The 144,179-nt window shown below is 41.4% G+C and overlaps 1 protein-coding gene and 1 non-coding gene across 2 annotated transcripts; one reads left to right on the top strand and one right to left on the bottom strand.

Annotated features, from left to right (window-relative positions):
• The first annotated feature begins 39,496 nt into the window (after window positions 1-39,496).
• Window positions 39,497-89,456, top strand: Ndfip2 (Nedd4 family interacting protein 2). The gene is made up of 8 exons (XM_052190726.1): window positions 39,497-39,835; window positions 70,880-71,051; window positions 74,595-74,728; window positions 77,311-77,404; window positions 80,015-80,139; window positions 83,970-84,036; window positions 86,364-86,469; window positions 88,471-89,456. The coding sequence occupies exons 1-7, from the start codon at window positions 39,512-39,514 to the stop codon at window positions 86,465-86,467; spliced, it is 1,020 nt and encodes a 339-aa protein (XP_052046686.1). The 5' UTR covers window positions 39,497-39,511; the 3' UTR covers window positions 86,468-86,469; window positions 88,471-89,456.
• Window positions 60,115-60,216, bottom strand: LOC127691828 (U6 spliceosomal RNA). Its single transcript, XR_007979398.1, has one exon. It is a non-coding gene; the product is annotated as a U6 spliceosomal RNA (small nuclear RNA).
• Window positions 89,457-144,179: the final 54,723 nt, after the last annotated feature.

The following is a 144,179-nucleotide window of genomic DNA, read 5'->3' as shown; positions in this document are numbered from 1 at the left end:
GAACTCACCAGAAAAGGGAATCAGACCCCATTACAGATGGTTGTGAACCATCATGTGGTTGCTGAGAATTGAACTCAGGACCTTTAGAAGAGCAGTCAGTGCACCTAACTGCTGAGCCATCTCTCCAGCCCTAATCCCTTTCTTTATTTCCCCCCTGACCAAATGATCATTGAATAGAAAGTTGTTCAATTTCAATGAGTGTGCTGGCTTTTGGTTGTTTCTGTTTTGGAAGTCCAGCCTTAATTCATGGTGATCTGAAAATACACATATGATTATTTCAATCTATTTGTATTTGTTGAGGCTTGCTTTGTGCCTGGTTATATGGTCAGTTTTGGAGAAGGTTTCATGTGATGCTGAGAGAAAGTATATGTAAAAGGTAAAAGGGTCTGTAGATATCTGTTAGATTGATTTGGTTAATACAATGTTAGTTTCATTGCTTTTCTATTTAGTTTCTATTTTGATGACCTGCCCATTGGTAAGAGTGGTCTTTCCACTTTTACCCACTATTATTGTATTAGGTTCAATGTGTGATTTGAGCTTTAGAAATGTTTCTTTTATGAATGTAGGTGCCCTTGCATTTGAGGCATAGATGTTCAGAATTAAAACTTCTTGGTGGAGTCTTCATTTGATGAGTTTGAAGTGTCCTTCCTCATCTCTTTCGGTTACTTTTGGCTTAAAGTCTATTTTATTAGATATTAGAATGGCTACTCCAGCTTGTTTCTTGGGTCTGTTTACTTGGAAAACCTTTTTCTAGCTCTTTACTCTGAGGTAATATCTATTCTTGTTGCTGAGGTGTGTTTCTTATATGTAGCAAAAAAAAATGGATCCTATTTATTTATCCAGTCTGTTAGCCTATGTCATTTTATTGGGGGAATTGAGTACATTGACACTGAAAGATATTAATGATCAATGATTGTTAGTTCCTGCTATTTTGGTATTGATGGTGATAGTATGTGTATATGATTCTCTTCTTTGGGTTTGCTGTGGGATGATTAATTTCTTGTGTTTTCTTGGATGTAGTTATTTTCCTTGTGTTGGAGTCTTCCTTCTAGTATCCTCTGTAGGACTAGTAGAAAGTTATTGTTTAAAAAATTTGGCTTTGTCATGGAACATCTTGGTTTCTTCATCTATGGTGATTGAAAATTTTGTTGAGTATGGTTGTCTTGGCTGGCATCTGTGGTCCCTTAGGGTCTGCAAGACATCTGTCTAAGATCTTCTTGCTTTTAGAGTCTCTGTTGAGACATCCAGATTAATTCTGATAGGTCTGCCTTTATGTGTTTCTTAGACATTTTTTCTTGGGTTTTAATATTCTTTCTTTGTTCTGTACATTTAGTGTATTGATCATTATGTGGGAGGAGTATTTTCTTTTCTGATACAATCTATCTAGTGTTCTATAAGTTTCTTGTATGCTTATGGCCATGTCTTTCTTTAGGATAGGGAAGTTTTCTTCTAAGATTTTGTCGAAGATATTTTCTGGCCCTTTGAACTGGGAATCTTTACCCTCTTCCATTCCTCTTATTCTTAGGTTTGGTCTTTTCCTAGTGTCCTGAATTTCCTGGATGTTTTGAGTTAGAAACATTTGGTGATATTGAATTCATATCTGCTATGGTATCTTCTATGTCTGAGACTCTCTTTTCCATTTTGTATGCTCTGTTGTGGCTGCTTACACGTGTAGTTCTTGTTCTTCTTCCTAGGGTTTTCATCTCTACGGTTGCCTCTTTTTTTTTTAATTGTTTCTATTTCTATATCTTAGGTTTTAGACTGTTTTATTCATATCCTTTACCTGTTTAATTATATTTTCCTGTATTTATTTAAAGGATTTGTTTCCTCTTCAAGAGTTTCTACCTGATTGTGTTTTTTCTGTGTTTCTTTAAGGGATTTATTTATATCATCTTTAAAGGTCTCTGTCATCTTCATGAGATGAGATTTAAAGTCATAGTATGACTTCAGATGTGTTAAGATATCCATAGTTTTCTATAGTAGGAAAGCTAGATTCTGACAGTGCTTCACACTGGCCTCTGTTGACTATGTTCTTGCACTTGCCTTTTGCCAAAACGTTGTTTCTGGTATTGGCATGTAATTCCTGGGAGTAGTAAACCTCTGGGAGTGCTTGTCCTAGATAGTTCCAGGTCTCTCACTAGGCAGGCGGAGCTGTAGGCTGGGATATGGGATGCAGATCCTTGATTGCAGGTGGAGGTGTGGGCTGGAAAGAAGATGGAGCTCCGATAGGGCGGGCAGAGCTCATGGATGCTGGGCTTGCTGGGGTCCTGGCATGTGGGGCAGGAAGGGGTTGGGGCAGGATGTTTTACAAGTGTGTCCCAGATTAGAGTGGGTTTCCTCTTACACATATATTATCATCAATACAATTAAAGTTTGCATAAGAAATGGATAAACTCTCTCAAAGAATACTGTTTAGTTAGATTGGGAAGTCAGAAGAAATTAACCTATGCATTTCCCACAGTTCTAGAGGCTGGAACTTCAAGATCAGGTTGTCAAATGGCCAAGGGTTCACAGTAAGAATCCCCTATCATATACATTTCCAATGTGTCGTGTGTGTGTGTGTGTGTGTGTGTGTGTGTGTGCGCGCAGAGTTCAGAGGTCAACTTGTGGGAGTCAGTTCTCTCTCCCACTGTAGATTCTGGGGATCAGACTTAGGTCGTCAGTCATGCATGGCGTCTTAGTCCCTGTTGTACTGCTGTGAAGAGAAACAAGACCAAGGCAACTCTTAGGAAGAAAACATTTAATTGGAGGCTTACATACAGTTTCAGAGACTTAGCTCATTATCATCATAGTAGGGGGCATGGCAGTAAGCAGGGTGCTGAATCCATAGCTGAGAAAAAGGAGGTGGGGGAGGGGAGAGGGACAGCGGTCCAGGCTCAGGACTGGCCCAGCTTTTTGAACCTCAGAGCCCACCACCCCTACTGAGTCACTTCTTCCAGCAAATCCTGCCACTCCCTGGTAACTAAGCATTCAAATATAGGAGCCTATGAGGGGGCCGTTCTTACTGAGCCATTCTGCTGGCCCTCTAATACCCTCACTTCAGGAAGTAAGAATTGGGTGACAAGAGGCGTAAATATCCAAATCGCCCAAATCTGTTTGAGTTAAAATTTTATGAAGAGGTTATAGAGAATGACCATTTGGTGGCCCTGTGTTCCTCTTTGGCTGGCCAGCTACAGTGTTTGAGTGAGTCTATAAACAGGAGGGTGAGATTAGATACAGAGCGAGTCTGACTGAATGACAAAAATAAATAATGCTTTGAGGCATCTCCAACGCATTCAGTGTAATATGAAGATATCTGTGATTTCTATGGTGGCAAAGTCAGAGACTAAGATATTTGCCAATATTCATATAGAAAGGAATATCTGAATTTCAGTCATATTTTACTGAAAACAATTATATAATGTTTTTCACCCAATCAAGTTCCAAGATCCTCTGAATTTGTCTCAGTACTCCAGGGTCAGAGCTTCTTAAAGTCAACAGAATTTATGACCCTGGCATTCTGCATCTGGTGTGACTACAGAAGCCTTATGACAGAATAAATACATATGGAAAGTAATTGGGGAAATTCCTGGTTTGGTGTGTCAGCTCAAATGATGTGAGAATAGAATCACAGGTCTGTGTCCTTCAGGATTCGTCCGTGTAAATGTGGTGTTTATATTTATGCTGCTCTGACTGATGGCGATAAGATAGCTCTTCCAGCTCTCGAGTTTCTGGGCATCTTTCCAGCCTGGGGTTTTCCTGCCTCGTTATTTATAATAGGAAGAAATTGATCTCTCATTTCTCATTCGTTGTTTCTCATTTAAAACAGTTTTTCTTCTGTTTTGCATTCTCATCTACATTTTGGTATTGATTTCTTCTGAAGTTCACTGCAAGATGAATCCATCCAGTTACCTGTTTTTGAGTAGCTGATTCTTTTCTTTTCTTTTCTTTTTTCTTTTTGTTTTTTTTTTCCCGAGACAGGGTTTCTCTGTGTAGCCCTGGCTGTCCTGAAGCTCACTCTATAGACCAAGCTGGCCTCGAACTCAGAAATCTGCCTGCCTCTACCTCCCAAGTGCTGGGATTACAGGCGTGTGCCACCACTGCCCAGCTGATTCTTATATATAATTAAATATAATTTTTGGACCCAAAATATGTTATCAGGTTATTCTCTTTTAAAGTTGGGGAGGGTATGGAGACTGGAGAGAAGGTTTCTGCTGCTTGTACACTAACCAAAAGCTAAGCGAATAGGAATTAGAGCTTAATAAAGCTGTCCCATAGTTGGATGTCACAACTATGATTTAGTTCAAATTAAGGAAAACTAGGTTCTGCTACCACTGTATCCAAACCCTGTGTGGAAAGTGAATGGTGATTCCTTACAGATAACATCTGTAAGGTGCTTTATATTTCTCAAAGTTCACGACTGTCTAGCACAGGCACCCAGGGAAGCTGTGAGCATTGTTGGTATCCTGCCTCACTGGCATCTATGAGGTTTGGCCATCTCATAGCTGGTTGGGAACTTTGTTGTAGTAAAGATATTTGCCACTAAGTCTGATGGCCAGAATTCAATCCCTGTGACCCATGTGGTAGAAGAAATAGCGACCTCCATATATACTTTGAGGCAAGCCCGCACTACCTCTCCGTTGCTACACACACACACACACACACACACACACACACACTTTTTAGAAAGGTGTTCTTATTCCAGAGATGTTGCTCACTTGCTCAAAATACAACAGGAAACCAAAGCAGCCACACCTTTGAGAGGTGCAACTGCTATTCAATAACTGGTTTCCCCTTTCTCCTAAGGAAAGCGATTGATTGTTACTACTAAACACAGTAACCCCATGAGACTGTATTCTTTCTAAGCGTTTCCCCTTTCTTTGTCCTCTTCCATCTGAGAGCATACCCTCAGCTAATCATAACACAAAAATTCAACCTCAGTCTTTCACCCAAACTTTTAACATGTCAGTTGATAAGTACTATCTCTCTTCCTTTCTGAAGAACAAATTATCCATCCATCTATCTGTCTGTCTGTCTGTCTGTGTACAGGTGTTTTGCCAGCATGCCTGTAAGTGTACCATGGCCATGACTGGTACCTGTGGAAGTCAGAAGAGGGCATCAGATCCTCTGGAACTAGATTTGGAAATCTTAGCTACAGGGTGATTGAAGCCCTGCTTGCCTGCAGAAGCATTGTAAAAAACAATAGATGTTCAGAATTAAGACTTCCTCTTGGTAGATTCTTCTATAAAAATAACCCCAAAGTTCATGTCAGATGTAGTAGTGCACTTCTTTAATCCTAGCACTAGGGAGGCAGAGGCAGGCATCTCTATAAGTTCAAGGCCAGTCTGATCTACAAAATTAGGAAGGCTGAAGATTGTATTTATAATATTCAGAAGTAGATATAGAAATATATTTTCATATATTCTTTATTAAACAGAAAGCAAATTTGGGTTTTTACTTTATATGTCTAAAATAGATTGATAATGTCTGCTTTGAAGTATATTCAAGAGGTAAACATTTACTTTTGGAGAAGGTATTAATGGAAACTAATTTTTCTAGCTCAACTGCACTGGAACCATGAGAAATGCAGAAGTAAAAGTTTTGAATTCTACATTTAACTGAAATGCCCCAGTAATTCCCCAACAGGTGGTCTTTAACCACTGCAAATTTATAACCTGAAGTCAGAGAACTGTTGTCTCAAGGTCAGTGAAGAACAGAACAATAAACCAAAGGAGCTGACATCTGATCTGTGTGACACGTCAGACTGTCACCATTTCACGAGCCAAGATTCTTTTTAAACTTATAATTGTTCTGGGTAGTAATTTCTCTCCATTAAAAAGTTTTCTAAGTTGCACAGGGTTTTTTTTTCCACTTTAAAAATATTCAGACAATTATTTAACTGAAGAAATGTTAATAAGCCAGTGTTTTTCCTGATCTTTGTAGATCTGGTACAAGCTGTAAAATGTGTTCCACTTATCTGCATCTCTTTTCTGTTACTGAATAATTGAAAGTTAGCCTCACATTTGAGCACTTACTACACTGTCGTCTCATACATTCTTAATATGGTATCACTATGAAATTGATAATGTACCACCGTAAGTTAGGAATAAATAATTAACCTGAGGTGCTGAACGCTGGTAATATAAGCCGCCACTCTTTCCTCCTAAACACCGAGTTCCTGCCTCTGATCATTTCAGCCCGTGGTTGGAGTTAGCTTGTCCTCTGATGAACACTCAATAAACATTTTAATAAAGCTCCTTCTGGAAACCCATTGCTTTTTATCACAAAGGAACAAGGACAGATTGACAGACATATTTGTAGTACTTATCAAAAAAATAATTCCCGAGATATAGTTGTTATTGACAACTGGGTGGTGCCTTTTCAGGAAGCTTATCCAGCATAGGGTTCATATCACATTCGCTAATTACATGCGTCACTTATCCTGTCAGTGCACAAGACTTACTGAACACACACTGTAAGGCGGTACTTATTGGGCCACTAATCTGAGAGTGGCGCAGGGGTTAAGAGCCCCTGCTGCCCTTGCAGAGGGCCAGCGCTGGGTTCCCAGCGTCCACATCCTAGCTCACAACCATTCCCAAATCTCCACCTCCTGGTTCTCCCGCCTCTACCTCTCCTGTATCGTCACACTAGGCCTAATTTTGAGCATTCTAACAAATGAAACAAGTAAGTGTCTGCCTTCTCCATAGTGGCGAGCAGACTTTAAGTTGTTCTTTAATCCTTACTGAAGATAAAGCTAAAAACCCCCTGTATCCTATTGTGATGTTTGCCATAACAGAACAAAGGTTATTTTCTTATGACTACCCCTTGTCTTCTGTGTACCCACACGTCTGCTTTCAAATTTCCTTATTATGAGAATCCAAGCCATATTTAATTAGGATCCCCCATATAATGTTATTTTTTCTTAATTACTTTTAAAAGGCCTTATCACAGGAGTATGAAAGATGGCACAATATGAGATACACATGTAATATCAGCAGGTAGATTCTGAATAGGCTGGGCTATATATTTAAATTTTATCTAAAAGAAAACACTACCTCCACACTCAGTCTCTAAGATACTTAGTATCAGAACTTCAACACTGAAATTTTCAGAATGGTCAAAATAGAATCAATATCAATCCTTTATATTGTTCTTATAATTTTGACTCTTATTAAGTTTATATTCTAAAGGAAAGAGATAGTAAATACTTAAGTCATTTAAAAAAGAGAGATAAGAAATAAAAGCATTCTTTCTCTTGTATTTGTTTGGGAAAATTTGTGTGGTAATGGCAATTTAGTCATTGCTGTGTGCTGTGTAGGAGAGGCTGGGGAGATAAACTGAGCCTTCATTTCCCTAATGTCCCCATAAATAAATGTAGAATTCTTTGATTGAAATAAATGTTTTTCATTGACACCCCATTTAATAAAGAAAACACATGTCTAAAATACAAGTGTTATTTCATTAAAAAGTAACACAATTATGTTACCTTTGAGTATACTCAGAAGTTACAAAGTGGCTTTGGATGTGGCCTAGGAAAGGAAAACTCTAGAACAGGTTCCCATGGCATTACTTTTCTTTGTGTTAACTGCACTGTGAGCCACGCTGTTTAAATGAGCGTTTATTTTGTAACTAGAAAGGAGTTTTTTTGTTTTTGTTTTTGTTTTCGAGACAGGGTTCCTCTGTGTAGCCCTGGTTGTCCTGGAACTCACTTGTAGATCAGGCTAGCCTGGAACTCAGAAATCTGCCTGCCTCTGCCTCCCAGAGTGCTGGGATTACAGGCGTGCGCCACCACCGCCCGGCTTAGAAAGGAGTTTTAAAGTAGAACAAACTGTACTTTGAAACTTGACATTCTTTTTATGATTGTTAGAAGATACTATTACAGTATCTTGGGACGAAAGAAGAGAGTATTGTGTTTCTTTGCAAATGCCTGATCTACACAATCCATCCGGTACAAAAAGCTTTATTTTACTTTTATAAAGTATGAACATCTATTACTTTTATCAGCCTTATAAAATATGACTATCTTACCTGCGGTGCATACATACATATATACACATACACAATTGGTAGGCTTTTTGTAGAAGCCCTTCACAGGTTGTAGCAGTTCTTGTATGCACATGTATTGAGTTTTCACCATGAATACATGTTGAATGTTGTCAGATGTTTTTTCTACGTCGATTGATAATAAACGTATTTGTTTCTTCTTTAGCCTTACAAATGCAGTAAATTCCCATGACTGAATTTTAAAATGTGAACATGTCTCACTTTGGTTGGATCTTATTTGCTAATAGCTTGCTGAGGAAATTATAGGTTTGTAGGTGCAAGCTTAATAGGGACGGAAGGAGAGAAGGAGGGAGGGAGGGAGTGAGGGAAGGAGGGAGGGAGGGAAAGAGTACTGGGTGGGGAACAGTTCTGTTTGAGGTGAGGCAGGGGGAGGGGAATAAGCTCCTCCGTCCAGTTGGCAGTACTAGGCGTCTCAGTGTGTGGAGGAATTCTGTGTTTCCAATAGATTGCAGTTGTTTCTTTTAAATGTTGGGAATAATTCCGTTGTGAAATAGTCGATGCCTAGGTGTTTTTTCCCTAGAGCATTCTAAGCTGTCAATCCAATTTCTTTGGTTGGAGGAATATTCAGGCTGCCTACTTCAATTTAAATGGATCTTAGTAGCATGTGGTTTTCAAAGAATTCGTGTTTCCAAAAGGGTTCCTGGATGTGTGTACCTAGGGTTCTTTCTGTCATTCTCTAGGAGCTTCGCTTGTCTGTGGGATCTGTAGTGCTGGTCCCCTGCTTGCTTTGATTTTCCATTTCATTGCTTTTATCTTCTTTTGCTTTGGTTTGTTGTTTTTGCTTCTAAGACAAGGTCTCCAACAGCAAAGACCCGGCCCTGAACTCCTGATCCTCCTGCCTCTGCCTCTCAGGTGTTAGGATTAAGCACCCTACACTTCCGTTTCCCTCTTGTGTTTCTGATGTTGATACTTTGTGTCCTTCTCTATTCTTTTTCCGCTCTTGCTGGGGGTGGGTGATCAAGTTTACTTCTTTTTCTTTTTTCTTTTTGTTTTTTAACATTTTTATTGGCTATTTTATTTATTTATATTTCAAATGTTATTCCCCCTCCCAGTTAAACCCCATCCCCTCCCCTGTGCCCCCTGCTTTTTTAAGAGTGCTCTCCACCCGCAAACCCTCCCACCTCACAACTCTAGCACCCAAAGGAGCCTCCACAGGACCCAAGGCCTCTCCTCCCATTGATGCAAGACAAGGCCATCCTCTGCTACACCTGCGGCTGGAGCCTTGGGGCCCTCGATGTGTACTCTTTGGTTGGTGATTTAGTCCTTGGGGACTTTGGGAGATCTGGTTGGTCAAGTTTACTTCTTTTGCCCCTCCAAAGGATTGCCTTTTTGTTTCCCTAACTCTCACTATTATTTGGTTTCAAAACTTCATTTCTGCTCTAATCTTCACTATTTCTGTCCTTCCTTCTTGCTCTGGGTATATTTTCTTCTTCCCTTAGCTTGTTTCTAAAAAGGAAGTTAACATTATTGATTTGAGACATTTCTTCCTTGACAATATAAATATATGATGCTGTAGATACCCCAGTAAGTACTGCTTTAACTTTAAACTTTGTTGTGTATTGGGCTTTTGGACCATGGCTCACACACCGTTAGTGCACACACTTCTACTTTGGGAGCATACTTTTACTTTGCCGGTGGTGTGGGACTCCCTGATTGTGAAAAATAGCCTTTATAACATCAAACTCATTATTTTGTCACTGCACCTAGATTTTTTGTGGCACAATTATAACTCCATCACAATATCAGGGTTAAAGAAGAATTCACCAAAATTTTCTTCTAAGATCCACAGTCGACTTGAAAGTTATTTTTGTGAATGATATAAGAGGGAAATGTAAGTCTATCTTTTTCCAAATAGCTATGTAGTTGTCTCAGCCCATTTATTAAACATTATCTGTATTTTATTATACTTATGTATTTGTCTCTCTCTCTCTCTCTCTCTCTCTCTCTCTCTCTCTCTCTTTCTGTGTGTGTGTGTGTGTGTGTGTGTTATAGGATAACTTTTGGGATTCTGTTTTCTTTCCACTGTAAGTTCCAGATTCAAACTCAGGTCCTGGAGCTTGACAGCAAGTGCTTTAACAAACCACTGCCACACTACTGTTGGCCCTCAACACTCGTCTTTTATATATAAATGTATATACTGTATATATATACTGTATGTGTGAGTGCCTGCCCAAACTTAGAAAAACCACAGGTCTAGTGTCTGCAGAGGCCACAGAAGGGTGCTGGGTCCTATGAAACCAGTTATAGAAAGAAACTAAAACTGGGTCCTCTGCAAGAGTAGCAAGTGCTCTTAACTGCTAAGATATCTCTCTGGAGTTTAAAATTCGTCTTTAATTCACTACTTTGAGATGTTACATTCATCACATCATAAATTCAAGAACTTATTTGGATGTATTCTGGACATTATCTCCTGTTTCACTATTTCTCTATTCATTTTTTTTAAGGTTTGTTTTTTTTTTTTCTGAGACAAGGTTTCTCTGTATAGCCCTGCCTATCCTGGAACTCACTCTGTAGACCAAGCTGGCCTCGAACTCAGAAATCCGCTTGCCTCTGCCTCCCAGAGTGCTGGGATTATAGGTGTGCGCCACCACCGCCCAGCTAAGTTTTTTGTTTTTAAGATTTATTTATTATATGTAAGTACACTGTAGCTGTCTTCAGACACTCCAGAAGAGGGCGCCATATCTCATTATGGATGATTGTGAGCCATGGTTGCTGGGATTTGAACTCAGGACCTTTGGAAGAGCAGTCAGTGCTCTTAACTGCTGGGCCATCTCTCCAGCCCCCCTGTTTCTCTATTCTTATGTCTGTTCCATGCAGCTTTAATTACAGAGAATCTGTGTGTACTGGTTTGACATCTGGTAGGCTAAACTCCTCCTGTCACTTTTTTGCTTTTTCAGTGTCTTCCTTGCTATTCTTAGTTTTTTATTTTTCCTTCATGCGTCAATACCAGCCTGTCTAATTATAATAGCATATTGGTATATGTATCCATTCCATATTAAACTCTAACTTGCTAAGTTGAGTCCCAAACTTAAGTTTAATGGATATATTAACAGCTTGTTTATCATGAGGGCTGTTGATTTAGGTCAGTGAAAAATAGCTTGGCTACTGTGCATGGAGATTTGGGTTCAATTCCTAGTATTTCCTCCCCACAAAGCAAAAACAAAGCACAACAAAATAATTAGTCTTATAATTTATCAACATGTAATACATTAGAAGGCTGAAGAGACTTCTGCATTAGTAAACTGGGCATGTGTCTCTGGGCAACACTGACCTATGACCACGCTGGAAATGGATGTTTAACCAGTCTCTATTCCAAGGCAGCATTCAAATTGTGGTTCTCCACATGCTTCATAATCATGTCATGATCTACTTGTTTAATGTGGATAATGGAATCTAAGCCATTTCATTATGTACTCTGAATGCAAACATCAAAATCCTCTCTTTAAAAAAATATGAACTCAAGGGTATGGTACCTAACCTAGTTAACTAGTACATAGTGTGCATGGTGCCAGTTATTGTATGCATGTGTGCATGTGTGCATGTGTATATGTGTGCATGTATACATGTGTGTATGTGTGCATGTGTACATGTGTGTATGTGTGCTTGTGTGCATGTGCATATTAAAGATATAAGGGTGTGTCTTACAGAACATACCATGTGTTTAATGGACTTGGGGGTATCCTTTCCACCATTACATCTATTACATATATTAGTGGGAATCAAGGAACACATGAGTGTAATTTTTTTAATATTTTGCCTAATAATTCACTGACAGAGGTTCTGCCTCCTGTCCTATAAATTCTAGGCTTTGCTGATGTTAAGATCTGACTCTCAGAGGAAAAGCTTCCAGAGGATCAAACAATGCTTCTAATGAAATAAAATCTGAGTTTGCCACTCTTCTATGTCTTCAAATCAGTTTAGAAGGTAGAACAAAAATAATCACTCTGCAGGCTGGTATGCTATTGTGGTTAACCAACTGGCACGTGAGTTAGTGTGTGTGGGGGCGATATGGCATCTTCTACAAGAGGAAGAAGGACTCTGTCTGGAACTCCTCAGATTTGCTGCCCTGCCACTTAAGAATCCCATGTGTTACAGTTTATGAAGAACACAGCAACAACAACAGGCAGAGAAATGTTTTTTTTTTTAAACATAGAACAACAAGATGACTACAAGTTAGACTCTCCATTAATTGCCATTTTATTCTACCAGGAGAGAGACTGGGGTAGCTCATATCGCCCACCAAAAAACCGAAAACAATAGAAAGTCATTCATGGCCTCACAGCCAATCTCCAGAAACAAAGGCAGCAGTGATCCAGTGTTGCGACCCCCCCTTGTCCAGCAAGAGATAACGCGACACCAGGGAGTTTTCTTCCTCCAAGCAGTTTATTCGGAACCTTGAACAAAGCTACTTCTTCCTCCGGGGAGTGCCCACCAACCCTTTTTATGCTGTCCCAAGATCAAATCAGGTTAAGCCCCGGGGGACCTGCTCTTAGGCTGTCTCTATGCGGAAGGGGCAAGACGTAGCAGGCTTTCTAAATACTCAGGGGCCTTCTGCCAGCGAGGGGACAGAAGGCAGAAACTTTAAGGTGCAGCACTTAGCAGCTTCCTACAATCTAGCTTATTTTGTATACACACCTATTTGCATACGCTAATAATTTTCTCCCCACCCCACCCCCATTTATTATTATATATACAAGTTTTAAAATGTAAGGTCAGCTTAGATTGTAGATAAGTATTTGGTTGGGTTCTGATTAAATTATAATGCAGTTTGTATGATAATCCTTGGAATTGTGTGTCTTCCCATTTCGGGAACTGAACGAGACTTTAATTGGAATGATAGCCGCATCTCTTCCGAGGAAGCTCCAGTAGTGTCTCGCTGTCTAGAGGAAGTCTGTGTAGAGAAAGGTGTGGATGGGAGCTGAGAGGTCAAAGGGTGCGAATGCTGTAGTCGCTGTTTGTATCTGACTCCTGATCCTGCTTTCTTCGCCAGGCTTTCCGATACACCCCTGAATTCTCCAACAGTTTCTTGCCACTTTGGTTAACTGATGTGACCCTGTGTAGTACTACCCAATTAAAATACTTAATCTGACCCTGGCTGAGGAGTGTTGCTCGCTATCCACCCCAGTGTTCTGGGTTCTCGAATGAATTACACACAGCCTTTATAATTTGATGTGTCTGAAGCAGCTCCAATGGCTGGGACACTTCCTAATTTGCATGTGGCTAATCCACCCCCCTCTGATATGCCCAAGTTATTACTTACTAAAATTTATACTCCATCTTTGCCGCCCCGGACCCCAGTCTGGCAGCCCTCTTGGGGCCACTCCCCCATGCTCCTCCATGGCGGCTATGTTTTCTGTCCTACAGTTTCTCAGGGGTGGTGGCATCTTTCCTTTCCTTCTCCCAGCATGATGGAGCTCCTTTTTCTCCAGGCTTAGCCCAGGAATCCTCGAAGTCCCACCTCTGTCTGCCCTGTCCAGCCATTGGCTGCTGGCAACTTTATTTACCAATCAGAACCAACTGAGGGCGTGTCTAAAGTGCTGATAGGTGGATTCTCTCGAAAACAATTTTGGGAGCTCAAGTATACTGTAAGCAGCATCAGGCCAAACCCACTACAACCCTGAAAGGCAAAGGCAGCAGGAAGTTACTTTGAGTTCAGATTCCATTCCAGGTACCACGACCCAGTTATCAGCCAGCCATGCAGGGTGCTCCAGTGTGAACCGAGACTGTGGAGCACTACCAGAAGGGACTCGACACTCCTTAACACTCCAGGCCACCTTCTGCAAAGGTGGGACAGCTGCACAAACCGACGCCAACCTAGACTCTGGCCACCACATTCCCCACTGAAGAGGACTTATGGGACATATGGGGAGGGGGGGGGGACTGGGAAAGAGGAAAGCTTTTGGATTGTAAACAAAGAATATAGAAAATAAAAATATATATTAAAAAAAAAAGCCCTAAGTTGTCAGCTCGCTCGGTAAGCAAGGCAAGAGAGTTCGCACTGCCAGCACATTGTTCTGTGATTTCCGCCTGGGGAACCGTAGTTCAAGAATCAGTGTTTTAGAGGACCGCTCGCAGTATGCTCTCCCTCCGAGACTGTTTCCGTGCATTATTACTGCTCCTTTTGTGATATCAGCTACTTATTGTTGTGGCCCAATACCTCAGAATAAATGTATGGAAGGATTTACCTTGGTCTTTGGTTTGAGGGCAGACAGACCATCACAGTGGGAGAGGTATGGCGGAATTTACGGCATCAGGAGCCTGGGGCTGAGCCTCTTCACAGTTTGATGGACTTGGATGCAGAGTTAGAGTAGGGAGAGAGACCTGGCTATAAACCTCAAGGCTGCCGGGTGGTGGTGGTGGTGGCGGCTGCAGCAGCAGCAATGGCGACAGCGGCGGTAGCAGCAGCCACCACTCCTTTAATCCCAGCACTTGGGAGGCAGAGGCAGGCAGATTTCTGAGTTCGAGGCCACCCTGGTCAATGGAATGACTTCCAGGACAGCCAGGGTTACACAGAGACACCCTGTATCGAAAAACCAGGAAAAAACGAACAACAAAAAACCCTCAAGGCCTGGACCCCAGTCAGTTGAGGCCCCACCACTGAAGTTTCCATTTTCTGCTGTTAGTTTAGGTAATTCTTTTCCTACTGTTTTGGAAGCTCGGCACACTCTTTTGTTTTTGCTGTAACATACTTTAGTATCTGCTTCAGTTCTTGGAGTCACAACAGGCTTCGTTCTAGGCCGTCTCCTCTGTCACCATCATTTGAGGTACTCAGACACACCAACTACTGCCAGTAATGAGTGGTAAGACTGTAAGATTTGGGCCCTTGAGTTCAGGGGATTTCAGTTCTAAAAGCTGATATATGTCTCTCTCTCTCTCTCTCTCTCTCTCTCTCTCTCTCTCTCACACACACACACACACACCTTGGTGTTTTGCTTGCATGTATGACTGTGAAGGTGCCAGATTCCCTGGAATTGGAGTTCCAGACAGTTGTAAGAGCCCATGTGGGTGCTGAGAATTGAACCCAGGTTCTTTGGGAAAGCAGCAAGTGCTCTTAACTGCTGAGTCGACCCTCCAGCCCACTGTATTATATTTAGTTATAACGGTTTCGAACTATAACAATAAAATGAAAAGAGAAACAAGCATACTATAATTGAGATTATTATTTTTCAGTTACTTGTCAGTGCAGAGCCATGCAGATTGCAGTGACTCAGCTCGCATGCACTGGTGTCCTTCTCATCCAGAGAGAACTGCACGTCGAGCAATGAATAAACAGATCACTCAGGACCCTTAGGGTTGCAGTTCTCCACTCTAGACAACTGCTGATAACATTATTGGGGAAATATTATATTCACTGTCTCCTAGGTTATAAGATATTCTTGCTCTGTTTTTCTTTTTTTTCCCAAAATGGAAAACCGATTCTGGTTGGGAAATAGAACAAAGAGATGCATAACAAATTTATTGATTTTTAAAAACCCAATTATAGCGTGTGTTCAAGGAAAAGAAAAGTCTACAAGAGAAGTTACAAAATAAATAAAGTAGACATAATGACTGCCTGGTAAGAGGTCAATGAAGAGGAGAGAGCAAAAGTCAAACCCACCTCGGCAGAACTGAAAACTGAGGCGATTCTCCAGAACTCAGTGTGCAGTAGAGACAGGAGTGGAGAGCTGTCTCCAGTAACCAAACACATCCAGCCACAACTCGGTCTGGGTCTGCAAGTGACTCTTCCACCAGAGGGGCGGCTTGGCCGCTAAAGAGACAGACATGACCGAGAGCTAGGTGTATGATGTCAGCTCTACCTGGTCTCTGTCTTGCATGGGATGGTCTGTCTGACTGCCTGTCCCTTATCTTATACTCCAGTTGCCCCAGGAATGTCACTTCAGGACAATCCTACCTATATAAAAACATCTGAGCGTCTTTAGGGAAGGTGAAGATGCAATGTTTATCCAAACTGAAATTGCCCCGCAACTTCAAAAAGGGAGATCATATAGTTAGATCATCTGGGAAGTAGAAAAATACTGGAGCTAGCCTTACAGTTCAAAGACTTCTGATAATAGAGCTGATCATTCAGGACAGAATTCCTTTCAAAAACTACGAAACAGCAACCACTAAACACGGAGGAAACAGGGAATCCAGAACACCTGATCTCCCTGTCTTCTCAAAATGTAAAAGTAAGCAAAAGCCTATGATGTAAATGTAGCAATCTAATTTCTCAAACCAAGAAATACTGGAGCCAGAAAATTAGATGACAAATTAAATCTGCCTGAATGTTTGGTTTGGGGAGGAAAATCATCTTCTGTTAGAAATGATTCTCTAGTCTCCTTTGGGACCTCTCCTAACTGGGCTGCCTTGTCTATCCTCAACAGAAAAAGATGCACCTAGTCCTACTGCAATATGATATGTTAAGGCGGGTTGACATCCACAGGAGGCCTCCCATTCTCTGAGGAGAAAGGAAAGTGAGTTGGGGAAGGGATGGGGGGAAGGGGAAACTGCTCCCAAAGTAAATTAATATATAAAAAAAGAATTGCTAATTATAATACCTACTTCATAGAGTAGTAGAGAAGTATAAGGATTAAATAAGATAGTATTTAGGAAGTATTTCAGAGAGTAGCATAGAGTAAGCACTGAAAACTTTGCAGTTGTTACTAATCCAAGAAATAGTCATGATTTAATGTTTCCAACTAATGCTGTGTTGGCTAGTTGCTATTTAGTAGCTATTAATAATAAAAACAACAATTTTTAAATATTTTTTTCTTTCCAATAAAAGGATCTTGAGGGTGAGTGGCCTAGGTCTCAGAATCACCATAGTCTTCTTAGGCCCGCCTTCTGGGGTCTTAGGCCTGCCCTCTGGGGTTTTAGGCCCGCCCTCTGGGATCTTAAACCCTCCTTCTGGGGTCTTAGGCCCGCCCTCTGGGGTTTTAGGCTCGCCCTCTGGGGTCTTAGGCCCGCCTTCTGGGGTTCTAGGCCTGCCCTCTGGGGTCTTAGGCCCGCCCTCTGGGGTTTTAGGCCCGCCCTCTGGGGTCTTAGGCCCGCCCTCTGGGGTCTTAGGCCCACCCTCTGGGGGGTCTTAGGCCTGCCCTCTGGGGTCTTAGGCCCGCCCTCTGGGGGGGGTCTTAGGTCGGCCTTCTAGGGTCTTAGGCCCGTCTTCTAGGATCTTTACAAGCCATTATTGGCTGTTACTTTCAAGGTTTCTCATGGTCCATACTGAAGCTACATAATTGAGAGTTTTTTAAGTTCGGAGAATAAGATACGTTGCTAGCCATCTGTGTTTCTCGATAAGGACACAAACATACAGACACAGGCATATACTTTATCATTTTATATATTTTATTCATGGATCATAGGATATCTCCAGATCAGAATTTTTAGGAAGTCAACCTATATATAAGGGTCAACCCTTTCCTTAGCCCAGTGATTTTTAAAACCGTAGCCCTAATAATTAGCCTAAAATATAATTTTATATTTATGTATAAATATTAAATTTATTGTATATTATGTATAAATATTATATGTATGTATTATATTTATGTATTTCTGACCTTCTTTTCTTATTCTCCTAAGAATAATGTTTTAAGAGCTAAGGTGTGACATGACAAATGTACCTTGGTAATGTCTACCCGTTTATGTAAGACAGAAAATTTAAATGTTGGGGGCAGGGTTTTTTTTCAATGGAAATATTATCAAGTTCCTGGGAGAATTCACAGTGAACACAAGGATACTGCAGGCTTGAAGGACTCCATTCTGATCAAATCAAGAGTCACGCTGGAAATACTGACTCCACGGCCAGGGGCGTCCCTTGGGGGGGTGGGGGAGAGGGGCAGGAAGCTGTGACCTAATCAGTGTTGTTTGTGGCTGTTGTTATGAGGGTGTGTGTGTGTGTGTGTGTGGCTGTTTGGGCTACAGTGAGTCGTGCTTGCAAACAGAATAACTATTAATAAATGATGACGACTTGTACAGTAAGTTCCCGACCTCACTAAAAGTGTTACATCATAATCCTTCTCATTTGCTAGAGTTCTCACAGCATAGGGCTCGCCAGATCAAATATGTGGTCAGATAAATTTGCATTTCAAGTGATTAAGAAACTGAGCTTATATAGTTTCCCACATCAAATAAAACATTTATTTTTAAAACGTATCCATTACCGTTTCAAGTTTAGTTTGTTGTGGGCAGGCTTGCGTGAAGGAAAGAACACCATTGTGCCCAGCGGCGTCCATCTGATTGCAGCGACCTAACCCAGTGGAACCGAGGCTTGTCACTTAGCTCCCACCTTGTGACCTCACTGAGGACTCGGCTTCTCACTACCCAGATTCACTGAGAAAAGGGAAATAGCCCGGCAAGGAAACCTAGAATTCCTGACCCCTGACCCATGTCCCCACCCCTTCGACTTATTCATTCATTCATTCATTCATTCGTTCATTTTTAATCGCTCTGTTCCTGTTGAAGGCTTTTCCTTGAGCGAGCAGCGTTTTCCCAGTTCGTAGGAAGTTTCCTCACAAGCCATCTAGTTCTTGTCTCCACTTCGCACTGGCTACTGATATTTTTTTCCTTTTTCCTTTGATTACCTTGGAACAATTAAGACACTTTGATGTTTAACCAAAGACTTTTTGTTTTATTTTTGTTTTTTGGATTTGGTTTTTTCAAGACAAGATTTCTCTGTATAGCCCTGGCTGTCCTGGAACTCACTCTGTAGACAAGGCTGGCCTCGAACTCAGAGATCTGCCTGCCTCTGCCTCCCAGAGTGCTGGGATTAAAGGCTTGCGCCGCCACCGCCCGGCTTTCCTTGGCTTTTTAAGCGTCATCCCCTCTTCTGTTTTTGATGATCAAGCTCTTTGATACGGATCAACACTTTTTTTCTTTTTCTCCCCCTCTCCCGCTCCCCCAGATAGGGTCTCACTATTTATCTGTGTATCCCTGGCTGGTCGGAACTGCTGAGTTGCTGGGTCACCACACCTGGTTTGATATGAGAATTTTTAGGTAAACGTCTGCTTTGGAGGCCCTTCTCCAGACACACGGCGGCATCCTCAGGCTGGCCGCTGACACACTCGGTCACATCTTTCCTCACATCCCTGCTCTCTGTCCTGTCTCTGAGACAGAGATAAGAGATAAGGTCTCTCTAGCTGCTCTTGTGTCTCCACTCCCCTGCAGCACTGTACCAGCCTCAGACTGACTGTTGTAAATCATATTTTAGAGGTATTCAATGAATCTCCTTCCTTTCAGGACAAAATCCAAACGGTGAGCATGCCAAATGGAGCCCTTAATGATGAGCGCTCCGCTAACCAGGCGGACAAATCGTCCATCACTCCTCCCACGGTACTTCCTCCTTCCTCTTTTCCGGTTCTATTTGCGCAGCTCTGAAGCTCTGCTCCTGGGGACTCTATAGCCCGCTGCTTACCTCGCTCCTTACTTAAAAGGAAGGGATTGCAGGGGTACCCTTCCGGTTTAGCAACTGATACTGAGTTCCTTAAAGGGCGGGGATCGGATTCATTTTTGTGGCTGTCACAGAATACCAGAGGTCCATAACAGGTTATGACCGGTGCTCCCTTTCCCTTTTCATTGAATATATTTTTCATACAATATATTCTGATCGTGGTTCCCCTGCTGCAGCTCCTCCCAGACACTACCCATCTCCCCATCCACTCATCTCCTCATCGTCCTTCTCTTTCTCTTTAGAAAAAAAGCAAATGTACCAGACTAAAAAAGGCAAAAACATCCAAAAAGAAAGAAAAAACACAAGAAATGCAAACATACATTCACACACACACACACACACGCACGCACACGCACGCACGAACCATAAAAAAACACAAAATTGGAAACCATGATGTACAATTAAAAAAATGCACTCCAAAGTCTACAGAGATACCTTTGGAGTTCATTCTGTCTGTACAAACCGCCGAATGACTAAAGTAAGAATATTAAGTCAACATGGTTTATCCTGGAAGGAAGTGTTAGAACACAAATTAACATTTCAAAGGGTCACTTTTAGGTTTAATATTCTAACTTTCAACTGTCAAGTCCTCCCTCCTCCCCTACCCCGCCCCCTTGCTGAGACAGTGTAGCCCTGGAACTCGCTCTGTCTATCAGCCTAGTCTCGAACTCAGAGATCCTCCTCCTGTGTCCCAGCGTTGTGTTTAAAAGCCTGTGCCTGAGTCACCAAGCTTGGCCCAACTGAATTGTGAAGACTGAACAAAATTTCAAGCTCATAAAGTCCATTTTACAAATGTCTGGTGATTAAAAAAATTAAAACATAGACTGTGACTCAGACTTGTGTCTACACGCTACCAAAGTAACTGATCTGTATTCAGCTGCTGCTTGTGTAGTTTTCTTTTGCTTTTGTTTGGTTTTCTGCCTTGGCTTTCTGGACTTTCATTTCTCTTCCCTGCCAAGGCTACTGACTTCCTGATGCATGTCTTAAACCCAGCCAACAGTGTCAGCTCCAATGCTTGTATGTCCTGTCTGGTCAAGCTCCTTTATGAACCTCTGTGCAAAGGACTCAAAAGTTTCAGAATCCATTGTTCACCCTTACTTTTTACCAGGAAGAGAGTGTCTTAACGAGGGAATCAGTGGATTCCTTCCCACTTCTGCTGACATTTATCACTGACCTTTTATGTTTTTATAACCATTTTAGCTAGTAGTCAGCATCCCCACATGAACTAGAAATGATAAAGCCTTTCTGCAGCAATTAAGTGAAACCCTGTTATTCCAGGTGTGCGGGGATCAGTTGTATGTTCATGCTGGATTTGCAAACTAATGAACTAAATACTTTGTCTCACTCTGTAATTATGAGGAGCCCTGTCTCAGCAAGGGGGCACGGGCAAGGGCTGGGGGGGAGAGGGAGGAGGAGATGGTCTCTGAAAGTTAGAATATTAAACCTAAAAGTGACCCTTTGAAATGTTAATTTGTATTCTAACACTTCTTTCCAGGATAAACCATGTTGACTTAATATTCTTGTTTCAGTCATTTGGCGGTTTATACAGACAGAATGAACTCCAATGGTTTTGGAGAGCATTTTTTAATTGTAAGTTATGCTTTCCAATTTTCTGTTGCAAATAGGATATAGGTATTTTTTCTTTGTTTTTTTTTGTACTATTATAGCAAAATATACCATGTCAACCATTTTAAGTGCACAACCATCGTCTGTCCTTCTCCAGAGAGTTTCATCTTGCAAAGGGTAGCCTTCACCGTACTCTGTCTCTGTGATTTGATTATTCTGCCTCCTGCAAATGTGATGTATAGAATTTTTTTGTGATTATCTGATTTCCCTCAGGGTTTGCACACATTGTAATAGAATTTTGCTGTGACAGAATTTCTTACCTTTTAAGGCTGAATATTATTACACCATATACATACAATTCACACACATATATATACATGAATATATTTGAATTATGCTGCATGAATATAGGTATGAAAATATTCTTTTAATTTTTTTTAGTTATATTTGACGTATACCCAGAAATGAGGGTACTGGATCATTGGACAGTTCTAATTTAATTTCTGAGACAATGTTTCCTGTCTTCTGCAGTAGCTGTATATTGTCTAGTCTCAGCAACAGTGCACACAAAGTCCAATTTTCTTACATCCTTGTTAACATTTGTTAGTTTTGCTTTTCTTTCTTGTCTTAATTTTATGGTAGTTATACTAACCTCTATTTATCTTGTTTTTCATTATAGTTATTCAACTTATTACTTAAAGCAATATAAGTACTATTGTTTCTAGTGACGATTTCTGAGCTTGTTTGTAAAGAGGTTTTTTTTGGGGGTGGGTGTTAGCAAAGAATGCATAAAACATTGATCTTTTATTTCCTGATTATTGATTTATGGCAGTGGTTCTCAACCTGTGGGTAGGGACCACTTTCATTTTTATATTATGACTCATACACTACATTAGCAAAATTACAGTTATGAAGTAGAATAAGAACAATTTTCTGAGTATGGGTCACTAGAATATGAACAACTTCATTAAAGGGCCACAGCATTAGGAAGGTTGAGAACCCTGACTCTCACAGCAGTGGGTCAGGGACTTTAAATTGATTTTTAACATTTTTACATTTCCTGGTGTCAAAATCAGAAGAACTTAACTGGGTTTCCTTGTTTTGGAAAGGCAAACTTAATTACAATATACATGCGAGTAAGAACTTCTCTTGGGCTTTATTTTTAGGCTATGATAACAGATATGTTCTGTCATGCTAAAAAGACTTCTTACTGTGATATGTCTTTGTTCAGGGTCCTATAGGAAGTCCTATAGAATAGGTGGCACAAACAACAGAAGTATTTTTCTCACAGGCCGAAGGCTGCAGGCTCTGGCCTGGCTGGCATCCCATGTAGGGCATTCTTCGTGAACACTGTTTTACAGTAAGTATTTCCCTCAGGAAAACAAGCAAATAAAATTACAAGATTATCCCTTAAATGAAAAATTTAAGGATTATATTCTATTGTATTGCTTGATTTCAAATTATTGAACCTTAAGCTGAAAATGCATTATAGATACAGTATCTCTAAACGATTAAATCAGAGGCTAGGAAGACTACTCAGTAGTAAAGTGAGTTTGGGTGCCCAGAACCAATGTAAATACTGAGAGGAAGGTCAGGCCCACTTGTAATTTCAGCCTTGGAGGTGGAGGAAGGGGGTGGGTCTCTGAGCGAACTAGTGAGGGAGACGTCCTACCAAACTCTGAGGAGGCGACATGCCACAAAGAATCAGATGGAAGAGCAACCGAGGAAGACCCTCGGACTTCACATGCATATGCACACGTGTGTACCAACACACACACACACACACACACACACACACTCTTTCTCTCCCTCTTCTCTTTATCTCCCCCTTCTTTCTGTCTCTGTCTCTCTCTCTCCACACACACACACTCTCTCTCCCTCTTTCTGTCTCTCTCCACACACACACACACACACACACACACACACACACACACACACACACACTTTTTCTCTCACACACTCTCTTACACACACATACTCTCTCTCACACACACACTCATTCTCTCTCTCACACACACATTCTCTCTCACACACATATACACATACACACTCTTCCTCTCTGCTCTGTCTCTACACACAAACACACAAATTTGCACCCACAAATGTGCTCACGCACTCACACCATACTCGCACATACAATATATATTCATATTGAATATCTATATCTATCTATAGAATTCAATCTATATTCAAAATGACTATATATACCCCTATCTCAGAGATATAGATATACCCTGATCTCAATAGATGTAGATGTGTATTTATAGATATAGATATTCAATATGAATATATAGGTCTATCTCAATCCACTCTCTCCAAGGCTGGGAGTCCACGCAGAAGGGTGAGTGCTGACGCTTGCGGAAGCCTCTCTTCTGGCTGCGATGCTCTCTGTTCAGTATCCCAGTGGGACTTTTCTTCTGTGCAGCAAGGGAGAGTCTCTGTTTCTCTTCCTCTTATCAAAGAGTCTAAGTTTATGAGATTAGGACTACTTGTGATCTCATTGAACCCCAATGCTCTCTATTAAAGACACTATCTTCAAATAAGTCACATGACAGTTGGGGCTTCAGCATATGGCGGGCCACAGTTCAGGTCTAGACAATATAATGTTATAGATTTTAAATATAATTACTAGGTGTGTGTGTACGTGTGTGTGTGTGTGTGTGCGTGCATGTGTATGCGTGCGCATGTATGCGCGCGTGTGTGCACATGTGTGTGTGCACATGTGTGTGTGTGTGTGTATGTGTGTGTGTTATCTTAACATTTCAGCCCTTAGAATACCATACCTAGGTTTTAAGTTGCTAATAAAAGGGATACCACTGCAAATATTTTAAATATATTGCCTTATTAAACCCTGATACAAGCTTCATCAGGTAGTTAAGAATTTTGTATTTTCAGTTAAAAATCTGAATAGAAAAAGCAACTTCTCAGCGTTGGGAGGTCTGGGATTTGAACCAAAAATGTTGTGCGAGTTTACTGTTAATTATTTTGCTATCATTACCTCTCTTGAAATAACTTGCTTACAGGAGATTTAAAGGAAAATTATTAAATTCTAAAGCATGCCCACAGAATTTCTCATCACTTTTTAAAAAATGTGTATGGTATTGCTTTCCAATGCTAAGTGAAAAAAGAGAGGAAGACTGAGACCAGAGACAGGCATGGGTCTCTGACCTTTAATCCCAGCTCTCAGGAGTGAGGCCACGGCAATATGACAGCTAGAGGCAAACCTGGGCTACACCAAATGAAAGGAAACAAAAGGAAACGGAACTGAAACGAAACCAAAACCAAACCAAACCAAACCAGGCAAGGCGAGGCAAAGCAAAGCAAAACAAATGCAGAAAATTATTAGGCTTAGTCTTCCTCAAAAGCTATGTTTGAAAAAAAGAAAAAGGCCCAAATTCAATCTTTTGTCTTCCTTTTTGGAAATTTAATTTTCTTAATCAAGAAATGTTTATTATACAACTCTAGTGGTTAAAATCATAAAGCATACTTAAGGTTCCCTATGGTTTATATTAGTATATTACAAGAGGCAACTTTTTAAAACTTTTTAAAATCCACTCGAAGTATTTCCTAGGTGACTGGTGAAGATGGCCCTGTGCTCTCCACACAAGCATGGGAATTTGAGTTTGAAATAAAATCAACATAAGGTGTAGGTGTGGTGGAATGCACCTGTGACTCCAGTGCTACGGTGTGTGTGTTTGATGTCGGGTGGGGGGCAGGCAGAGACAGATAGGTCTCCTAGCTCCTAGGCCAGCTAACAGAGCTTGAACAGAGGACTCCAGGTGTTGGGAGGAATTTTCACAAAACAAGATGGAGAGCCAGGAAGATGGCTCAGCAAGATGTCCCCAGGCATGATGACTCAAGTTCCATCCCAAGAAGCTCCAAGGTTGAAGGGAGAACTGACTTCCACAGCGGTCCTCTGACCTCCACATCTAGACTGTGACACATAGGTGGAGCCTACGCCCCCTAATAAATGAATAAATCTAAAAAAAATCTGGGGAGCAATAAAGGAATGTTACCCAAAGCTGACCTTTGGCCACCACACCCACAGAAGTGTGGATACACACACATCTTTGAAAACTGTGTGCGTAAATTAAGAATTTTTCTGAAAAGTCTCCTCAGTGCTCACTCTGGGAGCTGATTCTGAAGCTGGTTCCTGTGTAAGCCACTGAGCCCATTTTCCTTAAAGGTACCATTTTATTTTTCTGAGAAACAAAATGGACGCTGCTTAAACCGGACTTTTGGATTGACATTTTTAACCTCTCTGAGGTTGGCAAATAGATTATGGGCAGAAGACAATGTTCACGCCTCACGAATTATCCTTGTCTCCCTTCATTGATTTTAGTAAATGGTAGAAGCTGAAAGTATCTTGGGGATGAGTCATTTACGTGACCTGAGATGGATTTTCATAAAACAAGATACATATTGAGTACATCAGTCTGGACGTTGTCTTCTCAGATGTGTGGTGCAAACTCTTCAGTTCTCTGCTATCAAACTGCCAGTCGAGAGATACCCAACTATTTGACAGGCTCTACATACCAGATAGTTTGTTTTCTTATTAGATTTTTACTCCATTACATAGTGAGGTGGGTATGCTCATGTTTTATTTTTAATGAGAAAATTAAGATATAAGAAGCATAGTCAACTTAGCTAAGGCCAGCTGATATCTAGTGTCATAGTCAGCTTTAAGCATCAGTTTGCCTTGGACTACAGTAACGGAGATTAAATTAATATATCTCGAGTAGAAACAGCCTAATGTCAGTAAAATAATTATATAAATAAATCATAGTTTATTATACAATAGAATATTATATAGCCAAGTAAACAGCCCTAACACATGATGTTAACATGGATGAAACTCTGACATTAATTAGAATATAGTTTGAGCTGGATGGTGGTGGTGTACGCCTGTAATCCCAGCACTTAAGAGGCAAAGGCAGGAGGATTTCTGAGTTCGAGGTCAGCCTGGTCTACAGAGTGAGTTCCAGGACAGCCAGGGCCACACAGAGAAACCCTGTCTCGAAAAAACCAAATCCAAAAAACAAAAACAAAAAAAAATAGAATATGGTTTGAGATATTGTTTCACACACACTCACAGAGTCAGTTTTCTCCCTCCATCATGTTGATTCTGGTGATGGAACTTAGGTCTCTGGGCTTGACCGCAGGTTCCATCCTCCAATGAGCCATCTCACCAGCCCAACATGGATGAATTTTGAAGACTTCATGATAATTGAAGTAAGTCAAAGAAAAAATATATAATTTCACAAAGATGAAGTCTGTTTATAGACAGAATAGCAGAGGCAGAAAGAAGAAAGGTGGCCAAGTCCTTGAGACAAGAAGGAGAAAGAATACAGTTCGTGCTCAATAGGCACAGTTACAGGATGCAATGGTGAAAATTCTGGACGTAGATGATGGTGGTGGAGACAAGAAAACACAACGGTGCTAATTAGTGCCAGTGAGCATTTAAAGACATTAATATGGTGAATTGCCTATTATTTCTTTTACCATAGTAATGTGACATTTGAACACCTCAGTTACATTTTAACTGATTTTAGAAGCAATACTTTGTTGAGGATCCTAAGAGATCTATAATAATAGATAAAAATAGAAAGGACTAGCAGTTCAGTGGTCAGACCCCGTTTACACTTAGGGGAATTCCAGAACCCCCTGAGTGAATTCTTAAACTTCACTTGTACAACATGGCACTTCTGTTATTTCTTGAAATAGTTCTTTGTTGAGAATGAAAATACATATGAAATGAAATAGCATTTTATCATCATCTCAATATTACAATTGAATAGGAACCAGCCATCAGTTAGAGTGGATCAAGCACTAAGGGTGGACTGTTCTGTGCAGGACCCATAGTATGTCCTGAGGAGAAGAAGAGACACCCAGTCCCCATGAAAGCAGAGCTGAAGAACGGAGAGCCAAGCCGAACCTGTGAAGAAGAAAGACAAGAAGGGAGACCGGCTCCAGCCTCTACAGAGAACTTCAGAAGCAACTGAGGCTGATGCTCACAGAAACAGAGGTCTACACATTCATTTCTGAAACAAAGGCTGGGTAATGAAGGAAAACAGACGTCTTCACACAGGCTATCTACTGATGGAAGGTTCTGTGTAGTTTACAGCGCCGCTCTCTGCTTTATAGGATGATTTTTCTTCCATCACTGAGTGGCATTGCCCTGGCTAATTTTTATGTCAAGATGACACAAGCTAAGGCCATCTGGGAAGCTAGAATCTCAACCTTTATACAGTTTGCCTGTGCTGCATTTTCCTGATGGTGATTGATGTGGGAGGGCCCAGCTCACCATGGGTACTGACATCCCTGTGCAGGTGGTGCCGGATGGTGTGAGAAAGCAGGCTGAGAAAGCCACGAGGAACAATCTAGTGAGCAGCACTCCTCCATGGCCTCTGCATCAGCTCCTGCCTCCACGCTCCTGCCCTGCTTAAAGTCCTGCACTGACTTCTCTCAATGATGGACTGTTATCTGTAAGAGTAGGAAACAAACTCTTTACTCCCCCAGATGCTTTTTGTCATGGTGTTTTCTCATAGTTATAGAAACTCTAATTAAAGTAGGTATTTTAAAGACACTAGAGAACAATGCAGAAAAGGAGAAAAATTAGCCATATGTGTCTACCTCTTGAAGCTTGCCTCCTAAGACCAAAAAGAATGAAAATGGAATCTATGTCCATTGCTAACTCCAAAGCTATATCTAGCAAAGGATCCATTTTCAAATGGTGGCAAATCTAATATGAAAAGAAAATCAAAGTTATAGACAGTAGACAAATGACAAGCTCACATAAGATGATCAAGGTACATCTACATGAATTCAAATGTATTAAATGAGTCTAAAATTAAATTTGAAAAACATACCTTATATGTATGGGTGTTTTGCCTGCATGTATGTGTGTGTGTATGTACATATATATATATATACATATATATATATGTGTGTGTGTGTGTGTGTGTGTGTACTTCTTACCATTAGAGGGTGTTGGAACCATTAGTCCCCCTGGAACTAGACTTACAGATGACTGGAAGCTGCCATGTGGTTGCTGGAAATTGAACTGAGGTCTTCTGGAAGAGCAGCCGGTACTCATAACTGCTGGGTCATCTCTTCAGCCTCTGAGTGGTTAAAACTTAAGGGGGAAAAACCGATGTTTGGAAAGCTGTACATCTATTTAAATTCACATATACGAATTAGGAGAAAGAATAAAATCTTATAATCATTTTGGAAAACAATTTTGCAGCATCAGCTAAAGCTGAAATACACATATAAACATAGAAACATACATTTCTTATACACGTACTTAGAATCCAGCACATGTACTTGCAGGGACATACATTTAAAAATATGAATACATCTATTCATCAAAATATGTATGAGAAAGTCTTTAGCAATGTCTGTCTTAGGGTTTGATTTATTTATTTATTTATTTATTTATTTATTTATTTTGCTTCTCTTACATTTCTGTGTTAAAAGTTCTGGCTTGTGAACGTGAACTTATCGGGAAATAATGTTGCTGTAGGTAGGATGAATTCAGGCAGCACTTTGGACACTAATCTTGAAACCATGTAGAATGGAGACTTCAGTACCCACAGGCACATGGAGAATACCACGAGGCGATGAAGACAGAATGAGTGATATGTATACACACCACTGAACATAGAGGATAGCAAGGAAACTCGGGGCAGGGCACAGCATGGAGCCAATTCTCACTTCCGGGTATCTGAAGGTCGCAGCCCTGCTGACACCTGACACTTCTAACCTGCAGCACTCCGAACAAATACATTTCTCTTTCTTCCTTTCTTTTGTTTTTAAAGATTTATTTACTTATGTACATCAGTACACTGTAGCTGTCTTCAGACACACCAGAAGAGGGCATCAGATCCTATTACAGATGGTTGTGAGCCACCGTGTGCTCACTTACTGGGACTTGAACTCAGGACCTCTGGAAGAGCAGTCAGTGCTCTTAACCTCTGAGCCATCTCTCCAGACCCATTTCTATTCCTTAAGCCACACAGTGCATGGCACTTTCCAGTCCAGGGAAGGAATATGAACCATGCTTACTCAGTAAAACACAGTAATAAATACACTCACCCATAGATATACCATGACGAAATAGATATACAACCACACTTAACCATATGAATAAATCTGAACAATATAAGGTTAAACAAATGAAACAGTAAATGTAAAGTAAATTTTTAAATAGTTAAAACCAATTTTTAGTGCTACAGGTAAAAATAATTGTTACTGGGGACTGAACCACCAATCAAAGAGCACACATGGCGCCACCCATGGCTCCGGTGCATATGTAGCCAAGGACGGCCTTGTTGTCATCAGTGGGAGGCGAGGCCTTGGGTCTGAGGGTGATCCATGCCCCAGTGTAGGGGAATTCCAGGGTAGGAAGACAGGAGTGGGTGGGTGGGGAACCCTCATAGAGGCAGGGAGAGGGGGGGGAGGGATAGCGGTTTCCAAAGGAGAGACCTGGAAAGGGGAAAACATTTGAAATATAAATAAAGAAAATATCCAATAAAAAAAGAATGAATTAATGAATGAAAGAAAGAATGAAAGAAAATTAATTTTGCTAACAGTAACTTTTAAAAGCTTTAGATTTCTAGATTATTGGTTTTGATATTTCTACTTGTGTTAAGGACAAGCACACATACATATAAAACATAGGCACAAATTCACTTTTAGGCATTTTTCAATGTCATTTTAATATATAAAGCTATTATACAATAGTAAAAAAATATCTATTTTCCCTCTTGAGAAGTGTAATTAATTTAGAGAAGTTGACTGATTTTAAAATGAGCCAAGAATATTTAAAATAGTTTTGTATCATCGGGGAGTGCAAGGAATTTTTCTGTGTTATTAATGCACTTATTTTATTTAAAACATAATTTTTTCCTATGGTAGATATGACTGAAAACATCCCTTTTAAGAAGAATGTATTCACACTAAATAAATTTTGTTTCCTCATATAGTAAAAGAGAAGTATTTCTTGCACAAGGGAAAAGATAGGAAACAAGTTTCTTTAGTATTTTGGGTGCTCTGGAAATAATTGTATAGAGATAGAATTATTAGTTAATTCAAATTCTAACTATACAGTATTTTGTAGTTGACAAAAATTACAATAAAGACTTATGAGTTGTATACTTTCTTACATGTGATTATATTGAAATAAAATATTGTTAAAGTAAAACTCTAATATATTCCACCCCTCTTCCCTGACTTGCCCCTATCTTTTGCTAAACTTCTTCAGGTTGTAAGTTTTCCTTTATGTGAAGAGCTAGCAACGATCGTGCTCACGCCATGTGTTTGTTTTGAGAATACAGTGAGACATCCAGCAACACTGCCAGCAGCAGCGAGCGTCTGGGAGCCATTGCCCCTTATTACTATAGTCATGATGAGTAATACGGCGCGTCACCATTTTACTACCGAACGAACCACCTCAGACATATTTTCTATGGTTACACACAGTGAAGTCTATTATTTTATGATGACTCGGTATGTACAGTGTAAGTCCAGTCATACTGGAAAAACGTGTGGCGTGTGGTGAAGCTGGAAGTCCTAACTCACTTCAGTGTTACGCAGAGATAATTTAAGTGTAAACATTTTATAGCTTTTTTTTTTTTTTAACTGTGACAGCCACTGGAACATTAATGATAGGGACAAGGTCTCCTGGAACAATGGCCTCTTGTATTTGTGGGTTGCATTCTTACCTTGAGCTTCACAACAATGTGAGAGACAGAGGAGGAATGATTATGATTTAAAGATGTGTGAACCAGCCCTGCAGGTTGATTTCCCCGGAGCTCCATTGCTAAGACCTGGCAAGGCTGAAAACAAGGTCACGGCAGACTTAGTTGGCTCATTCGGGAGGGGAAGGAAGGCGGGACAGTTTAAGGTACAGAGGAGAATGTTTATTGAGCAGCAATGTACAGTGGACTTTTCTGTGGTGTAATCACTGTATCTGTGATGATCAGTATGGTAGCCACTAAACCTACCTGTGGTGATTGAATATTTGAAATGTGTCTTGGGTGAGCAAAAAAAAAATGTAGTATTGAGTTTATATGTAAATGATCATATGTGACTAGGGCCTCTCATATTGGATGGTATAGTTGTATTGTCTTAGGAAACTTTAAAATGGCCATGGCCATAGAGTGGAGACTTAGTCAAGAGAGAGAGAATATATTTACTTTATCTCTGCTTTTAGGTTTTCTTACATCCCCAACTCTATGCAAATGAAAGGCCTGAATATGTGCAATTGATATGACCTAATGTATTTGCAAAGAGATGATTTGTGGGGGAAATATTTTTATTGCATTTGTCTTCGATTTCTCAAAGCATAAACCTGAAGAGAATTCATGCCAATTCAGACTTCCTTATTTATTTTTTGGCAAGACAGCATTTAGCTGTCTTATCTCTTGCAAAAGAATTTGTCACGCTGAGATCATGACTGCCAGAGTTGTACCTTGTTAATTCACAATGGCAGCTGTGTTTTAGAGGACTATTTCTAGTGGGAAAAGTGTTTTGGATTTTTCTTTTCAAGTTTCACCAGTTAAGCAATGCTGGGAGGGAAGTGATGGCTGACTGCAGGTGGAGCCTAGATGTCTGGACTCTCTGCTCTCAGCTTCAGTGTGTGTGTGTGTATGTGTGTGTGTGTGTGTGTGTGTGTGTGTGTGTGTGTGTAAGGGTGTGCATGTGTGTGTGTGTGAGGGTATGCATGTGTGTGTGAGGGTATGAGTGTGTGTACAAGTATGTGTGTGTGTCCATGTGTGTATGTGTATGTTTGTGTGGTGTGTGTGCATGTGTGTGAGTGTGTACATGTGTATGTGTGAGGAGGGTATGAGTGTGTGTGTACAAGTGTGTGTGTGAGTGCATGTGTGTGAGTGTGTATGGGTGTGAGTGTGTGCATGTGTGTGTGCATGTGTTAGTGTGTGTGTACAAGTGTGTGTGAGTGCATGTGTGTGAGTGTGTATGAGTGTGAGAGTGTGTGCATGTATGTGTGCATGTGTTAGTGTGTGTGTACAAGTGTGTGTGAGAGAGTATGTGAGTAGTGTGAGAGTGTGTGAGCAGTGTGTGAGTGTATAAGTGTGTGTGTGAGTAGTATGTGTGTATGAATGTATGCATGTGTGTCAAAGTGTGTGTGTGCGTGTGTGTACATGTGTGTATGTGCATGGGAGAGTGTATGTGAGAGTGTGAGTGTGTGCACATGCATGTTGGGCATGTGAACGTGTAGCATGAGGCAGAGAGCACCATGGGTGTTACTCTTTAGACACTGTCTACTTAGTTGTTTGCTTTAGGTAGGGTCCTCCCTGACCCGGAGCCCACCAAACAGACTTGGCTGGCGGCCATTGAGCTCCAGGAATCCACCTGTGTGCTGCAAGTATAAGCATGTGTCACCATGTCTGGCTTTCAAGCTTGGACTTTGGGGATCAAACTTTATAGACAGAATTGTCTCCCCAGCACCTAGAACCTCAGGCTTTTTTGCTTTGTTTTGTTTTTGTTTTTTGTTTTTTGTTTGTTTGTTTGTTTGTAACGAAGGAGTTGGCTTGGGTGCTCTTGTGTTTTGGGTGGTAACTACATAGAGTTTTTTTTTTTTTTTAAACTACATAGAGTTTTATGATTCAATCTTCTAGACCATTGGGTTCCAGTCAAGTGCCATTGTTACTCATATCATCTGCTCCATTTGAAGTATCAGAAACTTTGGCTTTCCTCTGTATGTGCTGAGTATGTATATGCACACATATGTCTGGATCATTTGTGTTTGCTTTCAAGGGTACCTGGAGGAAGACTGGTGGAATTGATATGTTTGATTTAGAGGAACTCATGGCCAAAATTCACTTGTTTGCTTATTTATTTTGAGAAAAGGGTCTCATGTAGCTCTGGCTAGCCGGGGATTTGCTATGTTGACCAAACAGGCCTTGAAGTCACCGATAACTACCTCCTTCCAGGAGCTGGGATTATAGGTGTGTGCCACCATACCTGGCTTGGCAGATCTTAGCTACCAAAGTTTATAGGTAAGGAAACGTTACATATTAGTGACGGTGAAGTGAGATATCAAAGGAACATCCTTTGTTTCCCATGCTTCTTTGGCTCTGTGAGCCCACCAGCCTTGTCCCTACTTGAACATTAAAGAGTAGAAAAAGGTTTGAGTTGCTTCTTGCTTTGGAAAAAGCAGCACTTGGGAAGACATTTGGCCTGATTATTATCTTTATTTATCCTTTTGGATGTTAGATGTCCTTTATTCTCAGGACTGAAAATAAGGCAGCCTCATATGGTGACATTATTGTTGATCTGTGACACTGTAGTGGTGAGACAGTGACTTGACATCTGTACTGGCTGGTTTTGTGTGTCAACTTGACAGAGGCTGGAGTTATCACAGAGAAAGGAGCTTCAGTTGGGGAAATGCCTCCATGATATCTAGCTGTAGGACATTTTCTCAATTAGTGATCAAGGGGGGAGGGCCCCTTGTGGGTGGTGCCATCCCTGGGCTGGTATTCTTGGGTTCTATAGGAAAGCAGGCTGAGCAAGCCAGGGGAAGCAAGCCAGTAAGAAACATCCCTCCATGGCCTCTGCATCAGCTCCTGCTTCTTGACCTGCTTGAGTTCCAGCTCTAACTTCCTTTGGTGATGAACAGCAATGTGGAAGTATGACCTAAATAAACCCTTTCCTCCCTAATTTGCTTCCTGGTCATGATGTTTGTGCAGGAATGGAACACCTGACAAAGACTATGTGAGACCACAAGTCATGAGGACACACAGATTCACTGTGGAGGATAGCCAGTGCTCACTTGACTGTTAGTGACGGTGCTCACTAAGGGCTGATACGCAGTAGACAGCCCTTGTCCTAGTATTTTCCACCACCATGTTCATTTTTGATGGGATGATGTGTTAATCAGTTAAAGGAAACCCGTCACAACAGGCAATAAAGCTCAGGGTCACACATGCTTTCTTACTACAATAGGGATTGCCTTGCAGAAGAAAAAAAAAAAAAGAAGACAGAATAATCACATAAAGCTCTGCTTTAGTATGCCCAAAGAACTGAATACTAAAAGTATTCAGGGTGCAGCAGAGATTATTTTAATAACTTACATGTTGCTCAAATTCAAGTTTGAGCTCCCTTATGTAAAGTGTCTATTGATTTGTCTGCCTTTGCTGTCCACGATCAAACAATAGGGAAAAATGAAAATGCTAATTATATTGTCAGGACTCACAGACAGCTAATCCTACTGCTGGTCTTCTTGAACTGTGGCCTAGTAAAGCCTCTATACATAACTACACCTAAGTTCTTTATATGAGATTAATCTAACAGGAAACAAATACAAGAAATTATTCTAATCTATAAGCTATTTCTTTTGTACCTTTATTTCTCTTCTTTCTATTCATGCTTTATCTTGATTCTGCAGAAACCACTTTAGCTTATGTTTAACCAGTTTAGCACATCAATACAGCTATTAATCATTCAAATGTAGAGTTGCTGGGATGGCATTTTAAAGTACGACTGACGTTCACAATCAGTTGACCTTAAGTTGAAGGTTATCCTCTAGAATAAAGTACGACTGACGTTCACAATCAGTTGACCTTAAGTTGAAGGTTATCCTCTAGAATCTGAATGGGCCTGCTTTGATCACTTAAGTGTATTTAAAAGCAGAACTTGGTTTCCCTAAGATTTTTCAGCCTAAGACAGAACCTTTAGCTCCTGTCAGAGTGGATCTTCAGTGACCTTACAGCTACATGCACCAATCTATGCAATACAAAACCACATATAATCAAAGCAAACAAAGGAAAAACAAACAACAAAAAAACCCAAAGCCAAAAATACATTCCTTTGGGTTGTAAGCTTAACCTTTAATTGTGAGCCATCACTCTAGGCCTCCCATACACAGTCTTAATATATATTTCCTTCTAGTTCTGTTTCTCTAGTGAAGTCTGATAGATGGAAGACCAGCTTCACTTTAGATTTTCCCTTTCCCCTGGAAGAGAATAAGGAGAGAGCAAAAATCGTGCGCCTCATCGTCAAATCGCTGGCTTTACATTTTCTCGCTAAAATTGTAGAGCTGAACAGATGACAGAAATTCCATAACTAGCTAAATATGGAACATGGCAAGATTCTAAATTGAGGCTCAAGCCTATAATGGCTTTAAGGACAAGCAGACACAGCGATACTGAAAAATTGTGGATTGATACATGTGTTTATTTTCATTTACTAAAGTGAAAAGCAGATTTTTTGTATGCTCAGAAATACATTTTAAAATGTTAAAGTTCAGAAAATGACAATGGATTTTAGTTAGCTGTAGACAGATGTCTCCAGGAGATGGTAATTTACTTCTTTTTAGTCACTAGGTAGATAAATGTACAAGACCACATACAATCAGTCCGTCAGTTAATTGTCAGGATTTGGGTCCCACTACCCACTAAAAACTAGAATCTACTTTGAGGATAACACATATCTACATGTGATACAGTGTCAAGAGAGCAACACAAACTAAAATTCTCCAGGAGGCCTTGGATCCCTTGCCAACCTGGGATTTAGATCTGTGGCTCTCTGAGGGCAACAGCAGCTATTTCTACTGCTCCTAAACATGTGAGAATCTTAATGAAGAATTTGGTATCTGTATGTGCAGCTCAACAGACCTGGTTAGGAGAGGATGGGGAAGGAAATTAGTTTATTCCTGGAGGGAGTGGCTCTGCCTCTGGGAAAGTGGGAGTAGTTCCCACTGAAAAGCAAGCCCGGGTAAGAAGAGTCAGCGATGACCTCATGTTTTCTTCTACAGAACAACATCGAAGTTATCCTTAATGTGAAGGTTGAAGACATGTCATGTCAGTATGAGAAAATGCTAGCGTAAAGTACTGGAAGTTACCGTGGACATGAGAAACTAACAATGCAAAGTGGTAGCTGTGGTCATTTTAACACCATTTGTATAGTCTCAATACTATCCTATCACTTTGTATGTTGGTCATGGCCTTGGCTGGGTTTTCCAGAAAGCAGATGCCGACATAAAATTAAGAGTGTGAGATATTCACTGAGGAGTAAAGGGAAAGGGGGGTTGGGCCAGGGAGAGCAGCCGGGACACAAAGCAGAGCTGACAAGGTACCTGCTCAAAGGTTTGCTGAGTTTGACTTTTGAGGTCTGGTGTTACAAAAGAACAGATTACTGAGCTGCCCTGCTCAGGGGATGGATGGACGCTGTTCAGAAGAGAGTCTCACTGCCCGCCCAATGCTTCAAAGCCTACAGCTGGAAGGGGCTGGGTGCCTGCATCCCTAAGAGATGAGCAACTGAACTTTCCTGAAAGAGGATCTGGGGGCAGGCGTTCTTATTTCCCAGGCTTCAGCTCTATTGTTATGTTCATAAAAAGAGAAAGAGGTTTAGAGAGAATGGTGTGGGGGAAGGGGGTGCCTAGGCCGGGCCGTGTCCAGGAACCCTTCCCCCGAGGGACCAGACACACACAGACATGGTATAGAGTAGAGTTTATTTAGGGCAGAGGATAGAGTTAATGGGGTAGTGGAGGCAGAGAAAGGCAGAGAGAGAGAGAGAGAGAGAGAGAGAGAGAGAGAGAGAGAGAGAGAGAGAGAGAGAGGTCATGACCACGTGGAGAGATGGGGGAGGGGGAGGAGAGCCCAAGAGGGGCAGAGAGGAGAGAGGGGCAGAGAGGAGAGAGTGCCAAGAGGCAAGAGCGATGAGGAGAGAGAGAGAGAGAGAGAGAGAGAGAGAGAGAGAGAGAGAGAGAGAGAGAGAGAGAGAGAGACTTTTATAGTGGGCCAGGCCTACCTGACTGTTGCCAGGCAACTGTGGGGAAGGGCATACCTGGCTGTTGCCAGGTAATTGTGGGGTGGAGCTTAGACAGAACCCTAACAGGTGTTCTACCCAGTGTGGCAATGTGGCACCTGTAAACGTTTGGGTGGCTGAGTTTGCAGATGGAATTTGATGGTGTTAGCAAGAAGTATTAACGGCAGTGAAATTCTACAGTTCAACTTGAGGTGGTTTAGGACAGTGTTTCACCATCAAAATTTTTTTTTTTTTTTTGTAAGTAGAGTTGTCACTAAAAGCTCAAGTGTTGAAAATATTACCAGTTACTGTTTAAGATCTCTAGAGAATATTGTCATTTCTTGACTCAGTTCTCTTAAGAGGATTTCTTTTTCATCCCCAAGGGACGGCTTCCAGGGGTCATGTGAGCATCTTGCTTTGTTAAGGTCATAGGTTAGTGAACAGGATGCCTCTTCTGCAATGGTGAGAGCATCATGATTTCATATGGGTGAGAAAGAGTGGGACTGAAGAGAGTCACACTGCCTACTTAGGATGAACCATTCCTCTCTCCCTTCTTCACAGCACCACAGTGCAGATGACCAGGAAGGGGAAAGGAGATAGGGACTTGCTCTCTTTTTAGGGTGCAATATTTATTACAGTGTCTAACACTGAGGGCCCTAGTATCGATCAGCATTCGCTGGTGACTTTAGCATTGGTAAAATTGCTGCTTTCTCTGTCCCTTAGTTTCTCTCTCTGTAAAGCATCGACTAGTCATGCCTACCTACATGACAGAGTTGTGTGGAGGCTAAAATAACACGTCCTAGTGACTATAGTCAGAATGCATTGTCTCATTGTTCTTTCAAACTTCCTCACTGAAAATATATTGTGTCATCGGATTCTGTCATCTGCTCTGTGAGAGTAGAAACAAAGAGCCTGGGTATGGGGAAAACGGAAGAGTTGATATATCAACAGGGTTCAGGTGTCTACTTTGAGTCAGGTCTCTGATTTTTAATGGCCTCTTTTTCTTAGAAGTAATAAAATGTAGAGACAAGTGAACCTACATAGCTATTGAAAATAAAAGGACACATGAATTCAATTCTAAATTACCTTTATAGATAACAAGTTATATAAGAATCTAATTTTCCTTTGCTAACACTGGGTGTGGTTTAGCTCATGAAAGGTAATTCTATTCAGGATGATACTGTAAGGAGTTAGTACTTGTGCTAATAATACCAATTACATTAGGATCTAAACTATACTACTACATTGGAACCCATGAAGAAAATTAGGTATGAAAATAACAATTGCTTTTTATTATTGCTGGGCTGGCAATGCTAATATTAGATATTTTAAGATGATCCTAATAGAGATCTGATAAATCATCTGAAAAATAAAAATACCAGAAAGACCTAACTCTTTTAGCTAACATACAAATATAATATACAAAGTTTATTGAACTTTGTTGTATCTAGCTAGTTGAGCCAGTCTCATGTGGCTTCCTTTCAAATTTCCTCTGTACATGTATGAAGTAAGTGAGCTGTTCTCAGGTTTCCCTACCCCAACCCCCAGGGGATCGCCACAGTAAGAACAGTTATGGAGAAAGGGCTTGCTTATCTTAAAAAAGATAGCTGGGCCAGATCAGGTAGGACCATAGATCTCAGGATACAATACACAGATGTTTGGGTTAAAAGATACCTTCTGCTGGTCCACCAGTCTTCTATTAGAGAAACATGCTCTGTGCAGGAGAGAGAGAGAGAGAGAGAGAGAGAGAGAGAGAGAGAGAGAGAGAGAGAGAAAGAGAGAGAGAGAGAGGAGAGAGAGAGAAGGTCATGTGTGGCTACTCACAGGGTATTATGATGCGCCACAAAAAGTGATTCTTTACTATTATCTTAGGAATATCTGATTATTGGCACCCAAAAAATTCTACCTCATTTCATCATTTTCTTCTGTCCTTCCCATTTCCTATTTCTAAAGGCCCCTTTCTCTGCAAGGCATCAGAATATGGCAGAAGAATTCATAAATCTCTTAGAAACAAGGGGGGGGGAAGAAAGAAGCTCTGTACAGGATTTTCAGAATAATCAAACTGTTTGGCACGATTTATAACAGTGCATAGTTAGGGCATATTTGTCAGAACTCCTACAACATACAATGTTCAAAATGAACTCCAATGCAATCTCTGGGCTCTAGGTGACTGATAATGGTATGTTGCTGTGGGTTTAACATTTGTTACAAATGAGCTGTTCTACTGAGGAAGGCTATGTGTACTTAGAAGCAAAACTAGTTTTTCCTTCCTCGAAATTTTACAGTGACTTTACAGCTGATTTTATATATGCATATGTGGTTTTATATATGTATATGTCTCTGATATTTGGTAATCCATTACCTCATCAATGATTTAGAATGAGCGTTTTTTGGACTGCCGTGAGATGGTTCTCTTTGAGATGCCCTAGGCTGGGGACTAAAGGGCGACCTGTCCTCAGGTGCTCTAGGATTGCGGCGCCTCCACGCTCAGAAACGTAGGTCTCCGCAGTGACGAAGCATTCGCTCGTCCCACAGTGAAACCTGCCCACACGGGAAAATCCAATCGAGTGGGGTGATTTTTTTTTTCTTTTCCGCTTCTGTTGCCACCGCCCACTCCGACTGGATGACAACCTAGAGGGCTCCCCGGGACTTGCCTGACGTTTCCATCCCCTCCCACCCAGGGACAGCTTCGCAGCCCGGCCGCGGATGGGACGCCGGCGGAGCCAGAGAGCATGCGCGTCCGCCCCGAGCATGCTCAGTAGCGCGCGCGGCTCCCCGGAGCTCCGGCGCCGATCGGCGAGCGACGCGGAGGTCTCCGCCGGAGCCGAGGGAGCGACAGGAAGTGAAGCGGCCACGCCAGGCGGCCGCGGCGGCAGAACCCGAGGCGGCGGAAGGGGCTCTGCGGCGACGACGTCGTCGACCGGGGAGGCCGAGGGAGCTGAGCGCCCGGGCCACACGCCCGCTCGGAAGCCGGACCCCGAGGCGGGCAGGATGGATCACCACCAGCTGGGGACTGGCCGCTACCAGGTGGTGAGTGTGCGGGCCCCGGGGAGGACGGTCGCCCGGCGGCGCCCCTGCGGCCCCTTCCCGCCCGCCCGCCCACCTCTCCTCCAGCCCCCGGCCGCAGCCGACGGACGGCCTGCGCCCCGCCAAGCCCCCTCCCCGGTGCCCCCAACTCGCCCCGGCTTTATTTCCCCTCTCGTCGTTTCCTTCTTCCCTGACTCAGACACCCGTGAGCCGTGAGTGGTGTCCCCCTGCCGCGGGGCTGGGTGTCGTACCTGTCAGGGAGGCGACCTGCGTCCTGAATGGTGTGAGGTTGTAGAGTGGGGTGCAGCAGGGCTAAAACCGGCGTGAGGGGCTGGGGGCCAGTAGAGAGGAGCTGTGATGGGGGAAGGTGTCTCTCTCTAGTTAACCTTGTCATCTTGCCCCTTTCCATTGTGTCTATCACTGTGATCGATTGTTTAAAAAAAAAAAGGTCTCTACTTTGCCTGTGTACGTGTGTGCCTGTGGGGGTTTTGGTGGGAGGTGCAGTGCTTTATTAGAGAAAAAAAAAATCGAACCTTGTTTGAAAAAAAAAAAGGTTTTCATTTAATACAGGTTTATCTCTCAAGTGTGTAAACCACTAGGTATGTTTAAATGAGTGAAATGTGCCTTGTATTTTCTTTGTCAGAATTTCTGTATTTTCCACCCTGTGTGTTCTAGTGATGTCATTGGAGATAAATATTGTAAATATCATTGTCAGCAATATTTACTTTGTTGCGTTTTCGCATATAAACTTTTAGATAATTTAGTGGGACGTTGTTTACTGGGGGTGAGAAGAAAATCATTTGTGCATATTGGTGCAATTGCATGTCGGGTTTATAAGATTGTACAGTTGAATATGTCACCTTTCCTGTCTATCTGCATGTGTGTTGTGCCTTTTGACAAATCTGAAGGATTGCGGAAGAGACCTAATTTTCATTTTTTTTCCTTTGGTAAGAGTTCTGCATCATTTGTGTTTATTTGCTGTAACATGACCAGGTGATATAGATTATGAATTTTGTGAAAATTATCAACATTTTCAGAATGGCTTAGGAAGGTGCCTTTCAAGTTGTCAGTTTGGGGTCATTTATATTTTTTAAAGATATCTTTCCCTAAGTGTTTGTAAAAAATAAAATGCAATAGTTATATCTTGGATAATTTTATCATTGACACTTGTTTTATTTCTCAAATCTTTCCCATTTCAATTTGTGTCTTTAAGTGAGATGTAATTGATTTGAATTCTTTCTTTGGGTTGCTTTTTCCTTATTGGGCTCAACCATGGATGATATTTAATATAGCTTTAATAATAAATAATAGTAAATAATTTATTATATTGCCTCTTTTGCTTTTGATAGCGGTAACTAGTTGAAACTTTTTTCTCTCAAAATCTCTTCATATAATGTTGAAGTTTACTTTTGTGTAAACTTTCAAAGTAGATATAAAATACTACATTTTTTTCCCCCTTCAAAATTGAAGCTGTGTCCTATGGAGACTTTGAGTGGGTGGAGCTACTCTGTAAGGGTAGAGGGCAAAAAAATCAGTCATTCTAAATAAATTATTTCTTTTAGATAGAATATTATTTTCTTTATAAGGAGAAGCATTGGTAAATTTTATTATAGTCTAAATCTGTATTTTCATTCTTTTACATATAATTCATATGTCTAGGATGATAACTCCTGTTTTGTTGAGGTTAGCTTTGTCTGGGAAGATGGCAGAGATACACCTGAATTTCAGTTTTGAGTAGACTCTAGCTGGCGTTCAGTCGGGAACCCTAGCTATGTAATGGGCATGCCTCTTTTATGGCTGCCTTTGGGTCAGGCCTTATTTTGAAACCCTAGAATGATTAATAAACTGGAGTGGTAAACAGCTTTGTTAGCGAGGATGATGTCAGCAGACTGAACGTAGGGGTGAGAAACGCTGCCTGTGCGGGGTGAGTTGACTCTAAAGAGCTGAAGCTCAGCTCTGCGACCTGCTGATGCTGGAGTTGAGAATGGCTCACTGTCCCTACCCTGCGCATACGTACTGTTGATCCAGGACCTTTTTCACTGTAGGCCATCCAAAGGGTTTATTGCTTAGCTAAAAGTATTGAATTTTATAAGTCCTTTTTGTACTTTCGAGTCCAAAATATACATATACATGTATATATACATATATAAATACATATACATATATATATTTAAATCTACATTTCCTCTTACGATAGAGAACATGTCTTTTTCTCTCTGAATCTGGCTTATTTCACTTAACATATTGCATCCCCCTAGTTCCATCTGTTTTCCTGTTTCCTGAGATTGTTGTAGCTTCATTCTTTTCAGCTGAATAAAACATCTACACACACACACACACACACACACACACACACACACACATTTTCTTTTTCCATTTAACTGTGGATGGGCCTCCAGGCTGGTTCCACATCTTCATTACTATTACATTTTTTTTTTTTTTTTGTCAGACTGGCCTGTGTACATTCTGGATTAGCATTCAACCACTGAGTAGCCAAGGAACTCATGATCCTCCTGCCTCAGCTTCCTACTAGGATAATTGCCACGCATCACCATTCCTGGCTATAATAATTGCTCCCCCATTTCCTGTGTGTTGTTAGAGATCCATAACAGTAGATAAAATGTACAGCTACAATGTCTTGGCAGTTTTCTAATTTCAGAACAAAAAAAGATGAGGCATGATGTTTCCTTTCACTGTGTTTCGGGAAATTGAGCTGTGCTTGATGAGAAAGGAGCGATGCGCCCAACCGCTGAGTTAACTTGTTCTGCAGCTGCTGGTTGGTGCAGCTTACGTTCTGGCTTTGATGTTCTCTAGTTTGATGTTCTCTAGTTTGAAGGCTCATGTGCCTATAACAAGGTGACTACTAAGATTGTTAGTATTCTTTGAAATACCTTTGACTAAAGGTATTCTTTGAACAATTAAATTGGCAGTGTTAACTGTAGCAGCAGATTCCTGAACTGTATACTAGATTGCCCACAGTAGGAATTCTTGGACTACATCTAACATCCTAACATAGTGAGAAATTCTTTAGTAAAGAGAGTAGCTTAGATTAGTTTACCGTAGTTATTTCTGATATTTGACTGCAAAGTGTTTTTTCTTCTTTTACATTTAAGGTAATATTAACAATTCTACAATATAAGTTTTCTATGAAACAAAATTTGAAGTCCCTGTGCTATAGAGTTTTGAGTGCTTTACTTCTGTATCTGGAGAATTAGAGTTGCACCTGAGCTAAGGAAGGAGGCGTGAACTGCCGGGATGCAGCCCAGGTGCTTGGCCTGCCATGCTCACACTCGAGGCTTTGGTTCCATCTCCAGCCCTACAAACAAAACAAAAGAGGCATTAATGCCATCTAGACTTATATTTAGGTTCTGTTTGCAATGAAAAAACCTAATATTTTTCTTTCCTTTTTTATATGTGTATGTCATGTATGTGCTGCCGCCCAAGGAAGCCAGAAAATCTCCTGGAGCTTTAGTGTCAGGTGGTTGTAAGCCAGCTGATGATGTGAATGCTGGGAACCAAACTCTGGCATATGAAGAGCATCAAATACTTTTAACCGCCGGGCGGTGGTGGCGCATTCTGGGAGACAGAGGCAGGCGGATTTCTGAGTTCGAGGTCAGCCTGGTCTACAAGTGAGTTCCAGGACAGCCAGGGCTACACAGAGGAACCCTGTCTCGGGGAAAAAAAAACAAAAAACTTTTAACCACTGAGCTATCCTGTTTGCCTTCTGTTTGCCTTCTGTTTGCAAGTTTTCAAACATTAGATGAGTTACATCATCATTTCCTCATATTAGTACAACCTCATAGTTATTATTTATTATGAGAATTAAAATGCCACAATACAGGGAAAACACAGATCAGTGGTCCTCAACCTGTGGGTTGAAATCCCTCTGGGGTCAAAGGGCCATTTCACTGAGGGTCACACAATCAGATATCTTGTATGTTTACATTATGAGTGATAACAGTAGCAAAATTACAGTTTTCAAGTAGCTACAAGAACAGTTTTACCTTTGGGGGTTTGGGGGTTACCAGAACATGAGGAACTGTGTTAAAAGTTTCCAGCTTTAGGAAGGTTGAGAACCACTGATGGAGAGACCATCACGTGGAAATAACTACTGTTTTCATAAGCTAATGAATTAGTCAGCTAATGTTTCCTGGTTGTTGGCAGAAAACAGAAGACTCCCAAGTCAGAACAAATGGCATTACTCACAGCACACCAAGCACCAGGAACACAGCATATTCGAGTAGTTTTCCTTGTTCCAAAGTCCTGTGAGGTTAATGAGTGTTTGGAGAGACACTGCAGTGAGTCTCTGCACACTCTTTGTACGAGGTCTTTGCCACACCTCTGAGGCACCAGAGTCGAGGACCTAGCTCTTGATATTTATCTCTCCACTGTGTAGGAAGCAGCTAACACTGGAGCAAACAACAATGCCGGGATGTCTGCCTTTAAGGGCAGCTTCTGTGCTCACCTTAGTTCTCTCTGTTGCCTGTGTGACTTATTACAAGGAGGGTCCCATCATCAGGAAGCTGACAGCCCTGCGTGGCACAGCACCCTAGGAAGAGCACTGAGATCCTTTCAGGCCCAGGCCCTCTAACTGACTGCCTCCCCACCTCCCCAGCAGGCCATTCTAGGTCTGCTGGAAGGTGGAGTCTAGGTGTAGGTGTTTGCTTTCTTTTTCCGATTTAAAGAAACACCATAGTCTTAGGTTTTTTTTTTTTTTTCTAGTTACCTTTTTTGTCTCTCCTGATTTCCATGACCTTCTCTTGTTTCTTTGAATTTATCAATATATATGATCTGTCTTGTAGTACTGCTTTTTACGTTCTCACACTTGCCTAGTTGCACACTCTGATACTTCTAGACTCCTGTCTACATTAGGTTTCTATCATAATGAGATAGCATTTTGTCCTCAAAACTCCTTTTTTATTCTTGATGTTCAGAAGCTTTCTTTTGACATCTCTGTCTATTATTCTTGCTGTGAATTCTTCCCAGCTCCTTGAATACCTGTGTTCTCTCTCCATGCTGTGGATGAATACTGCTCTCTTCTGTTGCTTGGCTGCCCTCATTCTCATATTCTCTCTCTGTCTCTCTCTCTGTCTCTCTCTCTGTCTCTGTCTCTCTGTCTCTGTCTCTCTCTCTCTCTCCCTTCCTTCTTCTCTCTTTCTTCTTACTTTTGGTTTTTCAAGACAGGGACTCACTCTAGACCAGGCTGGCCTGGAACTTGGAGATCCACCTGCCTCTGTCCCTCGTGTTCAGATTAAAAGTGTGGGTCTTTTTAATTTTTAAAATTTGAGACAAAGTCTCACTCTGCAGCACTGAGAAACACAAATACCAGTCTGTACCATTGTCATTTATAAACAAAACTCAGTGTCATCATACAGAATATTCCTTAGCTCCAGAGGCTTTCATAGAACATTTTGCTGGTCAGTTCCTATCCCCCAGATGACTTTTCACTTTCAGTAGCTAGCATATGTAACATACAGCTGCTCTCACTCAGGGAGAAGGTATGATAGAGACCTAAGTGGTATGTCAGTGGGTCATCTCCTTGCAGTTGAATAATTTTACCTAATACAAGTTGTGTGAATATACATTCCTTATCTATTGCTTTGTTGGTGGACAGTTGTTATGTTTTAGCTTTTGGGTATTATAAATGAAATTTATGAATATTCTTGTACCAGTCTTGTAGACGTGCACTTCCTTTGGTAAGAATTACTGGGTAATAGCATGGATATATTGTTATATAAGAAACCACCAAACCTAGACTTTTTGTCCTCCTGAAATAGTTGTCTGGTTGATTTTTTTTTTAAAACTTTCCTCATCAATAAATTTTTGATCTTTAAAGTTTGAGCCATTTTTGTCTTTAAGTTTTTTTCTACTTTGATTAATTTTTTTTTTAATGTTTGAAGTATGTAATCCTTAGCATACAAGTTCCTAACGTGGGCCTTTCACACCTGTCCAGACTCCTGTCTTAGCAACCTCCCCCTTTCATTTTATGTACTGATTGCTGATGTCTAGCAGGACTTATTTCTTGTTAATTCTTCAACCGTAGTCTATTCTCTTCCACTTCTCTTACAAGTTGTAATTTGGTTTATTTCCCTCATAAAACCTTATTTTTTAAAATTTATTTTTGTTTTATGTGCATTGGTGTTTTGCCTGTATGTTGCCTGTGTGAGGGTGTCAGATCCTGGAGTTACAGACATTTGTGGGCTGCTGTGTGGTTGCTGGGAAGGATCCTGCGTGGGCGCTCTGGAAGAGTAGTCAGTGCTCCTAACCATTGAGCCATCCATCTCTCCATCCGCTAAAATCTTATTTTTTTAAAATAATTTATTTATTTATTTATGTTATGTATAGGAGTACACTGTAGCTGTCCTCAGACACACCAAAAGAGGGAATCCGATTCCATTACAGATGGTTGTGAGCCACCATGTGGTTGCTCAGAACCTCTGGAAGAGCAGTCAGTGCTCTTACCACTGAGCCATCTCTCCAGCCCCTAAGATCTTATTCTTAAATATAGGAATCCCTTTAAATCCTTAATTAAAAGAGTTTTTGAAGCCTCCATTTATACCAGGGAAAAGTGGAGAATGTCAGTATTAGAGAAGTTGTTGTCTTGAGTTCCGTGCTTGGTAGTCTTTCTAACATGGAGTCTTGGACTGTCCTCAGTGACCCTTCAGTGGTTCCATGAAGGACTGATTTTTTTTTTTTTAATCTTTAAAATAGACATTTAGCATTTAGAAAATCTGTCCCTGAGAAAGTTTGCATTCAAGTCTTTGTATATACCAAGTTATTTGCTAAGGTGTCCAGCAGCTCTCTGATGTGTTGTATTCAGTCCTTGGTGCTGCAAAGGCAGATTGCTTTCCAGGGCACCTGAAAGCTCTCTTGCTGTTTTGTGCATGTCATAAGAATTGTACCTGTGTGTTTGACTTGATTGTGTTCGTTAAAACAGCTATCTGCATGGGTCAGTTACTGCAATGTTCATGACCAATTCTGACTCAAGTGCAGACCCTTTTTAGGTGTATTTGAGCTGTATGGATTCTAGTACTAGTGTAATATATATGCAGTAATAGTCATATGATTTACATTGTGAAAATACTGTGAGACAGACAGCCCAGAAACTGACAGTCCGTGGAGGCTGACGAGGTGGCTTGGGGTTAAGGGTATGTACAATTGCAGCGCACCTGAGTTCAGGTCCCAGCATCCATGTTGTGTGATGTTTACCTTCAAGGTCACCTGTTCACATGTGCACATACCCCACACAGACATATACATGCTTAAAAATAATAAAGATCATTTAAAGACAATGTCAAGTATCAAGCATGTTGACAGGAACACCACAATTTTTGTCAAAGCAATGGTAAGGCCAGCCCAGATTGGAAAGGAAAGGGAATAAACGTCCCTACCTCAGTGTCACATTTGTTTTGAGACAGGTCACACACTGTAGCTCAGGCTGGACTTTGAATTCTCAGCTACTACCCTGCCTCTGCCCCTGCGGTTCTGCATTTATCGGCAGGAACCACCACACTGGCTCCACTCCAGCGTTTAATGGCATAGAGGGTACACCTATGCTGAGGGAAGAAATTGATGTTTATTTTGAATTGGACATTTTGACCCCTCAGTAAGTAAACAGCAGGGTCTGTGGGACCCTCCACTATGATGGTGTAGTCGTCACGGTTCACTTCACAGAAATAGGAAGGTCAGATGGGTGAGGGCACAGTTATGGTAATATTAGGCCTACATGAATTTGTTGGTTTATGACTTAGAAAGCCATGAGGCTTCTAAGGTGAGGTGCGGTGGGCATGGGCCAAAACTTAGAATAACTTGTATCTGAATTTGATAATAAAATGGGACTCCATTGGTAACTCTAGTTTCTAAGTTTTATTTCATGGAAGCAGCCAGGTTTGGGAAAGTAACAAGACACAGAGTCAAATAAAAAAGTGAGACTGCCTGAAGTGAGAGTAGATCAGCTCACCTTCAGTCGTCTGTTGCTTCAGTTCATGGCAGACGGACCTCAGGGTTTGCCATCCCCATGCTAGGACAGGCCAGCATCGGAATCAGTGTAGTGTAGAGTTCTGCTGACATGCTGGCCGCTAAAAGCTCTAAGGTGAGGCCAGCCCACGATGCAGGCGCCTACCTGTGGGTCTGGATGAAGTGGGAGACAAGCAGAGTGAGAAGATGAAACTGATTCAGCTCTTGCAGGAAAGATAAACTGTGAGCTGAGGTTGCAAGGCCCTGGCAGTGCCCCATGGCAGTCTCCCGGACAGCACTGACGCAATTTAGATTCTAAGATTGTTAAGAATTTCAAGACAGTGACCACAAATTATACTAAACTATATATATTTAAATGATAATAAATTATGTGTATATGTCTGTGTGTGGATTTATAAACAACAGTGCAATGTTAGTGGAGGCTAGACTTAAAGGCATCGTGAGCTACAGGATATGAGTGTTGATAGCTGCCTTTACATCTTCTGCAAGAGAGTTAAATGCTTTTTTTTAAAAAGATTTATTTATTAAATGTAAGTACACTGTAGCTGTCCTCAGACACACCAGAAGAGGGCGTCAGATCTCATTACGGATGGTTGTGAGCCACCATGTGGGTGCTGGGATTTGAACTCAGGACCTTCAGAAGAGCAGTCGGTGCTTTTAACCGCTGAGCCACCTCACCAGCCCGAGTTAAATGCTCTTAAACACTGAGCCATCTCTCAGCTTGTCTTCATTTGTTTTATATTGATTATTTAGCAGTTATAGTTGCTTTATTCTTTTCTTGGTATCCAGTTCACATTCTAAAATAGTGCCTAGTTGTATATGTATTGGTAACATATTATCTTGGAATTCTGTTTCAATTCTATATAGGTAAGTCTTGATATGCATTTGAATAACTAAGGAATATAGTCTGCTGACATTTATTAATGTGAGTTTATGGATGTGATCATTATAGTTAAGGCTAGCCCTATCTGCCATGTGATTTTAAGTCATCATTATTGTCTTTGTTTTCTGGCCACACCATTATGGTTTCATTCCGAAGTTTGATGACTTAGCTGGAATTAAGGTGTGGGTCAAATCCTTGTTACCGTCGTGCCAAGTGCAAGTCGGGAGCAGCTGCAGTGGTGTGAGATTGACTAGCAGATCATTTCAGTGCTCTGACTTGCTTAATTTTAAGATGTGTTTGAACATGAACAACTTAATATTTTTAAGTTCAGGAATGTGCTGTGTTTCATTCATCTGTGATGTCTCTCCAGAGTAATCCCTAAAATTACGTAGAGAAATCATGCCCCTTGTACAGCAGATTTGAGAATAAGAAAATAAACTAGAATTTATTTTATAAATGTGACTTTTTAATGTGACACTGTGAACCTCTTTACTAGTAGACGTGTAGAACCTCTATTGGCATGAAGTCTTAATGGCAGCTTTTAAAGGTCATTTGTTTTTACCCCAGGAGAGCTTTTACTGGAGTCAGATGATGTTTGTGTCATTTCCTCCAAGAGACAAGGTGTTGAGATAAAACTTGAGACTTCAGTGGGTTTGCTTGTCGCCGTGGACAAGCTTAGCTCATCTCTGTGAGGTACCGCCTTAGTCCACTCTCAGCCACAGGTGCACTGCTGATGCGGTGCTTCTCTCCTTTGCAGTCATCAAGCTGCTCTTGGCCTTCTTTTTTTTTTTTTTTTTGGATTTGGTTTTTCAAGACAGGGTTTCTTGTGTAGCCCTGGCTGTCCTGGAACTCACTCTGTAGACTAGGCTGGCCTCAGAAATCCACCTGCCTCTGCTCTTGGTCTTCTAATGTTTAAATATACTATTTTTCTCTTTTCTGACTTCCTACCTTCCCAGGACTCATTTCTTTTTTTTTTTTGGATTTGGTTTTTTCGGGACAGGGTTTCTCTGTGTAGCCCTGGCTGTCCTGGAACTCACTCTGTAGACCAGGCTGGCCTCGAACTCAGAAATCCGCCTGCCTCTGCCTCCCAGAGTGCTAGGATTACAGGTGTGCGCCACCACCGCCCGCCAGGACTCATTTCTAATTGTGCTTTGTAAGTGCATTTCGATGTGATTGAGGTCATGGATGTTAGAGGAGAATCTACTGATGCCACTTAACTAAGCTGGTGTGATTCCTAACTGCATTCAAAATACTTATCTCGTCAAAAAAGCTTCTTGTTGCAGCAGAGGGAGATTGCATTACTTAGAGCCATGGATAGCCAAAACGCAGAGAGCATCTGACCTCGGAGTATCCCAGTTGGTACATGTGCAGTGCACCCTCTACACCTCAGCCTCAGGGAACATGTCGAAAGAGTGGGTAGAAAGATTATAGGAAGTCTGCAGCAAAGGTGTGTCTCCTAGAGAGGCCAAGGAAGCCATACTCTGAAATCTCAACAGCATGGCTGCCTGAGCAAGACCTCAACAATGACAACACAAATTGGCATACCAATGTGGTCAGGGAAATCTCAACAGGCCTCCAACCTAGGTGAGCACCCCAGCTGCCTCAGGAATGAGTCCTGCAGCTGGTTAGCCAGTGCCAAGCAGTCCCTCCTAATGCATACCAGCCACACGAAACAGACTTCAGGACGGACTCCCCACCTCACGTGTGTCTTCCTCTATATTCCAGAACATTTGCTTGAATAGTGAGAATTGTCTAGAGGTTTGTTGTTACTAATAGTTTTTCCTGAGGTAATCAACAGCATGTCTTAGCCCTGGGAGGCTTGGCCCTTAGGCCATGTTGAAACGAGCCAACAACAGGCTTTCGAGAGTTTTCCCTCCCTCTATAAACTTTCTTTGTTTTGTTATTCTTTAGTGTTGGAGGTCTTAGACCTGTTATTTGATGTTTACTCCTAAGTACCTATTTATACTCCTGTGAGCTGAGTTTATGTTTTGCTTGTAGTTCGATGGTTTAGGAGCTGTGTCATTTCTTGGTGAAGCAGCCTTTTAACTGGGGGCCTTCAAAGTTTGGTCTGTCATTTAGGAAACTATGGCTGTAGCTTAGTGAAGTTTAAAGTGGTTGGAGGGTGAGTTGGAAAGTTGGCCAGTTGATACACAACTACAGTTAGCTAAGAATAAGTTCTGGGGTTCTGTTGCTTAGTCATGTAACTGTTGTTACTAATGTGTATTTCAAAATAGCAAAAGTTATTTTGCATATTTCACTACAAAAAAGGAAATAAAAGGTATAGATTAGGAAATAACAAGTCTCTGTTGGCAGAGTCTGTAAAATATTGAAGAATAAACAAACTATTGGAACTTGTAAGGATTATAATAAGAATATGACATTAATATGAAAAGTCAGTTTATTTTTATTTATTTATTTATTATTTTCTATATTCTTTGTTTACATTCCAAATGATTTTCCCTCTCCTGGTTTCCCCCTCCCCATAAGTCCCATAAGCCCTCTTCCCTCTGCCTGTTCCCCAGTCAACCCTCTCCCACTTCTCTGTCCTGGTATTCCCCTACAATGATGCATCAAACCTTTCCAATACCAGGGCCCTATCCTTCCTTCTTTTTGGGAATCATTTGATATGTGAATTGTGTCTTCCGTATTCAGAGCTTCTGGGCTAATATCCACTTATCAGTGACTGCATTCCATGTGTGTTCTTTTGTGATTGGGTTACCTCATTTAGGAAGATATTTTAGGAAGCATTTGACAAAATTCAGCATCCTTTCATGCTTAAAGTCTTGGAGAGAACAGGAATTCAAGGCCCATACCTAAACATAGTAAAAGCAATATACAGCAAACCGGTAGCCAGCATCAAACTAAATGGAGAGAAACTTGAAGCAATCCCACTGAAATCAGGGACCAGACAAGGCTGCCCCCTTTCTCCTTATCTTTTCAATATTGTACTTGAGGTACTAGCTCGGGCAATTCGACAACATAAGGAGGTCAAAGGGATACAAATTGGAAAGGAAGAAGTCAAACTATCATTATTTGCAGACGACATGATCGTCTACCTAAGTGACCCAAAGAATTCCACTAGAGAGCTCCTACAGCTGATAAACAACTTCAGCAAAGTGGCAGGTTATAAAATCAACTCCAGCAAATCAGTGGCCTTCCTATACTCAAAGGATAAGCAGGCTGAGAAAGAAATTAGGGAAATGACCCCCTTCACAATAGCCACAAACAGTATAAAGTATCTTGGGGTGACTCTTACCAAACATGTGAAAGATCTGTATGACAAGAACTTCAAGACTCTGAAGAAGGAAATGGAAGAAGACCTCAAAAAATGGGAAAACCTCCCATGCTCATGGATCGGTAGAATCAATATAGTTAAAATGGCCATTTTGCCTAAAGCACTATACAGATTCAATGCAATACCCATCAAAATCCCAACTCAATTCTTCACAGAGTTAGAAAGAGCAATTATCAAATTCATCTGGAACAACAAAAAACCCAGGATAGCTAAAACTATTCTCAGCAACAAAAGAAAATCTGGGGGAATCAGTATCCCTGACCTCAAGCAATACTACAGAGCAATAGTGTTAAAAACTGCATGGTATTGGTAGAGTGACAGGCAGGAGGATCAATGGAACAGAATTGAAGATCCAGAAATGAACCCACACACCTATGGCCACTTGATCCTTGACAAAGAGGCTGAAAACATCCAATGGAAAAAAGATAACCTTTTCAACAAATGGTGCTGGTTCAACTGGAGGTCAGCATGCAGAAGAATGCGAATTGATCCATCCTTGTCTCCTTGTACTAAGCTCAAATCCAAATGGATCAAGGACCTCCACATAAAGCCAGACACTCTGAAGCTAATAGAAAAGAAACTGGGGAAGACCCTTGAGGACATCGGTACAGGGAGAAAGTTTCTGAACAGAACACCAATAGCGTATGCTCTAAGAGCAAGAATTGACAAATGGGACCTCATAAGGTTACAGAGTTTCTGTAAGGCAAAGGAGACCATCAAGAGGACAGATCGGCAACCAACAAATTGGGAAAAGATCTTCACCAATCCTACATCAGATAGAGGGCTAATATCCAATATATATAAAGAACTCAAGAAGTTAGACTCCAGAAAACCGAACAACCCTATTGAAAAATGGGGTACAGAGTTAAACAAAGAATTCTCACCTGAAGAACTTCGGATGGCAGAGAAGCATCTTAAAAAATGCTCAACTTCATTAGTCATTAGGGAAATGCAAATCAAAACAACCCTAAGATTTCATCTTACACCAGTCAGAATGGCTAAGATTAAAAATTCAGGAGACAGCAGGTGTTGGAGAGGATGTGGAGAAAGAGGAACACTCCTCCACTGCTGGTGGGGTTGCAAGTTGGTACAACCACTCTGGAAATCAGTCTGGCGGTTCCTCCGAAAACTGGGCACCTCACTTCCAGAAGATCCTGCTATACCACTCCTGGGCATATACCCAGAGGATTCCCCACCATGTAATAAGGATACATGCTCTACTATGTTCATAGCAGCCCTATTTATAATTGCCAGATGCTGGAAAGAACCCAGGTATCCCTCAACAGAAGAGTGGATGCAAAAAATGTGGTATATCTACACAATGGAGTACTATTCAGCCATTAGAAACAATGAATTCATGAAATTCTTAGGCAAATGGATGGAGCTAGAGAACATCATACTAAGTGAGGTAACCCAGACTCAAAAGGTGAATCATGGTATGCACTCACTAATAAGTGGTTATTAACCTAGAAAACTTGAATACCCAAAACATAATCCACACATCAAATGAGATACACGAAGAAAGGAGGAGTGGCCCCTGGTTCTGGAAAGACTCAGTGAAACAGTATTCGGCAAAACCAGAACGGGGAAGTGGGAAGGGGTGGGAGGGAGGACAGGGGAAGAGAAGGGGGCTTACGGGACTTTCGGGGAGTGGGGGGGGCTAGAAAAGGGGAAATCATTTGAAATGTAAATAAATTATATCGAATAAAAAAAAAGGAAGATATTTTCCAGGTCCAACCATTTGCCTAAGAATTTAATGAATTCATTGTTTTAAATTGCTGAGTAGTATTCCATTGTGTAAATATACCACATTTTCTGTATCCATTCCTCCATTGAGGGACATCTGGGTTCTTTTCAGCTTCTGGCTATTATAAATAAGCCTGCTGTGAACATAGTGGAACATGTGTCCTTATTGCATGCCGGGGAATCCTCTGGGTATATGCCCAGGAGTAGTATAGCAGGGTCCTCTGGAAGTGTCATGCCCAGTGTTCTGAGGAACCACCAGACTGATTTCCAGAGTGGTTGTAACCAGCTTGCAATCCCACCAGCAGTGGAGGAGTGTTCCTCTGTCTCCACATCCTCACCAACACCTGCTGTCTCCTGAGTTTTTAATCTTAGCCATTCTGACTGGTATGAGGTGAAATCTCAGGGTTGTTTTGATTTGCATTTCCCTAATGACTAATGATGTTGAACATTTCTTAAGGTGCTTCTTAGCCATTCAGAATTCTTCAGGTGAAAATTCTTTGTTTAGTTCTATACCCCAGTTTTTAATGGGTTATTTGGCTCTCTGGAGTCTAACTTCTTGAGTTCTTTGTATATATTGGATATTAGCACTCTCTTGGATGTAGGGTTGGCTCCAAGTGAATCAAGTACCTCCACATAAAACCAGACACACTGAAACTAATAGAAAAGAAACTGGGGAAGAGCATTGAGCACATGGGGACAGGGGAAAATTTCCTGAACAGAACAGCAATAGCTTATGCTCTAAGATCAAGAATTGACAAATGGGACTTCATAAAATTACAAAGTTTCTGTAAGGCAAAGGACACTCTCAAAAGGACAAAAGGGCAACCAACAAATTTGGAAAAGTCAGTTTCTATGTAACCAGTGAACACTAACTTCAGACATTGAGTAAGTCAGAAGGTATAAAGTGTTTGGCTTGCATACCGCAGTCACAACATGTGTAGAGTAGCTTTCATTGTGGTTTCCCAAGTAGGAATAACTAATGTACCTTTCAGTAAGTGAGTAAACTGTAGTGCTTCTACACAGTGGCATTTATTTAGACCTAAAATGAGTAATTTCGATATCAAACAACATGGAGTAAATGTCTGTGCATATTACCAACTGAAAGAAGCTAGCATGGCAAATCTAGGTGCTGTGTGGGTTCAACTGTGTAACATTCTGGAGACATTATTTTTGGAGACAGTCAAAAAAATTATCAATGCTTGCTATGTCCTGGTGAGGAAAGAGTTTGGTGTACAAGAGGGGTTTTAGTGTAGTGAATCCTGTTTGATACTGTGAGGAAGGAGAGAGAGGTCTTTTGACATTTGTCATAAGCCAGGAAACTAACAGCAAGACTGAACTTCGAGTGATAATGGTGTGTGTCATGGTGGGTCGATCAATTTTTACAAGTGTACCAGTTTGGTGGGGATAAAGATATAGGGAGGGGGTCTTAGATCTCTGGGACAGGGTTGTATGAGAAGTTACTACACTTGAGACAGACATTTCTGTGAGTTTAAATCTAAAGACTTACTAAGACTTATTATACGGTAAATAAGTTTAGGGATATATTATTGCTAACCTGGATAGCAAAGGGAATGGAATTCATTGTTTATGTTTAAACACAGGTGTTTCTCTTCTAATAATCTAGAATTACTCAGTTTATGTGTTTATACCTTGACAACTTTTGAGAGTTTTGGCTTTTGTATGTAACACTTCGATGGATCACCCTTTTAATAGTGTGTCTAGTGGTATCTTGGCATTGCTACCTCCCGAATGCATCATCAGCAACAGCGTGCCTTAGAAACTTATGTCTCTGTATTTAGTTTTGCTTGAGAATTCTATTCTTAGCCTCTCTCCGTTTGTGAAGGGGAGAATAAAGCTTTCTATGAAGAAGTTGGCCTTTTGGCCTGGTTCTTGGTAGGCCACTGTTCACTGTTACCTAGGATTACATACAGTCAGTCTCCTCGTTCTTGCTGAAGCGCCAGCTGTACTCTGCACGGCTGTGCCCAAGAGCTCCTCAGTCACTAGAAGCTGCAGGTTCTAGGTATCAATGGGGCTGAGTCTGTTTACTGTGTCCAGGATTATACTAGGAGCTTATTAGGTTTAATAAGTGTTGGTTGTAAAACTAATTAATGATTGGTTGCCTGAATAAAATAAGTTACATGAATCACAGAAATAGAGTGAAACTTAATAAGATTAATAATGCAGTCAAGCTTATTTGGCTAGTAGGATATCTGTATTTTAAATTTAGAACTTCTGACACCAAATCATGTTCTTTTTTAGTTTATTTAGTTAGCAAGTACCCTGTCTTCTAGAACAGTGATTCTTAGCCTGTTGGTCTCCATCCCTTTTCACAGAGGCCACCTGAAACCATCGGAAAATATAGATAATTACCTTATGGTTCACAACAGTAGCAAAATTACAGTTGTGAAGTAGCAGTGAAAATAGTTGTTTGATGGTAGGGTCACCATAGCATGAGGAGCTGAATTAAATGGTGTCAGCATTAGGAAAGTTGAGTCCTACTGCAGCATGTGAGATAGGAGTGTATCATGACTTCTAAATGTCAGATGAATGCTTGTGACAGTACATTGACAACAACGACACACTAGGTTCGGGGCTTTAATGCCTTTAAAAGAACTTAGCCCAACCCATTATGTATTATCTAGCTTCTTTCCAACTCTTAGGTGTGAGAGTTGTCTTAGTCAGGGTTTCTATTCCCGCACAAACATCATGACCAAGAAGCAAGTTGGGGAGGAAAGGGTTTATTGAGCTTACACTTCCACATTATAGTTCATCACTAAAGGAAGTCAGGACTGGAACTCAAGCAGGTCAGGAAGTAGGAACTGATACAGAGGCCATGGAGGGATGTTTCTTACTGGCTTGCTTCCCCTGGCTTGCTCAGCCTGTTCTCTTATAGAACCCAAGAGCACCAGCCCAAAGGTGGAACCACCCACAAGGGGCCCTCTCGACTTGATCACTAATTGAGAAAATGCCCCACAGCTGGATCTCATGGAGGCACTTCCCCAACTAAAGCTCCTTTCTCTGTGATAACTCCAGCGTGTGTCAAGTTGACACACAAAACCAGCCAGTACAAGAGTATCTATTGCTCAGGATTCAGTGTTAGCCAAAGTCTCTGTTTTAGCCACTTTTTTATTGCTGTGATGAAACACCATGACCAAGGCACAACTTACAGAAGGGAGGGTTTATGTGGGACTTACGGATCCAGAGGCATAGGAGTATATCATCATCATGGTGTCTTGCTGAGGATAGTGGCGTCAGACTGGCATTGAAGCAGTAGCTTAGACCTGCCATCCAAATCTATAAACAGGAAGTAGAAAGCACACTGAGAATGGGAGAGAGAGAGAGAGAGAGAGAGAGAGAGAGAGAGAGAGAGAGAGAGAGAGAGAGAACAAACCAGCCTGCCCTCAGTGAAACACCACACTCCTGGTCCTTTCCAAACAATCTTCCGTCCGGGGACCAGCTATTCAAATCTATGAGCCTGGGAGCTGCTCATTCAACTACCACAGTCTGCAAAGGAAAGTATGGATCCCTCAAAACATAGAACATAGTCAGGGAGGAAAAGAAGGGAACAGTTGGAGTTGGTGCTGGTCAGTGTGTTCAAAGTGTTGAAGACCTTTGTGAGGATGAGGGCTGGAAATAAGCCTCACATTTAACAATTAGACGCTACATGTATTCTTAGCAAGAGATGTTTGAGTAAAAGACCACGGTAATGGTCTGGGGGAGAAATGAAAATTGGAATCACAGAGAATGAAATTTAACATTGTTTAGTTTATTTTTTCTTTTTCCGGATGTTTGTATGTGAAGGAATGAAGGAATAGACAGTTCAAAAAGCAGGAAAAGAGTAATTTTAAGCAGAACAGATTTCTGTGTGCTGTTTGTTAGTATGATGTAAATAAACTGCACGTGGGTGAGGTACGGAGACCGCAGTAAGTCAGGAATAATGTAAATACAGAGGAACCTCTGGGGACAGGATCTTGTTGGTAGATTTGTCTGTTATTTGGGAGTAAAGAGTTTGAGCTGGAGTAGGTGTGTCAGACGAAGTTTAGAGATGCAGGGATGCAGGGGAAAGAAACATTTTATTTTTTAAAAAAATTTTAGGAGCTTTTTAAAAATTCCCTGTGTGAAGTAGGAGACAAAGTTTTGACCTTACGTTTTCTGGTTGGAAGTGGGGAAAGGGGAAAAGGAGAAAAAAAGAGATTTCCCCCACCCCGTCTGGAAATAAGAGGGCTACTGCTGTCAGCCCTGCTGGGATTAGTCCGAATCTGGTTTTCTGATTTGTTTCCCTTCCTCTCTCAGGAGGCAACAGTCTCATCCTGATGGATCTGGGCAGAGTAGCTGTGGCCCAAGACATGGGACTAGGGAATTGGTGGAAACTTTGCGTATTTTTTTTTTTTTTGTATTATTTTCCAGAGGATACAGGACAGGAGGTAGTGAATGGAGGACTAGACTCTGTGCAGATAAAGGGCGTGGACTGCGAGGCCTCAGGCTGGGATTGGAAGTGAGCGGGTTAAGGTTCAGTGCCTAAGCTCAGAAGCTCAGTGTTGGTCAGCCGGGGTCTCTCTCTGCCTTGGGAGCAGAGACCACAGTCATTGGGTGCTGCACTCTATGTACTGTTCCTTCATATTTTGTGACAAAAGGGTTAAGATGATTTGGCTGTTTTGGCCAAAGTACGATTTAAAGTCAGGGCAGTGGTATTGGGAAAGTGGGTTGACAGTTGAGAGTAATTTAGACTTATGTGAATACTAACAAGAAGACCATGAAAACATGTTTCTAACAGTGGGAAATAAAACTTGACCCTAATATTCAGACAGATCTTTCTACTCCGGTATATCAGAGATCTGAACTCACAGCAATAAAGAAATTCAGAGCAAGGCATTGTGAAACAGAATGAAGTTTATTAATCAGGAGACTCCACACAGTGTGGAGGACATAAAGAGAGGGCACAAGGGCCTGCAGTGGTTGAGAGCACTCGTCTATCTCTTGCAGAGGACCTGGGTTTGGTTTCCAGAGCCCACATGGTAGCTCACGGCTCTTTGTGGCTCCAACTCGGGGGATTGAGCACACACACAGGTACATATGCAGAACACCAGTGTGCATGCAGAACACCAGTACACACGACAAAAAAGATATTACTAAAATACCTAACAGCCTGTGCATTGTTCTAGAGATATAATCTGTAGCAAAGTTTAAAGAGTAAAGTTTAAATAATACAATTTAAAAATAAGGTACAAAGGTTTATTTTATCTAAAGATTTCCTTTATGAGATTGAGGCATGGTTTATACAGGGTGCCATCCATGTTTATAGATTATAAAGGATTAAGATAAGATTAAAAAATCAAAAGTCACAAGGGTTTAAGACTGCTTTGACCTTACCATTGTTCATTAGCTGTTTTAATGCTCTTGTTTAAAATATTTAACACACTTTCCCCCCAAAAATATCCAAAATAAAGCCAAGAGTGTAGTCACTTTGTCTTGTAATTTTTGTCCTTTGTGTTGAAATTCTTGACTCAGTGAGACTTAAACAAAAAGCAGGGGAGTGAGGGGCTCTTTATTTCTCACGTTCCCTTCATTTTTCTTATCCCTCTACCTTTCCTCAGAAGGGTCTGGTAGGCTGCGTGCACTGTAGGAACTTGACAGGAGGCTTATGGTCTTCATATGTAGTATCCCAGATAGTTTTGTCCTTGTCCTTAGGCAGGTGGGGATAGGAATAACTTGGTTATCCGAGAGGGTATGAAGAAAGTAGCCCTGTGCAGGCAGAGGTGGATCCCGTCCCGAGTAGAGGAGGCTGTGCGGTGCTGTGAGTGTGGAGTGTGGAGTCGAGGAGTCAGCAGCCACAGAGGTTTCTAGAGGCAGCGTGGGGAGTAAACCAACGTTCCAACCTTGTAGTCGCGCCTGGCAGTGTTTTGGAAAAGGTCAGGTCAGTTCCTTTGTAGCACAGCCTACAAATGCCCTGGTTTTAAAAGTGTTCCTTTACCTACTGACTTTAGGGTTCATTGACTGTTGTTGACTGAAATAATCACTAATAGTGGTAGTCAAATGGTACTTTCCCAGGTTGTTATTTCTTTAAGAACTTACATTCTAAAATGAGGAATTTTCCTATGGTCCAATTTGTTTATTCACTTATATCAGGTTAAATATGTTCACAGATTCATATTTTATTCTGAGCTATGATTCCATACTTAATACTTTTGCTTAATAAAATATTCAGATCATTCCAACTTTTCAGCAGGAGCCTCTTTTATCTTTTCCTGTGTCTTTGTGACTTGTTCATAATTTGGCACTTTCCTACCATATAGCACTTAAATAAGGCAATGGGTTTGAGTTCTTTTTTTTTTTAATTGGGTATTTTATTTATTTACATTTCATATATTATCCCCTTTCCCAAAAAATAAAGAACGCTTCATGAATTTGCATGTCGTCCTTGTGCAGGGACCATGCTGATCTTCCCCGTGTCTGTCCACTTATATGTGCTGCCAAAGCGAGCACAGCTTTGAGATCTTGAATGTAGTGTGGCTGAAAGGCAGTTTTCACTTGTAGGTAGGACATCAGAGAGATGCCTGCTTTCTTCCTTGCAGATGCTGCTTAATGGGCGTTTCTCATAGGGCTGTGTACAAAGCGCATCATTCTTACGAGGAACAAATAGTGTTAGTTCAAAACTGAACCCAGAATGCCTTTCTTATTTTTATTTTCTTTGTTTTTGGTTTTGAGGCAGGGTCTTTCTAAGTGAGGAGCCTGGCTTTAGCATGCCTTTCTAGATTCTATAGGTGAATATATATGGTCTATATGCTGTGTGGGAAAAGACACCAAGAAGGAAAAGTGCTATTACATGTGGCAGAGCAACATGAAGCCCTTACAACATTCACCTTTTGACCTTTAAGCTGAATTTCATTGGCAAATCATCCCATGGCAATAGATGCATGTCGATAGAGCACTCTAAGTGCTGTCAGATGGTGGGCAGGGACAACAGCATCATATACAGACTTAGGGACCTGGCTTCTCTCATGATGGTTGCTGCAAAGGGTTTGAATATTATGCAGAGTCTGTGATAATCTTGTTCAGTGTCATGGAGAGATTTTACAGATATACGGTTTCTTTTTTTCCCTTTTTTTATTAATCATTTTATTTGTTTACATTTCAAATGTTATACGCTTCCCCTGAGGCTAGTTTTCCAGTTTACAGAAATCTCTTTATTACATCACTTTGTCCTACATAGAAACAAAGAGTGCGTCCTACTTTTATCTCTCTTGTAGACTACTTTTTATCTCTCTTGTAGAGATCTTGGGAAACTACAGCAGAGTAAAAAAGAAAATGGAAAAAATAATTTACAATTTGCAAGAATTCATCCTACCCATTTTGTTTATTAGCAGTCATTTTGAAACAACCTTTTGTCTTATTTAAAATTAAAATAATGGAGATGGAATAGTCATTTAAAAATAACCCTTTGTTTTATTTACAATTGGAATACTGGGGCCTGGTGAGAGGGCTCAGCAGTGATGGCATCATTTACTGTAAAAGCCTGGAGACCTGCATTCAACCCCAGCACCCGCATAGAGGTAAAGGGGGAAAACCAGCTTCGTAAGCTATCCTCTGTCCTCCGTATGTGCACCACGACTTGCATGTCCATACCTACTCACCATGTGCACACAGACGTGCACGTGCACTCATACACACACAAACACACACAGACCATGTGTGCCTGTGTGTGTGTGTACAAGAAATTAAAAGAAATTGGGTGCCGGGCAGTGGTGGTGCACGCCTGTAATCCCAGCACTCTGGGAGGCAGAGGCTGGTGGATTTCTGAGTTCGAGGCCAGCCTGGTCTGCAGAGTGAGTTCCCGGACAGCCAGGGCTACACAGAGCAACCCTGTCTCGAAAAAAAAAAAAAAATCCAAAAAACAAAAAAAGAAAAAAAAAAAAAGAAATTGGGTAACATGATTCACTTCTCAAGTCTATTTTAATTTCTTTAAATATCTTTCAGAACACTATTTACAATGCTTGTATTCTATTACAATGATATACCATGTTTATTCTATTTTGGATTAAAAGTTTTTTCTTTTTCTGTTAATAAGACATTGCGATGAATAGCTTTATAAAGAATTGCTTTAACTTTTTGTATAGTTTTGTAGGGCATGATATTAAAATGGGAAATATTGGGTTGAAATGTGTGTTGTAGTAATCCTCTCTTTTATTTTTAATTATTAGTGTTTTTGCTTTTCTGTTAGAGTCAGGGTTTAGTACATAGTGCAGGTTGCCTGTGCTGCTAGCCAGCCTTGCTGTCCTGGAACCTGTTCTGCCTCGGCTTCCCAGGGCTGCTCCTGTGTCTGCCTGCCTGCGCTTTGCTCTGAAGAGCTTTAGTGCAGGGACACGGGATGCTGCTGTGGGCTCCTTGTCTGCTCAAGTGCTTGCACATGTTCTTCTTTGTGTTTGAAAGACAGTTGGCTGGCTCAGTTTATGAAGCATTTTCATTATAAAAAGTACATAATAATATAAAAGGCTTCTCTATTGCCATGGAAACAACTGATGTTAATGTTCCTTGTGATGTTTGTGTCTCAAGCATCTCTCTCTCCTAACTTCCCATATTCCGAGCCATACTTGCCCCTTCTCTCGTCCCTGCCTCAGAGGATCCTAAAGTTCCACCTTTCCTATTGATCAGTGTTTCCTCTATGCAGTATATACTTTAGGATTAGATTATACCAATTGTGTTTGTTACATTATTTTGCTACTTATTTTTTAGACCTTTATTTTTATTTGTGAGTTTTGCCTTTGCGTATGTCTGTGTACAATGTATGTACAGTACTTGTGGAGGCCAGAAGAAGGCATTGAATTCCCTGGAACTGGAATTCACTCAGACAGCTGTGAGTTGTCTGGGTGCAGGGAGTTGAATTTGGGTCTTATGGAAGAACAGAAGTGTTCCTGAACTGTCTCTCCAGCCCCTAGCTGTGCCTTTTTTTTTTTTAATTTAAAGATGTATTATTATTATTTTAAATTACACATATGTATTTCTGTATGAGCGTATGTACAAATAAGCCCTTTTTCCCATAAACTGCTATTACAGGGTAGTTTATCATAGTAAAAAGAAATGAAAGTAAGAGAGTATGCTTTTAAGATTTATGCATTAAAATTAATACAAACTTAATTTCAAATTTAAATGAATTCTATTATATAAATATTTATATAACAATTTATATTATATAATATGTAACTGTATATATATATGTATATATATATAAAACGTATAACAATTGTATATCTTTATACTAATTTACTCATGACATATTTGGCTACTTAGTTTCTTGCTTTTTGAAAACTGCTACCTTAAGTATGCCTATATGCATCTTTGTTTAAGTGTAAGAGTTTTTTTTTTTTATATTGACATCTATAAAATAGAATTATGGGTTATGTACACATCTAGTTTTGGTCAAAATTACCAAATTGCTCTTTAACACGGTTAAATTGATTTTACACCTTCTAGTAGAAGTTTGTCTGTTTCTCCCACTGTGCAGTTGTGTTTTGTTTTATTTGAGGCAGGGTCTCTCTGTGGATCCCTGGCTTGGCTGAACCTCTTTATGTGGACCTTGAGCTCAAGAGATTATCTTGCTTCTGCCTTCTGAGTGTTGGAATTAAAGGCGTGTACCATCACACCTAGCCACAGTGTACTAACTTTTTTTCCTAGGAACATTTTCTTAGTTTTGCAATTAATTAATAATACTTCTGTGTTGTTTTAGTCAGTAAAATTTGGGTTTTCCTAGATATATTCTTGCTAATTTGTACAAAAACATTGCATCTTTTATGACCAACTTAGGTTCTTGCCTATATATTCTTTAATAGAATACTATTATTTAGTGACTAATAGTCATATATCTATGGATGGGTATTTGCTGCTGTTCAGTGCTGTGAGCCATTGATTGATGCGTTCTTTCTTAATGTATGAAGAGTATTAGATAGTACTAGATATCCCTAGGAACTTTGTCCTAGTCTTTAATTTTCCATGGTGTGTGTGTGTGTGTGTGTGTGTGTGTGTTGTAATGGTTGCTGTTTGCTTTGTTTTTAGATTTATTTTTTTTATGTATGTGAGTACACTGTAGCTTTCTTCAGACACTCCAGAAGAGAGCATTACAGATGGTTATAAGAATCATGTGGTTGCTGGGAATTGAACTCAGGACCTCTGGAAGAGCTGTCAGTGCTCTTAACTGCTGAGCCCAAGTTTGCTTTGTTTTTTTAAATTCTTTCTTCTTTACTTCTATCTAGCTGTGGTAAAATATTATCCCCAGTAGAATTATTTTAGAGATGGATGCTACAGATTTTGAGGGTTAAAATTTTTGTATGTTTTTAAGAATTTGTCTGCACGTATGTCTGTGTGTCATATGCACACCCAGTGCCCGTGGAGGCTAGAGCTTGCGTCCCTGGAACTAGAAGGACATACTGTTCTGAGCTGCCATGTGTCTGCTGAATCAAACCTTGTACTCTTAGAACAGCCAGTGCTCTTGACCACTGAACCATCTGTCTAGCTCCTGTAGTTTATTTTGTTTCATAGTGTATAGTGATCTGTAACTTTGGAAAATAGTTTAATTTAGTAAATTTAGGAGGTTGATACTTGCTTATGAAGTTACCTTGATGGTTTCATGTTAGTTGAGTGATGACATTTTCACATTTTGCTCTGTATGTTGTTGTGAGAATCATAGCTGTCCGTAAGATGTGCATACTACTTGATCTCGAGTTGTCCAGCCTATATACCACTGCTTGAGTAAGTGTCCCCTTCAGTGAGAGGAAACTGGAAGCTTAGGGGATTGCACAAACCCCTGGCCTGTTCCTTGATTTAGTGACTACTAAAATGAGCAAATTATACTTCCTAAGCATCTGGGCTCATGATCTGGTTAGGAAGACAAATGCTGTCAAGCCGAAGTCTCTAAGCCCTGGAGCACTGTTCCTCAGCCTCCGTGTGTTGTGTCCCTTTGAGGTTGCATATCAGATATCCTGCATATCAGAAATCGACATTACAATTCACAACAGTAGCAAAATTACAGTTATGAAGTAGCAGCGAAAATAATTTTATGATTGGAGTTCACCATAACACGAGGAACCATATTAAAGGGTTGCAGCACTCCGAAGCATTAGAACCACGGCCCTAGAGCCTCATGAAGCAGCACCGTTGGCACCTCCGGGAAGAGAGTGGTTGCAATTAGAGATTGCTAGCTTCTGTTTTCTGTTTGTACCTTGGCAGCCCAGACCCCAACAGTTTTGTTTGAAAATCTTCTAGAATGTTCAGATTCTAATAGATAAAAGGGACATATTCCAAGTGCAGTGACATCTATTTTGATATCTATCCATCCATCCATCCATCCATCCATCTATCTATCTATCTATCTATCTATCCATCCATCCATCCATCCATCCATCCATCCTTGAAGGCCTGATATCTCAGCCCTTCATTAGGAAATGTGCTTTTAGACAATTTTAGTCTTTAAACTTTACCAACTACCAGTTTGCTGACTTAATTTTAGTTCATGCAAATTCTGGAGGATATGTCAAAATGTTCTTATTTAATTTGATTATAGGAACAGGAACGGAGTAAAATTTTCCTTTTTTTCCTGTCCTTAGTTGTATACTTTTGAGTATCCTTAATTAGGTAGTTTCTGTCTTTGTCCCAGGTACCCCTTCTTAGAAGGAGGGCTTTGCTGAGTGTTGGGAGTCATTTGCTTTGCCAAAGGAATATGCCTAGTGATGTAATTAATGTCTGGGTCAGGAGTGGGGAGGGCTCGTGCCCGCCCAGAGTGCTGTGGGTCTGTAATGAAGAAGGAAGACAAGCCTTTGAGGGAAACAGCCATATACTTTGCTTAAGTCCTTAAAACTACAGTGTACCCACGAATAAACACATCTGAAAAACCTTATTGAAGTAATGAAATAGAATAGGGTGCCATGGGCCAATACTACACCAAACCTAGAGACTGGATTTCACAAACTTCCATCTTTTAAAACCAAGCCTGAGCCTGCCATGGTAGCCCAGGTCTGGATCCTAGTGGACCTGGAGCAGCTAGATCAGAGAGTAGGCCTTGGCAGCCCCAGGAAGCTGGGCTCACATGTCCTCCAGAAACGAGTGGAAGAGACAGGTAATGAAAAGCAGACAAAGGAGATTTATTCAATTTGGCCACATTACCAAGGAAGCATTAAAATGTCTAGTTACCACAAGTCCCCCTTTTCTTCTTTAAGAACTAGACTAGGTGAACAATCTGCTAGTCATTTCTTAGAATTATAGTGCCCAGTTGATAAAGAAGAATAAATACAAGGCTGTGTTTATCAATGTTTTCATAGCTGGGGTCTAAGTGAGCTACTATTTAATTATTCCTAAGATGCATTAATTGTGCATGTTAATGAGTGCCACCGACACACACGCAGGCGTCTCTCTTAGATTGCATCTGCCTTCCCCACTCTATCTTTTTAACCCTTCCCTTCACCGGAGCTTTGGTTGGTACAGTATCTTAAGCAGTATAAGTCATCCCGCTGAGAGACTGGCCTAGTGCACACCCGTAGACCGGGGTCCTGGAGCGCCCAGGCCTGCCGCACCTTTAGCATGGGAGAGGGGTTCAAGCAGAGGTGGCTTCTTTTTTTTGAAAGTAGAAGTTTATATAAGATTTTTACCCCACCTACACGATGTCTTTGTTCTTAGGAAGTTTTTGAGATGAGAAAACTTTGATTCCTACCTTCTAACTTAAGGAAGTCAGTGCCTGGCTGTGAGGGACTTCAAAGCACAAGGGACAGTAGCAAGACTGTTCTCTTTCATTTTGCTCCTTCATATTCTCTTTGTGAACAGTAACCTGCAAAGAATGCATATTCTTTTTATTTTAAGCAGGGCTGAATAAGGGCTTTTACTTTCACAGCATTTAAGACAGACATAATCTCCACTTTTATAGATATCTTTGGCCAGTAAAACACATTGTGGATTATAGCTTTTTAAAATTTTTTCAATTGAATATTTTATTTATTTACATTTCAAAAGTTATCCCCTTTCCCAGTTTCCCCTCTACAAACTCTCTGTCCCATTCCCCCCTTACCCTGCTTCTATGAGAGTGCATCCCCACCGACCCACCCACCCACCCTCGCCTCCCCACCCTCACATTCCCCTACACTGGGGCATTGAGCCTTCACAGGACCAAGGGCCTCTCCTCCCACTGATGCCAGATAAGGCCCCTTCAGCTCCTTCAGTCCCTGTGCTCAGTCCAGTGTTTGGCTGCGAGCATCTGCATCTGTACTGGTCAGGCTCTGGATCTGGCAGAGCCTCTCAGGAGAGAGCTATATCAGGCTCCTGTCAGCAAGCACTTCTTGGCATCCACAATAGTGTCTGGGTTTGGTGTCTGCATGTGCGATGGATCCCCGTGGATGGCCTTTCCTTCAGTCTCTGCTCTACACTTTGTCTACACTTTGTCTCTGTGTTTCCTTTAGATAGGAGCAATTCTGGGTTAGAATTTTAGAGATGGATGGGTGACCCTGTCCCTCAACCGAGGTGGGGGGTGGGGGCTGGGGGGTGGGGGGCTATGCCTAACCTGGATATGGTCTAGGATTATAGCTTTTTAAATTGTGGGAGTCCTATAACTGAGTAGTGGGGCACAAAAATTTCTCAGCAATATTGGATTCTGGTTATTGTCTTAGGTAGGGTTTCTGTTGCTGAGATTTTGGTCATGATGCTATGTCCAAAAGCAAGTGGGGGGGGGGGGAGGAAAGGGTTTATTTGGCGTACAATTCCTCATCATAGTCCATCTTTAAAGGAAGTCAGGACAGAAACTCAAACAGGGCTAGGACCTGGAGGCAGGAGCTAATGCCAAGCCATACAAGGGTGCTCCGTAATGGTGTCCTCAGCCTGATTTCTTCCAGAGCCAGGCCAGCAGCCCAGGGATGACACCACCCATAATGGACTGGGCCCTCCCCCATCTATCACTGGTTAAGAAAATACCCTACAGGTTTGTCTACAGCTTAGGAGTCATGTTGTCAATTGAGGTTCCCTCCTTTCTGAGGGTACACTAGTTTGTGGAAGGTTGACAAAACTAGCCAGTAAAGATGTGCAACAACCAAACATTAAGTACCAATGAAGCGTACTGAATTCAAGGTGTCTGTGGCAGTACTCTGTGCTGGCCGTCCTTGCTAATGCTATGTTATACAGCCCTACCGTTTGGTTCTGAACACATACACGGACTCGGTACTTCCTGCTGCACTGTGCAGTGCAGTGCTAGCTGGCGCGACCTGAAACAGCTCAGCTCAGATTTGAGACTAGTTATAGTTCTGAACTGGAGCATTTTAGCTGTACACAGAACGTGTTTTGCTTTTAGAGAAACTGGTTTAATTACAGAAACCAGACTTGCTTTTCCTGCTGCTATCTGTCAGTATGTAAGTATAAAATTAATATATCCTTGGGTTATATTGAGTTACAGTGTTTAACTGTAAACTTGCTGTTTGAGGGGCCCCATGACTCAGGGGGTAACAGCACTTACATAAGCGTGAGGACCTGAGTTGTGATTTTAGTTCCTACGTAAAAGCTGGGCACGGCCAGTGTACACCTGTGGCTTCATCATTGTTGGGGACAGAGACAGAAGAGTCCCTGAGGCTTGCTGGCCACTAGCCTCTGTCCAGGTTCAGTGACAGGCCCTGTCTGCAAAGAATAAGGTCAAGTGATAGATGTTGAAGATGTTTTGTGTCTTGTCGTTTCAAGACACGGAACTTAACATTAAGTCAGCATTTGTTTCTTTATCTACCTAAGTTGTATGGAGGTTTCTTTTCACCTTTAATGGTTAATTATATGTGTATATCAAAGACCTGCTTCAAAATAAATTTATTTTCTAATGTTTCTGTTAGTATCTGTTAGTTATCCCTAATAAAGGATTTCATTGTGATGTGTCCATAGAAGTGCATACAAGCACATAGTGCAGTCCGCTGTGTTAGCGCTCGTGCCGTCTGACTCCCCGACCCTTCCTGGGCCTTTGTAGTGCCTGCTGACCGCTGCGTGAGGAAGCCTCTGAGTGGGCGTGACAGCAGCGCTGATCTATCTTGCATAAACATAGTTATTTAGAAAGCAGTCTGATGACTGCATCACTCCATACAGTGAATTTCCTTTTGATTTCTTGTCACTAAGTGTTTGATTTGTATACTTGTTTTATAGCCTCTTATATCCATGGTTACCTATAATGTTCTCCTGCAAAAGGAGTTGTGAGCCCTGCTGGGAGTTATTGATTACATAAATAAAATGCTCTAAGCCCTTCGAAGAATACTTAGGTTAGGAATGTTAAAAAGCTGTAGTAGAGATCAGTTTGTGGGAGGGCCTGGGTTTGGTTTCTTATCCCTACAAGAAAACACAGACTTGTAACCTGACAAGTAAAGTGTGTGAGATAGGTAGATCCGGGTGCCAGGACAGTGCAGGCTACACAGAGACAGACCATCTCCAAGTTAGAAAAGGTATGTCAGAGAACCCTGCTCATAGGCGATGATGAGTTCCTGAGACTGAGATTTTAAGCTGAGGTCTCAACAGTATATAGATTAGCTGGACAGTGAGAGAGATGATAAGAATTGAATATAAGTCAAGAATCCTCTTTTTGGTCATTATTTGGTGTTTTTTGTTTGTTTATTTTCTTTTGTTTTGTTTTAAAGTGGATTATAAAGGGATACGCAGGCCTGAAGCTTAGGTGAGTCTGGTCTGGTAATACAAATTTGATTGTCTAGTCGACAATTATTTCATAGATTTTAATATCTTTCCTTTGCTTTTTTTTGAAAAGATAGGGATCTTTTCTGATTTGCATTATTTAGGTACATTTTGCCCGGTTAGAGTTCTGTGCTGTACCATCTTCAACAAACAGTACTACTCTAACAATCTCTACCCTATTTTATGTTGGAGAAAACCTTTTCTTACAGCGAACAGTGCTTCTGAAACATATAAAACCAGAAGTTTTAGGTTCCAGTTTACTTATTAAAAATATTAAAGTGCCCAGATTCCCTTTTACTTTATTCAAAATATTAAAGTGCCTTTAATGCCACTGCTGCAGAGGTGAGCTCTTTGAGTTACAGGCCAGCCAAGGCTGCAGAGGGACACCCTGTCTCAAAAAACAAACAAAATGTTGAAGCGTATTAATTGACATATGTAGTAAAAATTTCAAATAACAAGAATGAAATTTCTTCTCCCAACTTAAACATCTATTCTTTGTGTACCTTTCTAGAAATTTGGAATTGTTCTTGTGTATTTGTATTACACAGTGGTATTATGGCCTCATTATCTCCAAATCCAGTTACACCCTGTACTGCTGTATAGCTTTTTATTTATAAGAGTAGACAGCAGCAATGTACTGGTTAGGGGTGTGTGTGTGTATGTGTGTATTTTGTGTGTGTGTGTGTGTGTTTTCAACTTGAAAATCTGAGAAGAGGGACTGTAAGTAGCGAAAATCCCGCCATCAGACTGACCCATAAGCAAGCGTGAGGGTCATTTTCTTGAATGAGTGAGTGAGGTGGGAGAGCCCACTGGGTGGGGCCAGTCCTGGGAAGGTGGTCTTGGGTGCTCTAAGAAAGCAGGCTGAGCAAGCCATGGAGAGCATGCCAGTACAGCCTCCCTCGCGGTCTCTGCCTCTATGTCCTTGGTGAAGACTATAACCTATGAGGTGCAATATCACCCTCTTGTGGTCATGGTTGTTTGTTACAGTAATAGAGGGAAAACTAAGGCAGGCAGTTTTAGATGCAAATGAAACATTTAATTTTGCTAGCAGTCATCTCAGTTGTGTTTGATAAAAGTCCCTCTGACCCTTGCTTTTAAAAGCAGGTATGCAGATTTGTGGGGTGTTGGGACACGTAGAGCTCCATGTGTGTAGAATATTCATGTGTTCTGTTTATCAACAAGAAATACTTTTACTTGCAGAAAATATGTATTAACATTGTAAACATGAAACCAAATTTTAGTGCACAGTCAGGGCAAGATGCTGAGAACTATACACTTGCTTGAAGCCTACTACTAATAGATTTATTTCCTGTTTTTGCTTTGCCCTATACTGATTCAATTTTTTGATCATATTTTAAAATGTTAATTTTTTTCCTGAACACCTTTAAATTTTAAATAATCTTTAAAAATTAGCTGAAGTTAAAAGAGAGTAACATTGGTTGCATTATTTTTCTTGTTTGTTCTTTAGCTTCACAATGAAGAAGATAATTCAGAATCATCTGCTGTAGAGCAGCCGCCCGCTTCCAGCTCAGCAGCACAGAACGTGGGCGCTGCCGCCGCCTCCTCCGCACCAGCGCTGGGCCCTGGCTCCTCCCCCCCTCCATATAGCAGCATCCCTGTGGACGGTCCCACAGCCTCAGGTGAGAGGGCCTGGCTCCACTGCGTCCTTTTCTTTCTGACAGTATGATTGTAATTATCAAGTCTTTCAATGGGCTGATTGCCCATTTTTATAACCCAAGCTGGCCTGTAACTTACTGTGTAGCCCAGGATGGCCTAGAACTCAAAATCTTCCTGTGTCAGCTTTCCAACTGCTATGTGCTCAGAGTGCAGGCATGTAGCATTGCACTTGTTAGGTGAACTTTGGAACAAACACAGAGGCGTGTGTGTGTGTGTGTGTGTGTGTGTGTCTGTATATACGTGCCTATATGTTTATGCTTATATATTCATGAAGTTTAATGGAAAGCTTATAATGATAGGAATAAGAGTGTGGTGGGTGGGTGTGAGCAGATAGGGACAGTGTGCACAGTGTTATGCCGCACGTGTAGTAAGGACGCTTGTATTACAAGTCAGCGGTTCCTGCTTGCTGCTGTCTGTCTTCGCTGTCAGTTACTCCACTCATGGTTATTTCTCCAGCCACAGTGTATACTCTCTCAGCAGTGTTCAATTGGTCAAGGATACTTAGTATACTAATATGTTTTATATTATTGTTTATATAAGTGTATGAGTCTGTTTTCTACTATAATCTGAGAAGTTTAAGACTTCTAAAAGTGTAAGTTCTCTATTTCACGTGCATTATGAAGAATTCTTAGAAATGATTGACTCTTAGAAGTCATACTTCGAACTTCGTTACTGAAAACATGTTAACAGAATGAAAGCAACCCTTTGTAAGTTGAGCTGCAGCTCCTGGGAGAGTGCTTTTGTGGCAGTCTGCATGAGGCCCGTGGACTAATCAGCAGCACCACACCACAAAAGCGAGCACGCACAGGTCGTTAGATTGCCTCCTTGTTTCTGTGTGCAGTGCCCATCTGAGGGGCTCATGCTGGCGTGCTCTGGCTCCCACCTTTGTGTATGTAATGTGTAAAGCGATCAAACGCTTGCTGTCCCCCCTTGAGGCGCAGTGTCTGAAAGTCATGTCCCCAGGTCCTCAGTGCTCCATTGTGTGTGCAGGCTTGTTCGTTAGAGTGCTAGCTGGTCAGGGTGCTTGTTAGTGCCTTGGAGAGAGCTTTCAGAGACTGCGCTGCCCGCCACGCCTGCTCCGCCCTCTTCCCCTGAGCCCTCTTCTGCAGTCTTTGCCTACCAGAGAAACGCTCTCATTGGCCAGACACACTCTAAAGCGTTAGTTCTCAACCTGTGCATCCAGACCCCTGGGTGTTGAATGACCTGTTTACAGGGGTCTCCTACACCATCAGAAGACACAGATATCTATATTTTAATGTATAACAATAGCAAACTATAATTGTGAAGTAGAAATGAAAATAACTTTAAGGCTGTGGTCAGCACAGCACAAGGAACTGTTTTACAGGGTCTCAGCATCAGGAAGGCTGGGAGCCTCTGCTCCAGGGGCACTCTTAGCACTTAATCAGAAAATTACATAGTTTTTACTGAAATAAAATTATATTATTAGAGTCCAAAAGTACATCCATCTTTATTTTTTGGGATGAATTTTCATGTACTATGGCTTAATCTTTCCAGATTTAGATTTGCAAATATTTTCGTAAAGCTCAGACAGCTTTCTGTGTTGTTTTTGTAGTGTTACTATTCGGCAGTGTAAAATAAACTGAGAAGCTTCTGCTTTTCTGTCATCTAGAGATCACAGAATAATGTAGCATGTAATTTTAAAAGATTAGATATATTTCAACTATAAAACCAGTGGGATCTGGTATTTGCTAGTCATTTATTGTTACAGTATCCTCTGTAGAGATGAGTATTCATTCTTTTACAGTTTTGGCTAACCTGGTAGTCATCTCTCTAATCACAAGAACTGAGTAATTCTAGATTTGGAACCTCTTTAGTGAAAAGTTACTGGTAATTGTTTTGTTTCTTAGTTATGTGTTAAACATTATCTTTCCTAGTTTTCCTAGTGTTGTATCATATTCACCACTAGCTTATTTTATGATTTTTTCCTCTGGCTCTGAGAAGCATGTGTGACATTTGTATGTTTGATGGCACACTGCTGTGAGATGCTGCTTCCCTCTGAAATACCACCATGTTCGTGGAAAGTCGACTCCAGTGCGTGGCAGTGCAGCACTGAGGCCGCAGTCCTTAGGAGGCAGGGAAACAGCATGGAGGCTGTCATGAGATGCCTGGGTACAGAGCACAGAATTAAATGAGGAACTTAAGTTTTGTTAGTGGCTTGATTCTTTTCTGTGTTGAAGACTTTTAAGATGCTACATGCTGTTGATATAGTAGATTATATTTCCTTAGATGATGTGCGCTATTTAGTTGTATAGTTTATACATTTATAATTTAGTATTATTACTTCAGAATTAACAATATTGTTTTCACTTAGGTTTTGCTTCTCAATTACATTGTTATTACCACTTTTCTGTCATTAGATTACAAACAGCCTCACTTCAGATTCTTAGACTATATTGATAACTTATTTTTTTTCTTAAAGCCTCTGTAGCTGAAAATATACTAAAATAAAAACTTTTCATATTGGAGATGCAGAAAGTTCTAGTATGGAGAAAAGTATATGTTAGTTTAGAAAATATCAAAATACTATAGTTATAGGTAGAGGAAATTTTATATTTCACAATGTTTCACATTGCTTTTAGAATCTGTCCTTTCAGGAGGTTATGATTCTACTATAAATGTCATGCTAAACTTGACTTACACTAATCGTATTGAAAATATAGTCTGTACTTTTATTTTTAAAATGAGCAGTTTATACTTACTATTTACTCTAATTTTGGAGGCCATTTCTCCCAAATGTTTTAAAAATCAGAGCCAGAAACTATAAATTGAAAGAAAACTGTAAAGAACTGTGTGGATATCGGGAAAACTGAAGGAAAGCCTGGTGAAAGTGGGAAGGGAATTAAAGTCTTAAGCAGAGATCACAAAGTGTCCTAAACATTAGGGACTTGGGGCCGCGAGGCCGCCCGTCCCTGTCTCTGGGACTGCGACTGGTAAGTCACTTCACTCCCCAGATCTCAGGGTTGCCAACATCGATGTGAGAGAAGAGAGACAACATGGTCAGCGCTGCGGAGCTGGTAGCTGCCGCCATTACTAACTTCCACCACCTTCACTTTGATTGGCGTGGCTGAGGCAGAGAGTAGAGCGAGCGTGTGCAGACTAGTGAGCACACGTGCTGTGGTGTCCCACCTCCGCCTCCTCAGAGTCTGGGAGCCTGATCCCCAGAATACACAGAGCTGCAGGAGAGAACGCACTGCTGAGGATATCCTCATGTGCACACATGCAACATACAAAGGAAATTACTCTCAGTCTTGAGGTGGTTTTTTTTTTGAGTTTAGATATTTATCATCCCATCCTTTTTATAATAAATATGGGACAAATAAAAGGTTATAAAAGTGTTAACAGTATTTTGTGTTCTATAGCTTATACTATAGACCTACAGGAGCAGTAGTAATCTTTAGTGCCTTGTTATAAGTTATTAAAGTACGATCATGACATAAAATCACATTAAATTCCTTTAATAGCCGCTCTCTACTCTCTCTCTTCAGATACTGACGTGTACAGTGAGTTTTACCCTGTGCCACCTCCGTACAGTGTTGCCACCTCTCTTCCGACATATGATGAGGCTGAGAAGGCTAAGGCCGCGGCCCTGGCAGCCGCCGCAGCAGATGCACCTCAGCGAGTAAGTCTTCACACCGCCCCAGCGGTGGCGCCCTGTCACTTATTTACAATGTGTTTATCACCCCCCCCTTTTTTTATTTAATCTGCATTTATTTTATGCTGAATTTATTTACGTGCCGTGAGTTTTTGTTCCTTCAGTTTCTTCTGGAATGTCCATTTCTTCTGTGCAGCCTCCTCTTCTGGCTTTGGATCAGTCTGTTCCTTCTCCGTGACGATCCTCTCGGTGAGGCAGGGGGAGCTCAGGTCTGGGCTAACCCGACCGTGAGCTCTGTAGGTTCGTCGTCGGCGCATCTCAGGTGCACTTGTTCACTGGATGTACTCAATGACTAGAGAGTCCACGTCTAAACCCTTAAGTTCAGCATCACTCTCTGCATTTTTAAGCATGTGCAGCAAAAGTTCAGTACCCTTTTCTGGCCACCGTCCCTGTGTCCAGCCCCACTGTTTGGTCTGGTCGCACCTGAGCGACTGACTCCACCATTCTACGGCCAGAATGGCACACACTGCTTCTTTAAAGTGACATCCTCAGGTACTTGGTGGCTGTGTGGGTGTGCATACCCTTGATGGCCTGGGCAGTTTTCTTGATGTTCTTAAAGTGAATGCAAAAGTTTGAACTGTTTGATTTGCATGATTTTGTGGGGTTCTCTGGGTCAAGAGAGTACGAACCAACTTCACAGGTCACCTCTGGCTGCTTACAGGCTCTCAGGCTACTCCTACACTGACGTTTTCATCCACGTCAGCTCATTCCGAGCAGCGCTGCCCAGATAGTTCTCCTTCCCGTGGACCCCGTGTCCACCGCCTTCCCGTGGACCCCGTGTCCACCGCCTTCCCGTGGACCCCATGTCCACCGCCTTCCCGTGGACCCCGTGTCCACCGCGCTCTTGTCCACTGCCCATGATCCTTTTTGCCATGGTTTGTCATCCAAGCTGCTGTCTTCTTGTCTGCTCGTGTCTTGCTGTCCGCCCCTTTCCCTTTTCTCCCATCCCCATATACCGCTCACGCTTTGTCTTCCGACTTCTGTCTGTGCATTCACACCTTTTACTGTTTGTGTCCCTAACTTGGTTCTCTTACTGTCTCCTCCATCTGACTGAGCTGTGGGCTCTAGAAGAGCATGTGGGGTGGTTTTGTGTGAACTGATGGGGCTAAGCCAGCAGAATCTTGTGGAGTAATATTTCCTCATCTCAGACGCCATTAGTGATAACAGATTTTGCAAGTAATTTTAGAATTCTTTATATTTCTAAGCATTTATATGTTAGTATATTATTTTTAAGCAAAATGTATACTATACAAACAGTATTTTACTTAGTATACTTTAGAGATTATTAGAATAGTAAAAACATCAAGATATTAAAAACTTGTTTAAATTTACTTGAACATCTTAATGCTGAATAGGATGTATATCCTGTAAGTTATCAGCCTATCAAGAACTGACTTGGATTCTGATGCACACAGCTTGCAGATATATTGTTAGTGTGCCAGTTTCCAGTATTCTGGGAAGAAGGAGGAAGTTGCTTGGGTCAAGGCTTCATTGTCCACGCAGTGGCCGTGGTCCTGCTCATGTGTCCACCCAGCGCCAGGCCACAGGGCAACAGCAGGGCCTGGGTGCTAACCCCACCTCAGTGGTCATGTCACGAGGGTGTGGTTGGTGAGAGTGCCACACCCTTGCTCCGCTCTGCTCAGGCTCAGTCAGCTGCAGGGCTCCCCACTGTGGAGGCACACAGACAAAGGCCGTCGCTGTTCCTGTGTGGAAGACATGAAGAAATGGAAACACACACGTAGAGCTCTCTCAACTCTGCCCGCCATTAAGGGGCAATTAAAATGTGTCCAGTCTCCTCCTGATACCACCACTACAAGCAATTTTTAATGCTTTATTTCTTATAAGTGATAGTATATTCATGTATACAGTTTATTTCAAGAATTAAAATTGATGGATCAGGGCATATACGTTTTTATTTTTAATAAACACTGTCTACTTGTAACTGGAGGCTGTACAGATTTACATTTCATCACTCATTATGAGCGTTCCTATTTCCCACTTGGCATTTATGCCTTCTTTGTATCATTTCCTGAGGTCGATGTTTCCCTCCCTCTCTTCCTTTTCCCCTCCCTCCCCCTCCCTCCATCTGTGTAGGGTTGAGGTAACCATTGGGTGGTGTATTATTGGGATTGGGGTGCCTTTTCTCTTTCTCTCTCTCCACCTTTCTTTTATGAGACAGGCTCTCACTAAACCAAAAATTGGTCAGTTTAACCAGATAGGCCAGCCAATGAGTTTTAGGAATGTGCTGACCTCTGTCCCACCAGCACTGGTAGCTATCTGTGTGACTGCACATGCCGGTGCCATGCTTTCTAATGTGGTTGGGATCCCGACTCTGGTGTCTGCCCTTGTGCTGACTGCGCCCAGCCCTCAACCTCCCTTTTGTTGTATTTGCCTTTAAAGATTCTCCACAGCACCTGTGATAAAGTAATGGCGCTGATGTCTTCTCTGTAGGACCACTTGAGAGCATTAGTTGTTACTGATGTTCTAACTCTTAAATTGAAGGTGAGAAGATTGTAATTGTTTTAGTGCAGTGTTTTGTTGTTTTACAGAACCAAGAGGAAGAGTGCCCACCACGGGATGACTTCAGTGACGTGGACCAGCTCAGGGTCGGCAACGATGGCATTTTCATGCTGGCATTTTTCAGTGAGTGACCTTTCCTGGCACTTTTAAGAAATATTGGGTATAAATATAAATATTTAAAATAACTGAAGGAAAAATTACTGCTAACATGAGGATACCTCATTTAAACTGTAAATTGCCTAAGCCTTTATTAGGTAATTTTGATTGAGGCCATCATGGTTGATTGCAGGGGAAAAGGCAGAATGAGAATTTAAAAGAAACATTACTGACCATCTAAGGCTGGAGGTGTATATACAGTGAACTCTGCATTTCTGCTTTGGACTCAAGAAGACCTCTTTTCAGAGGCCTTGAGCCAGAAGGGTTGGGGAAGGGAAACGTCTGAAGGCCCATAGCAGTGTCACAGAGGTATGGATGTGTAAATCCAAAATGGAGACAGTTAGAAAACTAAACATCATACAACATTGTTAATTATTTGACTTACATAGCAAATTTAAACTGTGAGGGAAGACTGTCATAGTATTTGATATTTCCTAACACAGGGATTAGTATAAATTAAATTCTTTGATAAATATTAAGGCATGCAGCAAACTGTTTCAATGGCTAAAGCCAACATCACAACTAATGTTCAGTGAAAACTTATTAGGTCATGTATGGTTTATTCTAGGGCTAAAATGAGAAATAGTTTACTTATGTAAAATGATACACCCAACTTCAAAGGTAGAGAGTCACTCTTGGTGTGCTGAGCTGCATTCAGTGTGGAGGTCGGCACAGCCCTTCTCCCAGCTGCAAGGCCCCGCCCGGGCTTCTCTTCACTTCATCGCTGCGATGACACAGCAGTGAGGGGAGGAGTGGCGGGCAGCTTTCTCTTCAGTCCCAGTTATAGCTGCGCTGCTATCCAGGATTGTGATATTTAAGTAGTGAGTCTGTCTTGCTGTGATTTTAGTTGGATAAGGCAGATCCAGTGAGAAGGCAGTGAACTCCTTGGTTACAGATGACTGCTTACTGCTTTTTTTTGTACTAGTAGTCTAGTGAACCTTAGTTTTTAATCTTTGATTTTTACTCAACTAGTAAACTTTTATGTTAATATCAAATTCTTCACATATTTTGTTTACATAAAGAATATCTTAAACATTAGTTCCTTTCTTTGATGACATCTTCCAAGAAATCTTGGGGGCTTGCAGACGGCCCAGCTTGCCATGTCCAGGGCTCAGAGCCCTCGCCCATGGTGCGCAGGTGTGGCAGCGCCTATAATCCCACCCCTCACAGAGGTGAGGGGTCCTTGGAGCAGGCCAAGCAGTTAGACCAGCGATTGAGGAGCTTGTATCATTTCCTTTACCCCATTAGCTTTTATTTAATATGTATCTTTTAGATTTAAAAATACTTTCCTTATAAAGGTTGTACATGTTTGGTAACTTAGATATACTAGATTATTTTTGGTCAGTGATATTTATGAATATATATATATGAATGATATTTATGAATATATTTAAATAAATAATATATTCATGGATTTAATGCAAAATATATAGATTTTAGTAAAATTCTGTGAAATTATATTTCTACAAGTTATTTCTGTTTTACAGATACTTCATATAATTTTTTTTCCTTTTGGTATGCAAGAGCCTGGCTTGATAAACAGATTTGTTTGTAATTACTACCATCTAGTGGTTATTCTTCAGATTGCAACTGGGTTTATAGTTCATGCTTAAACGGGCTTTAATAGAACTTATTATAACTTAAGCATTTCAGGTTATATTTCTGCAAACAACATCACAAAATATACGATTTTTAATAAAAATCTTTAATTAGGTTCAATTCTTGACTTTTCTACTTACACCATATATCTTTTTGCTTCTTACTTATGTAATGTTTGAAAACATTTACAATAAAATGTAGTGACATAATTACATTTTCATGTACAGAAAATAAAAGGGAGGAAATATGTGTATCGGAATAATGTTTAGTAAAAATATTAGAAGTAATCTCATTCAGGCAGTATCATAAAGTGCCTCTTAAAAAAATTGAAGAGAATAGAAATGGAGTTGCTAGTCAGTTAATTCAACTCTAGATATGATCCAAAAGATAACTTATCTGCTTGGAAATGAGTTTGAATGCTAGTGCTTTAAAATGTGGTAGATCATTTTGAGAAAACTTTTCCTTCAGGGTTTAGCCATTTGTATTATGTGTGTCAAAATCTTTGTATTAGAATGAGACATTACAGTTTATTACCCAGATCATTCTTATTTTAGACTATAGGAAAACTGAAAGAAAAAACAGTGTTCTTGTAACTTAAACAACAGTAACAAAAAAGAGAGCCAGAAGACTGTTTTGAAATGCGAATTGTGACTTGGTATGCTGGATTTATGTAAACTGACTCTAAGCAGGCTGACAGAGCCTTGCTGAAGCAAGCCACTAAGCAATATCCTCCATGGCCTCTGCAGCAGTTTCTGCCTGGTTTGAGTTCCTGTCCTGACGTCCTTCTGAGATGACCAGTGGTGTGATTGATAGATCTGCAGACAGCAAGCTGTGGCGGTCTCTAAGGGCAGCCCATGCGCATAAAATGCGAATAAAATGAATCGCTGTTTTATTCCCGCGCGAAGCATTGCTGTTGCTGTGATCCTGTTTACTTGTATACAGACTATGACCTCACAAACACATGTCTGTCATTTGTAGTGGCATTCATATTCAACTGGCTGGGATTCTGCCTGTCCTTCTGCATCACCAACACCATTGCTGGCAGATACGGTGCTATCTGTGGGTTTGGCCTCTCCCTGATCAAGTGGATCCTCATTGTCAGGGTGAGCATCCTGATCATTTCTATGTAAATGTCTGTTCATCATCTTGTTGCTTTATGCACACGCATTCCACTGAGTAAAGTTTTACACTTCTGATTCTGTAACTGTGGCAGTTTAGTAAAACTGTATGTGTCATGACTGTGTGAAAGACTTAGGGAGAAACTTTGAAATAAGAAAATGTTTCCAGTTTTTTTGTATCTGTGCTCTCTCTTTAAGTTACTTAAATATTCTCAGCATTTTCTTTGTTTGTTCTTAAGTTGATTAAAAACTGCCTGGGGGATTATTTCAGAGACTGGGAGGAGGACACCTTGCTCAGTTAACTGTAGTATTCAGAAATCATAACAGCATTTCTGTTGGAACCAGTCATGCTTTCTGTTGCTGTGATAGAATACAAGGGAGCCTTAAATAAAACAGAGGTTTCTGTTTAATAAGTTAGTGTGAACATAAAGTCCTCCAAGGATGGTTTAAATGTCCATTTGATCTTAAGGTTGGTCACAGAGATAGCAAGGTCACCAGGAATAGTGTAGAGCTTGCCCAAGACTTTTAAAAATTATATTCAATCTGACTGAGAACTCTAACATTTAGAAATACAACAAGAGACGAGTCTTGGAAAAACTCTGTTTCAAATAATAACTAGTTTCTCCCTCTTTAAAGCTTTGGAGGCTCACAAGTAAAGGCCTATGAAACCGTGGTCAGGACTCTCTCTTGCTGGGTATGTGGCACACACCCACAGCCCAGCCTGTGAGTCAAGCCAGTAAGATGTTGATGCCACATGGGGTACATTGTAAGACCCTATAGTAGAGGGAGGGAGAGAAAGAGGGAGGGAGGAAGGGAGAGAGGAAGGGAGAGAGAGACAGACAGACAGACAGAGAGAGAGAGAGAGATTGATTATTGAAAAATCTTCTTCCCTGTTCATGTGTTCTTTCTAATCCTTTCCTAATTTCCTGTTCTTGAAAATAACTTTCTGTACTTTATATAACTTACAAGATGGTGTTTAGGGGAAAACAAAATAACCTTTTCTTACTCTTTTCTTGTCAGGCAAATTCATCTAGCTTGTTTCTTACTTTTGCCTCTTGAAGGTTTTCTTTGGGCTTTGTTTTTCAAAAATGTTTCTACCTGGCTTTTATAGCTTTCATGTGTGCGTGTGTATGCGCGTGCTTGCACTTTTCTATCTCTCTGTCTGTGATTTGGAAAACATCTAGAGAGAACTTGTTCTTTCCTTTCATATAGATTTTCAGGTTCAAACTCAGGTCATTGGACTTGGTGACAAGTGTCTTTATGTATTCAGCCATTTCTGCAGTCTCTCCTCTAGATTTTAAAGAGTGGACCTAGGATGATCAAGGGTAGTTTTATTTGTTGTGTCTAGTTTTCTGAGAAGCTGTCTGTGCCTCACTCTAAAGCCAGTGGACCCTGAAGAATGGAGCCTGAAGATGAGGGTGACTAAAGTCTTAATGTAGTAGCCATTGTCATTCAGTGTGTCAGACAGTTTACAAGAGAAGTACAGTCACATGACTAGCCACATGTTTATCCACAGGGGTGCCAACAGCTGGAGTAAGCCCCCTCCTAGTTACTACCTTTGGGAGGAGCACGAAAGCTGATTCTAAGAACACTTCTGTGTATTTGAAGAAACTGAGGTCACAAGTCTATTCACAGAATTTTAAATGTTGCTATACAATTACTAAATTAGAGTATGTAAATTTACAAACAGTATTTACTTATTTACTTAAACATTACTTTTTAATTGAAAGAGCTAAATCTTGCTAAAATTTTCAGTAGAATTAGAAGTCTAAAATGTTTACTTCTGTTAAATGCTTCTGACATTTTGATAATACATTTGTTTTATTAATTTATTAAAAGTAGATACTGTACAAATATTAATACTCTGAATGATATTTTTATTAGTTTGGGATTTGTTTTGTAGCTTTGCAGGATTTTGATTCTTCTAACCAATCCTATACTGGAAATATCAGATTATAGGTTTTGACTGTTAATCTGTTGGGGTCTATTATAAAATGATTGAAGGTAGAATCATTGTGCGAACTATCCTCTGATAGTTTCTGTTTTAAATTTACTTCAAATGATGTCTTGTCAGTTTCTACCATGAGCTTAAATCAGCTAGATGCTATATATACACAAAGACAAAGCTATAATACTGCCCTTGCAGATTTTCTTGCTAGAGAAACTGAAAAGAGTTGGAGTTACATTTGTCCAGACGTAGCTGTATTGCCAACAGAACTGTTGCTATTACTCAAATGGAATATCTCATTGAAGTCATAGAACACGGTAACTATTCAAAAACCAGTATTTAAACTTTTCCAAGTTGATACTTTACCAGAGTCAATGCTGATCACAAGAAGAAAGTCAGTCCATACTGGGCAGCCTGTACCTTGAAGGTATTAGGACCTCACTCTCTCATTGGAGTTTCTGGTTGATGCTTATTGGGGGTCACATATGTAGAGCATTGAAAATATATTGTTTTGGTTCTTTCCTTTTTTCCCCTACAGTTTCTACGACTTATGAAACTTATCTTGAATAAAAAGTAATTTTTCAATTATGTTTTCCCCTCATTGCGTGTATTTTATATGTGGGAGTCTGCAACAATGGCAGTTTTAATATATTCCAAAAGGCTGAGATATTGTGAATTTCTAAAACTTTTAGTTTAGAATATAGATAATAGCTCTTTACTAATTTAAAATTACTCCAAAGAACGTATCTGAGAGGGTTTAAAAACATGTTTTGATAATCATTCATATGCTTCCCAGGCTGCAGTACCCTGTATAATTTGTATTTTTACTATTACCAAAGCTGTAGAGTTTTAAGCTCTTATGGAAATTACTAACAAATAGTTGGAAATACTTTTAATTAATTTCAGATTCAAGCATCATTCTACATTTTCCACAATTTTAGATAAATTAGATTCAATATGGAAATCAGTAGAAAGAAATCAGTTAAAATAATCTTGTTTTTTTTGTTTTTAACTTTTAGAATATGTTATCTGAAACACTTGAAAATAATTATTTTGAAGCAGTTTAAGATGCTGTGTAAATTGGGGATTATTATCCAATAAGTTAAGAACACTGGATTGATAAACTTTGAAGTTCTGTGAGTAGAATGTTGTTCTAGAGAAGGTACCGTGTTCTCTGCTGTGAGGCCTTGCCTCCAGCTGCCTGCTGAATCCCCACCTCACACAGAATAAAAGAGCACCTAATGCGGCCAGCAGTAACTGTTGAAATGCCATGTCAAGGTTCATTTAGCCGTTCTCAGCTCACTGTTGGGAGCTGAATGCCAAGCATCTAGTTTGAAAATAAAAAGTCTCTACTGAGTTGGGGGGTCTTTATGTGCCTAGTATTTGTGGCAGTGGTTAACAGTAGGGGGTGTAACAGAAGGTCAAAACCTTCATTTCAGAGGTTCCCAGAACATCCCCATCTGATAAGATTAAACTAATGTGGCTTTTGTGTTAATGTCCCAAGCACAGGTTGTTCAATCCACTTGGGATGGGAGCTGTGGCTCTGGGAGAATATAAGAAACTGACATCAACCTTTCAATCAAAAAACAGTGTTTGAATCCAGCATAAAACAGGACAGGCCCTTATCTCCTTGCAAGCAATTTGGAGTTTTTGTTTATAAAGTATTTTGTAGAAGTTTGCAATCGCATAAGAATTTTTTTCTCAAATATATATATTTACCATTAAGTATTGTTCCTGGGCTTTCCTTTTGTGCTATTTTTATGCATTACAGATTATTTAAAGAGATATTTTATTCTGAAACCCAACATAATCTGGATGTTCAAATTTAATTACACAAATGATTAATATATTTATGTTTACCCCATAGTTTTCTGACTATTTTACTGGCTATTTCAATGGACAATATTGGCTTTGGTGGATATTTCTTGTACTTGGTAAGTTTATTCTTAATGCAGTTGAGTTTGAATAATTTTAATTTATTATTCAGTTTAACTGGTATTTCTAAAAATTCATAAAGTGCAAGTAAGTAGTGTTACTAGTGGTGCAGAAGTAAGTTTTGCAACACATAGCTTCTTATCAGCATAGGGAACAGAAGTGGTTGGATGGTAAGTAAGTGCTACAGAATTTGAATTTTCTACCTAATTAAAATAGTTATCTTTATTAATTATCTTAGGACACACACATGCGTAATTTTAAAGATAATGCAGCATGGGGGGATGGTTGTAGTTCAATGCTATCTCTTGTTTTTGGATCACAGAAACATTCTTTATGCTTTTGAAATATGCCTTTTATGAATCCTTAACCCACCAATGCAGGGAAAGAATGATCACAGTACATCTGTTTAGTTGTCTCTTTTGTAAGGCATATTTTTTATTGTATTGATGAAATTTGAGTTTTCAATAATATGTAGTTAATTTTAGCTTCATATTTGAAATATTTGGTCCATATTTCAAATGTCTTGACTATTGACTCATTTTAATTCTTTTAGATTTCAGTAGGTAGCAGTCTTCTCTATAGATTTTTAGTCATGCGGTTGGACTTTGAGTATTTTTTGGAAGATATAATATTGGTGGCCAGTTAAAGTCACTAAATTTTTAATGTAATATTATGGTAAAATTATCTTAGTGTTGTAACTAGGTTGGGGAGTCATAATTATTTAAGGGTTAAGATGGGTTTATATATTGTTAATTTTATCCTAACTTCTTGAATTCTTTGCTTTTTATTGAATCTCTTATCTAAAAATTGAAAAAAAAAAAAAGAACCCTATGAATTCTCAGAAGCATTTAAACTCGTATTTGCTTTTATGCCCATTTATAAGGGGTGAGTGCAGTTGGAGGTAGGTAACTGGGCAGGAGTGCCGACGGCCCTGCTCCTCAACAGAACCCAGGCCTAGCATTTACTGACAGGAGGATGCAGACTTCATCAGCACTAAAAATGTCGCTGCCATATACTTTAAACAATGCTGAATACCAGTAGGATGCTAAGACTAGGAGTCACTGAGTGGGCTTTAGAAGTGAATTGGCTTAATTTAGAAAATGCCTAACTAGAACAAACTGGATCTAAGAACCAGCCACCATAGGCAGAAGAAGGGATCTCACAAAATGTCTGCTATTTTCAATAGTGCTTTTGTATTTGAAAAACAAAAACCAGTGTTTATGTTTTTGCCTTGCATCTGGTAGGGAATGAGGGTAGACTTTGGAGAGACAGGATCACAGATGGAGAGAGTTGGGTGTAGTAGCAAGTGGGGCAAAACTTACCTGGCGTCTAGTCCTTCATTTAGTTATCAGTGTGTGTGTGCCTCTTCTCTCTAGACTGTGGCACGTCCTTCTGTATGCTCCGATTACTTGCTGCGAGTGGGCTGAGGACTAGTTCATAGTCACAGCACCTCATGAATAGTGAAAGAAGTCACACATACGTGCCTCTGATTTTGTCCTCCCCACTGTTTCTGGTTATGAATTTACTGGAGTGAATAAGTGTGTCCCAGAAAACTGTATGCTTAAGTATTCCAAAGGCTTGCACTGAGAGTGTTAGTACTTCTGAACTTACCTAGTATTTTTCATCTGAAACTCTATAAAGTATTTCATAGGCATTGCTTTTTAAATTATTAAAGATGTATGTGATGTAAATGGGTTTTATTTAAAAATAGTGTTTTGCTTAGAGAGCATCTAATCCATCAGCCATCTAATCACAAAGAGATCACTAGAGTGACTGCTTCCCAAAGACCATCCTGCCTCCTCTTAGGTTTTGATACCAGTCTTTTATTAGTTAAACATAAAAACTTAAAATTTGTCTGTCTTTGAATATAGATTTCCCAAGTGGCAGGCACTTTATGTTGCCAGTCTTATTTTTTATCTGTTAACATCTGTGTACACTCATTTTGTCCGATTACTTTAAGAACCAACACCTTCATTTGCTCAGTATTACAGTCATTGGAAAGTGTCCCAAAAGGCAAGCGTTATAGAAGTGGGCCCATGAAAGTGTGCTGACCTCGTGTACAGCCGTTGCTGTGTCTGTCCTTCCATGTCGTTGGGATTTTCATAGCTTTCATTTGCTTTAATTTTGTAACAGGATTAAGAAATTGAAAGAATGTCAATGAAGTCATATTTTATCATAATAGGGTTATCATTGTAGTTTAAGATCTACTATAGAATAAATGGAATCTGCAGATTTACCTCCTTGAGCAGAAGGGGTCATATTTACACTTGGCTGTTCTGCCATGCTCCCTTAAGTAAGAATGTGTCTGTCATTTCGTTCTCCTCAGGCCTGCTCCTTTTCTTCAGAGGATTTGTTAATTACCTAAAAGTCAGAAACATGTCTGAAAGTATGGCAGCTGCGCATAGAACACGATACTTCTTCCTGCTATAGAGGTAAGAAATGTTAATATGATGCTTGTTTATTTACATTACAGTCATATTTTCCAGATACATATTAAATATTTATGTAGTATATTTATTATGGCTGTACCGTTAATAGCTTATTGAAATTTAATAAGTTGCTGACCTTTTCAATCAATTTAGATAAAACATTTAAGTGGAATTTCATGAAGTTAAATTTTAAAATATAAAATTATAAACAAAGCTATATGTATTTTTTTATTTTTAATTTTTTTTATCTTTTAAAATTATTAATCATTCCATTCATTTGCATCTCAAATGATATCCCACTTCCTGGTTCCTCCTCTGTTTTTGTGGTGTTGGGGTTGAGCCCAGAATTTTGCATGTGGAACAAGCAAGCGCTTTAACCTCTGCCCTTGGTCTTCAAGACAGGCTTGTGCTGCTTAGCCCTCGCTTGTTCAAACCTGGGACCTCCCATCCTGAGGTTACAGGTGCGCCCCGCTGTCCCCAGGGAAACCTAAATCCTGCTTCCAACTTTTAATGAAAAACTTGAAGACTTTAAAAAGCATAATTTTTATAACAAAATAGTTATATAGGAAGAATGGATATTCTGAAAAAGTAACTCAGAGTCCATGGAGATCTATCCAGTGAAAAATTAGAAAGACTACAGATTTGTGACTGAGAAACTGTCCCATAGAAAGAGAAGGAAATGAGCAGAGAGAACCCTAGTTACCCGGGAGTTTCTGGAAGTTGTGTGTAGTCGCGTTTATTAAACAGCCAAATGGCCTCTTCACATAAACACGTATTTCTTTACTTAGCTCTTTGTATTTATGGGTTCTGTGTCTATGTGCTTAACCAACCATGGATTTTAATATATTTGACAAAGAATTTCGTCCATTCTGAATATGTACATTTTTTTCTTGCTACTATTCAAAAAAAATTCTGTGTAGCAATCATTTGTGTGGCTTTTAAAATGTATTAAGTATTGCATGTAACTGGAGGTGATGCAGTCTAGCAGAAGCTATATCCCTGTATGTGTACATACCATACCATGCTATTCTGTGCATCTGAGGAGCTTGACACTGGAGAGAGGTCCTGAAACCAATCCACTGTAGCTATTGAGAGATTATACTCCTTCCTGTAAGTAACCTGTGTGGTTTATGACTTGACTACTTATGTGACTTAAGAATCTCACCCACAGACAAAGAGCTATAGGCAACCAAAGAATGCTGAGATTGGGAGAAATAGTTTTCCCAGGGATGAGCAATCTAATTGGTTATCCAGTACCAGGTGGTCAGCCTTGAAATTGTATACATGTAGATAACAGTAAGGGGACCATTCAGGTTGTAGTTTTATATTTAGACACACACACACACACACACACACACACACACACATACATACGATGGGAACCGTTAAAGAAAAAGAAATTGTGTGTAGTCACATTTATTAAACAGCCAAATGGTCTCTTGATTCCAAGAGGGACTTAGGTGAGAATAGAAAAAAAGAAGGGGGAAATGATGTAATTGTATTTTAATTAAAAATTTAAAAGTTAAAAGGATATACCATTATTTCTGCTGAAGAACACGCATGTAAATATAATGTCTATATAAAATATATTTCTGGATTATATGAAAGTATTAGTTTAAGTGTTCCTTAATATTCCCTACTCTGAAAAGACACTCAATTTTCTTTTTAATTGTTAGAATGTTTTTGTGAACAGTGGCACCAAGGATTTGGTAGTATTAACAGTAAAATAAAAGGCAAAAAATATTGGTAAGTGAACACTGTTCCCTGAGTAGTGCGATTATTTTGTAGTTTTTTATGAGTCAATTATAATGTAAATATCATAGACTACGTGAAGGTCTTTTTATAGAGGTTTTGTCTTTTAGAAAAATGTAAAAAGTGAGTGCATTTTTATCTTAACCCAAAGACTGTTATATAGTTAGTGAAATGGAGTTCAAAATGTGTTTTTATTGTATTATAATTACAAGTATAACTTAGCACTTTCAAAAGCTTCTCTTTTGTCTCTAGGTGGCATCAGCCCGTCATTCCTTTCTTATACCAATGTGAAATGTCCACATCGTCTGTAACCTACAACTTTGCTAAGACAGAAAACTACTGAGAGCAGAAGGAAATGTAGTGAAGGGTGGAGCTTCGGAATTAAATGACAGGGTGGTTTATGCTAAAAGCCATTTCTGTTCATTCCTTAATTCTCTGTATTTCATTTATTTTGCACATTTGCATATGTGCTTGTCTTAAGGATATGCATATACTTGAAAGAATCTGTAAAGTTGTAGCAGCAAAGTCCAGTCATACTCTGTTAATCAGTGTTTGATACAATTGGAAGAACTGGGTAATAAACAGTCTTCCAGCATGTAAATGCTTCTGACGTGACCATTAGCGTAATAAAAATTACATTATTAATCTTGTCAAATGCTTTAGTTTCTGGCTCTTAGATTGATCTAGTAATTCCACACATGAAATATTCTTTGTTATATATGATGTTTATTAAAACTTGTGGTGTGGTTATTAGAAAGAATTTGTCAGATTTTTGAATATGATATTATTTAGAAATCTCCTGTAAATAACCATGCATAAGTTGCTTTTTACATTGTTTTCTTAAATTGTGTATAGCTATCTTTTCATTAATTTTAAATTAAGTAAACTAAATATATAGAAATAAACTTTGTTAAAGATGGAGTGGTTTAGGACGAACTTTAAGAAAATGAGTTTACCAAATCCCATTTAAAGAACTAGTCAGCCTGTGCCGGCTCTAGGGGTTTCCAGATGAGAACCTTAGATTTTAAGATCACTCACCTTACAGTTCTTAAAAGAAGAGATTGCTTTAGATCTTCTATTTATTTACATCTAAGACAATTTAAAAATTAATTTACCAAATATATTCTCATTTGCATTTCTTTTAAAAAGCCAATAAAAGTATCTTTCAGTATTACTGTAATCATTTTTCTTTAAATGTTTATTTGTTAAGCTTAGCAAATAAAATCTTGTTCTGTAAATAGTGCCTTGTTTAGTGATTTCAAGATTAATTTGTAAAAACATACGACATGAATTGAGATACTCAGAATCCCTAATCTCATGTTGTTGAAATGTACCTATGGAATGAATGCAGGATGTGGAGTGTCTGTGTGTGTGTGTGAGACCATTACTCCAACTGGAACCTACTTTTACATCAGAAGCTACAATGCTAGCCTCCTTACAAATCATTTTCTGTCTTTCATGGTTTTCATGTTATCTTAACTTATGAATGCCAATAGTAAAAATGAAGGAAATTACACTACTGCTTACATATAAAAATACATTTAACATAGCCTTAAAGAACATATAAAATTGACTGCAACACTATGTCTAAAAAGCACATCTAACTCTTTAGGGCCGATTAAGGAAAAAATATAATTTATTATTTTATTACCTCTTATATTTCTTGTATTTTATGCTTTTCTCATTGTTTTGATAAACAGTTGCTAACTGAGCCTCCTAACTTGTTTTCCCTAGTTCCCTTTCCTCCTCTCCTTCCTAGAGTCTTTCCTGTTGATTTCCCCTTGAAGTAAAGCATCCGTGTGAGTGAGCCTGCTGGCCACATGGTAAGCTTCGTGGACGAGCCTGCCGACCACGTGGGCGAGCTGGCTGCGCGGTGAGCTTCGTGGACGAGCCTGCCGACCACGTGGGCGAGCTGGCTGCGCGGTGAGCTTCGTGGACGAGCCTGCCGACCACGTGGGCGAGCTGGCTGCGCGGTGAGCTTCGTGGACGAGCCTGCCGGCCACGTGGGCGAGCTGGCTGCGCGGTGAGCTTCGTGGACGAGCCTGCCGACCACGTGGGTGAGCCTGCCTGCTGCGCGGTGAGCTTCGTGGACGAGCCTGCCGGCCACGTGGTGAGCTTCATCACCTGACAGGGAGAGGCAGTAGTACCAGAGAGCTCATCAGTGCTGGGGCTCAGTGTTTTCTTCATTCCTATGGCAAATCCTTTTATTAAACCGCCCATTGATGTTGCGGATTAAGTGAAGTAACTTAAAATACGAGGAAGCTCAGCTACCAAGCATCAATTTGCAAACATTTCAACTTAGCTTTTGAAACGTTCACAACTTGTTTCTGCATATGTATGGGCCATTTTGATCCAACATAGAACTTTGTTTTTATTTCTCTCCTAAATCTATAAAGTTCAAATGTACATTACCTAATCCTTGGTGATTGTAATAGTTGAACAGTAGCTGTAAATCTCATCATCCAAGCAGGATCAATAGATGTGCTAGTTAAAAACCTAGCGTGCCTTTTTAGATCTGTGGAGCCCCACACGTGTCCTGTCATTTCCTGTGAGTTTGAACAACTGTTGTGTTTTGGAGAACCCTTTACCACCTTTACACGATGCCTTAAAGACAGTCAAAATGCAGGGTCTAAGCCATTTGAATGGCTATGATTAAGGGCTTGGGTATTAATGTAAAAATACCTTAAGGGTATATATTATTTATGTTTGAATAAGCTTGTTATGGGTTGAATAATCCATTTTGATATAGTTATATAGTAGACTATTTTATAGACGAATGTGTATTTTTATTTAGTGCATTAGGATGGAGTCTAAAAATTGAAAGTTAAAATATGAGTCCTGTTATATTAAGTTTTAAAGTGAAAGTTTCTACTTCATAAAAAAGAAAACCGCTAATCGTTAACCAATTACTCTAAGCCTGCCAGATAAATCTTACTTATGGTATGTCTTTAAAGTAGTTCATAAATTTCAGTTGTTAAAGTGATGATCACAAGTATTTTTTTCTTCTTCTCTCCCCGCCCCCATTTCTTTTTCATCTAGGGCCTTGTGGAGGCTAGGCACACACTATGCCGCTGGGTGACAACTCCAGCCCTCCTCTTTTTATTCTGAGACAGAGTATCCGAGCCTTGCCCCAGAACTCACCCTGCAGCTTAGAGCAGCCCTCAAATTGCCAGCCTGCCAGCCTCGGCTGCCCACACAGCTGAAATTACACAGCTATACCACGGTTTTTCAGTTAATTCTTTCATAATTGGAAAGTAGAGTTTAAAATGTCCACAGAAAAAGTCAGATTTTCTTAATACTTTTCCCTAAACAGGTTTTTGCTGTTTTAAAGGGTGCCAGCATGGTGTCAGTGACTGATAGAGGCTCTCCTGACCCATGGGTGTCTGCAGTCTGCTCAGAACTGCTGCCGGCAGAGGTTGGTTCAGTCTTGATAGTGCTTCCTCCCACTCTCCAAAGTCCTGGGACTGTAACTCGCTACCTAAGAAAAGGAACTGTGAAGGGCAGGAACCAAAAGAGGAGGTTAAGTTCTTTTCAGTTTCCTTTCTTTTTTAATACTTACTTTTATATGCATTGGTATTTTACCTTCAAGTCTGTCTGTGCGAGGGTGTCAGATCTTGGAGTTAGCGACAGCTAGGAGCTGCCGTGTTGGTGCCAGGAATGAAACAGAGGTAAGTAAGTGCAGTCGGTGTTCTAAACCACTGAGCCTTCTGTTCGGGCCCCGGGGTGTTAAATTCTTAAACAAAAAGAAGTTATATTTGATTACAGTTGATAAGGTTTAATAAAGAGTGGAATTTAGTGTTTATTGTATCATTTGTGTTGCTCGTTAAGTAGTCATGAAATACTAACATTATTTTCAAGATATCTTTCTTGCTAAAGTTCAACTGTTAGATGAGATTCTGCCATTTGTTATTTCAACAGTGTTCTTGCCTATAAAAGGAAACACAATGGTGTGTGGTTTCTTTATAAAATGTATGGATAGAAATGTCATCCTTTTGAAAACCAGTTAAGAGTCTAAGTGTATTATCTCCATCTTGATCTCTGTGACATGTTTATATTCCAGAGTCAAGATTTGAGACAGAAGCAACTCCAGTGTGGAACTAGGTTGGCATGTGCAGCGTTATTTAAACGTACACGTTTTCTTTTTCTAGGACATAGGTGTTTAATACATGCAAGCAAACAACCTCCTTAAAGATAATGCTTTTGTTTTTGTGTTGCAACAGATAAAAGTGCAAAATGTTGATTTTTCTACTGAACATGTATCGATGACGCTTGCCCCTCCTTCCTATCCCAGCCTCTCCTCCCTTCCCTTCCCTTCCCCTCTCTCCTCCCCTCTTTCCTTCCTTTTGTTGGTACTGGGGCAAGACTCAGGGCTTCACTATAACAAGGGCGAGCCTGCTTGAGCTCCATCCCCATCCTGTACTTTACTATCTTGATACTTTCCACTGATACAGCTTTGTTTGCTTTTATTTTGAAGGGTTGTGCCATCTGCTTCTTAGCAAAAAGTCCACCTGATTTCAGTGAAAACCACTTTTAAAAGTCCAGTCTGGGCACTGGCAAGATGTCTCTGAGGGAAATGGTGCCTGATGACTTGGGTTTGAGCTCCTGAACTCACATGGAAAGAGAAGAGCCATGCTTTGTTAAGTCTCCTGACTTCCACATGCATGCAGAGGTGTATAAGCCTATCATCTGCATGTGCTCTGCCACCCAGGAAATAAAACCTAAAAACAGAGAAAACCAGGCAAAAAACTATAGGAGACAGGCAGGGAAGAGAGGTTGTTCTCTATTAGCAGAGAACTACTGTGTCTGGTGTTCTGCATTGCACTGCGTCTGTCTCTCTGTGTCTGTCACACACATACACACCCCCTTCTCTCTCCCACCCCATTTCCCACCCCATTTCCCACCCCACCCCTCTCATGTGTATTCATCTTAATTAAATTATCACTTCCGGGACCTGGAGAGGCATAGTTTCTTCTCTTGGCTTTACCAAAGTTCTACAAATTAGCTTACAGAGCTCTGATGAAGTCTGGAGAGCAGCCACTTCATGTAGAATATGACAAGTATCAAATAACCCCATGTGTGGAAAGGTAATTCTCACAAAATAGGATGTCAGCATTCTGGAATCTAAGTGGTTTGGTTGGGCCATGTGATTTGGGCTATAAAATTCTAATTGCTGTCCATTGATATCCAAAGCGTCTCCATGGCTACCAAACATTGGTATTCAGTCATCCTGTCAAAATAGATTGTGATGGAGTATGAAGTATTATGTCCTAGGTTCAGATTTTTTTAATTGAAAGCAATTTCTTTTTCATGCAATGGATTCTGACCAGTTTCCCCGCCTTCTCCTTTATCCAGGTCCTTCTCTTCTTCCACCTACTCAACTCCATGCCTTTTCCCCTCTTTTTAGAAAACAAACATGCAAAACCAAACAATAAGATAAAATAAATGGGAGGGGGAGCAGGAGAAACAACATGTGTGTGCACACGTGTGTACACACACACACACACACACAAACACACACACACACACACCATAAAAAGAAAACCCAAAACCATATTATATAAGCAAAAAGCCCAAAGCAATCAAAGACAAAAAGTCTCCAAAAATACCATTGAGTTCATTTTGCGTTGGCCATCTACTCCTGGGCCTGGGGCTGCCCTTAAGTGTGGTTTGTACTGAGACTCCATTGGAGAAGTGGTTGACATTTGGAGACAGCTTCTAGGGTATGGATGAGGGTTGTGGTCACGTCTCAGCACCGGGACCTATGTGACTTGGACCTGTACAGACCCTGTGCGTGCTGTCATGGGTTCTCTCGAGCCCATGCGCATCAGTCCTGCTGCGCGTAGAAGGCCTTCCTTGGTGTCTTCCATCACTATTGGCTCTTCTATTGTTTTTACCTCCTGAGCCCTGAAAGACTGCTGGAGCTTCTGGATATCCGGTCTGGGATAAAGATGAACTCTAAATAATAATAATAATAAAAATCAGTCCACTGAAAGCTATGAACATAAAAAAAAAGATGTATTTTATCTTGAGTTATGTGTAGTCTGCATACATGCAGGCACCTGCAGAGGCCAGAGGTGCTGGGTCCTCTGGAGCTGTGGTTAAGAGGTGGTTGTGAACTCCCTTTTCAGCACGTGTTCTCTGGAAGAGCAGCAATGGGGGAGCCATCTCTCCTTCACCCAAAGTATGGACTTTAAAAGAAAAGACTTTAAAATACTTAAAGATATTTTAAATTTACATTTTACACTTAAAAGGTTTTATTGACATATGAAGAGTTGAGGTCTTTGAAAAGATATTTCTCTAGTCTTTAGAAACTCCAGGGATGAAACCTTGTTTGAATGATTCTCATAGGACCTCTCTCCAGGGCAGAGGTTACTAGTCAATGCGATGTGTCGTACATAATCAATTGGAGGTTTTTGCAAAGTTAACATCCCAGACCCAGTATCCAGAAGCTCCAACAAGCACAGTAAGTCTGCCCCAGTGACAGTGGGTTTCCATAATTGAAGTTGTGGACTGACATGTTGTTGTCAGACCTCGTTCCTTGCACATATATGCTAGAAAATTGAAAACATTGAAGGATTTCAAGGCATATAAATTTAGGTTATAGAAATTAGGTATTTTTTGAGGCCTTGGCTTATGTCTTACGTGTTGAGCACCTGTCTGGTTTGATGCTTTACTACCTATGCTGTGCCTGCAGAGCCAGATGACCAGAGTGTGGCAGTAGAGGGACAGAATGCCAACTACTTTCTCCATCATGATAATAAAAAGAACATGAGTGTCTATCTCCCTCACACCAATGATTTTTCTGACTGAACAAATAATATTTCTTTCTACTAGCATCTTCCCTTCCCCATCCTTGTAGTTTACATAGAGAGGCAGCTTTGTGTTACTGAAGGAAGGATCTGGTATTCCCAAACAAGTTCAGACAAATGACTGTTTTCTTGCCTGTTTATTGGGAAGCACAGTCAAGTACCTGAGGATTCCATGAGACCCAAGACAAGCATCAGTACATCTAATGTCTGCCCTTCCTGGGCTGCCTGTTAGCTTAACAGATGGCTTCAGAAGTGAAATAAGCTATTGTGTGACACCATCATATCTTTATGTCCCTTTGAAAATCAAGGTGCCTAGGATCATATTAAACTAGTGTTTATTCCTCTTTGTTGCAAGCAGAATTAAAGCAAAGATTGCTTATGTGACGTTTTTGTTTTGCTACAGTTACACATGGAGACAACAAAGCATTCCAACTTCAGCTGTTAGGAAGCTCACAGATCCTTCTCAAAGGAGGGCCCTCTGGCCAGCCTGTGGATTTCCTGTGGATTCTGATGTAGCTCTTTTATGTACAAATGAGACAGTGCCCTGAAGTCCTGGTTAGGGGAGTGAATAGGACATTAATAGGTGTTGCTGATTCCTAGCTGGATTTCCTGTGCAGCTTCTGTAAGTGAGGGTTAACTTTGGATTTATTCTCAAGAATGTCTCTACTTCAAAGAGGAAACATTTAAATGAAAGAGTAAGTCCGTTAATCTCCACTATGATGATGATTCGGGTCCAGTAGAAATGTCAAGTGTGCCTGCTTATGATATCTGAAGGAATGATGTTTTTACTTGTGTATAAATATATCTTATACTCTATCCGTTTTACCTTTAAAAATAGTTCAACATGTTCATACACATCTGCACACATATGCTTATACATGCATTAGAAAAGAGCTTTCTATTCTATATCTTTGGGGGGAAGTCCTTCTCTTTCATTCTCTCTTGATACTTTCAGTCCAAATATCATGTCTGTCAAGGTCTGGTTAAGATAGTGCTTTGATTATCAACTTTTATATCATTAATTTAGTATTTTTCTCAGTGCTTACTACAGAGCTCAGAAAACTCAACAATAGGTAGAATCAATTCTGCTAACCAGGTCTATGGATAAAAAGATTTTCCTGAACTTTAGCTCTTGAGTCTAAAAGAAGTTTTATTTATAAACAGGAAAATGTATGTTAAGGTAGAAGTAATATTTATATATTATCTATATGGGTTAGTACAATTGAACTCCAAGTTTTCAGGTACCTTTTGCTTGAAACAGGGCTAAAATTAGGACTTAAAGAGTAAATATATATGTGGGAAAGTTATTAATCATTAAATATTTTTCCTATGTTTTTATTTTTGTAAGGTTTCATTTTTAGATTTTATATTTACTTACATGTGTGGGGTATATGTACATGCATGTCAGGGTGCCCCCAGAGACCAGAAGAAGGGGTTGGATTCCCTGGAGCTGGAGAACAGGTGTTTATGAGCCGCCACCCACTGAGGGTGCTAGGGTCTGAAGCCAGTCCTCTGGAAAACCAGCAGGCCCTCTTAACAGCCGAGCTGTTTCTCCAGCCCCTCGTGTGTGTTTTAAGTTTGCTTACAAGGTCGTAGGTTTCATTCTGGTATTTTCATGCGTAGCTTGTTTTCCTTCTCTTCCCTCCTCTCACCCTTAGGAGTTTTCCGACTCTTGCGTTGTGTTGCCTCACTTGATCTCCAGAAGGAGGTAGTTACCTTCCCATTCTCCTCACACTTCATTTGAGCCTCACCGTGGGTCCCAGTAATTATATCCATGCCTCATCTCTCTGCTTGGGCTCAGCATCTTCTCTTTTTAAAGATGTTAATAATTTATTTTTGAAATTATATAATTATATCATCCCCTCCTTTTTCCTCACTCCAGTGCCCTCATGAACCTCTCTTGCTCTCTCAAATCTGTAACCTTTTTCCTTAGTTGTTATTATCCAACCTGCTGAAAATATATATTACCTGTATGTATGCAATCTCAGTGCTGACCACTTGGTATTGGAGAACCAGTTGTGGGGCTCTTCCCTGGGGAGACCATTTTTCCACTCTCAGCATTGCCCAGGTGCCCACAGTCCTTGTCTGGGGTCGAGGTCCTCCCTTCCATGTCAGCATGTCAGCTAGTGTTGTCATCATTTGGGTCTTATTTGGGAAACCATGCTGATCCTGTCTGACATTTCTAGTAGACAGTGTCTTTAAAGATCAAACCAAGGGGCCAGAGACATGGCCCAGCAGTTTAGAACACTCACTGCTCTTGCTGCGGATCTAATTCTGATTCTCAGCACCTACGCAATGTTTCTCAACCATCTGGAACTTCAATTTCAGGGGCTCACATGCCTTCTGACTCGGCTGCACAGGGTGAGTGTCCATATATGCAGGCAAAACAGTTATACATATTAATAAACATTCATTCAAGCAAAAATCAAGATAGTCCTCATGTTCTTGGACGTGACTTCTCTTTACCACTGCAGTATCCGTAACTGCAGATGTGATCCCGATACAAGCATCCCTCTATCCTAAATACACTAATGCAAGAAAGAGTAATTATAAGCAACTCCTTCACCCATCACCTAATGCCACCTCTTTGCCCAGAATTAACTCCTGGGAACAATTATAGACCTTTACAGACTTTTTCCTCTATAAACTTTTTACTAGGATGATTGAGTCTGTTCTACACTGTCAGAATAACTTCTGGTTTCCCATCCACGTGAAGGATCTCTGCTATGATGTTTTCCTTTTCCTTTGTATTCTAGTTCCCAAGAACTTTTCACTGTTTCATTCTGCATATTTACTTCTGCTGAAGACCCAGGCCATCCTTCATCTTTTGTCTCTAGACAGAGGCCGACTTGCATTCACAGCACTATTCCAAGATCTTATGTTTGCAGCATTTGAGTATTCTACTTTATGATGCTAAAATTCTAGTTGGTAAGATGTTTTCTGGGACCAACTTGATAAAAAGGAGCTCAAGACTGATGAAAAAAGACCAAATGATTCTGGATTTAAATGAGTTACTTTTGCTTTAAGATCAAAAATGGATTTCAAGGTATATCACTCATTCTTTGGCTAAATCCTAAAATGTTTAGATCCATTCTGTGATAGATTTCTTGAGAGAAGCAGAATCAACGTGTGTGTGTGTGTGTGTGTGTGTACATTTAGAGATTTATTCTGGGTATTGGCTCCTGTGAATATGGAGGCCCAGAAGTGCTTGTCTCTGGATGCACCATCACAGACACATGAGCTCAGTTATCTGGGCGTCTGTGGTACTCAGCTTAACTGTCAACTTGACACAGCCTAGAGACATCTTAGAGGAAAGCCTCAATTGAGAAACTGCCTAGATCAGTTGGGCCCGTGGGCTTGTCTTGATTATTAATTGTCTAGCCCATTGGGTGGCACCATCCCTCAACACATGGTATAGGAAAGCTGTCTAAACCAAAACCAGAGAATAGTGTCTACTTTTGAGTTCCTGCTTATGTTCTTGCCCTGATTTCCCTCAATGATGGACTATGACCTGGAAATAAAAGCTGTATTTGTTATTTTTCTATTTCTGTGATAAAATACCATAACCAAGGCGATGTATAAAAGAGAGAATTTATTTGGGATAATGGTTCTGAAGGTCAAACACCGTGATGGTGAGAGGAGGCAGCCAGAAGTAGGCATGGTGGCTGGCGCAACACCTGAGGCCTTCCATCTTGTGCTTCAAATGGGAAACTGAAAGAACAAACTGGGGATGGTATGAGTGTTTGAGACCTCAGATCCCACCCTTTCTCCAGCAAGGGTATAGGTGACAATTCTACCCAAACAGTACCCTTAACTGGGACAAGGTATTCAACTATCAGAGCCTGTTAAGGACATTCTCATCAAACCACCACGTAAGCTGAATCCCTTTTTCCTCTAGTCAGCCCCAGAAAGGGAACTAGAAGAGCACAGAGCTCCACCCTGCCGCTCTCTTCCTGAGCTCGTCCGTCCAGAACTCCAGTTCAGTGACATTGTAGCCCAACGGTGGGTGCTGTGGACTGTCCTGACACAGAGTTCTTCCAGTATGCTTTAAGGAGCAATCTCCACGGCCAAGTCAATGGCTAACAGTGACGTGGGGACTCTTGGTAAGGATTTAAAGATGCAGCTACAACGGTGCTCCTTCCGCAGCCATCACGGCATGCATGCCACAGTAGGGCTGCTCACACTTCCAACCACTCAGACTCCTGGTTCCAGGTCTGCGTCAGCTGATTTATTACATCATCAGTGTGTAAGTTGTGGCTTTGCCTGTTTGACTTTCTCTATTCTTCAACCGTAAGTCTACAGATGACTAACTTCTCGCTTCTAAAAAGGGCTACCAACCCTGACCACCAGTAAAACACTTGCAAATAAGTAGGTGGCATTTCAGATCCCTGCTAGGTGAAATGAACACTCCTTTTTCAGAGTAATCCAGCTCTCAAATACAAGATTGGGTTTTTCTTTTCAGCAGTAAAACCAAGTTTGATTCCTTTAAACCAAGGACAGTCCTGAGTGACAGCCCTGCTATTGGTTGGGAGAACTTTCCCTTCTGTTCCTCCTACTCTGCCTCCAGCCTCCACTTGAACCCTCCTCCACGGCCTTCTCCTCTTGCTCCATTGCAGGATCAATGACCTTGAGACTCATTGGCTGTCGTACCAGGGAGGTCTGAGGTCAGTGCTTCTCTGAAGGGCAGACATCACCACTGCAGCATCTGCTGCTTTACTCTCTTAATGTAAGTTTAATGTAAGATGTTTGCCCATTGAAAAGTCCATCTCACAAGGATAATTTATGTTCAGAGAGGCGTGAGGGTAGAAGATATGAAGTCCTTCAGACATGGGAGATTTATAGGAAAAAGTCTTAGGATTATTTTTACATACTTGTAAACAGCAGTTACCACACACACACATACACACATACACACATACACACATACACACACACACACACACTCCACCTCCCAGTCCCCCTTTTGGCCTTTGAAACAGGGTCTCTCTACATAGGCCTGTCAGTCCTGAAACCCACTATGTAGTCCTGGCTGGCCTTGAACTCACAGAGACCTGCCTGCCTCTTTAAGTTGAGCACTGCCATGCCTTGGCCACTTTAAATTTCAGTGTGTGTATTCATATGCAGGGAGATTAAAGGACAACTTCATGGAGTCAGGGAGGGACCTAGGGACTGAACTAACTCAGCCCTGCAGGCTCCAGTAGCAAGCGCTTGCCCGATGGAGCCCTCCTTTGACTGTTCTGTTGTTTCCCATTTCTCTTACTGCCCTTTCTTCCTATTCTTGGCCTTTCCCACCACCACTTGGCTAAAATATATCTAATTTAACTGAAAGCACAGTTACAGTTTATGTTTTAAAAAAAATGGAAGAAAGTTGCAAGTGAAATTATTCAGTCCTTCATGGATATTTTAAATCCCTGGGTTTTCTCATATTCTTTTGTGCAGAGGAACTCATTTTTGATTTGTTTGTAATGGTTCACCTTGCTGCTGGAAGGGCATGAGGAACACCTCCCTGTTTTCTGTTGTCTGCATGGGCAGGGGTGGTTGTAATTGGTGGACTCCCAATCTCCCTCCACCTTCGCTTAGCTCCTCCCCGGGGGAGTCATTTATTGGATGGTGAATCTGACATGTGAATGTGAAAGCTGGCTCATCTGCTCTTCTTTTCTCAGGAGCTAAACCCTCAGGAGTCCCTGTTCTCTGCAGCGCGCTCTGTTTCTGGAAGTTGGTCCCACGATAGGATTGCTTGGGTCAGGGACCAGGGCGCACCATTCTAGGTTTATTTCTCTGGTCATTTCCTCTGGTCTAGTTTGACAAGGAATAGAGTTACAATTTTGATTTCCACATGGTACTGCTTTGTATTTACTTATTAATGGATATCTCAGGTGGGAAAGAAAGGCACCTAAGTGCTATGTTCAGAGATTCAATGACAGCTTATGAGAGCCGTGGTTCACTGTCACACATCCCACCTTCCATATAGATGACTCAAATGGAGGATCGGCCTGTGATGATGTGATGTCTCTTATATGACGATCTTGCTTCTTCTTCTTCTTCTTCTTCTTCTTCTTCTTCTTCTTCTTCTTCTTCTTCTTCTTCTTCTTCTTCTTCTTCTTCTTCTTCTTCTTCTTTTTCTTCTTCTTCTTTTATCCTCCTCCTCCTCCTCCTTCCTTCTTCCTTCTTTCTTCTTCTTACTTAGAAGAAATTGTTATCCTCCCCAAATTACCTGGCTTTAGCTAAGCCAGAACAATTACTGTGTTGGTTGGTTGGCTGTATAATTTCGGGTTTGGTTGGTTGGCTGTATAATTTCGGTCACTTGGATTCAGGAGGCCTGCTCATCAGGCTGCTTCACAGCATCATTTATAGTCTGTGGCTGGTTGTGACAGCACTGGATTGCTGGCAGTGACTGACTTTCAGACTCCTGAGTAAGGCGGTGCTTTGCATCTGTCTCCTTTCCTATTCTTCCGTCCCTGCCCAGTGGACAGCTTTTCATCTGTCTTGCTTCCTAACACGTGTGATGATAGTTTTAATTTCTGGCTTCTCTTTAGAGGCTAGTAAGCAACTGTGGTCTAGTTATGTTTCCTCTTGGTCTTGGAATTCACAGATACTATATAATTTTTCTAAAAAGTTGGCCAGATTGTTGAAGACTAGTAGAGAAAGCAAGGAAATGAAGGAGAAGAACTGGGGGAGAGTAGAAGGCTACCAGGCAATCACAGACACTGTTGCCTGAAGCACAGTGCTAAAGAGATTTATAGAAAGCCCTGAGAGGGTCTCTGTCCCAGGCTTGGGGCTGGGCTGTAATCATAAATGATAAGAGCTTACAAGGAAGGAACAGAGACCCCCCAGAACATCAAGTAACTCTCAGTTATGAGCCTAAAGTAGCTAGATAAAAACAAAATTGTATATTTGGATTTCTTTTCTGGAAATACTAGAAAAAACAAGTTAGTAAGATTCCTATAGTGCAGGAGCCCACTGTAACAAAAGCTAGAGCAAATTTTCTTGTCAACAATTGGATGTCCACGATCACAGAAACTGAAAAGCCTTCACAAGAACCTTCAGCATCTCCGTTCGGAGTGTGCAGGGCCAAGTGCTCTGGGCCAGCCTGCTCCACATGTATTTTAGTGAACTTTGAAAATTAAAAACTAAAAAATGACATCATTAAGTAAAGAAAGAATAGCCTGCTGACTCTATATTTTACGTCTCTCTTTACACAGGTCTGACAGTCTTTAACATTGACATATCTGCAAACCTGTGTGAAGAATAAATTGTTTGATTATGCAACCAAGTTTTCTTCTGTTATAAGAAGGAGGTTTTTTGTTTGTTTGTTTGTTTTTAAACCTGCATTTGCTGTAGTTCTTTAAGGGTAATGACTGAATACCCATTGTGTGGTTGGGCGGGGAGTTGTTAGATGGCTCTCTGAAGGAGACTTGGTTCTGCCCCTTGCTCGTGCCCTCCCAGGACAGCCTGTAAAGCCTTCGTTGCTATTCTTAGGTTCAGCCTTCCTCCATTTGCCATATAAACTTGTAATGCGTGACCTATTTGCAGGACTCCCGTCCAGATTAGCAAACACAAGTCATAGGACTTCAAACATCATTTCCCTTGTAACATCTCCTTCCTGGTGTGTTTGAACCAAGGTTGTAGTGAAGTCCCACAACACCAGCAAAGGCTGGAAGACATACTTTGGACACATTACAGGTTTGCTTTTGGATTGGTTTGGGGGCATTGTGTGTTTAAAACTATTTTACTGACGTCAATTTGTGTGTGTGTGTGTGTGTGTGTGTGTATTCCCTATATTCAATTACCCAACTCCATACAGGATTGTGATCCATGGCTTAAGAAAACATGCTGCAGTCTGTGTAGGGTTTTTAAAAATGTAAACCAAAAACTTCTTACTGACTCGTAGAGGCTTTGTGGGTGGTGAAGAGCGTAGATGGCCCTACACTCACGGACACACAGGGTGACTGCGTAGACTCAGTGGGTTTTTAAAGAGCACATGGAAGTAGGGAAAAGATGGGATTGGGGAGAAACTGGGAGGATGGCAACGGACTATGGTTTGCTCAAAACACATATGCACATATGAAATTTTCAAACAGAAAAGGATCATTGAAAGAGAAAGAGTAACATGACTATAATTACACTTGGAAACAAGAAGAGAACTGTGGCCTGTTGTGCTTCATGTAAATTAATAATCAATTAGAATACACTAATGGCTCTGAGACATAGTTTTAAAGATAATTTTACAAATAAAGGCAAATGTCTTACTTGTTCACCCAAAGCGAAGCCACTTAAACCGTGATGGTATTTCCTTTTCATTGTTTGCCTTTCCTTTGGAATTTGCATATAAGATATAAATTAGATTAAGCTCTGAATGAGGACTGAAATATGCAAACATAAGTCCACTGTCCATGGACTCAGTTACTAGCCAGCTATGATCACAGTCCCCAGTGGCCGTCTCTAGGGGGAGGGGCCGTGTAGCAGGAGAGCTTGCTCTCTTTGTCCTGTAAACACTTCTCAGTTACCGGAGCCTCCAGCGAACAATGGAAGTACAGTCTGGGTAATTAAAGCTGCAAGGCTCTGAAGGACAGCCATTCTTCTTCATAGGCCCTTTAAAGAATATGAATAATAATCTTCAATGAGAAACTGACATAGGCCTCAGCTTAGAGAATGTCAGTGGTCTTCTTAAAAATTCCATCAAAATGTAACAGTATTTTATACACATCCAAAGAGAAAAGAAACAAGCCCTAGCCCCATTATGTTGGTACAGTTTTCATTCTGGTGAGTTTCACCACTTCTTGACCACATGCACAGTTATTGCCAGTTTTCAGGCAAATCTTGCTTCTCTTTTAACAGTGTTTTAGCCTAAATCTGATTTTTTTAAATACAATTGTCATAATTATCATTTGGAAGAGTTTTAATAATCTCATTTATGGGAATTTATCACATGGAAAAAATTCGACAGAAGGAAAAAAAATACTCTATAAAGATGTCCATGGCAGCATTACGCATGGAAATAAAACGGTGAATGCAATCATTGTCCAGCAGTGGTAAATCAGGGCTATAAACAGGATGGAACATGACATCGGGGCTTTCAGCAGTAGCCAAGAGAGTGGAGATTCTAATCATGGCTCTGGTCTGCTCTAGGGGCTCTAATGGTCCAGCTGAGGTTCACAGGGGGTGATTCATGGTCCAGCTCTGCTTCTTTTGTTATACTTCTTATAAAATAGCTCACTTGGCAGAGGAGACGAGTAATGAGTGCAGGAGGTGCAGGGTACAACTGATTCCTTGCCGATCAGCACCAAATGAAAGGGAAGCCCCACTCCCCTTCCCGCTGCCCCCCGCCCCCCACCCTCCCGCTGCCCCCTGCCCCTCCCCCCGCTGCCCCCCTCCTTCCCGCTGCCCCCACCGCCCCACCTCGGCTCCCGACAGAGACCTGGCTCAGAGAGGCATAGGTAACATTCTTTCCACACACTGCTTTGTTTTGTTTTCGGACAGGTATGTTGCTCTGTCTTCGGTCACCTGGTTCTGAAAACCAGACTTGGAAAAAGTAATTTGTTCAGTCAGGGAGCCCCTGCTGGGACGGCGGACTGGACTAACCCAGTGGTTTGGACCAGAAGGTTCCGCAGCCTGTACCATGGCTGCGATGGGCGTCCTGCCTGTCGCGGTTCTGATGTGTCCACACGCAGGAGGGCGAGGTGGCCAGGGAAACTAAGGCCAGACTGGCTTGCTGCGGGGCTACAGTTAGTTCACCGGGAATATGTTTAGAAGCTGTACCGTTTCCATGTTTACAGCAGTCAAAGGGAAATTCTTCCACTCTTACTGATATACTTATTTTGAAATAAAGTGCCAAAATAATTTCAATTTTTTTAGTGCAATGAGATAATAGCCTAAAATGTTAACGTGTGTGTCCTTTCTTGGTCTTTCCTGTGACTTCTAACCACTTACTGCCCAGTTAGGCAGTGGTTCTCAGTATATAGCCATTTAATCACAATCCAAGGCCTAGCATTGAAGGATTTAACTAAACAAAAAGTTAATGCTCACTTTCAAATTCTCAAACAGGTATTTGAGACTCGGGGCAAGGATAACTGATGAAGAGAAAAGGTATTTTGCATTGTTAAAAAGAATGGTTTTAAAAAAATCAGTATCTTGGAAAACTGAGGTGTCAAACCATGACATAAACTAGAGGCACAGAAGATTGGAGAGGGAAGTCGTCTCAACCTGGAGGAGGACAGGATAGGGAAGGAGAGCCATGGTTGAAGGATGGGGGAGAGAAGGGGGAGGCCTTGCACATAGGAGTGTCAGTTCACCCCCACTGCGGCCACGCTGGCTTGGGTGTGCTGTCTCTTGGGTGGGCTCTGGGAGGAGATGAGGTTCTACATTTCTCCTTTGCCGTGGAACAGATGTGGTTCTAGACATGGTGATGGGGGGAGAATCTAAGCTTCACTGTGCCCTTAGGAGACAGAGACAGAGCATGCGGAGGAGGTGGGGCATTGTCAGACCTACAGTGCCCCAAGGGTCACACGAGGGTCACCCAGAGGAACTGTGTCAGTTTGTATGGAAACAAGACAGGAAGGCGGGCAGTGAGAGACGCTGGCATGGGCCGTTGTCCTGCATTAGAGACCAGTGAGAATGAGGACAAGCAGAAGATGTGAGCCTGTGTGGGTGGAATGGGCTCTGGTGCCTGTAATGCCAGTGCCTGGGTGCTGCTTAGATCCTTGCCCTCATAGAAGCCACCTTGTGGAAAAGAGAAGGGGGGGTAAGGAAATCTTTCCAGTCTGGAGAAGTTTCGCTTGACTGGCATTACTTTAGATGTCATGTATAAAGGAACTGATTTCATTGAATGGAAACTACATTTTGCAATCTGGATATGTAGATCATGAGATTAAAAGTATGTTATTTATTAGTCTAAGAATCTTCTAAAAAATTATATTATGCTTTACAAGGCAGAAGGGCAGGGACCGACCAACTTTCTTTGTCATGCTCTTCATGAGGACACCTGATCCCATTCTCCTTCCTGACCTAATCCCCTTCTCAAGGTCCCCCCTTTTCCTCTTGTCACATGGACAGCATTAGAGTGCTCCCCCAATTAATGTCTCACACATTCAAATCAAACACCATAAAATATTCCCATAGGAAAGCTTAACCATCAGTCTTCGATGACGATAGTTTCCAAGGTGTGGATAAATTTCATCATGATTTAGTAACTACTTTAGGGAAATGTCTTAATTATTTTTCTATTTCTCTGGTAATATGCTATAACCAAGGCAATTTATAGAAGGAAGCATTTAATTCTGGGTTCCTGGTTGCAGAGTCTGTGATCATCATGGTGGGAAGCACAGCAGCAATCAGGCGGGCAGGCAGCAGGCAGGCAGGCAGCAGGCAGGCAGCAGGCAGGCAGGCAGGCAGCAGGCAGGTAGGCAGCAGGCAGGCAGGCAGCAAGCAGGCAGGTAGGTAGGCATGGCACTGGAGCAGTAGCTGAGAGCTTACATCTTCATCCACAAGCAGAAAGTAGAGAGTAAGGCGACACCACACATGAGAATGAATTTTTTTTAGTCATTTTTTTATTGGATATTTTATTTATTTACATTTCAAATGCTATCCGCTTTCCCGATCCCCCCAACCACCTATCCCATTCCCCCTCCCCCTGCTTCTATGAGGCTGTGCCCCACCTACCCACCCACTCCTGCCTCCCTGCCCTCACATTCCTCTACACTGGGGCATCGAGCCTTCACTGGACCAAGGACTTCCCCTCCCATTGATGCCCGACAAGGCCATCCTCTGCTACATATATGACTGGAGCCATGGGTACCCCCATGCGTACTCTTTGGTTGGTGGTTTAGACCCTGGGAGCTTTGGTTGGTTGATATTGTTCTTCCTATGGGGATGAGGATAGATTTTTAAACCTCAAAGCCCACCCCCAGTGACACACCTCCTCTAACAAGTCTACACCTCCTAATCCTTCCCAAACAGTTCCACCAACTGTGGATCAAGCAAGAACATATATGAACCTGTTTTCATTCAAGCTACCACGGGAAGAATTCTCATCTGTATTACAAAACATTCTTCTGAAGCACATGTCCACAATATTGCTATAATTTTGTCATAGAAAAATGTAACATAAAACCAGATTTTGAATTCACTGGTTAATTAATTAGTTAATTTTAAACATTAATTATTTTTAAAACACAGTACCTTGCTATGTAGCCCAATATGGCTGTGAAATCCTGGCAATTCTCTTTTAGTTTCCTGAGTGCAATTGCAGGCTTAAAGGTAAATTTATATGAGAATATTGACTCAGAAAAGCTATTAGAACTGGTTTTTCGCCCTTTTGCAACCCAGTATATATCTTACACATGGGGTCCCAGTTTGACTGTTGCCTTGACCTTATTTAAGAAGAAGTCACCAGGGAAGCACAAAGATAACAGAGGAAACAAAAAACCAGAGACACTAAAGGGAGTCTCAGCCTCCAACACACACGCTACTAGAGATGGTAGGCACAGCTTAACTGCTAGATGACCAGACATAAAGCCTCACAGGCCTGCTCACTCAGTCAAAACCAGGCTGTGAGCAAAGCAGTGGTGAGTTCCCTTGCTCCAGAACCTGCTCACACAACCTCGCATTGGAATGAGAGGCCTTTTCCTCAGCCAGAGCAGCAGCATCTAACAGCTCTGACAGCATCCCAGCATCTCCACGTGGTCCACAGGCCTAGTAATCGCCTCAGACTGCTTTCTTTGCCGTTTTTTTTTTTTTTAAATCAAGTACTAAGCACTTGGTTTAACTGTCATAATTTCAGTCTGTGAAAGGGGAACCGCCTTGGGCAGATGTGTAGCTGTATCCATCACTCAGCACAAGAACAGCTGAAGGTCCAGTGGCCTCCAACTTTGTCCCATTCTTGCTTTTATTGTCAACAGTATATTTTAGTGTGTATTTCCATTGGTGCTGCTACGCCAGCCTTTCGCTGATCAGGAAGCTCAAGAGCCTTTGACCTGCTTGGTGCATCCTTTCCCACCGTGCCCTCCCATGGAAGAAGGCAGACGGGCAAGGAACAACCAGCTTTTTTTGCCATACTCTTCATGAGGACACCTGATTCCGTTCTCCAGGAGGGGGCCTTCATGGACGAATCACCTTCTCAAGGTCCCACCTTTTCCTGTTGTCATACAGGCAGCATTAAAGGCTGGAATGACGCATATAAACCTTAGTTTTCCACCCATGCTCCCCAAATTAATCTGCCACACCCAAAATGCATTTATTTCATCAATAGCCCCCAAGGCCTTCACCCAACTCATTGTAGCAGCTACTCAAAGGCTTCCACATCAGGGCATCATCTAACTGAGAGAGGGAGGAGACACGAGGCATCATCCCTCCTGCGGTGAGTTCCCCTCCAGCAGTGACCCGGGACATCAAACAAATTGTGGTTTTGAGCTACAAGAATGGTACAGGGATGGCAAAGATAGACTTCCAAGCTTGGGCTTCCCAGCCAACCAGTCCAGCCAATGGGTAAAGCCCAGCTCCAGTGAAAGGCCCCATCTTTAAAGGAAGCAGAGAGCCATCGAGGAGATGCCTGTGGACCTTCGGTTTCCACACACATGTTTTCCACACACATGTGCACATGCACCCTCCGGTGGGCACACACAAATGCACCTACACACAGAGAAAGAAGAAAGATGCACAGCCGCCATTGGGGAGCTCCAGGCAAGCTTCTGAAAGCACGGGGCACTTTGCTACATGGTAGACTTGCCTTTCCTGCACTGGAAAATCGATTTTAATTACCAGCTTTATAATTTCCCTACTATGTGACCATTGGTAAACCCTTAACCTTGATTGCTTTGTTTCCTTATCTTTAAATTCTGTCTCCATATAGTATTTGTTTCTTCTCAGATAAGGTCTCGTTTTGTGTCTCAGCATGGTTGAAATTGGCATGGTCGAATAGGCCTCTGCCTCCCTCGTTCTAGGATTCTGTGCACGCTATGCTCAGGTTAGAAAAAAACAATTGCAATCTAACAAACTCAATTACTTTGTGCTTTCTGAGCTATAACTGAATGGAAGCCTTGGTAACTAGTAATTCTTAGTTCTAATGTCTTAATCTCTCATAGTGCATGGCTTGGAAGGCCCTTTTCTTCGTAGGTGCGGTGCGGCTGATGCTCGCCTGCCGATGCTCAGCGATGCTCCGGAGGGGATAACGGCCTGGGTGGGTGAGCAGACGGTTGGGTGGTTCTGGCTGTAGGGATGGACTTTCCAGGTAAAGTAGGGAGTTCTGTATTTTAAATTTCTTCCCGACGTGTAGAGCAGCTCCTGGAGATGTAGTGCTGCAGTTAGGATTACCCAATCCTCATGTCTGAAGGCTGCTCAGCAGGGTAAAGGTCTGAGGAGAAGAGGGCTTTTTCTAATCGGGTGATGTGACCAGAGCGTGCTTGTCAAGAGCATCTCAGCCAGAGGATTTCAGTAGCCGCCTCCTTCCCTGACCCGGCTTGGCTTTGCATCTGTGGCAAACTTTGTGGAGTGTTTTTGGTTTCAATTTTGTCAGAGCCCGGACACCGCGGGCTGGGCCGAGAGTCTGACTGGGAATGGAACGCTGCTTGAGAGTCAGGTTGGAACAAAGCGCATGCATGCTCCTTGCAGAGGATGTGGGGCTTGTTGACTGGAGGCCTGCCTGCCAGAACACGATCCTTCTGCGCACACCAGAAACAATCTGCCATTGTCTCCGGGGATAAAACAGTGCCAATAAAACTGGAGCGCTCCAGCCAAGAGGAGGAGCTGCCTTAACTGCTTCATCGCTGAAAGGAACTATGGGAAAGGAGAGGCCGAACAAAACTTGGCTCCTTGTGTCTCATCTTCACACTTGACATCATACAGATGTGGTTCCCAGAGCCCACCGCGGGCCCACTTACACTCGCGCACACTTTGCCCTTCTGGGGGTTTTAACGCTGCCGGGGTGGTGGTGGGGGTGGTGGTGGCCTCTGTGGCCTCTCTCGTGTTGGCCTTGGCTCCAGATGCTATGACCTCAGAGAAACTGCCAGAGGGGTAAGGCGGGAGAGTGTGCATAACTCTCAGGACAGCTTAAGGGCAGGGAATGAAATGCAATGTCCTCAGAGGAAATGGGGAGAAGGGAAGAGGAGAAAAACCCTAAGAGGGGACTGATTTAGGGTCTGTCTTAATTTTGCCCGCATTCTCCCCTAGTCTCTGATGAGAACCAATAAAGGGGTATTCGTGGGATCGAGGTGGTGACTAAGCTTCTTCAGTTTGGTTGGCATTATGACTTGCAGACTGTACTCTGATTCTCTTATCTTCACTTTTTTACCCAGTCCTTCTCTAAACTTCATGCTTGTATGCACAACTTCAAGCACTGTGCAATAGGTCAAGACTTCACAAGTGTGGGGGAGCCCTGCTCTGTGGAAACAGGTATTAAGGTGCAGGGAGATGCACCTACCAGCTGGGTGTGAAGCTGTAATCTCAGTGGTGGGGAGGCAGGGCCTGGAGCATCAGGACCTCAAGTTTCTCCTTGAATTTACACAGCTACATCGTGAGTTTGAGTTCAGCCTGGACGACAAAGACCCTGTTTTAATAAACCAAACCAAACCAAGCCATACTAAACCAATCAAAGTACAGTTGTGGCCAGTTCCACAGAAGGGCCTGGGAAGATGAATTGGGTCAGTTGCTTGATTTTGGATCCCTGGTGCACAAGTGTAATGCCCGTGTGGGAGCGGTTTGGTCAGAGCGTGGTGACAACCTTGCCTGGCTTCCCAGCAATGTTTTCTGCCCACCTTCTCATCCTCTATCTCGGCTTGGTTACCTGCCACTCTCAGACTTGACTCTTACGTCTGTGATTACTTTTGTGGTTCTTTTGGGCCATTGGTAGCTCTTGTGAGTTTTTGGCTCTTCATTCCCTACCACTAGAAGCTTCACAGCCAGTAGTGCAACTGGTGTGTTATAAGCTCAAAAGTGAAATCCTGCACTTTTTAGTACCACACATGGAAATGTCCCACAGTTTTGTAATGGATGATTTTTAACCTGCAAAGTGATAGCGGTAAGTGGTGAGGCAATTTGGAAGGCAATTTGGTCATGAAAGCAGAGTGCTCATAATCAATGCGACCTCATAACTAATCCGTTAATGGGATTAGTGACCATGTAAGAGAGACCCAGGGAGAGTCTTTGTCCATCCATCCTGTGAGGGCACAGAGAGAGATAGGAATCTGTCACCCAGGAAGCAGGCCTTCACTGTGCCAATCTGACAGTGCCTGTGAAAATATGAAAGAAAATGCCTTTTACATCGCCTGATCTTAGAGATTCTGTTTCAAGAGCTAGAAAAGATCACCTCGTTTGCTTTCTCTTCTGCCTTGTTTAGACCCTTTACTTTTAACCTTACAAAAGTTAAGGAAATGGGACTCTTCTCCGATCAGATATGTGACTCTGACAGACAGCTCACTCTACCCATTGTGCTGTCCAATATCAGGGCTCTAGAGTAACTGGAGTTAATGAACCTTTTTGCCATACCACTGGTAAGATATTTCTCTCACCGGGACTCTCACCAGCTGCATTATTTAGGGTGTCTACCAGATGGAGATTTCCTGCCTGAGACAGGACAGATCATTTGCACCTCTCTTGAGGCAAATGGGAAAGAAAGCCAAAAGACAGATCACTTCCATTTTTTATTTTTTATTTTCTTTAAACTGTAAAATGAACAAGACATCTCTACATGTTGTCCAAGTCCTTCCCAGACCTGATTGGCTGAACATTTGTTGAGGAACCCATTGTCATTTTTCGGTTCCTTTATTATGGACATTTCAAAGACAGTGCCACTACTGCATTACTGTATCTTGGCCTCCCCAGGGCCCTCTGTGATAGGGAGTATTTAGTTTACATGCTCATTTTTGTACATGTTTGTTAATTTACCCACAGTAGACCATTACTTAAATTCTTTTAGTTGAATGGAGCAGGCTTGACCTTCTGTCAGTCAGGCCTGTCTTCCTAAAGCAGAGTTTGAGAAGATGGCATTGAACAAGGAGAAGATGGGGTTTATACTAGCCCCTAACATGCAAGGCTGGGAGGCTTCAAGGGTTTTTGGTTATGTAGGAACTTGGCAGAACATTTCAAAATTATTTGGCAGAATGTCTTATCTGGGCGGAGGTTAGTGTATACACGGTTTGGAATGTGTCAAATTCTAGAAAATGGGTCAAGACCTGGTTAAATCCAAGTTTTACAGAAAATAGGAATGAAACTTTGTAACAAGATGGCTTTTAATCTTAAAATGGAGTCAGGCTGGCCTATCAATTTCCCTCAGCAATGTATTAGTATCTTTTAAGGTAGATATAACAAATTTTACCACAAACTTAGTGGGTTAAGAGAAGGAGATCCAAACTGGAGAGACAGCCCATCCTCAGCAACCTCATGGTGGCTCACAGCCATCCATACCTTCAGTTTTAGGAGACCTGATTCCCTAGTCTGACCTCCAAAGGCACCAAGCACTCATAGGGTACACGTATAAAACACCCATACATAAAATGAATAAATCTAAAAAAAAAAAAGGCAAAGGAAAATGTATTATCGACTAGTTCTTGAGTGTCTGAAATGAAAGTTGGCAAACTGGTTTTTATCTTAAAGTTCTAAGAAAACCCGCCCCTTCTCTCCACCATTGCTCTGAGCAGCTCTTTGCCCCCTGGCCACACACCACCATTCCATCATGCTCCGTCATGCTCCATCATGCTCTATCATGCTCCATCATGCTCCATCTCTGCCTTTCCCATCATTGCTTTCCTCTGTGTCTGCTCATAAGGGCACCAGTCGTTGAGCTAGGGCTCAATCTAAATGACTTAATCTCAAGATCTTTACATAATTACATCTACAAAGACTGTTATTACCAATTAAGACAGTATTCTTGAGGTACTTCATGGACTTATGTTTTGAAGAACGATTTAACAGCCATCCATATTATCATTACCATCCCTCCTTCCTCCTCCCCTTCCTCTTCTTCCACTTCCCCTCCCCCCAGTACTGATGATTGATCCTAGAGCTTTGTACATGATAGGCAAGCATTCCAACATTGAACTATATACTCCCAGCACCCAATCTTAAAGACTTATGTAGGCAGGAGTTATGTCCACTAGACTATTTGATGCTTCAAGTACTGCAAAGGCACTGAGGTTTTATGGAAAGAATGAATGAATGAATGAAGTTGAAACAGGACCCAAGCAATTCAGTGAATGTAGCCACTAGGTTCGATTTAAGATGTTATTCACATGCTAGTCTTCTGTAGCTCACTTATTATGATTTTTCAGTGTATTTATATAAAGTTCTATGCCTTAGTAGACTGACAGAAATGTAATCCACTAGTGCAAAAAGATTAATGCTATTAAAATGTCTATCTTTGAATTATTTTCATACTTTGATTTTCTCTGCTCTTAGCTTTTTTCCCTTTTGGTCACTATTACTAAGCTTTTTATTTTAATCGCCATTTTCTTTTCTTTTTTTTTTGTCTTCTGTCTTTTCAATTCTTCACCACTGTATTTTCTCTTAAAACATGAGTCTAGAATGTCTTATAGACACATGTACATCTGACTACTTAGTAGTGTGCATTTTTTATACCAACTGTACTCCCAAAGGATCGCAGATTTGATTCAGGCAGATTTGGATCTGAGAACAGCAAACCATCCTTATTCGATTTTAGAGTTTCCCTGGAGAAAGGAGAAGCAGTTCATTTTGTATTTTAAATGAATCACAGAAGAAAAGATCTCCACGTTTTCAGTATCCTATCTTTTAAGGTAGTAGTGTCTGCATCTTTTCTGACTATCAAACGAGGTCCTAATGAGTGAGGCGACATTAGATATAATAATGGTTGCTCCCAGTCCAACTCAGAAATCCTTTCTCACGCCGTGTCCTGCAGAGTGAGATTGTATGGATGCCTGCAAGGACAAAACTCACTGCGCTGTTGGAGCATCCCTAGTACCTGTCTCAGCCTCAGATCTAGGCTTTGATTTGTTCTTGTGGGCTCTTTAAAGCATCGTCTTTGCTGGTTCGGATGGTCTTTAGGAATCTTGATGAATATGCTCATTCTCTAATACAAAGTGACAAAAACCACTCCTGCCTCGAACTCTGCCACAAACCGTACCCCACTGAACCCCCGTGACTCATTCAATACTAGATTAATAGCATTTGTGTTATTCATCCATCTCGGTTGACCTTGATCTGCTAGCACTTCCCTCCTTTTTAATCTCTGCCCCACACTGGGGAGGTTTTGTCCCACAACAATGGTTCTTTCATACATCAAAGCACAGCCCCCCAACACCCCAAGTTTTAATTTTCCTTGCATGCGTAGCATGTATCTCTCTTCTGATCGCTCTGTTACTTTTTACCTAGGTCTAATTGATGGATAATGGAATTTTCTACTTATTCTGCAAAAGCGACACATTTAAAAATTAACTTTTTAAGCACCCGAATAAAATATATTTGTGTAGATAAAATTTATCTGCACAAATAATTTTTTCATCCCTTTCAAATTTAGGAAATATAGATCATACACTTCAACAAGATCTAGTCTTATATTCTGCTATTTGTTCAGTCTTTCAAATACAAGTATTTGTCTTGAAAACCAAGAGTTTTAGCCATTTTGTACTTGTATTTGTTTTATGAATAATTTGCTATATTATAAACAATGACTTTATATATAATATGTGTATTTCTACATTATATTTTTGTCTGTGCTCTAGCATAGACATTGGAATATGGATTAAAGCTCTGTGGACAACTGAGAATTTAATTCAGTCAATCAGTCCTGTTATGCCTTTAAAGAAACATTATTCAAAAGCTCTTACACAAAGAGAAACAATTAAACAAGATCAGCAGCAAATTTTAAGACAAGAGCCGCAGAAATTAGGAATAATTTCCCTCATTCTTAATAATGGCAAATCACTTCCTGTTAGTTATATTTGTGTTCGATTACTTTTTGTGATCAATGACTAACACCTGATAGTTATGTGTCAGACAGTAATAACTTGGTTCTTTAGCAATTCAGTGCTCTAGTAGTAGACAGGTAAGATGTTTTCCTACCACCCCCCCCCCATGGTATTTGTTTTCTTGCTTAAAGATTCAAATATTTTCTCATGTGCTTCTTGTTTTGGCCTATTCTCTGTGAGAAGGCACTGCATGATCTTTCCACTGGTAGGCTTTATGATATGATTTCCTGCCTCATAAAAATTATCCAGGGTATCAAACATCGGTGAACACAAATAGTACAGAGAGCTGCTCTAAGTGCACATCTGTTAGCCCTGTCTTGAGAAACACAGATAGACATGGGCATGCACACAATGCATTTTAGGAAGTAGCCATCTTGGTCCTTATGTGCCTGGCCACTATTGTTATGCTAACGTCCTGGACAAAAGCCACACCTATATTGAAGACCCTACAAGTCTTATTAATTAATTTGAACTTAGTGATATGGACAGTGGAATGTTATAGATCCACAGGCTGTCCCTTTAATCCTCATTTAGTGGTCACCTTTTGTATGTAACCTAATATCTTTTCTCTACTATCAGATAAAACCTTTGTAATGTACTAACACATAAAACAACCAGATTGGTGATATTCTTCCCCAAAGTTGAGACTATCAATAGATGTGCCTCTGAAACCTTCAGTAGAGTTTCCCTGTTTAACTATAACCCACCTACCTTTGGTCCCCACCAACGTGTACGGTAAATGTATACTTATGTAAACTTATGAGTGTTTTTTGTTCTGTGGCTATAAAAGTTTATGTAACTATTTTCATGGTGGAACATGTCACTTGGGGCAGTCAGAATCCATGTTCCTGGGCCAACTGTGATGACTCATCATTTGGCTTAAAGCAAACCGTCCCTTATTCCCTTGGAGGGAGGAGCTGTGTTTTGCATTGGCAGGGCCTTTTTGGATAATAAACTCTGTCCTAAAATATCATAGAGCAAAGTCCCTGGCCTGTTGCTCAGCAGCTTGTAGTCTGAGGGTTGGGTCCGAGTGGAAATGTGTTTTGAATATAGAAGGTTGTTCCTGGACATTTAGCAAGAATGAACAGAGTATATCACTATGAAGAATAAGTATGTAACAGATTTTCCCTTTCAAATCTTGCCTGGAGCAGGAAAGTAGGAGATCCTCATGGAAAGATATTTAGAATGGAATAGGGGTAACAAGTGCTGCTGGAGGTGGCAGGGGAGGCTGCTTCCCTCTTTGGTCCCTTGAGATGATGTAAAGTCAACTGGACCCCAGAATTACCCATGGGAAGCATGGGTAAACTAAAATGACCTATGGGGACAAAGCCATTCACCAAGCCATTGAGATATACTTTGCTTTGTGCTATAGAGCCACTGACCATCTTTCTAACTCCTCCAGGGATAAATTGCTCATTTGTCCGGATGAACAGGCTAATCTGCATCACCATAATTTAGGAAGGTTAGATAGCTGATTATTCATAGTCACAGTTGGCTTTAGTCATGTGAGATAACATATATGAACTTGCAGTGTAAATAATCTGGAAGGGGTGAAGTCCATGCATCCTGTCAGCTACTTAGCATCTCTGCCTCATTTATAGGCACCTCAGGGTCCACAGAGGCCATCCTGCCCCACTTCTCTGCTTTTCCAAACTTTTTCCAAAGCCACCCTGTTGCACGGACCATAAACCTTCTCTTCATCCTCGAAGTCCCCTTGTGCTTTCTCCTTCCTGATCCCATTGGTCTGGCTTTCTAAATATCTCTTAACTTACCCACTTCTGTGGGGATGTGAATGAAATGCTTCGTGAGTCTGCCCAGGAGCACATGAGCATGGTTACATCAGGACCCCTGATGCCCCAGAGCCGTGGGAATGCCTATCAGCCTTCCGCTGATTCAAGTACAAATATTGACAAAAGGTCGGCCTTTCGATAAAACCATATACAGAAACTCCCAACACCAGTTTCCTCCTCTTAGATGACTAGAGTCTGAGACTGTCCCCCCACGCCCTTCCAGAGACCTCCTACAAATGTTAGTTGACCTGCCTTTTAGTCATTAGCCCTGTATGTAATAACCATGCTGAGTTTCTGGGTTGGTGTTGGTACGTCTCCATCAGAATGCACAGCCCACCTGGTCCCAGCCTTCCTGGGTGTCTGTTATGTCATTTCTCCATCACCCTGCTCCTCAGTTCCAAAGCTGCATGGGTCTTAGAGCTCATTACTCATTGTCTTGGAGGACAGCAGTGAACTGTTGGGAGTCCTTACCTCAACAGTACCCTTACCTCAACAGTACTCCCCTCAAATGTTTGTTCCAAAACTGCCCTCTAACAACAGGAACAGAACACACACATGGAAAAATAAAAGTATGGCTATCTATTCTTTATCCAGTTCTTCCAACAGCTGGATGACTTCTGAATTCCAAGCACCAACACTGTACAGCTCAGTTTGGGCTGGAGAGTTGGGTGAGCTTTACTATGTTCACGGTGGTTTTCTAACGATGGACTCTGAGAGGTTCTTTCTAATCCCATAATCCCTCTCACATGTCTCAGGAGTGTCTTAAGTCATTTTCCAACAGTTGTGTAGTACTTTCCATCTGGAAAATTCTGAACTCACACCTTCAGGAAGAATGAATGAAAAATCTCTAATAGGTTCTTTCTAGTGAGCCTACTAGAAACAAGGAAGACATCCATTTTGATATATTTGTTTCTAGAGAACAAATTTTGGTTCTATCAATAATGGAGAGAGTAAAGGTAACTGAATAAAGTTCTACAGGATCTGATAGGTTGGATAAGTAAGAAAAGACAGACACAGAAAATGATTGCTATTCTAAATAGATAATGGTCAGGAACTGTTAAATAGGATCAGTTTAGTAGGTTGAATATTGTTTCTGCTTATTTCTTTTGTGAACATGATTAACATTTGAACACATTTTATGTTTTGGAAAGTGATGTTCACACACATGCCTAATTATCTTAGCACCTGTATTGTTATCAACCTGCTAATTAGAAAATTGAGCTCTAATAGTGGTGTCACCCGGTCAAGTGGCAGGGCTGGCATTCGAACCCATGCTCTGATCTCAGATCTCCCCACTTCTGATATAGTCCATTCTTCTCCTGGGCATCTGAAAACAAAAAAACCAACCAACAAACAAACAAAAAAACAAATTCGGTAATTGTTTACTTCTGGATACGGTTTTGTGCATGCCATTATTCAATCTGTTCAAAGTTGAAAACAAACAGGAGGAGAGCAAGGGGGAAGGGACTATTGTGCCGAGGGACCCAATCAGGAGCGGTAATATTTGCCACAGAGTGAAGCAGGTGAATAGGCCCTGCATGGATGGGATGTTCAGACAGTAGGTTGACCATCCTTTGAAGAAGACCCTGGCCCAGCTGCTGTCAGAGTTTGTAAAGTAATAAACAGTGAAGCAACAGTGATGGTGAGATTCTACAGGGCACTCAGGAAGACTACAAGGAAGACAAAAAGATTTTTCCTCCAACTATAGAGAATAAAACTCAAGTGAAACTATAGGCAAAATGGATAAACAAGACCTCAAAACCTCTACCAAGTATAACCCAGATGATCTGATGAATTGATCCTGGTGGATACCTTAGCTTCTCCAAAAGAACACCCAAAGATCTTAAAACAAATACCTGAATATTAGCCCAAACTGCCAAATCAAAGTCCATTATTGGGTCCCCAGCACTAGCTGTACATTTTTCCAGGTGATTTCAATATTCAGGCAAAGTGAAAAGTGCTGCCTCTAGTGCTCTTGACAAAGTTAGTTCTGACAGCTCCCGGTACGGTGTTTCTGGTTAAAAAAAAAATGTTGACCAGTTCCTCAAACATTGACTCCCACATTTATTTAAAACTGTTTTAAATAAATAAGCACAGCAGAAGTAACAAAATCCAATGGAGTGTCCATTAAAGTTTGGCGTGGCTCCTGGTCTAAATTATTATTTAAACAATTAGAAATGCTGGAACCTTGAGGTCTCATGATTCTTCTGTTTGACCTCAAGTGAGCTGACTTTGGATACTTAGAATATCTGCCCAAATTCATGTAACCACACACAACGACAGACCAATGATGTCCCCTCCCACATTAATGTTGAAATCTCATTAGATGAGACTCTGGCAGGTGATGAATGGGTCACAAGGCATCCTGTTCAGTGACTAGGTTACTGCTTCAAAAATGGCCTGGGGAAGGGGTTCATTTTCTTTTTCTTCTTCTGCTTTGTGAGGACACTGCTTTTCCACAGCATCAAGCACTATCTTGGAAGCGAGAGCAGCCAACTCAGACACCGGAGTCTGCTGGTACCTTGTTCTTTAACTTTCAGACTCTAGAACAATGAGAAATATATTTTTTTATAAATTATTCAGTCTTCAATATTTTGCTATATCCACATGAACAGACAGAGATAGAATGGGAACTTATCACCATTAGTCACTTACTCATCCTGCACATTCACTGGGCAACACACACCACACACACACATACCACACACACCATATATACACCACACACACATACACACACACACACACATATACACACATACACAGAGCAAAACAAATAAGAGCAAACTACATGTCCTGAGAGACTGAGACTCACAGAGACTTACGAAAAATTTATAATATTGTCAACTACCATTGAACATTTTCTGCTCTGTTACTGTTTTTAAAACTTGTGAAAAATCAAAGCCGTACACTTCAGCTTTAAGCTAACGTCAACTGGATGATAACGTTATTAAATACAAACAACAAACAAAAACAATGTATATAGTTTGAATATAAACACCCAAAGAGCTAACCTCGAGTTCTAAAGGGGATCCAGTGTCAGGTGACTTTCCTTTCTGCTCCTATTTTACAGTCACTCAGTGCCCTTGAGACAGTGACTATGGAGTTCAAAAGGGAAAATGGGGTGACCATCATTGACACAGACCCTTCATGGTAACCTCCAAGGCTGGGCAGGATGGTTAGCAAAAGAGAAGAGACGAGTGTCTGCCAAGCAGGAGTTACATGTCCGGTGACGTATTTAGTAAAACGCACAATTCCTGGAAATTCTCGAATCCCTGCTAATACAGAGCTGCAGTGAGGATCATTGCATGTATGTTGTTTATACATTCATAAGTATCTCCACAGGATTAATTGATAGGGGCAGAAGATAAGGGGTCAAAAGTATACACATTTGAGTTTTGGTAAGTGCTAGCCATTGCTTTCACACTCATCACGATGCCGTCAGACTCTGGGTTTCACTTAGGACAGGAGAGGGAGAGAGGCTCAGCTTTATTTGAGCTTTTCCACTTGTTCTTTAACCGAAGGTCTTCCTGTGCCTCTATACATTCATGCAAATGCAGATGTGCTGGCTAGTTGTATGTCAACTTGACACAAGCTAAAGGTAGCTCAGGGAAGGAACCTTCAATTAAGGAAATGTCTCCAGACCAGCAGGCTCATTTAATCAGAAGATCTCTCGAACACTGGACCACCAAACAGGCCACATACAGCTGGTGCTGATGGGAGGTCCCCAACACACACAGTGGAGGACTGCCGGCTCTGTGTCCATTCAGACATGATGCACCTAGCCCTCAGCGGACTGGAGGCCCCGGGGAGTTTGGAGGTCGGGTGGGGTGGTGAGCAGGGACACCCGACTGGAGACAGGGGTGGGGTGGGGAGGTGGTCGGGGTGGTAGGGGAGTGGGGGTGGGAAGGAGGTATGGGATGTGGAACAGAGGGTGGATGGGGGTGGGGTGGGGGATAAAAATATGGAGTGTAAAAAAAAAAAAAAGGAAAATACCTCCAGAAGATCAGGCATTGGATAGCGTTTTCTTAATTACTGATTGCAGGGGGTGGGGGTGGGAGGAGGGCCCAGCCCATTACAGTTGGGGCAGCCGCTGGGCTGGTGGTCCTTTCTATAAGGAAGCAGGCTGAGTAAGCCGCGAGGAGCAGGGTAGGCTCATTCCTTTGCCTCCCTCCTCTTCCCTACCATCCCCCACCCCTTAGGTTTTTGTCAAAGTAATTCTCTGAACCCGCCAGTTTTGAGTGAAACTATAATGGTGGGAAGGCTTGCTTGTTCCTTAGAGTCCCAAGGGTAGCCGATCCTGAAGCCCTGAGTGTGTAGAGACAACAGCAGCACCGAGCCAGCTTTCTGCCCTTAGATCTAACAGTAAAAGCCGACTGAAGCGGGCTTTTCTATTTATTCCACCGTGTTTTGAGCGTTGGCTAGAGTGTCCTGCAGCTGTTTTGGAAGGACTGTGCTGCGTGCTGTGGTGGCCTCAGTTCTCAAGCTGCGATGGCGAGGTCGCCTTGTTCAGCTCTTCTCCGCTGGCTCGCTCGCTCGCTCGCTCTCCTGCCAGCATTAAGGCGGGAGAACCTGAATGCCTGCTCCGTGGCCCCATCTCGTCTTAAATTCAACAAATGAAACCTTGGCGAAATCAACAGCTTGGGTGAAAAAAAAAATCCTTATCAATGTTGGGCTGTGACCATAATGTCTTTGTCTGAGAAGTGCATAGATTATGGCCAAATATCCTTTGAGTTTAGAAGAAGCCACCGTGCAACTTTTCCAAACCGGTTCTGAACGCCCGCGCGCAAGCTCAGGCTTGCTGGAGATGAAGCGCTTCCTCTCACAGCCGTCCAGACTGCTTGATCCCGCACGGCTTTAAGTTTTAGGAATGTCTGTTTCTCAGAGCTGTAATTATACTTCATACACCTGAGATTTAATTGAAACGACTCCTTCATGAAGCATATAGGCGAACAGCTGTATTCTAGGGATAAGCATTTTCCTGTTATCTACATAAACATATATGAACGCTACTTATTCTTTGGAGATGAGAGGAAAACTGAAAGTTAGTGATATATTAATCTTAATTTGTATAAACATTTAATTCAGAAAAACACAAATCTATTTGGTTATTTTCTTTCCTAAAGATACGATATGATCGTTATTAATTCTTTGAGAATTTCAGGCAATGCATTCAACGCAATGCATTCCGGTTGTAACCTGCCTCACTTTTCCTGTAATTCCTGTCACATCCATCTCTGCCCATACCAACCTCATGTCTTCTTTTTATCTAAACTAGCTAGCTTTTTATTATACACTTTAAGTAAAAGCACAATGACAGGATTTCCCCTCCCCTTTCCTCCCCAGACCCTCCCATGCCCCTCGCTCTAACTCCTTTTCTGTCTGCTCTCGCTCTCATATTGATAGCCTCTTCCTCCATCATTCTTGCTACAGATTTGTATATATGTATGTATATGTACACATACATATATACATTTAGACTACTAAGTCTCTTTTGTTGTTTGTGTATCTTGGTTTCAGGTTTGACTGCTTTATATTGCATTAAGTTTTTTATAGCCCGCCAAGTTTAATTTGTACTGCCCATAGTCTCAGAGTGGTGTAGCCTGGCCTTGAATGTAGCTGAGGATGACCTTGAATTCCCGATGCCCTTGCTTCCGTATCCATAGTGCTGTGATAACAGGCATGGACCACTACGCTCAGTAAGCCTTGTATCAGCCGAGCCAAGTCCTTACTGTGCACCTGCCCAGGACCCAACCAGAGCCTGTGGCAGCACCAGATGACATCACGGTGCATGTGAGATCCAGTAGGAAGTGGCCTCCTGAACACCCACTGTTTGGTTGGTTGGGTTCTGTATTTTGAGAGTCTCACTGTGTAACCTTGCCTGTCCTGGAACTCACTTTGTAGCCAAGGACGGCCTTGACCCCATAGAGATCTGCCTGCCTCCGCCTTCCTAGTGCTGAACTAAAGGCATGTGCCTGGTTAGAGTCCTCTCCTGAGAATAATCTGTTCATTAGTTTGTGTATTGACTGGGTCGATTGACTTACTAGCATTTTGTTTTTTGAATTACTTGGATATTCTATATATTTAATCTTCTATTAGATATGTAGCTAGCAAAGATTTTTCTGTTCTTGTGGTCTTGTGATCTCTTCACAAGACTATTTCCTTTGATATGCAGAAGCTTTTTATTTCATAAAATTTCATTTGTACAGTGTTTAGCATTATTTCCTGAGCAGTTGTATTTCTTTCTAGAGTGTTCTTGTTGTGGATGTTTTAGAACTGTTCCATTTTGAGCTGCATATTTCTCAAGAGGAAAGCTCACTACTGGAATTTATACTCTAATATGACTGTTCAATGCCAATCAGTTTACTTAGTGAAACTAGATACTTTAAAACTAATGGATTATTACATTATCAATGTTTTCTTAAATCAGGGAATAGATCAATCTTAATTTTTAGTTGGCATGTGTGTGTATGTGTGTGTATATAAAATCATGACTATATATAAAAATGTATAGTGTTGTTCTTTATTATAATGAAAAACCAAAGATTAAATTAATACAGAAAAATACATTACAGAGAAAAGGTTGCTTTAGCTCTAATTACAGAGGTTTAAAGCAGTGTTCTTATTGGTGGAGTCCCCCGGTGTGCCGCACAGCAAGAGACACAGAGCATATATCGATCCGTGAGACCTCTCTTCTTTTTCCTTCCTGTAATGCCACCAGTATACAATCATGGGTCCTCATCTGAATGCACAAACCAAGACTTCTCCGCAACCTTGCATCCAAGCACCGTATCAGCCAAGTCTGAATCCTTTTCCCAATGGGATGTGTGAACATTTGGAGGGGGTGTGGGCTTGAATAAGAATGACCACCATTCGTTCATATTTTTAAATCCTAAGAGAGAGCGGCACTATTTGAGAGGATTAGGAGTGTGGCCTTGCCAGAGGAAATACACCAATGGGGGGAGGCTTTGAGGTTTCAAATGCCCTAACCAGGCCCAGGGCCTCCCTCTTCCTTCCTGGTACCTGAGGATCTGGATACAGAACTCTCGGTTCTTTGTACCATGCTTCCAGCCATGATGATAATGGATGAAACCTCTGAAACTCTAAGCCAGCCCGAGCTAAATACTTTCCTTTATAAGAGTTGCCACAGACATTGTATATCTGCACAGCAACAGGGCACTAAGACAAGCAGACAGACCATATATAAGCACTGGCAAATACATTATTTTTCCTGACCATACTTAATAGATTATGTTTACTACATAATAAGCACAATTACGATCTAATGCCTTGCTAATGATTTTCTATTATGTTTTTGCGTTAAATGGTTTTAGTTGAAATAACCTTAAGTACCAAGGCAATAACTAAAACAAAAGATGTTTGCATCTACTATTCTAAAATACCAATATTAGTAAGATTACAGGGCTTATTTACTTTCTTGAGGTAAGTGCTAGTTTCTAGTAGCATTATAATGCAGCATTATATTATGTTATGAGAAAGAGTACCGTGTCTATATATCAATCTAGCCTCTGAAAGCTTACCCAGCTTATAGCAGAGTGTCAGTAAAAATTTATGGAATTTAATGTGCTTGAATTAAGATTTGAAAATAAGTATTGTTTTGAAAATTTTTGAACATTTTTATTTGCATTCATTCAGAAAGAGACATTCTCGATAAATCTCTCTTAGGGGTGTGTGTAGCCTCTGAGATCTCAGAAGGAAAGAGTTGCCCGAATCCTTCCTTTTATCTGCATATAGTGATAGCAAGAGTCCGTGGCTTTAGCCTCTTGGAGTGAGTGACCCACGGAAGAAAGCAAGGGAAACTGAGTCTTAAAGACCTTGTGGGGTCCGTCTGTTTATTCATCAAATATTTACTACATGAGAGGCACATGTAACAAAACTGACAATAGAAATCTAACACGGTGGAGTTAGTTTGGTATGGGAGTGTGACAGGAGTGATGTGATCTGGACCGGGTGGCAGGACATTGTAACTGTAGCAGCGGTGTGTAAATGTGCCGTACCAAGAAAGAAAGAGATATCCGTTTGCCCATTGTTATGATTTACTCGTTTCACTATAGTGCCATGAGTCGATCCCCAGCCCGGAGCCTTTTGATGCTCTCCCTGTTATCCTATTTCTAGTCTACTTAGTGAGGACCATTGCATTCTCCCAGCATCCCAGATCCCCCATAGCAACATATTAGGCTGTGTCCCCAGGTGCTCATGCTAAGTTCTGTCTCATAGGACAGCATCACATCATAGAAGCATTTTCTTACTCATGTGCATTCTGTGCTCCCATCAACTCTTGCAGGGATCCAGCATCCCTCTGGTTTCCCCTGGGACTTTGGGGTCCTGCTGTAATATGAGACATAATCCCTTTGCTTTCTGAGCAGACCGAGTGCTTCTCCAACGGCCCAATGTTTTTGACTTAACATTAGTTGTTGGTCTGGTGGCCCAAAGTGGGAATACTCGAGTCCTAGTGTCCCTGAAACTTAGCTGGGAGGGAGGAGTCACTCTGCACGCCTGGGAGGCTCAGAAAATAAGGGTATTTAAGAGGTTTGCATGCATCGATCTCGGTATGTTCCCACTCTATGCTCTCTTGTTCACTACTGTCCAAAAAGGGCTCTGACCTTTGAGAAGCAAATGAGTCTGGGTTCAAAATGTCCTCCGGTGCTCTGTTACTCTGAAGTGAAGATGTCCAGCTTATTCCTCCTAGGTTTTTCTTACCCTCTGGTTTTAAAGATGAGAATCTTTTTATATTCTCATCTAAATAGACTTTGGCTTAAACATTTATATCTTTTTTTCTTTTTCTTTTTCTTTCTTTCTTTCTTTTTTTTTTGGGTTTTTTTTTTTTTTTTTTTTTTTTTTTTTTTGGTTTTTTGGATTTTGTTTTTTCAAGACAGGGTTTCTCTGTATAGCCCTGGCTGTCCTGGAACTCACTCTGTAGACCATGCTGGCCTCGAACTCAGAAATCCACCTGCCTTTGCCTCCAAGAGTGCTGGGATTATAGGTGTGCGCCGCCACCACCTAGCTAAACATTTATATCTTAATAGATGATTAATTGCTCTCATTTATTTTTTATCTTTCCCCAGAGCATTGATAGATCTCAGCCACACGCACCCAAACGTGAGGAGCATGGCACCAGCCTATACCCTCACGTAGCTGGCATACAGGCCCAGCTTTCCACAAGTGAAAGTTTCAACAACATGCTAGAGGCTGTCTGTTCTCTCTCTAAAACCAACAAGAGAGTCTTTACTGCCAGCAGGCTAGTTTATTTATATGGTTGATTCAAACTCTCTCTTCAATCTGTGCTTCTGTGGACCTGGTAGAGCGCTGTGGGAGGCAGGATCTGGATTAGGTGTAAGATTATGGGAAAGTATGCATGTTTAACATGATAGGGAATAGAGGAAACAAGAAAAGCTGAACCACAGAGCATAAATAAATAAATAAATAAATAAATAAATAAAAGAGTAATAAATTCTTCACTTAATCCTAAGAACTTTAATCAAATAGTCAGTGGAGCTTAGGTCTTACCGTGCTGCCCAGGCTGATCTTGAACCTGTGGCCTCAGTGATCTTCCTACTACAGCCTTTCGAGTATGTAGGCCTACGGGTGTGAAAGAGTGCCTAAATGCCATTGTGTGTCCACCTCCCCCTCAGGCCTGTTGCACACTGAGCTGGACTGGAGGGCGGGAGGCTTAGCTGGGCGTGGGTGAGTACACTGCAGGATCTCAGTCAGTGATGAGTGCGTAGGCCATGAACAGCTTTGGAGAACTGGTTTGATATGGAGAGGGGGGTATTTATTGCCCCTGTGGAGGTGGCCAGGGTCTCTGGGGTAAGGTTTATGTGGCCGTGTACTGCCGTCCAGGGGTGGTGGAAGATGCTTCATTTGCGTACTTAGGGGCTATAGGTTATTAAGTCAAACAAGGACTGTAGTCTGATGATTGCCAGGGTAATAAATTCTTATTGCGGTTGATGGTGGGGGAGCTGGCTTTGTGGTACTAGGTTGGGAGCAGGTAAGTAGCCAATTCCTGCGTCCTCATCTTTGAGGCATCTGGGGTTGAAGCTCCCCCTACCCATCCTCTGTAACCCTGGGCCATTACAGGCTCACGCCTAAAGCTTTACATTTCCATTAGCCAGTCGTCAGATGCCTTGGGGTTGGACTGTTTTGAACACAGGTCAGTTTACCCAAGTAGGTTTAGCCAAAGGCTATTAGCCACCTGATAGAAACAACCAGGAAGTAGGCTTTGATTAGGAGAGCAGAACCTAGGCCAGACCCCAGTTCCTTGCAGTGTAGAGTGAAGAGGAAGGAAGCTAGACCAGTTTCCTCTTCTTCCTATGGAAGGAAGGCTGTCCAGAAATGACAAAGAGGTTGATCTATTGTCCTAACAATAAGAATATTAAAGAACAGTGAAAAAGATGTGCAAACAAATCCGTTTTTGCTTTGGAACAGTTCTGGTAGTACTCAGGAAACTGACCTGGAGGTTTGTTAAGTTAGCTAGGTAAGCAGACACCTTTGATTAAAAGTTTCTTGTAAAGAAAGAAGTAACTTTAAAATTGAGTTTGATGACCTGCGCACTCTATCACCGTGCTCCACCCACTAGGACGGTATTGGCAGACTCTGCACCGGCGCCTCTCTGATAGCGGTGGGCTTGGAATTGACTTGATACTGAAACAGGTCACTCATGGTTTGGAAGGCCTTTGAAGGGATAGAGGCAGAAGCCTCACTTATGGTTAGCATTTATTCTCCACGGAATGTTAACTCTTGCTATGTTACCTTGTGACTTTGCTACTGTGTTTCCCTGGTGACCTGAATCAGGAGAGCCAAGCAGTAACAACCAAATGTAATATTTCAAGGATTATGCATAGTTACGCATATTTTTTTCTTTTTTCTGTTTTTTTTTTAATGTCTGCATGAGTGTGCACGTGTCTAGGCAGGTTTTTACATGTCTGAGGACGCGTGTGGGTTCACTTGAGGCTGATGTCAGGGGACACTCTCCACCTTAATCTTCAAGGCAGCGTCTCTCGGCCAAACCCGGAGCTCACCAACACGATTCGTCCCCGTAGCCACTTTCCCTGCGGATCCCCTCTCTTCTCTGACACTGGAATTACAGGCATCCTTCCATGTCCCCCAGACACGCACAAGGGTTTCTGGGGAGTGTAGTTTCAGCATTCATGTTCAGGTAGCAAGCGTTGAGCCACCTCCCAACTCCAATTTTGTATATTTTTCTTATTATACAAAATGTATATAATAGTGCACTTCCTTTTTAGTTATATTATAGAAGATAAATGAAGGTCCGTGAAGAATTTAAAGAGCTTTATTTGAGCAGATATCCTGAATAGGGCAGCTCCAGAAGAGGCCCTCAGAAGGGCCAGGCTGAGGCTTCCAAAGGGGAGCTCAAATGCACACCGAGCAAATATTTGATTAGCTGGGAAGAGCGAGATCTGCTTTTGGATTGTTGCAAAGAAAATTCTCTAGTTTGAGGCTAATGATAGTTTCGGATTGGATGAACTTAAATTTCACTTTATTGCTTACATTGAGTTGGGTTTCCATTTGCTTACATAGAAACTCGGGCGCTGGAGCCTCCTCTGTCTGATGGCCTCCTAATTAGCTGAGGACACGGAGACTCTCAGGAATTAAATGAGTTGCCAGCCTCCACAATGCTGCCTCTTATAATGCATGCCACTTTCAAACGCTACAAGACCTAGTATTTATTTATGATCTCTTGAAGTCAGAGAAGTCAGCAATTCATCTATAATTCAGAAATCAAGGCGGGGCGGGAAGCATGGGCCCTTCTGAACCGAGTCCAATTACAGGCACAAAAGAAAAAGAAGTTTCACTTTGCCTTGGGCCGTGAAATACCTTGGACCCACCCTGAATATAGGAAAAGAGAAAAAGACCAAAGAGACAAGAAGAATTCCAGAGATTAACCCCAGGGTAGGGAAGTGACTCTGTTGAAATGGCACCTGAAAACCACATTTGTTCTGCGAGCCTGAGACCAGGAAAGCTGTAGACGTTTTCTTGGAAAAGGTTCAGACAGGGAGTCAAGGAGATGATTGAGGGCTTGGAGCGGACTGAGTTAGGAGGACAGGGTGAAGGAATTAAGCAGGTTGGCCTTGGCTTAGAGACAGCAAAGATAGGGCCTTGATAACCATCTGCAATTACTTGGTTGTCTAAATAGCAAGGAAGGTAAAGTGCTACTCGGAGTGGAACAAAGGATTAAAATGACATGAAAATCAAGGCAAGGAAAAGAAACCAGAATATGCAGCAATTCGCCTTTACAAGACGGGTCAAGGCAATTCCGTGACAAACATCTCAGCTTTAGAAGACCATGGAACAATAGACAAAAGCGATAGAACATCACGTATCACCCCTCCAAATAATCTTGTCTGATATATATTATAAATTTTACCACACTTGAATTCAGGCAGTAAGCATAAAAGTTATGCTATGTTCTTTCAACTGTTATTTAGTTAGGATCCAGGATGCCCTTCGGGGATCTATTCCTGGCCTGAGATTAACCCAAGGAGGTGGGAGCCACACAGGTTTCCTGTCCAGGACAGAAGATCAGTGACCCAAGGGCTACCTGAGAGGGTTGGTGCTGAGAAGGTGCGTGTCCTCGACCTGATCAACTGTGACTTTTGATCACTGGTTTTCCTGCAATCACCTCTCTGAGCGAGCGCTGCATTCTGCTTCTGGAAGCTTCTCATGATCTTTAGGATCTGTAAAGACGTGCCTTCTTCATATAAAATTCTTAACATACACTTACTTAAACCAGTGCCAGTAGCCTGGATGTTCCTTTATTTTAAAGAGGGATCTTAGAGTTTAAAAGTGCCTTTCAAACTTCCTGTGTGATTTATTCTCTCTCTCCTCTCCATCTCTCCGTGTGTGTGTGTGTGTGTGTGTGTGTGTGTGTGTGTGTTACGCATGTACAAGTGTACATTGTGTATATGTGGGTACAAATACGCATGCATACACCTAAGGAGGCCAGATGTTCCTTACATTACTTTTTGAGACAGGTTCTTTTTTTGTTTGTTTGTTTTTGTTTTTGTTTTTTGTTTTTTTTTTTTATTTTTGGTTTTTCGAGACAGGGTTTCTCTGTGTAGCCCTGGCTGTCCTGGAACTCGCTCTGTAGACCAGGCTGGCCTCAAACTCAGAAATCTGCCTGCCTCTGCCTCCCAGAGTGCTGGGATTACAGGCGTGTGGCACCACCGCCTGGCCTTGAGACAGGTTCTTTTGCGGATTGTTGGGTTTGAGCATTTGATTGGTTAGTGTGGCTGGCTGGCAAGCCCCAGAATCCTTTTGTCTCTGTCTCCCAGTGCTGGAATATATGTGTGACCCACCATTCCAGACCATTTACATGAGCACTGGGAATCCAGACTCAAGTCTTCCTACTTGTCTACCAAGTACTTCACCCACTGTGCCATCTCCCCAAGTCCAAATGGTTTCTTTAAAAAACAAACAAACAAACGAATTCTGTCCACTGATCCTTTTTAGACTATAATAAGGTTTATTATAAGAAAAAAGGAAATGAAACCCCCTACAGGTACAAAGACAGACTCTATTTTTAGATTTGACAGGAAGCGTTTATACTATAAATTATTAAAATTAGTCTAAAAACTTTCAGTAAAGGATTTTACTTTTGCTTTTACTATTTCCTGGATCATCCTGTCTTGGGAAACACATTCTCCATCTACAAATGAATTTGCTTGTCCTGGAAATGTGTCTACTGATGCTTGCCCTTTTCATTTGCCATTGAGGGAAAGCAGAACATCATGTTCAGGTCCAGCAGAAGGCCCCGCCCCAGCCCATTCCTGTCAAGCAGGTGACTCTTCCTTCCTTCCTTCCTTCCTTCCTTCCTTCCTTCCTTCCTTCCTTCCTTCCTTCCTTCCTTCCTTCCTTCCTTCCTTCCTTTTTCTCTCTTTCTCCCTCTCTTTCTTTCCTTCCTTCTTTCCTTTCCTTGCCCTTTCTCTCTCTCTCTCTCTCTCTCTCTCTCTTCTTTCTTTCTTTCTTTCTTTCTTTCTTTCTTTCTTTCTTTCTTTCTTTCTTTCTTTCTTTCTTTCTTTCCTTCTTTCCTCTTGTACCTCTTAAATGGTTCTGACACTCTCTTCCAGGCTGGGCCTTGGTTTTTCATAGTTCATATATGATACCCTTCCACATAGATTTTAGCTGCTCTCTTACTGGGACAAAGATAGAAGCTTTGAGAAGTTGTACAGCGTTCCGATATCCCAGCTGCTTGCATAGGTTTAGTTAGTAGGGGTTGAGAACACCCTGAATCAAGATCACAGAGACTCAGACACTAGGAGCACATGCACCTGTATATTAGTTGGGCAAATAATTAGCAGGCGGGGCGGGGGGGGGGACCCACAAAGCATGGAGTTCATCTCTTCAGCTTGGAATATCACTGGGTGTAGATAACAGAGACTCAGCATGGTTACGATTTAGGCAAGAATAACCTGGGCTTGCCTAACTGTCAAAGAAAAAGAAACCAAATTACCGAACCTCCGAGAAAAGATATCTTGACTTGAGTTTTGCTCAGTTATTTCTCAGATTTTCTGTGTTCCAGAGGTGCAGTGGATGCTGGGATAGCAGTGGTTCCTGGATCCTGGACATGAGTCCTGGGCCCTGCTGTGCCTGGGGTGACATTCTGCTTTTCCTACGTATCCACACTGTGCTCTCACCCAGTCACTCAGTCACTCCACAGGGTCATTAGTCACTTGTTTATTCTTTTTTCTTTATGCCTCATTTTGTGAGTCTGTCATATAACATAATATATATGACTCTGGACATGTGTCCAAAAGCCTCAGGCAACACGCTGGAACGACTAATGATTTGGAACCGTAAAGATGTCCAGAAAATAGTGCTCATAAAGTTTAACTTTATATTCCTTCTTTAGCATAGTTATGGGACATTGTTATTTACTATATAATATATATAATATGATTATATTATTATCATGGCATTATTATGATTCTGTTGGTTTAGAATGTAATGAGGTATTCACAAGATGCTTACAATAGGCCTAAAAAGGACACATATATTTGCAGTGGAATCGTGTGGGAAAGCGATACTGGAGGAAGGGCTTCCAAAGTGCAAAGCCAAGTTGTCGTGGAGACCTGGAAGGGACTGATGGTGCTTTGTCAGTTACCAACTTGGTGGGTCACCTTGGAAGTCACATACTTTCTCTGAGGCCCAGTTTCTTTATCTGTGAAACAAATCCTACTTTCCCTGAAGACTTGTTACCAGAGCTGAATAAGAAAGGGTTTAAGACCAAATGGGGTGGGGAGGACAGAGAAGGCATTAGATGATACGCTTACCCTTTAGCCGGCCTCTGGGACTCCTGGTTTGTATGTTCCGTGTTCGTCAGGGCTGTTGGGTCACTGAAGCTGAAATGAAAGTTGTGAAGTCCTCCTTCCCCCTCACAAAGCGAAGATAACAGAATCAGATTTCTGCTTTGGAATGTGACCAAGGCCACGTTTCTGTTCCAGCTAGAAAGCTGTTTCTCCACTGCAAATGTAACTGTTCGATTTATATCTTAATAGATGTTATTTTTAACTATCATTTTATTTGTGTCATTGTTAACCACGGGCTTCACAGAGAGGCAGTGAGATCTATAAACATGAATGTGGAAGCCGGTTAGAAGGCAGGAGTCAGGAATTGTTGCTCTGAGTAATGTAGACATTTTCTTTCTCATTGACCGGGTCGTTGTGATTCTCACACAGCAGACAGCAACAATTCCCTTCCCCACCGCTGTCTTTGGGACTTAATGTAACTCAAGTACTTGTTTCCATAATTTGTCATTTTAATATGCTTTTCTGTTTAGTCTTCTCATATCCAGAATGTTCAGTCACATTTCCCCTTCTCTCCTCTGTTTATTTAGCCTCACTGAGCCTCCTGGTGTAATGGCAGGAGAGATGGCAGGCCGTCCTTCTTTCTGAGGACGGATTCCGTCTCTGCTTTTCTGTCTCACAGGCTTGTCTACTGACAAGACCAACTGAGAGTCACTGGATGCATTCTAGTGGCCTTAACAAAATGCTTTGGAATGATTTTTTTGGTTAAAGTTAATAATATCAGCCATGAATAAAATAACCAAAGATTTTAAGCCTGGAACGACCGTTGGGTACTCTTTCCTAGCGCAATTTTATATTTTAGCAGAAAGACAGACACTTCACCCTCTGTGCTCGGTCTCCTCATGCTACTCATGGTCATTTCAGTTAGTGGAAATGTGAATGGCTTGATGGGCTGTGTGCTTTGTTTTGTGCTGTTCTTGGTCTTCATGAATGTGGGTTTAAGACCCACGCAAACAGAGGAGTGACTTGGAAAGAGTGACCCATAGCTGTGCTATGTGCAATAGTCAAAAGATAGATGAATGAGGAAAAGGCTTATAGATAAACACGGAGGAAGAAGAAGGAAGATGGTAGGATGCGTGCATATAACTGAGTACGACTTCTCATTGGGTGGGCAGGTCAGTATAAAGTGCATACACACGTGATCGAGAGAGTATCAGTCGGCCTTAGAGGAAAGCAGTTCGGACTTCTCCTGCACAAAGGACAAACCTTCAGAGCAGTACCCTGACTGTAAGTTTCCAGTCATAAACCCAAGGGTACCTGCTAGGGAGAATGCCACCATGGGAGAGCGTGCTGGCTCTGTGAGCATGAGGGTCCGAGTTTAAAAACTCAGCATGTATGTAAAAAGCCAACATGTCTGTGCGTGCTGGTAATCCCAGCATTGGGGTGGGGGGGGTAGGAGGCATGAAGACGGGTGGACCCCAGGAGCTTGTCGGCTAGCTAGTGAGCTGTGGGATCAGTGAGAGGACCTGTTTCAACAAAATGAGGTAAAGAGTGACCTTCACATGCAGGTTGATGGACATTTGCACACTCAGATGCATTTGCCATACATATATACATATACCATACATATAAGCACACACACTCACACTCTGATTTCGTATGTGAGGTACCTAGAGTGGTCAGTTCTATAGCGAAAGCAGAATGTTGACAGGAATTGTGAGGAAGAGAGAGGTTTAGTTTTCACAAGGCAAAAGAATTCTGCAGCCTGTTTGCACAAAAACAATGAATGTTCTTTCCACTCCTGAATCACGTATTTAGACAGTTAGGATGGTGACTTTCATGTTGTATATATTTTACCACAATTTAGAAATTGACAATAGTAATTTCTAAAAAGAAAAATAAATCCAGAAATGCTAAATAAAAGAATTTTGCTGGTCTATGGATTTTTTTTCCTTTATGACCTGCTGTAATACAGCCTACAACTTTCAAGCCACAATAACTTCAGCATTAGGACAGCAGGAATGTAATTTGTACAATTAGAAATGTTGTCTTTCCACATGACACTCATTGCCCTCCATCAGGATTGTATAAACAGTTCCCCGGAAAGGTTAAAAAGGCTGAAGAACTTACCGGTTTGTTGAAATATATAATGTGCATATCAGTTTTCTCTGATCTTGGCCGTGGCCGACTACAGAACTCATTAACTTTACCATTTTTTGCACGTGTGTTTCCCCCGTCGGTTTCCGTTCCTGTCAGTCAGTCTCACGCAGCACTTCCGGCTTCGTCCCTGCTTGACAAGGTTAAGCCTGGTGACGGGCTGCAGTCCCCGTTCTGCTTTATTTTCCATAGATTTCTCCTGATAACCGCGACATGAACTCTCGACTATGTGTTAGGGATGGAGAAGAAGCCAGAAGGTTTTTATTAGGGGTCATATTCCCATCACACTAATTTTCTCAGTGGCAACAATGGATCTGTGTCCTCTGTGGCAGGGGCGGTGTGTGTGTGTGTGTGTGTGGGGGGGGTATAATTAGGAGGAAGTGGAGGTTTTTTTTTTTTTTTAACTTTTCTATATTAAGTTCAAAGATAATCTCTATTGATGGTCTTTACCTCTGTCTTCCAAGTCAATTTAGCAGTTTTCTTTATTTGCTTTTTAGAATCTATTAATTAATTCATTCTGTTGCCTTGTGCTTTGTAATACTTTGAATTTTGATGAAAATTGATATGATTGATCCATTCTTTAAACATCAGTAAATATTTTAGGAGTAGCCATTCTCTATAGTCAGTGTTAAAATAAGACTATGTAGTGTTTTCTTTTCTTCTAACTACTAAGTGGTAAATATCCTAATATGGAGGCTTTTCAATGGGCTCAGATTCACAGCACAATAGTGTGTTCATCTACTATAGCAGTCACTGCTTCTCTGTCCTGCTGCTCAGATGATGAGTGCGGCCAACTGCTGGGCCAGTGTCCTCCTCCAGGATACTGTCAACCATGTCCTTTATCCACCCAAGATGAAACATTAGTTTTCAGTACTTGGGGATAGATTTTCAGCTAAAAGATCATAATGACTTTTCTTTTTTTGTTTACTTTGACAACTACATCAGATTAAGAATAATTTCCATAAGCCATAGCCCAAAGTGGTTTAAGAGATTACAGAATCGAACCTTATCAGGAGCTCAGAGATTGTGAATATTTAGGTCTTTTAGGTCAGGATATACCCTGCGTTATTGAGATGACTCAGTGGATAATGATGCTTGCTATCAATCCTAATGACTTAAATTAATTCCCGGGACTCACGTGGTAGAAGGAGAAAACTGACTTCAACTGGTTGTCCCCTGACTTCTACAGGCATGCTGTGCCTATGCATTTGTGTGTTATGTTCACATGCGAAATACGTCTCCATTGTTTATCATAGTCAGTGATCCTGTGAAATCGGATGGTAGATAATTCTTACCAAATTAGACATGGAGCAAGGAGATGTATTGATGGTCAGGGCCAGGGAGGAAAAAAGAAAGCCAAGGATGGAGTTGTGAGAGGCAACACTCTTGTCCAGAAAGTTGTAGATCAGGACTGGGCTGGATCCCATTTTATTCAGACGTTGGTATGGAAGTTCTCACCTATCGTGGAGAAGCAATGGTGAATGGTGAATCCTCAGTCTTTCTATCATGGTGATGATAGTGCTTTTTATTAAAGGGGAGTCAGGGAGCTGGAGAGATGGGTTGGTGGTTAAGTCTCTTGGAACTGCAGTTAGAGGGAGTGTTGAGTCACCATGTGGGTGCTAGGAACTAAACCCAGGTCCTCTGCAAGAGCAGCAAGTCCTCTGAACCACTGAGCTATCTCTCCAGCTTTGTGGAGCCAGATCTTTTGACTCTCACCTGCAGAAGTAACGTTGCTCAAATCTGAACCTCAGTTTTGGTTTATGGGGGAGGCTCCTCTGGGACAGGTTTCTTATTACAGTTGTAAGGCACTCCTGCTGGTCAGGGGAGGTGGGTTTTCTTTGTTTTGTTTTGTTTTTGGAGACACAAAACAAAGTGTGTCTCCAAAAACACACTTTGTGTTTTTGCTCTCTCGAAATAAGCCCTGGCTGTTCTGCAACTCACTATGAATATCAGGCTGGCCTTGAACGCAGAGATCCCCTGCCTCTGCCTCCTGAGTGCTGCAATTAAAGGCATGAACCACTGTGCCCAGGTGGAGGTGATCTTTGAAAGCTCATAAGTAAGCTTCTCTGTCTCAAACTACTTTAATCTGGATCTGTTTAGAAGAAAATTGCAGTTTACCAGTAGAAGCTACTTGAATTTCCTTCCTTCTTTCCTCCTTCCTTCCTTCCTTCCTTCCTTCCTTCCTTCCTTCCTTCCTTCCTTCCTTCCTTCCTTTCATCCTTTCTCCTCCTCATGTGTGGTGTGTGTGTGTGTGTGTGTGTGTATATATACGCACATACATATAATGAGCTATCTTGACAACCCTAAGTTTCTTAAATTGATGTGGTCTCTGTTTCTCTATATATAAACTGCTTGAAATATTCCTCACGCCATGTCCTCAGAGATACTTATTTCCCTTTGATGGCCTCATTATGTCATCTCATAGCGACAGCGAGAGGGAGAGGGTAGGGGGATATAGAATGGCTCTTCTGTCGCAGACAGAAACCCAGCCTTGGGGGCATGCAGATCATCACATCAATGGTGCTCTGCCATTGAGGTAGGCAGGAAAACCTGAGCTTCTGACTTCTAGTCTGTCGGGGATTTCTCTTCTAAAAAGTAAAACAAAAGGAGAAGAATTTGCAAGAAAGTGTTTCCTACTCCTTTTGTATTCAAAATTATGGTCAACAGGGCCAAACAACTGTAGTTCTTTGTTCTTTTCCTTGCTCAGTTCTTGCTGCTGCTGCTGCTGCTGCTCTTGTTCATGTGTCTGCTAAACATAGCTGCAACCCAGGAAGCGATCGCTACAAATGCAATGGAAACATTTCTTAAAGAAATATACTGATCTTTAAATGATGCACTCTTAGCCTCTGTGTATCAGGTCTCAAGGGCATCTGAAACGTTTAGGTATTTATGTCCCTTGTCTGTATTTGGGGTGGTAAACCCGAAGTGAAGGGTTTACTTCAGCACATGCATGGCCCCTGTTGTGGAGGGAGATGTTGCAGATTGTGGCTTTTATTCACTGTGTCTGGCATCGGATCCTAAAACCACTTATTTTTTTTAATTACTTCTTTATGTGAGTGTTTCGTGCACTTCTGATTTATTGTCATCTGTCTTGGTATTTTACATTAGTAAACTAAAGATCTATTTAAACCAGGGTGGACTAGAGTGGTGGAGGCAGCATACATTGGAAAGAGGACTTTAGGTTTCTAACTTCATACCCAGGGGGCCAAACTTGGAAACCTACTGTGTGGCAATTTCAGACTGTTGCCTACAGAGGGTAAGGCAGACAGAAGGTCCAAGCTCAAGGAGGCCGGGCTAGGCTGTAAGGAAAAGTGATCTTGACTTGCGCAGTGACCGGTGAGGAAGAAAAGAAGTTTGGAGGGCTGGAATGCAAACCTGAATCATTTATTTCAGTTGATAAGATTATTCGTGTGTATGATTCAAAATAGTTTATCAATGCATTGTCAGGTTTCAAAGATGAAGCTTAATTCTTTAAGGTCTTCAAGGAGATACTCAAAAAGCTTTCAAGATCAAAGTCATTAGACATGGACACCCAGAAAGACATACATAAGCAGGGAGCACATTAATGACCTCCAAAAACTGAAAGTCGTGGATTTGTCATCAAACCAAGCTGTCTGTCAAACATTTATCTCCAAAAACTAATTCTCAGCGAGCAAGAACATACAGGACACAGTGCTCGAAGAGCCTACTAGCAGGTGTTAGTGGAGAAATGTCAGAGGGAAGACCAGGGCATGTAAGTGTGTCAAAGAGCACTAAGGTAGACAGTGAACTTACAACTGCTGTGTAGTAAGACAAAGAAGCAGGGAAGAAAAAAATAAAATGAGTTCATCATTATAGAACCGATAGCCAGACAACAAAGGAAGCTAGATGACAGATGGTAAAATTCAGTCAAAAAAAAAAAAAAAAAGATCAAGAATGCTGAGAAATACTCAAAGGTCACCGTGACAGATCCAACAGTATGGTTGCTAAATAGTCAAAGAAACAAATAAAAAACAAAACAAAACAAAAGCAAAAGAGTAAAGACCATATAATCCCAGAGAAGATTCAGCAAAATCTATGTAAGTTAAAAACATTATGATAATTCAGGCAGGGGAGATCATTTACCTCTGGGGACTGATATATGAGTTGGCTTAATCCACCTGTTGGAAGAGGAAGGTTGACTATTGGCACACACAAAGCCAGACACGAGTCATATGCTCAGAGACCACCTGTCATTCCCCTTGTTGAAGAGACTCATAGAAAACCTTCTTCACAGGATCATTGCAAGAAGTGTAAAATGTTGATACCAGTTTTACCCCCCTCTGTGCAACTGAGAGGCTGAAGAATCAATCACGTGCTCATCAATTTTAGAATGTAGATCAGAGGTTGGCACAGACTGTGTAGTATCTAGAGCACATATATACCAAGCTGCAAAGAGAAGGCAAGATGAATAAATGTTTGTTTTGCCCTGGGATGGAAGGAAGAGGTTATTAGGAAGAAGGACCCATGAGTTCTCAAAGACACTAAACAATAAAAAGCTGTATGCTTTGTATATTTGGTATAAATGATATATAAAAATAACTTAAGAACATGGCCTGGAAACTATCTCATAGTTTATTAAGATACTACACCATACAGAGTATTTCTTACAGCTTAGAGGTAAATACATAGAATATTGACTCTCTCTTTTTCTGTCTTGTTTGCTAGCTAAAATGAACCAGAACGTTAAAAAAAAAAAAAAGACATCTCACTGTTTAAAAACGGGGTCATGAGTTTCAAGACTGCCTCGCTGATCAAGGGGGAAAAAAAACAGTGAAGATAATGACTTGGCTTTGGTTCCAACCCATACTTAAGTTACTCAAGAACATCGGTCTCCAACTCGGCCATCTGCCATGCAGTGTGCAACCAGGCCAGGGACAGCAACTCCTGTGAACTCAGCATCTTATCTCTCTGACATTCTGGACATAGCGCTAGCTATCCATTGAGCCAGCATTTTCCCACAGTCTGTCTCAAATTTCATAGCCCTTGTTAAGTAGTTGATAATATCAGTCCTATTCCCAGTGAGCAAATGTTACCGTCATTTAAATAGAATCTGAGGAGGGCATTTGATGAACTAAATGAGTCTCTGAAGGTACCCTGAGCTCAAGAGAAATTAGGACAAAAGAAAGAGGAGCCCTTGTGCGCCATTTTGCAAACCATTTAAATGTGCTTGAGGGAGGAGGAGGGATGAGTTGAGAGAGAAGACAAAAGATGGGGAAGGGAGAGGGAGGGACGTTTAAAAGGTCTGAGTTTAATTCTTCAGTTTTATTGTGAGTAGACAAGATCCTCTCTATAGCTCTACCGTTTAAAAAAAAAATCTAATATCCCCAATTGTCAATCCATTGTGTGGGAACAAGTTAAAGTTAAGTATTAAGAAAATGATCCCCCGCCCCTGCCTCATTTTGTTTCAAAAAAGTTGGATGTGAGAATAGATGGCTTCAGTTTGCACAAGCTTGTATCAATACTTAATGCCAACTATCATGGGGAAAGGCAGGAAGATCAGGCGCTCAGGGTCACCCCTGGTACACAGTGAATTTGAAGCCTGCATTGCGTGATGTCTCAATAAACAGAAGTAGACTTAAAGGAGCGAACAGATAATGACCTAAAAACTATGGAGGGATGGAAAGCCCTCCTGTCAGGCAGTTTCTGTGAGCCCCAAGTCAAAGCTGGAGGAGGGTGTAATAGGGTCAATTCTGAGGTATGAAATCTTCAGTTCCCACTGTCCTTCTCTGCCTGATCCACACTGATGTGCATTTGTGTGTGTGTGTGTGTGTGTGTGTGTGTGTGTGTGTGTGTGTGTGTAAAACACAAAGTGAAGGGTGTATTTGACAAGTATTTCAGAGCGCTCAGATACAAATAAGTAATTAGGCTGACAACTCTGACCATATCTACGATCCATATTCTAAAACAGCTCTCGATTCTCCTCCCTTCTCCTCCTGCGACCTCTATCCCCCAATTCCTAGCTCTGCCTCCCTTTTCCTGTCCAATCACAAGCCTTCCACTGTCCTAATGTGGATTGGACATGGAAAATCCTGCAACCAACCTGGAACACATAGCACAGCCTGCAGGCAGCTCAACAAGTTGGAGATTGTCCTTTCAAAGTCCCTCAGTTGATTTAGATCTTTTCCAGGAAGCTCTGCAGGTTTCTGCTTCTTCCAGGTAGACTGTTTGGTCTCAGAGTCTTCTTTGCACCTTTTATTGCTTACTCCACCAGAGAGTTGCCTAGTGGACCTGGTCGGTTTCAGGGATTTCCTGAAGCTGTTTGAACTGCTTACTTCTCTCCTTAAAGAGCATCCTTGTAAGATGAAATGTTTCAGTCTCTTAGGAAACTGCTTTACAACTGATTTGAATATAATTTCAACCTTCTCAGAGATTTGTGGGTAGGGACCTTGGTCTCTAGAACAGCTACCAGTAATAGGTGATATAGAAATGCAAGAGAAAGGTGTGTTCAAGGGTTTTAATGCACACTACTGTGGACATGGCTGCTGCAGGGTATGGTTAAGGAGGATTTTTATTGTAGATGTGTGTGTGTGTGTGTGTGTGTGAGAGAGAGAGAGAGAGAGAGAGAGAGAGAGAGAGAGAGAGAGAGAGAGAACAGCCAGAGGCTTCTGGAAGAGCCCAGAGCTGAGAAAGAAAGAAGTAGGCTGGCCACGACCAGAGCTATCTTGCAGAGAAGGGAAGGAAACAGGGTGAGAATAGTGGGTTCCGAAACAGCAGAACAGAACAAAGTGGCTGGGTTATAGAATGAGTAGCTGGCCTGGAGGAAGGGCCAGGAGACCAGCATGGCGGCTTAGATTTGCATAATAAACACTTGTGAGGAAACTCTACAGAGTTTAAGCAAGTTTAAGTTAGACTCTACAGGCATATGTTTATTGGAGAGGTTTAAGTCCCTTTTGCCAAGGTAAGGGAAATGACTCCTTTTGGCAGAGGGAACTGACTTCACATGTTCCTGAAGAATGCTGGCTCTTATCGAACCACAAGAAATCCTCCTATAGAACAGCTTAAACTCACTTCTGGATAGTTGGAGCGCCTTTTGGGGTGTGAGGAATTGGTGTTTCCTTTGGACCTGAGAAGTGGGGACCAGTCTTTATGTCACCAATGATGAGAAGAAAATCATTCTCCAGAGACCCCAAGTTCTCAAGAAAGTGTTGGTTAAAAGCGTCAAGATGGCAGTGGGTGGGAGAGTGGAGGGTGAGGAAGGGGGTAGGAGGAGAGTGGGGGAAGGGCAGTGGGGGTGGGGGAGTCTTCCTGTCTGTTCTTCCTCTGGGATGGCCTACTCGGGAACACACTCCCATCTTGCTGCCTGAGGTCAGAACTGAGTCCAGCTGGGTGTCGTGCCCTTAGACCTCCAAAGCTGTCCTTAACACACCACTGGAGGGTAGCCCACCACTTCTTTTTTTTTTTTTTTTTTTTTGTCACTTTTTTTTTATTATTCGATATAATTTATTTACATTTCAAATGATTTCCCCTTTTCTAGCCCCCCACTCCCCGAAAGTCCCACAAGCCCCCTTCTCTTCCCCTGTCCTCCCACCCACCCCTTCCCACTTCCCCGTTCTGGTTTTGCTGAATACTGTTTCACTGAGTCTTTCCAGAACCAGGGGCCACTCCTCCTTTCTTCTTGTACCTCATTTGATGTGTGGATTATGTTTTGAGTATTCCAGTTTTCTAGGTTAATATCCACTTATTAGTGAGTGCATACCATGATTTATCTTTTGAGTCTGGGTTACCTCACTTAGTATGATATTCTCTAGCTCCATCCATTTGCCTAAGAATTTCATGAATTCATTGTTTCTAATGGCTGAATAGTACTCCATTGTGTAGATATACCACATTTTTTGCATCCACTCTTCTGTTGAGGGATACCTGGGTTCTTTCCAGCATCTGGCAATTACAAATAGGGCTGCTATGAACATAGTAGAACATGTATCCTTATTACATGGTGGGGAGTCTTCTGGGTATATGCCCAGGAGTGGTATAGCAGGATCTTCTGGAAGTAAGGTGCCCAGTTTTCGGAGGAACCGCCAGACTGATTTCCAGAGTGGTTGTACCACCATTTCTTTTTAAAATAGCTTGTCTCAGTTAGTTTGTGATGGCAATGCAAAACTGACTCACAGAAAGCACAAGCTAATCTGGAGAGATTAAGAATAATCAGGACATGAAGGTTTGTCTGAAAAAATGTTTTCTACTGTTGGCTTGAGCATTTTGCAAACAAAAATAAAAGGTAAAATTTACTTGGGTACATATGACATTAAGTGCCAACATGCATATTATCACTGTAGTATGAGTTTATTTTTCAAGGTAAGAAGCCAAAATCAGAAAAATGTGAATAAAAGCGTTTTACAAATAGGATAAGAGAGAATTAGTGTAAATTGCAGCGGACGGCTCTGCACTCTCAGATCTTTGGGTACGCTTCCGGCAGGGTTTTTCATTTTAACAGAGGATCCAAACTTTAAATTAAAGGGATTAGGCTTTTACTGAGGGGATTTCAGGCTTCAGCCAGCATGTGAGGGTGTTATCTAGGGGGAAGGTGAGACAGTTTTTAAATCTTCTTAAACCCACAGGAAAATGCAGCTGTTTACTCTGATGGGTGATATGAGAGGGGGTCTTTAAGTTGGTGTTTCAAGAAAAGGAAGGAAGGTAGGAAAGAAGGAAGGAAGGGAGGGAGGGAGGGGAGGGAAGAAGGAAGGAAGGAAAGAAGGAAGGAAGGAAGAAAAGGAAGGAAGGAAGAAAAAAGAAAAGAAAAAGTTCAAAGTTCAAAGTTAGCTCCCTGTGATACTTTGAAGTATAACACCCATTTTCCGTATATCCTCTGGTATACATGATAAAAAGTTCCATTTAAATATTTTTCTGCCATTAGGAGGTTTGCCACAAGGAAGGAGTAATTAGGGAGAACGCAGGTTTGAAGGGGAAGGGAAGGTTGTGGGAAACTGGCCTCCACTAACTAGCTTGGGGACTTTGATTTAGTCACAGAACCCACACAAGTCTCCTCTTCCACCGCAGAAAACCTGGCTGTTGTATGAAGTTGTCCTAAAATTGATTTTCAATGACTTCCTGAAATACTGTAGTGATTTAACAGATGGACCTCTATTGGCTAAGGACCAGTGACAGAGGGGGTACCTGCTTTAAGTATCAAGTAATGAGTGCAGTTTTGACAAGTGATCAACCTGGACCATGCACAGACCCGACTATCACTTCCCAGGAAATGATGGGGAGAAAATTGATTTTCCTTTATGAGACTTGCACTTTAAGCAAATGATAAAGAGGAACAGTTTTCTTTTAGACAGAACTTGATCCTGCTGGCTTTATTCACATCTCTGACTGTCCTTGATATTTTTCATTAATTCTGTGTCACTGTGATGGTTTGCATATGCTTGGCCTAGGGAGTGGCACTATTAGAAGGTGTGGCCTTGTTGGAGTAGGTGTAGCAGTGTAGGTGTGGGCTTTAATACCCTAGTCCTAGCTGCCAAGGAAGCCAGTATTCTGCTAGCAGCCTTCAGAAGATGTAGAACTCTCAGTTCCTCCTGCACCATGCCTGCCTGGATGCTGCCATGTTCCTGCCTTGATGACAATGGACTGGACCTCTGAACCTGTAAGCCAGCCCCAACTAAACGTTGTCCTTATAAGTTTTGCCTTGGTCATGGTGTCTGTTCACAGCAGTAAAACTGTAACTAAGACAGTCACTGAAGTAATTTTTGTTTTCCAAAGTGGGGGATTTCTGTTGAAAGGAGCCTGAGAGGTAGAAAGTTAAGATGGCAGAGGTGAATGGAAAGAAAAAAGGCAGTGGAGGGGAGATCTAACCCCTGGACCACCAGGAAATCATCTGAATGGCTGATTTTGGAATTACGTTCCTCAAACTGAACTACTTGTATAATCCCACATTACTTTCATTAAGAGTGATGTGGCAGGCCTTAGAATATTGCAGAGCTGGCCATCTTTGATATTCCCACTCTAGACTTCGCCATATCAACTGTT

This window comes from Apodemus sylvaticus, chromosome 8 (assembly GCF_947179515.1).
Source record: "Apodemus sylvaticus chromosome 8, mApoSyl1.1, whole genome shotgun sequence".
NCBI classification, from domain to species: Eukaryota; Metazoa; Chordata; class Mammalia; order Rodentia; family Muridae; genus Apodemus; species Apodemus sylvaticus.
Note: the sequence above shows the minus strand (reverse complement) of the source record. Positions and strands in the feature narration are given on the sequence as shown.

What these genes read in the sequence shown, in the direction of transcription:
- Ndfip2 (XM_052190726.1), top strand. Translation starts at nt 39,512, where the DNA reads ATGGGACGCCGGCGGAGCCAGAGAGCATGCGCGTCCGCCCCGAGCATG. An exon ending in GGACGGTCCCACAGCCTCAG is followed by an intron (nt 71,052 to 74,594) that starts GTGAGAGGGCCT and finishes CTCTCTCTTCAG; the next exon opens with ATACTGACGTGTACAGTGAG. An exon ending in CAGCAGATGCACCTCAGCGA is followed by an intron (nt 74,729 to 77,310) that starts GTAAGTCTTCAC and finishes GTTGTTTTACAG; the next exon opens with AACCAAGAGGAAGAGTGCCC.